General features: G+C 42.5%; 1 protein-coding gene across 1 annotated transcript; it reads right to left on the bottom strand.

The window, feature by feature from the left end:
* Window positions 1–4478: 4478 nt before the first annotated feature.
* TRPC5 (transient receptor potential cation channel subfamily C member 5) lies at window positions 4479–109461 on the bottom strand. Its single transcript, XM_052813894.1, has 11 exons — window positions 109146–109461; window positions 78039–78437; window positions 60804–61325; window positions 44669–45005; window positions 41214–41353; window positions 36908–37230; window positions 31581–31776; window positions 15403–15609; window positions 15181–15222; window positions 13398–13487; window positions 4479–12659 (listed from the first exon to the last, which is right to left on the bottom strand). Exons 2-11 carry the CDS (start codon window positions 78414–78416, stop codon window positions 11925–11927), a joined length of 2970 nt encoding a protein of 989 aa, XP_052669854.1. The 5' UTR covers window positions 78417–78437; window positions 109146–109461; the 3' UTR covers window positions 4479–11924.
* Window positions 109462–110722: the final 1261 nt, after the last annotated feature.

Here is a 110722-nt window from a genome sequence, read left to right as displayed (position 1 = left end):
AACAGAAAAAAGTAATTGGTGGCAGTTAGGACCTTGGCCATTGTATTTCTGCCTCTGGAGGAGCACTTGACTTGCCCGGACATTTCTCAGAAAAGGGAGAAGTTCTAGTGGATTTTTTTTCTCCGTTCTCTGCAAAAGCATTTACTAGACTAACCTCTTAAAGGAACCAGTTAAGCATGTGACTTATTTTATGAACTTTAAAGTAGAACAGACTCAAGAAGTACAGTTTCCATGGTAGAGTCATGAAGTGTGTTTCCGCATCAGTCACGAGTGCCATCTGTCATATCCCAAACAGTTGCTGTCAAGCACCGAAGTCAGTATCTTCTACTTTCAGGCTTTAGCTATGAATAATGCCTCCTTTCTTCTGCTGTCACTGAGACAGCCTTGCTTTTTTCTATACAAATGGTTATTCTAGCTAAGTGTTGGTCTCTTATCTTCTGGTATTAGTTTGTATCCTGAAGTCAACTTTTTTTTTTTTAATTGGAAACACTGACTGATAATTCTGGTATGGAGTCAAGTTTTTTGCATGTTTTTGCTTACCCTTCTACTAGCTGGATTATTCAGCATTAGCTATGGCTATCGTGGTCGTGTTGGCCACTTTGATATACAGGTAAATTATATTAATTGATATAATAATGTATGTAATATGTGGCCAATTAACTTATTTATGGATTTGATATACACAGGTACCTCTGTGACTTGATAGATGTATTTTTGCCAGGGCTGTTTAGGCTCAAAATTAACTTTTTGAACTAGCAAGCAGGGGCTGTGGGGAACAGTTAGCAGCATGTCCTGGAGCTGGTTGATGCACGCTCTCCGTAGGTCAGGAGTGCTGTGTTCTTACTAACAGCAAAAGAGCTTAGAATTGTACAGAAATTTAAGTGAATGCCGGAGTCTTTTCTTTTGAATTCTGCTTTCCAGAGTTGTGTTGCAGCACTACAATAGCTCTACATCACTTACTAAAGCAGCTGCTAAAAAAGTCACAGCTCTGCCTAAAACACAGCTAACCTGCTTCATATGTCAGCCATTTCCTCATCTAGAAATTACTAGGTCTGGCTGCAGCATCCCTGTACTGATAATATTCCTAGTTTTGTGGTTAAGTGTTCTGGTGGCTAATTGCCACAAAACAGTTGCCTCTTGAGAGGCTATAAGATAATTCACATCAAAATTACACAGAATTCTGGGGGTTTGAGAGGGATTATTTTGGGGGGTGGTGGTGTATGTGTGGTCTGTGGATGCCAAGATGTGGGCTCATGGTCTTTTTTTGTGGGGAACCCAGTGTCAGCCTGGTGATCATCCAGACTTGTTTACTTCGGCACACCATTTGATTATTGCTCTGTTACAATTTGGTATCACCCTAATGCTCTGGGTTTTTCATGCCCAGCAGAATTGTCATGAATGGGGGTAGTGGGATATAGCTTGCAGCTATAAGCATATTTTATCTTTAAATAGAAGCACAAAAAAAAATCCATGAGTATTGATTTCTATTGAGAACAGTTATTTTCTTTCAGACTTTTTTTTTTTCTTTCTTTCTTTCTTGGGCTTCTTGAGGTATGTTGCATAATAAGTTTTAAAGCAAGGATTTGATCCTGAAATGTGTGTTTCATTTTTCTTTATTTTTTGCGGATGGGTTTTCAGCCTTTGAAAGGGAGAACAGAAGAGTCGTGCAGCCAAGTCTGTGCTAGTCATGCTTGCCGCCTTCTTTTCCACACCATGTTTTTATATATGAAAGGCAGGGGCTCAAATTAAATTAACACCTGAAGGATGTGCAGGAAGGATCCATGAGCTGGCAGTGCCACAGTGTGCTCTCTTTAGATGTGAGCACTTCTGATTTCGTAGCCCTTATAAACAGCCCCAGAGCCGAGCCTTCTCTGAAACCGCAGGATGAAAGAAGCGGTGATCAACCGCAGTTCTTGTGCTTTGGGGTGTGAGCTTCTTGTCTTTTTGTCACTTTTCTAAACTGCTGCAAATCTTTCTGCCCTTAGAAGGAGCAGGCTTCCGTCTGGCTGTGTTTGCCTGCAGGTCTCCAGACACCAGAGCGTACTTCTGTTCTCTGAGCACCGCTTGCTACACGGTAAAGTAAAAGCATGGTATTTTGGCAGAGGCGCTTGGGTCTTGCACCAAAGGACGTGCCAAGCCTGTGCGCTGTTGCAGTCAGGCTGCGAGTGCTGCCCTCCTGGTGCGTACCTCACTCCTCCTCCTCTGTCCCACACCACGCAGCCTGCCTCCGCAGCCGGGGTATCGCTAGTCCTGCTTTAGCCTGTGTGTGTTAACACCCGTTACGTTACTGCTGTTTGCCAGAGGCGTGAGTCTCTTTCTGAAGTCTTTTGAATTGTAAAATCCATCTGTTATTGAAGATAATTATTATAAATACTGTAGAGAAAAACCACGCCGATTCTGCCTGCCAGCAGCGTTAGCCTGCTGGGCTATCACCGGCTGTTGCTCCTGTGCTCTGTTTTCCCCTTGGTCACATAAGAACACCAAACCGATTCTTACAGCAAGTTGTTTTTCTAGCTCAGTTGTTTTGTTTTACTCTTAGCTTCCAGTGTTCTCTCTGCAGTGCTGCTGGATACCTTTCTCTTTTATAAAATTACACCATAGAAGACTGCATTATGTATGGAAGATATTCAACATACAAATCCAGACCCAGACTTCCAAGTAACTGCTTTTTTCATAAGGGAGGAAGATAAAACCCTTGGACCAGGGCTTTATAGCTTTGAAATAAGATCAGAGTTTAGATTTTGCAGGGTAGGCCTGTATCTAGAAACTCCTACACATGATCAAGTCACTGCTGCTTACCAGATTTTAGTCAGCTGAGTTGCGGCAAGTATGAAATAGTTCAGCCAGTATGAGCCATAGGCTGAGAGCACGTACACGGGCAGCTACTGCAATTTAGTCATCTCCGCCAGTGTGGTGATCTACAGGAACGTGTGCCTGAGTCCTGACAGGGAGTTTTTATGTGTTGGGTTCAGTTTATGGTAGTGCTTTTATTCCAGATGCTAAATCTTGCCTTCCCTGGAACAGGTGAACATTTTGCCACTAGCTTCAGGGTGCTGGGGTTTACCCCAAGATAAATGTCGTTCTGTTCTTATAGCTGTGACAACTGCTCAACTTTGTTGTGTGAGAGAAAATGGTCTTTTAAGAGAAAGTGAAATACCCTCTAATGATGAAATTAATGGACCATCTAACTCCCTCTACCCTTTCCTTTATATATTTTTCCTGTTCCCTACCCTGCCTATTTGCATTTTCCAATCAGATCTAAAACTATGGTTTCTGACTTCTTAAACCAGTACTTTTTTAATATGTATCATAGTTGAAAGCAAAAAATCTTAGTTCTAATGTTTGTGGTGATTATGTGAATGCGTGACTTGTATTACTTTTCAGGAAGTGCAAGTAAGAGGAGATAAAATACATTGCAACACTTCTTGCCCTGCCTCCCACCTCCCTGGTCAAATCTGGTATTTTCTGCTGCAGCACATCTGTCTGCCTCTGCAGGGACAGCTGAGGGGATGGAAGTAATTTTCAGGTGCAGTTTGGTTCCCGTTTCTGGGATAGGAAGCCCAGCTGGGGATTTGGGGTGCCTTAACTTTGAACTTTTAGGCTTTCTGATGTGAGCGGGAATGTGCACATCCAACTTTGAAATGTCCTTTTCTATTAAAAAAAAAAAAGTAGCCTTCTGTCTTTATGTGGGTATTTAAAATTCTGTGGCTGTGGATCACTGTGGTGCTGGGCTTTGCTACAGCTTTTGGCAGGGACTGTGTTTATTTCTGTGTGTGTCCACATTGTCTCTTTTGTGCAGAAGCCTCTGCATTTAAAGGAAAGGGATACTGCCATTGTTTAACTTGAGGAAACTCTTATTTTACTGGAGGCTTGACCAAGAGCCTCTGGTAGTTGATGGAAACCTTTTGAAATGTATCTGCATGCCTCCAGTGCTTTAATGAGATTTGCTTGGACGACAGCTTTATGTGAGCAAATTACGTAAATACAGTTATGTTGTTGCTTAATGACTCTTTTACACTATTACCTATATTGCTGTATATTGCAGTGTGGCTGATGTAGTTGTGCTCATAGAAGGATATCTTTGGGGAGCAAATTAAAATGGAATTACACTTAGACTTCTTTGTACAGGAATAGTTGCCTTCATGTGGTGCATTTTATTTACCAACACTTCCAGTGGTTTGCTATTTTCTGTTGTAGACAGGATATAATGAATGTTTTGGGGTTGTGGTTTTGGTTTGGTTTTGGTTTTTGGTTTTTTTTTTTCCCCACAGCCAGGTGTTGTTCAGCTCTTGCCCGTGAACACTCGCTCCAATTTGGGTGGCCAACTTCATTGTAGGTAAGCTGTGCTGTGTCTTTTTTATGTAAATACCAATATAAGTTGCTCTAGAATTGGAGCCCTTAAGTGCTCCTCTGACCACTGACAGCTCTTGAAATCTGTGGTGAACATGATCTTAAAAAACTATGAAATGTCAGATCTATTGCTGTTCATAAATGTTTATTATCAATAGGCAGCTGGAAATGTTACATCTGAAAAGGTAGAAACACCTTGAATTTCAATAGGCTTACATTTCTGGGAAAAAAATTAAATGCTTTTTATTTTTTTCAGTTTACAGTTAAGCTAAAAATACACATAAAATAAATAATTTTATTTATTATGTACACCATTTCATTTTTACATGTTATACGAGGGTATGACATGGAGTCTGCACTACGGACAGAAGAGATGCAAGTAGAAAAGTACATAAAACTAAGCGTCTGTTTTTGCTTTTTGCTCTTCTCCTTTTCTCCCCCCCCCCCCCCCCCCCCACTTTCTCTAGGGGTGGCTATTAGTACCCAACTGGCAAATGCTGAGGTCCCCACTCCCTCTTTACGTACGCAAAAGTCTTACAACATCTAAAAGCTCTTTTGCCTGGAAAAGGCCATCGAGTTTTTGGCCAAAACTAAAATAAAAAAGGAGGAGAAAAAAAAAAAAAGCCTCACCTTTTTTATCCCATGAAGTAAGATGGCATTTTAAAATATGCTCAGGTGTAAAGCCGTTTCTGTGATAGCTTTTTTTTAATGAAGATTTAATTTGATATTAAAACTTGATTGCTAAAAAACCTGTTTGCAGAGTAAGCCCGGGTCTCTAGGGCTTGCCATATAGAAAAGAGAGTACTTAAACATCTGCTGTCCTTGGTTTCTCAAAGATCCCTAGCCCTCTAGTTCCCAGACCCACCTATAAACACATTCAGTAGTTTTTAAATAAGACTGTACAATACCCAAAAAATAGCTAGACCAAAAAGTGCCCCCTTGCTCAAAAACACCTATTTATAGTCAAAAGGCATTTCACTCTGTTGGCTAAAGGTATCACAGTGTTCTGTTAGCTAATGTGCTAAAAGGCCAGCTCCTTGATTGATCACGTCTTGTCCCAAGCACATCGTTTCTGCTGGCTTAGGATTTACTGCTGATATGGAAATGCTTTAAATTGGAGAGGGGAAAAAAAACCCCACAAACCACTCCAAAATAAACAAAATAAGCCATGCTGAAGGAGGACGTGCTAGCCAGGAGGAATGGGCTGCACTGTTTTCCGTAGTCGGCGAGCCATCGATCGAGAAGGGTCTGTATGTAAAGAAAGAACTCCAGGATCAATTTGGCCTTTAAAATTGTGGGTGGTTTGAGCTAGGTTAGGGCGTTTCTGTTGCTGTTATGGTTGGGTTTTTTGGTTTGTTTTGCACACCTTAAAAAAACAGAGCAGTAAAAGTATTTCCCTGAAGCATAAAATACTATCAAACATTCAGAAGATAGGGATCAAATGCTTCCGCTTTTTAAATTTACCTTTTTAGACAAAGCACGTTTTGTTTTTAAAACACTTGTTCTTGGTCATGAAGTTACTCCAGAGCAGTAGTTGTTCTGGGTGGAGGCAATTATGTGAATAATATATAAATGACTTGTTTGTAAAAGTGTAATGGCCTGAAATGGGGAAAGAAGTAGTATGAAAATGAAATTGAATCAAATTACAAATGTTTAGAAAATACACTAATGTGGCTAGCCTGGAGTGTTCCCTGCCTGCTCTTCCAAAAGAAAAAATCCAGTAAGGGACTGACTTTATAGTTGTTAGGTTTCAAGTTACACAGTCACTGAAAACTACAGATTATTTTGGTAAAAGCTTATTTTAGATGCTCCTCCAGTGAGCTGATTTATTATTCACTGTAGTCTCACTGATTCCAATTAATTTTACCATTACATGAATGCGAGTCATCGGTGCTTCCAGCATACCTGGGCTGCAACCTGCTGTGCTGCCTGCCCTGGCCAGCTGAGTCCCTCTTGCGAGGAAGAGGTCCTCACAGTGCACCCACCCCAAAAACAGCTCCAGAGAGTTTTTAGTTAAGTAATGACTTTCATTCATCATAGGCTGCCCTAGTGGTTTGGATGTTTTTGCTTATTTTTTGCCATTCTATTAGTGGAATTGCAACGGTGGTGGTGGAATGATCCTGTTTCTTTGGAAATCAGCCTTTGAGGGGGCACAGAGCTTTCTCATGGATGTGTCTGTGGAAAAGTGTTAGCACTCTGCAGGACAAGTTAACCGGTTGATGGAGAACTCAGCTAGAAATTAAACCAAAATTGCACCTCTTCCTGGTTAATTGAAATATGCTTTTCTTTGGGATTTTGGCCTTTCGAAAAGGAAAGTAGAAATATCAAAGCAAAGCTGAGAAGTCCCAAGGGAAGTGGGACGTGTGCTTAATGGTGTGAGAGCAGCAGGTGCTTGTGTAGTTTTCGAACTGCTAGAAAAGCCAGCAGTAAATCAGATCCTTGCTCACACTGTTAGTAACTGTCCAAATAGCCGGTGCGGAAACCCTGCAACTGCTCATGTTCCCAGAAGGGAGCTTAGGATGCTCGTAGTGCCTGTACTGTGTAAGTCAAATCTTAGAGCTCCTGTCGCTCAAACCAAAGACCTTTGTCCTGAGTAAGCACTAAAGAAAACCAAACTGTACCTACAGAGAAATGAGGGCGAAGAGCCCCCTTGGAGGGACACAGGAGACAGTCTCCCGCTGTCCGGGAAAGGTTCCTCCCGCAGCCATCGTGCTGGCGACGCACCACTGCCCGAGGTGCGTGTCTGGGAGCTGCCTTATCCTGCTCCTCGGGGCAAAACGGGCAGCAGGGCGATTTTGCTCCAGCCATGGCCTCCCTTTGCCCCAGTGCATGGCGTGCCCTCCTGTGACACCTTGTCACCTGTGTGACTTGCTGCCCTTGCCAGTGATGGGGTAAAAAGTGAATACTAAGGAGGTGATGACATGTGGAATTTCCCTATAGCCCTGCTCTGGTATCCTGCCCTGTGTGTGTGCATCAGTGCTGGGCTGCCTGTGGAACCTCCCCATGCTTAGAAGTCCGTTGCATCAACTAATTTTAACCTCTTTAAAAGGAAAGGTTTTATATTTATACAGGAATATATTTATTTAAATACTCTTAATATTTACAGTGGCTGTTTCTGCTAAAAATTATGTTACATGTACTGTCAGAAAAAGGGTGAAACACAAATACGGTAAAGTGACATTAAGGGTGAGACATAAATCACAAAAGCAAGGGTTTTAAGAGTTTAGGCTTCCAGGGTACGCTGTTCCTGCTCTCTGTCTACTGCAGAAGTCCCCTAAATTCCCTTCGTGGGAAACCGTGCTAGTTTTCTACATGGAAAACTATCGTAACGGACGTACAGTTAAATCCTAACCTGAATTAGTTGTAAGAAAATAAAAGTACATACTACTGCTACGAATATTAACTACTTACTGTATATAGCGCCTTTAATTTGAAGATCTGAAAGTGCTTATAAATAATGAACTAACCCCCCCTGCGAGGTAGGTAAGTATTATTATCCCTATTTTACAGATGGGGAAACTGAGGCATTAGAGAGGCTAAGTGACTTGCCCAAGGTCACAGGTGAGTCAGTGGCAGAGCTGGGACTAGCCCTCAGAAGTCCCGTTCGCTAATCCTGCGCTCTTGCCGCTGTGCATGCTTCCTCTGTAGGGACCACATATACAAATACTTGAGTATTTACATATATACCAGTAAGTGAGTAATATACAAATGCAATTATCCAAATAATCTGCAGAGATATGTCAGTTAATTTCTTGTTTCTGAAACAACTTCTTTAATCTCTGACCTGAGTACAAACACCTCCTAGCTCTATTTGATATTCTTAACCCTGGATGTTGTTAACTTTTTAATTGGTGATCATTGTAGGTGCGCTGCTTTAAAAATCTAGGTGAAAATTACACTGGGGATGGGAGGTGAGAAATAAAGCAGCTTCAAGAGCAAGACACCTAAAGAAAGGGCAAGTGGTCAAGATCTCTGCTACAACTAATTCCAAATTCCTTGCATATGTATAAGGATTATTATTGAAGCCCACAGAATAAAGGCCAGGCGTGTACCAGTTGGAGCACAGCTGTGCATCTTGAACCCAAGCCAAGGAAAAGTTTAACTCCTCACGGGAGAAGCTCCGAGTGTCCCATCAGCTCCTCCTGGGTCGCTTGCACAGACAGCACAGGGGTAGTTCACTGATTCTCTGAAGGAAAGAAAAACTTTCACTAAAACATGCTTTCTTTTTGAGCAATTGAAAATGCAAGTGAAATCCCAAATACTGTGACTGCAAGTGAATTTAAAAAAAACAGGTTTTGCTTATCAAATGTATTTTTCACAAGGTACTTTAATTTCCCTCCCCTGAAGCTCCTGTTTTAGAGTAATAATCATAATAACTCACCAGCTGCTATGAAGTCTGTTGCTACCAAAGGGGATGCATAGATGCAATCAAACAGAATTTTGCCTTTTGGGGGACCAATGTGACAGTTTTGCAAACTCCTGGACACATGTATTAACCACAGCCAAATCAAATATTTGTGTTAAATTCCAAAGTCAGCTCAGACTAGCTCATAGCTGGGAGCTAGGAAGTATCTGAGTCATGAAACAAATCCCAGGGGTGTCCCAGCCAAGCAGCCGTGTGACGTACCTCTTGCCTTTAACATAACATTATGGAGAGATTTTTGCAGACTGCGTTATCCATCATGCCATTCCAATGTGGCAGTTCCTACTCCTGCCCTTTCAGGATGCAGCAGGGGAACATGACTCACAGTTTGCACAGAAGGGAGTTGTGCTGCCCGGTGTCATTTTTACATTTTGGGGGGGCACCACTGCGGAGTTAATTGCATTTCATTTTGTTATTTGTACCTGTTAATGCAGTGCTGCATTTGAATGACACAATATTATCATCACCAGTAGCAGTGTGTTTGTTCTTGTGGAAAACTTAAAAGCCTTTCTACTGTCCAAGGATATGAACCCTGCTTCTCTCCCAGTCTCAGACTCTGTTGATGTAATCTGCATAACCGTACTTGGATTGTTTTCATTCTTACTCGTTACACAGGAAATACCATAAAGATTTGCTGGCCCCATGTCAAGCAGAGTTCAGAAACTGCAGGGTGGTTAGGTGAGGCATAAAATGATTCAAACCCTTTCCTTCATCCCCCTGTAGCAGCTCTTGCTAATGTTCATCTTTCCAGAAGTGTGCTCAGTTTGGTTTATTAAACTGTAGGGCTTTTATTGTGAGCTGCTTTGAGAATTGCTTTCAGTTGGTTCTGACTGCAGCACATATCGATGGATTTGCCTCTTAAAAGACTGGGGTGCTGGATTTCTTCACAAACGATCAGCAAACTGCTTCTGACCCTCAGATTTTGCAAGTCTCCTTGCATAGTGCCGATGTCAGTTTGCTAAGCCTTTCATAAAGGAAGAGGAGATGCAGTTTTCAAAGACAACTCTAACCCTGCAATTAGTATGAAAGCCTGAAACCCAATGATACAAAAATGCTTTTCACTCCGCCTTAACTAACACAGCTAGGGGCTTAAATATTTGGGGCTTTATACTGCATGCTGGTAACAAGACTGGTGTCATTTATAAGCAAGGAATACAGAAACATTTTTGAGTCTGCTCCTAGTTGCTGATTTTTCCTGACACCAGAGCTGGCCTAGAGCCATGGTCTCCACCCTGATTGAGGTCTGTATTGAAAACTTCCCATGAGTCCGGTGTGTTGGCATCTGCAACTCCGCTACAGGAGCTGGCTGCATTGTTCACATTTCTCTCTCTGATGTAGGTGCGCTCCATCGTGACCTTTAATTAATGCTGTATAGGTACCCAAAGGGAGACACAACGAGGTGGTTTTTCCTTCATGAGAGGAGGGAGTCAAGTTTAAAACTCAGGCAGAGTATCCAGCTGCAAACATCCCAGCATCTCTTCTGTGGGGGACTGCTGTGGTGAGAAATCTCTCTCCTCCTGACCCTCCGTGCTGCTGTGAGAGCTGCTCCTGCCCCTTGCTGCTAAAACTCTGACCAGGCCAACAGTAGGTGTAGATTTTCCAGCATTATGCTTTTACAAATGCAATTCACAACCCAGTTCACAGAAGAGGTGATTTTTGGCAACCACCCTTGGGATATGCTCCAGCTCATGTAACCTCTCCTGGGAACAGAGCCTCAGGCACGACTGCATGAGCGCAGTAATGAAGCTGTGTCACACATGATCGCCATTTTTGAGCTCCTGGTCAGGACTTGCTTTCTCCAAGAAAGCAGCTGACTAATAACAGCTCTGAAGTGGTGGTAAGTAAGTGCCAATCATCTGTGTTTCTTAGCAACACTGCAGAAGAAAGTTGAAGTATCACATTGTTAAAAAAAAAAATCACTGTTAAAAATTCAACTGTTTTGCCCTTCATGGGGTTGTCTTCTCCCCTCTCTGATGCTGCTTAGGACAAAAGCAGTGACATCGCTAGGCTCTGTCCGGACACTACCACAACTGGGGAAATAAAAGGTAACATCTGCCACACTCCTTTTTGTTGTGCCTTAGAAAAGGAACTGCAGAGACTTCACAGGCTGCCAGATGCAGTTTGAGCTGCTATTGCTTAGGGTGCTTTTCAGAAATGCAGCTCACAGGCCCAGGGAAGACGATCTCTCTTGCCATATACCAGGATGATGGTTTTCTTCCTAAAGCCTGACATCCATCAGAGAGGCAGCAAAAAGCAAATGCAGCAGTGGAAGTAAGATTAGGTATTTCAAAAAACAGATACAGCTCGAGGGGTGGGGTGTAAGGGCAAGGCTCAGGGCTGGGTTTTGGTTCAGCCCATGAGAAATGAGAACCACACTGAGGTTTATGTTTCCAGCAGCCACAGCTGTGTTTGGGTCAGTTCATCTACACAGAACCTGGCAGCAAGGCAAGGTGCTGGCTTCCACTGTCAGCCTAACTGGAAGGTCATTCTGCTCCCTGTGGGGGGAATTTCTTATGGGAATTAGGTAAATAAGCAAATCATAACATGTTCTAGCTGGATAATCAAAGGGGTAAATTATTACTGAATAAGAAACAATATTAATATAATAAACAACCTGAAAAAACACACAACCGAAAAAAATCAGAGGTTGTATTGCTTAAAGAAAACAAAAAGCCAGTTATAAGTTGAAACCCTTTCTAAAAAGACTTTAAGTATGATTTGCAGCCTCCTGCTAAGCCACTGCTCACCAGCTGGTTGTGCTGATGAGGAAAATTGAGCAGGATGCAGAGCTAATTGTGTTGGATAGCAGCAGCGATAACCCAGCGGCGGTGGGATGATGATGAGAGCACTGGAGAAATCCTTTACTTGGCCACCAGCATGTCTGAAGTCTGGGGGGTTTAAAGACTAAGACTGCATCCAAAGGGATTCTTGTGGTTTATAGTGACCTTATAAATGGTGAAACCTTTAGTTTAGTAAAAAAAAGTAAATTAAAAAAGGTGCAGATGGCTATAAAATAGATTAACAGAAGTAGTTTTACACTTTTTTTTTTCCCACCTGTGGACAGAAAGGAAATAGTAATGCTGAATCAGATGAGAGCAAACCATTACAAATAATTGGCTAAGTTTTCCAGAGAATGTTAAGATAGCTTTACTTATAGCCGAGTTGTAACATGATCCTCCTGCCCGTCTTTCCACTGGTTTATAAACAAGTCACAAGCCTCTCCCCATGAATCAAACACATCCTCTGACGAGTCTATAAGTTTGGAATTAGAGGAACAAATACTGGAAGCACAGTGAAGGGAGCTGGTACAAACCACAGGGCACTCCTTGCTCTGTCCTGTAAGTCTTGTGTTCCCACTGTAGTCCACCTCATTGAGGTTAATTTCACTTTTGGAACAATTCTCTTCTTTCTCTTTATCAATCTGAGAATATTTAATGTCCTTCCACATGTAGTGGGGCTGAATAATTCCATCTGAAATAGTGTACATGGGTTCTGAGTTTGGTTCAGGTACATGTCCGTTCATCTTGGAGAAAAGCAGGCCCAGTCTCTTAAAGGACTCTTTCTTGGAGCTGGAAAGTCTCTGAACTCTATTTCCATTTCGGACAAAAGAGCGCTTACTGATCCCATTGCTTTTTGGCTTCTCTTCCACCATATCGATCCCAGACATAGTTTTAATTAGAGCAGATACGTTGAAGTCCTTTTTTTTGTTGGCTACATTGAAAGACACACTCTTGGCTTTGGATTTTTCTCCAGCACTATCCTCATTTGTTTCATCCTTTTGGGACACCTCTGTGCTGCTGGTAGAATAACTTCTCCTCTGGGGCTTCCTGTTTCCTAAGAGGTCAAGAACTTCATAGCGAAAACTTGAGATGTCCTGTTTTAATTCCTAGGGCAAGAGGAGAAATGAGTTACACTCAGCAGCTTTATCTGTGACATGAAAGAATGATCACATTCTCTTGGGAGAGCTGTTCAGAGTTATGCAAATGGCTGATACCAAATCACACTTTCAAGAATACCACATACATCTTCATTATTCAGTAACACACACACACACAAAAAAGTATTGGTAATCCTGAGAATTGTAGACTTCACAAGATCTTTGTCTCTAAAGCTGTGGGACTGGCCCTCTTGACCAGCCCCCTCTGCCCAGCCCACTCCCCTCCCCCCAGAAAAGTCAAATAAGACAGTTATAGAAGAGGGGAAACGCTCCTGAAATTTAGAAATATGGCAGGAATCCTGTTTAGTTGATAGGCCCAACTTTTACCAACAAAGTTAGTGTTCTTCGTATCCATTAATTGAGACTTATTCTTTGGCTCTGTCTAGGTTAGGATTAGGAATGTGATGTTGACTCAAATCAGATACTTCATTCCTACTGTTTTCCAATGCTTTTGTCTACATAACATATTGTATATTAAATCTAGGAGGCGATCATATGAGAAGACACTCAAATAATAATATTTTCTCTGCTCAAAAAACCCCCATATGCACATCAAATATATTCCCAGCTCCCATAATAGTCCTGTCTCCGCAGCAGGTTACAGATCATCTTAACAAGTTAGTGCAAACTCTGCAAGTGGCTACGTGTATTAATATAATAAATTATTATTAAGGAATAATAAATTACCTTGAAATTTTCTTCAGTTAAACCTTCATTGGTTTTGGAAGTCCTTATCATTGCTGCGACATATCTTTTCACAAGATTTCTTATCACTTCCTGGAATAGGAAACAATACGAGTGATTCAACTGCTGGCTCAGACCAAACTCTGTTCTTACTGCATTTTACTGAGTTCTTACTGACAGTGACTGTCCTGACTCTGCTGTCTAAAAAGAAAATCACTTACCATTTGAAACAGAACACTTTCTTTTAAACGGAACAAACCTTTGGAAAGGGTTATCTACCTTCCATCTTGAAAGCTCAGTTGTTAACTACAGCAAGCAGGTATTTTGTACTTGTTTTGTGTATGTAAAAGTCACTGAGAAAAAATTCTTGGTGTTCTTAAATGTCCTCAAGCCATTTAATCTCAGCTGCTGAAACTTTTTAAGATTACCAATCTCATGTGTATATGCTGTGTATCGTGATAAACTAAGCTTGCCATTTGAAGACTGTTTATCGAGTATTTGAAAGGCAAGCAGGGTATGTTGACAACAAATAACAGCCAGGACCCCATGGGGCAATGCACAGTCACATTAAACCACATCTGCCAGCTGCCCGGGCATTCCCTAATGGCAGGTTAGGAACTCCTTTCAAGGCTGCTGCAGTGTCTGTGGACAGTGCTGGAGGGACTGAATCACACCCTCAGTGACTTCTCTAAGGGCTTTTGCTCCTCTGTGTTACCTGGGCTGTTTGTTACAGTACAGGTTTTTGGTAGGATGAGATCCATTTTGTTCTGTGCTTGTGTCCCTCCTTGCTGGCTTTATCTAAGCAAACTGGTACTTCGAGCTTGTACATTTATCTGTGCCAGCCAACGTACACAGAGGGTGATCTCTACATAAAGAAGAGACTACTGCAAACCTTCCGTTCATTTCCCCCGTTTCATAAATAGGGATAACAATTCTGAGCAACACCAAGCATGAAGATGGTCTCCGCACCAAGGTTTTACTGGGAGGTTTTTTAAGAGCTCCCACTGTTGGCACCCATAAGCTGTGCTGTGCAGTCAGAAAGTACCAAATGTCTGTTGTCAGAGGTGACTAATTGTGTTAAACATCAACTGCAGATAAAAATACTCTTCAAAAAGCAGGAGATGTCTTAAGTAAGACAAATTACTAATGGCTTTTGACAGTATAGCCTAACGTACCACCTAACATTCTGGAGAATTTTTTTCCTTCCAGCATGCTGGCGTAATACATCACCCTGAATTCAAGTACTGAAGCTGGTGTTTTTAATACAGTTTCATCCTTTTGTAGGTTGACTTCAGTGAGTACTTGATGACAGGCAGGCTGAGAATAAACAAAACCAGCAAAATTCAACACAGGAACCATTCCTCCTTCCTGAGCTGTCCAAAACAAAAGAAAATCCCAACCACTGTTTGAGTTGGGGACGCTTTACAAAAAAGAGCAGGAGAGGAACAATTCAAGAGTGTGTAGAAGTGCTGCAGCAACAGTTTTAATCAGGATGGCATGACAGCGTGGTCGCTCTGATGGCAATGGGGATGTCACCTTTGACTTCAGCAGCCAGACTGATACCTGGCAAGTGCTTCTACTATTTCAGAGGGGGTGAAAGGCTAGGAGTGATCTACTGAATCATCCCACCTCTAGTGAGGAAATGTTTTAATCCATGATAAGCAAAATCCTCTTAGAGAACCTACACTTCCAAAATATATTCTAGAAGCAAGCAAGAATTGAGGTATTAGAAAATGAGCAGGAAGAAGAAACAGCAAGTAAAAACTTTATGGGCTCAAGACTTTACCTGGTAATGTTGATTCTGAATCAGGTTGTCTGCGTGCCGTTCCTGGAAAGAGAAAGGCACAGATATGTTACCTGTTTAGTCCTGTCTTTAGAGCTCCTGATGGCTCTTAGCAGGTAATGATCCAGCAGCCTGCTACTGCACTAGCAGAGCAATGGCCCTCACAATCCTGAACACGCACAAGCACCCTCGAAAAATGAAGTATAAACCCACGCAGCTCCTTACTGTGAACGTTTTGAGGTTTTCATGCCTCTTCTGTTCATTGTCAGAGTCATTTCCTGGGCACAGCTGATTGTGAATCCACTTGCAAAGGTACCAAACTGACTTGGGACTCGGGACAATGTTAAAAGGAGGTGGCAGAGTGGCACCCTCATCAAAGTAACTCATCCAGAGCTTCGTCCGTGCAAACTTCCACTCAATATCTGCATGGTCCTATGAGAGAAGGAAAGAGACTATCAACAGCTTCAGGCAGGCTTTCCTGGCACAAATGCCCATGGCTGAGGAGGTTATGTGAGCAATAAAGGATTTCTCCAGCTGCAGACAAAGCAGTATCGCTTCTTCCATCTCCCTTGCTTGCAGGTGTAGTTAAAAAAAAAAAAAAAAAAATCAGTGTGACATGTAGCTAGAGTGTAAAAATACCAATCACTGAGAAATGAGATGATAGCAATATTACACAAAAATAATTTCACATGCTAAAGCCTGGCTTCATCCTTTAGAGGTTGTGCTTATTAGTTCGCCAATACAAGAAGCAAGAAAACACATTTCTTATTTTGCTTTTTGCTAGCACTTTTATTATCACAGATTGTTGTTTCTCATGTCCAAATCCAATGAATTCTCACATTCTTCCCTGGAAAAAGATATTTCATGGTGTTTTTTGATTTCGTTTCTTTTTTATAGCATCCATTAATTCAGCTCTTAGAGGGAAGTAACACATTTTATGCGTGCCATATTTTAAATCTTGCCTCTGCGTTATCCTTACATAAAACAGGAGACATATTACTGTTTGGTTTCTGGGTATTTTTCATTTATATTATCACCATGCTAGCTTGCTGTGCTCTAGTCTTTTTCATGCCAACCAAGTAAAGGGGGAAAGTTAACAGCATCATTTTCCAGCTGCACAGATAGGCACACAGTCCATACAGTCACCAGGAAAGGAATACTGAGTCTATACAAGAGACTGACCTTACAGACTGCAAAATGGTGATCCCCAAATCAAGCTATTTGCAGTCTAGTCTGTGGAGTCAACAGGCTGTCCTGCCCAGTAACAAACTGCATATTCCCTTCAACATCAGGGCAGAGACATCTACCTACAGCCTGGATTCAGAGAGATACTGCAGCTATTCAAAACGGATTTCAGGCTGTTTCATACTAGTCTTAAAAAATGCCACCATTTTGTATGTTCTGCAGAAATTCTGACATTAGACAGAAAAGGAAGGAAATAGTTTGAAGCCTTCAAGCCAAGCAATACTGAACACAGCTTATAATCGTACACTGAATTTAAATGGTAAATTTGTGTATTGTTGTCATTGCAGAGTATAGTGCTAAGCTGATGGTTATGACATTTTAGCTGTTCAGCATTTACACTAACGGTATCTGACATGAGATTAAACCAAAGCCGTGATGATTTAGGCTAAGTAACAGCACAAGGTAGGAGAAAAGGACAATGCAGGATTTTAAGGTTCTGAGGAGATTTCAGCCAGGTTGGAACAAGCAGCCCTCTTGAGTCAAGGATGCTGAGCTGCAGGGCAGCAGCTCTCAGAAACAAGCAGCGATGTGTAGGACAGGGAGTTCAATAAAATATGGCTGAACATCATGCCCCAAAAATTACTACACTGGCTTTCTGGCTACGCTCCAGTGCTCTGACATGGGTAAAATACGCTTACATTTTGACAGTGAGGTGCAGCTGAACTCCATTTTAGTAGCGTATTCAAATTATGTGCAGCTCTCAATTTAAAAAGACTTCCTCAGTGGCCCAGGAGCACATTTGTCTCTGCAGATGGTCTGAATCAGCCCAGAACACTACTATCCCCTGCCAGCTTACCAAAAGGGCTGTTTTCAAGCTGTAGGTAGACTCAGAGAAGCAGCCTGCCATGCTCCTGTTTACCTCATACACTATCAGACCCCATAAGCAGGGAAATTGCAGTATCCCCATGAAGCATTAGAAGCTAATGTTGGTGGAAATGATGTTCCAGGTAGTAAAAAATGCAGTTTGCAGCAGTAGAAATAACTGCCACCCCCCAAAAAAAATTTTTTTTGCTAATTTTTTCTTCATTTAGCTCTACCTGCAGGCCGCAGCAAGCTCAGCAGAGCAGGACAAGCTGGTGTCAGGCAGCTGCTGTTCTTCCTTCCCAGACTCTGGGTTAGTGCTCTGAGCTCCACAGCCAGCCCACAGGATGACTCCTGCCTAATAACTGCTCACAGTTAAAGGCAGAGCTGTCCCAGCCTCTTCCAGAAGCAGGGCTAGCTGCTCCCTGCTCAATCCTAAAGCCTCGCTCGTGCCCATCTTCCTACCTGAATGTTTCCTGGTCTGGGCAACTTCAGTTGAAACAGTCTTCGGAAGAAGAATGACTGGCATCACACGCTAAGTGAGCCAAGGGGCCCCTGGGGAGGGCATGCTGTCTGCAACGGAGGCAGGAGATCAAACCTCCCTTGGCAGAGAAGGGGTGCGTTGCTGGTTCATGCATCTAAAGCCTTTCGTAGGGGAACAGCTGCGTGAGACCAGCATTGAGTTATTCAGCCCAACTGTGAGTAAGCCTTTCTCGGGGTGTGCAGGAACTACAGACACCTGGCAACACTGATAGCACTATCTGGGGCAGCTGGAGAGTCTAGGGTAAGGCAGTAGCTGAAGGAGAACGCAAAACCCGTTATTTTGGATAGAGACAAGTATATTTAAAGTTCTTTGTCAATACAGAAGTATGTGTAAATGTCCTATTGAGGAGTCAGAAGGGAGAAGGTAGTTTGGAGAAGGCTATAAATCCACCCTTCCCTTCTACAAAGGTCCATCAAATGTCCAGTGTTGGTGGTGGGATCAGGTGTGGTGACTTGGTAGCAATTTCCTTCAGCCCATTATAAAAAGGGCATGTCCTAGGCACCAGCTATTTAGTAGTGGATGTTGGATGCTGTTTGTAGAGGAGGATAAGGCAAATCTGTAGTTTGGGGATTGCAAATTAGTTTTTCTGCACAGACTGTTTTGGGGTTTTGTTCTTCCATTTTAAAATAGCTTAAGGGGACTACGTGGGCTTGACTAGGGGCTAAATGCAGGTGTGGGGCTGTGCTGGGAAACGTAGCAGGAGTTTCTCATTGGGGAAGTTTTGTGGTTGGTCTGAACAAATCCCTGTTGATCTAAATGTGTCTGTGGGTGAGGCTGGTGGATGCTGGCTTCAGCCCCACCTGTATTTGTTCCTGTGCAGTCTCAGTCAACAGGTGCAATATAACCTCTCTTACTAGACCCTCTGTACAAAGCTCAAAGTATCTTTTCTTTCTCTCTTTTCTGCCGCTGTGAATTCCCTAGGGTTTATAAACTCTGCCTGTCTCAATTACTCACCTTGATGTTCTGAGAACCTGAGAAAATCAGATGAGAGCTCCTGGCAGCAGTTTTGTGTTGGAAATATATAGCAAAGAGACATTTCAATTTTACTGAGAATGTCTTTGTGTGCCAGGAAACCACCATTTTCTTGGTTAGAGCTCTCTTTAGTGCTGTAAGTAGTGAAATCTGTACACAAAACTGCTACTTTCCTAACTCTCCTCCCTGTGTTGAGTACCAGGAGTACCATGCTTCAGCAATCATTCGATACCCAATTCAAACCTGAAGCACTCGTGAGTTATAACCAGTACCTGAGTCATTGCATGGGCTGTGAACGTGGCCCAGTGGACCACCAGACCTGCTGCAGGTTTTTGGTGCGTCTCCCCAGTGACTGCAGGCCATTTGGCAAGATTTACATTTTTGAGAGCTGCCTGAGTCTGAGCCTGCTTTGCATCAGAGCTGTTGCAAAGACTGCACGTAGGTGAATACTCAAAGCGAGCTCCTGAATACCAATACAGTGAGAGTTCAACCCGAAGGCCGTTCCCTTGCTCAGCCTGGGCCTGGCCACCACGCACCCTGCAAAGCTACGCAGCGATGGACAAGCCCGGACCTCCTGCTGGGATGCTCAGTGCTACCTGCAGCGGTGCTGCGCCAGCCGCTGATTTACAGAGATGCGTCGCAGGAGATGGCGTGTGGGAGCCTGCTCCCAGGGACGGCCAGCACGGACGTAACCCTGGGAGGCGTCAGGAGAAGTGGGTTTCCCGAGAGAGAGGAGAGGAGGAAGCGCAGGGGCACGTGCCAAGGGGAGCTCGGCGCGCGAGGTGTGCCCTGCAGCGCTCCGCCACGGCAAGGGGCTTCAAGCAGATCCACTGCGCAGTGAGGACAGGATCCTCGCGGACCTGTGCTGTCTCATACAATGTTCTTAGACTACAACTGTTTGGTAACATTCATAATAAGCTAAAGAAACATATCCACTAGCTTTGGAAGTGTGACCTTGTTGCTTTAGGAATTTAAATCCAAGTTTGGATTCCACTGTCCTCTCTTTGAGCTTCTGCTGCTCTTGCCCTTGTTCTTGTCACCATTTTCTTTCAAGCACTGCTCATCATTTCAGCTATAAAACACTCCTTAAGAGGGCCGAGCCCTCAAGCTCAAAGAACACATGAACTCAAAGAAACCAGCACTCGGCTTCTCTGTGAGAAAAAAAACTGTATCACTTACTATCACAATGCGAATGTGTCATACTGGCCACATAATCCTCTTGCAAATCTCTGCCATTTGAAGTGAGAATTAATCTCCCATAAAGATTTCCCCGTGGGATCGCTGAAGCCATCTTACTGTAGCAGTTGTGAGGATTTTCTAATTCAGTCAAAGTGATGTATTCACAGATGTGCCAGATTTTAAATAATTACCTGCTACACTAATTATCCAGGATAATTCAAGCATTAATCTCCATCTTCATCTCTGTGTAGAAAATCTGTTGTTTACACTTTGTGAAATGTTTTCTATAAAGATTTCCATCACCATCTCCTTGCTGGGCCATATGGTTTAGATCATACTTTGCCAAATAACAGCCAGCTTCTCAGCTGGTACTGACCCAGCCAGCAGACCCCAGTGATGGAAGACAGTTTCAGGTCTCTGTATGAGATGGCTACCACTGCTGCAGCCTCTAGGTTCCTCAACCTCTTCATGTGTTTAGTATTTCAGCTCCCTTGTGGCTGGAAAGCTGATGGAGGAAAACACTGTTACTTTTAACTTAGCACAGAGGAGCTGAAGCACAGGGCTGTCCCGTGGGAAGCCTGTGGCAAATCAGGGCACAGGAGCTTAATCTCGTGACTCTCGATTTAGCTCCCTGAAAGCACTGGGATAGTCCTGAGTTTACATTAGCTCAGGGCCGATAGGCTGAAATGGATTATGGCAGCTCCCTGCGCTCTGCTGCTGCACACTGTGGTTAGCTCTGGATTAGGCTGGTGCAGAGCCATGGTACAAACACTCAGCTAAAACATAATGCTGAGGTGATGGTAATGCTCAGCAGCCTGGCACTCTTGAGATCTTCAAACTTTCCCACTGTGAAACAATCACAAGATAATCAGTTACTTAAGCTCTTCTACGCTACACAGAGCTGCACAAGGGCTTCTGCCCCTTCCTCTAAGTGTGTTCCTGGGATGCAAATCCTCCCCACGCCCATTTGGAAAGAATAATGTATAAAGATATCTAGCGTCTTTCTAGCTGGCACAAAAAGGGCTGTGTGTGCCTTTCTTGTGTTTTATTATACAGCAGTCAGTGGGCTAAGCTGGAAATCAGGCTGCTGCCTGTCAGATGCAGATATAGATGGCTGTGACAATGCCCTCAGGACCGGGCTGTCTGGCCGTGGCTGAGTCGGGAAGCCTTCCCGTTATGCCGGGAATGCTGGCAGAAGCCGGCATGATTTCTACATCAGGAGTAGCAGGACTGCTGTCTGCTGCTGTCCCAGGAGGTGCCAGCAGCAGCCCCACAAGATTACGAAGTGCCCAAGCTGTAGTACCTTCCTCCAGGAAGGAAGGAGGAGATGCAGCATTCGCCTTTAAAATGCGCTCGCTGACATATCTATCTTACTTGCAGCCTATGCAGCAGGGGGGCACGTTGCCCGAGAGGCGCAGGAACTTCAAACGTGCTTTTTTTGCCGTGTAATTAGCTGCGCTGTGAAGTACAGAAGTCATTAAATGCTATTTAGTGTATTTCTATCTCACGTGCCTCTTTATTGCTCATTGCAAAACTCAGAGCAGGAAACAGCACAGAAAATATATCAGCAACGGCTTTCAAGCAGGCTAGCACAAGAACTACACCCTTGTGTGTCCTGAACAGAAAGCATTACAGAAAGAGGGTCAGGAGAAAGTTAATCTTTACAGAACCTGACACAGACAACTCTTGTGCAGTTTCAGAGCTGTTAATTTTGTAATATGTGTTGGGCAAACTGGTAATAACATCAGCAGAGCTTGGGGGTTTAATGACAAGCTCAGAGAAGCAAGCAGCAAAAATCCAAGCAGGCTATTTGAGGTAAATGATGCTTAATATTTTTCAAAGAAAAATATGTCATAGAAAGAAAAAAAAGTCTATGAGAAAAATCAGGGACCTACAAAGGCAATTAATGCATAGGTAATTCAGCTGCAGTTCACAACAAATGACTTTGCTTTCAAAGCTGGGGATGACATACTGAAGGATAAGAACTTAATAGGATCAATCTCAAAAATAATACAAGAAAAATTACTAAAGGAGGACAATCTAGCATTAGAAAAAGCAATTAGAACAGTTGGGGAATGAGACAGCCAGAGAGGAGATGAAAGTACTGTCTAGCACAAAATCACATGCTGCACTGGGTAAAGCAAACGAAGTCCTGACCAGCAACCAGACATTCACACCAGGGAAGCTGCAGCGGCCCCGCGCCAACCACACATGGCTTTGAAGAGGCAATACCCAGGGGAGAAAAAGCCCACGGCAGATGCAAACCAGCACATACATAGCGAAAGAGCGCTCCAATATGTGGGAAAACACGCCCGGAGAGCCATAAAGCAAACTCCATGCGCCAGCACGCAATGCAGGCAGACGGGCAAGGGCAGGATGTGCAGCGCAAGAAGGGAGAGCTGCTCCCCAGGCAGCAGCTCAGCTGGGGATGCGGGGCACCTTCTGGTTCCAGCACAGAAAAGGATGTTCATGAAGCATAGGCAGGTCCTGAAGAAAGACTCATAAATAAATACCAGCACTGGGATACGAGAAAAGTGAATTCTTGGGCCAGGGTACAGGTAAAGACTTGATTTCAGAAAAGAGCTATCCTTATCTGCTAAGAGGCAGAAGGCAGCAAGGCCCTTAGGTGAGGAAATCAAACAGAGCACAAGGGAGAAAAAACCCCAAATCTAAATTTTTACATAGCAGAAATTTCAGATAAGCCATCAATGGGATTGCAAGCCTTAAAAACTTGAAAGCTGTATGAAGATCCCAGTCATGGTAGAGCCCAAAAAAGAACACACTGTAACAGAGGAAGTTAGGAAAAGCTTCGTTAATTTTGCAGTGTCCGAGGTCCATCACTTCAAACAGATCAAGGGAATGGCCAGTTCAGCATCAACAAGACATATACCACAGCAACTGCATTTTATAATAAGATGGATAAAAGACTCCATCTTTGGAGCATAGCCGAAGAGGCTCTGAAATCATGGAAACTATGGAAATGGGGTAGGTCACTGGCTGCAATGGAAAAGAAAACTGCTAATGGCTTCTGAATACACAAGGTCAAGCAAAGAGCATGGGCATTCACTCCTGAGTGACTCCACAGCCACAGCAGACCTATTAGATGAGCTGCTGCACTGGCCATTGCTTCCCCAGAATGGATGTCCATACTGCGAGTTGGCTGATTTTCCCAGCTCTGGGGAATCAGTTTGTTTGTACTTGGAAAATGCATGCTTTAGCATCTCTGCTATTTATATCTTCTATGTGCAGAATATATTCATAATTAACATTTTTATTATAGCTTGCAATGCGCGACATTCCACAATGCATTTAGGTTATATATATCAATTACCTTTCATCTCCCATCAGCATATTGGATGGAAACAACGATAGCTAATGAGAAGGCCAGGGAATATTATATTTGAGACACACAGAGAACTGTGGACTGTGCTGGTTTTAGTGCAGTTGAATTACTTAAACTGACACCTTTTTTTTTCTTCAGTCATATTCCAGCAAAGTTCAGTTTTTATTTTAATAGTCAAATAAATCAGATCAGTAGGAAGGTCATGCAGACAAACAGTTCTCTAAAAAAGCCTCAGCAGGAGGAAACAATGAGAAGGATATCACTGAGGCTTTGTTCTTCCTACCATCCATTCTCTCTCCTTTATCACTGCCTGATAAGAGCCTCTTTTCATGCTGAAAGTCAGAGAGATAAGGTGCATCTGTGCTGATAATGTTAACTACCTCCAGCCAGGTCAAAATCAAGTAATTCACACATACCTGTAGAGAAACGGTGGGCTGAGAAGGTATGTCTAACGCAAAGTGCTTAAATGTTGATGACTCTGTTAGTACCATGGCAAAAAGAAAAAGAAAACAAGAGCTTTGCCTCATTTCTACTTGTACTATGTCCAGAATATTATCTTTGATTTTTTTTCTGCAGAGCTGGTCAGCCTGGGATTTGACTCTTCCATGGAAGAAATGTCTTGAAGTTTATTGCTGGACTGGTAGGAGCCAGATACAAAGGAAAATCAGGTACTTCTCTGTAGCCCTCTATTTATTTCTTGGTTTGTTTTTTTTGGTTTTTTTCCAAGAGAAATTAGTCCCAAGAAGAAAAATCCCAGTTTGGATCCACATGTGAATTTCAGATCCCAGGATCCAGTCTGTGCCATTGTAAGGATGTGATTTTAGCTGGGAAATGTGATGTCAGCTGCGAAAAAGGTATTTAAAGGTCTAACAGTTTATTTAATGTGTTATTTAGGGCCATTTGTAACTTTTAGATCTGAGCTCTGATTATGAATAATCACAAAGCACATTTGATAGTCTTTGCTGCTGACTCCTATGCTACAAAAATATCTACCAGAATATCTGGTCATATCGAGCTGACCAAAAGGGTAATAACACAGTAAATTCATTACTGGTCTGACCCTGGGAGCTGTTTTCATGTGTTGCTGGAATTTCCCTGAATCAAAGCTCTGAGACTCACTGTATCTCCTTCGGCTTTACAACCTTTTTATGCACATATATACACAGCCCTTATATCCCTTCCTCAAGTAACGAAAAGAATAAAATTATCATTCTCAATCTTCCATAGTTAAGCAATGAAACCGTGTACATGTATTCAGGTACCAAATGCTTTAGTGTTTTGCTCTTTTATGACTGGTCATAAAGTGCCTTTCCTCAGCGAAGGAGTGGAGCTGGACTATGTCTTTTACTGAGTCTGTAAAGGTCATAGCACCAGTGGGAAAAGCAGGTGCCCGACACCTCTGGAAGTCAGCCTGCCTGCATAGTCACTTAAATGCAATGCATGAGCTTAGCTGCCAAAAATAGAAAAATTGCTCAAAAATGAAAAATCCTTGCTAAACATCCCCATCATTTAAATATATCCTTGAGCCAAAAGGAAGGGAACCATTATAAATGTATGAGATTGCTCAAGTCTCTAAGTGAATCTTGAGCCGTGCAGATAGCACCGATTCAGGAGACGAAGCCCCTGTTTCCTTCCCCAGATTCTGAAAGCAGGGTCTGCACCTGAGGAGCTGTGGGGGACTGGACCGGAGAACAGAAGTGCAGACGAGGAGCCACAGCTCAGCATCCAGGTTATTAGACATCTTCCCATTTAATTGGATAGAGTTGTATGTATCCTGTTTCACCTCTATAATCAGCATCAACTTATTTGCTAGATTGCAGCGTGTTGAAAAGGGAATTGGTGAAGCATTGGCATCTAAAAGGTCATGTTTCAGAGGATTCTTAATATAGCTGTTCCCATTGCTCAATATCAGGTGAAAGCTCTTCCCAGATAAATCCCTTTTAGTTTTTCACTGCTTTTTCCTCAGTAATATTTTTCCTTTATCTTTCACTCTTCCTCTTTTCTTCTGCCTTTTTAACAGAAGTCCCCTCGACGCAGAAGCACAAGATAATGCTAATTGAGCTTGTCAGGCCTAAATAAAAGATGGGATAATGCAGGGGGCTGCAACCTACGTGGTTCCATCTGGATACTTCAACTTCTATCATGTAGCAAGAACAAACCTTGCTGCGCTGCCTCGCACGTAATGGGCAGAGAATTATTGACCTGTCATGCGGGGCACTGGTGTGTTAACTACACCAAAGAAAACAGAACCCACCCATACAAATGCCAGCAAATTCCCTGTAATATCTTAAATCAGCCAGGGGTCATCTACAGATTGCAAGCTCATCTTTTTTACTTAAATGTAATGTTTCTGCTCCTCTGAGTAAGCGCTGGAGTGGTTTGGCCATGGTGGTACACAGAGTCAGATAAATATCAGGGTTTTCAAAGATTAACAACAACAGAAAGGATTAACCTTCTGATCCTGCTGACAAGACTTGTATGAGCAGGAGTTTGCAGGATTGGGCCCTAGGATGGAGAATTAGCTTTGTCTCGTCTAACAACAGAAGAAAGATGCAGCATGTGAAGCCAGAGCACATCAAGTGCTTCCCTTCAGAGGCTCTACAAACACCCGATGAATATTAACAACTTGATTCAAGTCCATGGGTTATATGTAATTAGGCCAAAGCCAGCAAAAAGACAAACAGTTCTACACCTTCAAATGAATACTTTAGCTTGCTAACAAAAAGCAATTAAGCTGCCTGCCAGTCTAGAGCAAGGCTCCAGGGCTAATTTCACGCACAGGCCTCTCGCTGTATGGTAGCATCACAGCACACCACTGCTGCAACGTATCTCCCTTCACTTTCAAAGAAAAATCTGCTGGCAGTCCCCCACATCCAGTCACAAGCTCCAGAGAGAGCACCCAGCCTTGGGAATCAATCCCACTCCTCTGAAGATGTGCTACCCAGGCGGGAACTAGGGAGCAGGGATCTAGCATTTCTCGACATGTATCACACTCCGTGGGGAAATATAACAGAAATCTGCCTGTCCAAATGTCACAAAAGGCACCAAGTAAGTTCAGGAGAATTTGCGATTTCAGTTAATTACTACTGATGACACAGATGAGTTTTGGGAGCGCAGTAATTGAGATTTGGGTAATTACAGTGGCATTGTAGAATGAAGAAAAGACTTGAGTATATTACCTGCACCAGAACACGGGGTCTGCACATGGGCAGTGACCAGCAGGATGTGTATGTTGGTCAGCTGGAGCCCCCGAGAACCATAAAACTGGGTGACAAACAGTGATATTTCATTCAGCCAGCAAACCAAAGAAGAGCCATTTAACCCCCTTTCTGGAGCCCAGTTGTTTTGCTACACCACAAAAAGCTTCAAGAGACATTAATCCCAGATCATATTGGCAACAGGAGTATAACAAGAGCATAATTTAATTTCTGCTGTATGACAGAGTTAAAAAAACAAACACATCTCAATTTCTCCTCAGAAATTCAAATTAATGGTTCTGAAATGGGGCTTGTGAGATGAACACTTCCTGATGCTTTACAGTAGCTTAGATTTGAGTGCCGGATTTGGAGCTGGCCTTCCCTCTACAGGGGGAATATCTACCACCCCAAAGCCTGCCACATGCAGGGACTGTCCAGCTGTGTGTCTTGAACTAAGTTTATTGATGCGTAAAATTCTTCCTTAGCAAAACCACCAAGTAATAACTGTGCAGGTCATGCAAGCAGAGGAAGCACAAAATTTTTTTGACAGTTCTAAGGGTCATAGATCACAGTGGAGAAGAGAATTTCTGCTGCTGTTGTGAATTAAACTGGGTAGCAATTACTGCCATGGTGCTGAGGGAGTTCAACTGGCGCAGCAAACTAGAGGAATTCTTGTTCTTTGTAGATCAAGAAAAGTTTGATACTACTTCCTGGGGGAAATCCAAAGTCATCTTGGAAACAATGTAATAGGGAGCTGAAAGATCCTTATATTCCTCTGTGCTTTAATTTTTAAGCTCTCTACTCTGCAAAAATGGAGAAAATTCCATGTGCAACATCCCTACACTTAAAGTGAAAATCTTCTGAAAGTGGTCACTTATTTTTAGCTGCACATACCAACTATTTCTGTTTACTGTACAGCTTTTGTTTTGCTATGCAAAATAGTTATCATTTTCATTCTCGTCCTCCATAGTATGCGCTAATCCACCCAATTTTATTCCATCATTTAAAACTGCACTCCTAGTTTGGTGTCCAATGTCCTAATTTCTCCAATCCAAACACTGGCAACTCTGTTTCAATTTGGTCATACACTCTACTCCCAGAGATACACTTAAAAAAATTAAACATGCAGCTGTCTTTTGCAGTAACAGCTGTCTGAGATGAACTAAGTTGAAATAATAGACATACGAATCAACAGGCGGATACGAAATACAATACACAAAACAATTTCGTAACTTAATACATACTGCTAGTGAAGTCATTCCAACATCACAGGTACACCATGTATTACGCACTTGAAACTGTAACACCTTCACTTTAATGCACAGAGGTATTAAGCGTTGTTGTACTTTCCTAAAACATCTGAAAGCTGCAAGTGCTTACATCTCTCCTTAATACGTCAGTGGGATGCCTACTGCTGCAGCGCTGTCGCGTGCCACTTATCGCTCTAACTCACCTGGAACTCGGATTATGAGTTCACAGCTCTACAGTTTTCCTCCTGCAGATGGGTCTTAGTTGCCGTTCTTGCATTGATCTTGCTTCCCATTGCTCCTGCAGCGGCAGCGTCAGAACTGTTGGTACAGTTCCAGTGACTAATTCCTGCATGACTTCCCAGAATATCACGGATGTGTCCATAAGGAACGTGCTTTCAGAAAACACGCGTGATTGCTAATTCCCTGCAAAATATACCTGTACCCTAGGACCCCCAGTAACACCCACTATCACATTGTTTTGAAGAAATTACAAACTGGCAGAAGGATTGTATAACTTCAGATGCAGCCAAGTGGCAATCCTGTGAGAAATAGCCTATGACATAAAGTGTCCTCATTACCCACTCTGTTACTTTCTGCCACTTACGAATGATGGACCCATCTGGCTACTCTCACATAAGTTCCATTGTCCTTCCTCGTGTCATCGTGACATATTCCTCTTCTATTCATCAGGTGATGGTATTTCTGTCACGTCTGGAAAGGTATTGAGATGAGAGACCCAGCAGTGCATAACATCCAGTTGCATTCTGTGCTGCTTGTATAGAACATTCTGACCTTCACATATTGAAATGGCGCAAAGCGTATGGAAATTGTGTGCATTTGGATTTTGTTTGCTTTGTCAGTGAAACATAGTGTCTCCCATAACCAGCTCTTGACAATGGTTTGGCAAAAGAGAAAAATGGGCTGTATGAAAAAAATCAATATTGAAACTGCTTCAGGGTAGCCCTAGAAAAATGTATTTATTGAAGTCTGAAATAACTTAGTAAAAAACCAACAAAATTATGGCAGAAGAATTCTTCCTTCTGTGAGTCAGAAATCACTCAAAGCTGTGTGGAGGTTTTACTCTTTGCTTGCCTTGCTCTGTCTTCCACAGATACCCTGTGGTTTCATGCTGTGTGCCTACAGTGCTTAATTAACTACCAAGCCCTAACCCCCATACTCGGGAGACACAATGAAGAGCAAAGAGCGAGCAGCTTAGATTCTCCTTTCTCTAACCTCACAGCAGAAATTCACATATATATGAGACAATGGAGAAAAACTAACCTGAAGAGTAACTGCTACAAATGCATTAACGTATTTGTCCCCGAAAAAAAGGAGGCGAGAAAGACTGTTTGCATTGCAGCAGTGCCACTGTCTCATTAACAAGTGGAATTAATTAAGATGTCCTGACCACTCCACTGCAGGGAAATCGACAAGCAGAGATGCACTCTCATCCCTGACGTCTAGCTCATTTTATTTCTCTGCAGAGTCCTGCACATGGCAGAAGATTTCCTACTGATGTGTTTGAGGAGAAGACCTCCACCCCACTCCAAGGGCTTCTTGGTCCTTTCCCCTCCTCCCTCCCTGGAATGCTGTCATTCCGTGTGTATTCAATGTAATATAAATACCAGGAGGAAGAAATGCTCAGTCTGGCAACCAGTCTACTGTGATTCAGAAAGGGGTAGACCTGATTACAGGAGGTTAAAAAATGACCCACAGTTGTAAAGCTCAACATTTATTAATGAGTTGTTTTCTTCAGGGAAAAGATTAATTGATGTTTGCCCTTAGAAGACACATGAAGAAAACTTATCCCTGACAGAATGCTGTGAGCATGCAGAAATAGTAGCTTCAAAAAACAAGCTGCATGCACTGTACAAGAAGAGGCTGGAAGTGACTGCCTCTTGCCTTCCCAAGAAATGTCACTGCTCTCAGTAGCAATTGCAATATGACAGCTTAAATGACAAAGTATCCTGTAGCATTTTCACTGTCATTCTTCTGAGTAGGGGGCTCACGCTGCATGCTGAATTGCCTGTTATGCCTAGGTTAACTGGTGAGTTCAGTCCTTTACCCTCAGGTCTCTCACAAGCACACTTTCTGATGGAGCAATTCACTGTTCCCAACTGCTCCATACACAAAACATTAATACAGCAGTCCGCTCTGGACCATTCACTTCAGTTAATTGTTATGATGGGTTTCTCTAAGTCATGCGGGATTGTTTGTAATGTGTCATTGCATCACTCAAATTATTCAGGGAAAAGAATGATGAGTGGTTTGTATCCCAGTGAATAGCAAATACTGCTATTCTTATGCCAATCTTAGGTTTGGGCTTTGTGTCAGTGACAAGCCTATTTGATGACAACAAAGGAAGGGGAATGGGAGAAAATGGCCAAGGAGCATATCTTTGTTTTCTGCCCCTCATTCCAGTCTCCCTGGAATGTGAGGAGTAGCACTAAACAAAGAGAAAGCACTTAAAGCATTGAAACAGACTGATAAAGCAGCGATGCCTTTGTGATAAGCTGCTTTTCTGCTCATTTGGAAGGTCAATGGTCTAGTTTTTCTCATACTTTTTAACGTGATAAAGATCAGATGTCCAAAAGTATCACCGATTTGATTGGGTCTGTGCTCAGTTTGACTAGATAACTAAATTTAGGAGCCACTTGAATCAGCAGATGATCAACAGCAGCTGTGGAACCTGTTCAAGCAGACAACTCGATCCTTTCCTCTGTGTGCTTTAGCCAGGAAAGGAGCTCACCCATACGTTTCCCCAGAGATTTGTCCAGGAAGTTGGGAATGGAAATAGTAGGGGAGCTGGTGCTGGTTCTTTTTTTCCTCTGTTTTATCCTCCATCTTCTAGAGTAAATCCAAGAGTCATCCAAAGCAGAGAAGGAAGTCTGTGCTCTGCCTGTACTTCTGAGTGACCAGCTGAGGACACAAATGACTTTCCTAACTCCTGTTTGTGTTCACAGATGATGTAACACTTCATCACCTCACTATCTCTAAACCTATCAAACTGGAAAGCAAGTGGCCACTGGTTTATCTTAAGTACCATGCACACAAGATTTAGCTTCTTTCCATACTGTTTCTGTGTAGTTTACCTGAAGAACCTTAAAATGCAGAGCACGCTGCTTTAGTTTTCAATCTGTTGACAAATTTAATCATCAATGTACAGATTAGCTTTTAGGTACACAGAATGAGATTACAGTAGAGAGACCAGTTTTGAACATTCAAATGAAGGTAAAGTTAAGTTTGAAACTGGCTCTACAGCCAACTGGCAGCCCTGAGCTGCCTCAGCTCAGATCCGTTCTGCACTGAGGTTACTCAGGAATCTAAGATTATGGGTCTACAGTCAGCTGCCAGGAGACGGCCTGGTGTTACGGATGGAAATGATCTCATTTCAGTGGGAAGACTGTGGAATAAGAAATTACAGGACTGGGCTCCTGACACACACGGTTTCAAATGAGAAAATAGTAATAGGAGAGAAGAAAAAAAAATATATAAAACACCACTGCCGCCCCCCCCCCCCAAATTAAAACCAAACATTAGGAAGCAGTGGGAAGGCTTCCCTTTATATGCCCTCTCTGCTACAAAGTAAATCAGCTGCTAATGACAATGTGATTAGTGAGGTTACTCCACAGAGGAAGACAAGGGCAGATCACAGCTGATAAGCCTTTTCCAGCTAAGAAGCATTACAAACAGAGCAAAAACTCCTCCACAAGCATGATTCAGGCTAGTGAGTAGAAATCCCAACTATCTGCTGTCAAAAACTGGGGGCAGCAGTCTCTAGCATCCCAGAAGATACACACTTGCTATAAGCCAAACAGATGAGGCACACGGAGAAAAATAAAAGCAAGAAGAGAGAGAATGAGATAACTTACGGCAATGAGCTGGTAGGAGTTGTTCATCATGGCTATGAGCATGTTCAGCAGCACAACAAGGGAGATGACATTGTAGGTCCCAAACATAGTGGCCCCAACAAATTCTGTGAACTCATGTCTGGCTTTCACGTTGGTGACATAGAGATTCAGCAGACCGAACACAGACCAGAAGAGTGACTGGAGGGTCTCGAAAAGTCTGCAAATAAAACAAGATTTTTACTTGGCTACCTGACTCTGGAGAATGGAAAACAATGCCTGGTTCAGGCAGTGTTCAGGTGGGCAACATGCAGACATTGGGAGCTGTCGTGGTTTAACCCCAGCCAGCAACTAAACACCACGCAGCTGCTCACTCACTCCCCCCCACCCAGTGGGATGGGGGAGAAAATCAGGAAAAAAAAAGCAAAACCTGTGGGTTGAGATAAGAAAGGTTTAATAGAACAGAAAAGAAGAAACTAATAATGATAATGATAACACTAATAAAATGACAACAGTAATAATGAAAGGATTGGAATGTACAAATGATGCGCAGTGCAATTGCTCACCACCCGCCGACCGACACCCAGCCAGTCCCCAGAGCGGCGATTCCCTGCCCCCACTTCCCCGTTCCTATACTGGATGGGACGTCCGTCCCATGGTATGGAATACACCGTTGGCCAGTTTGGGTCAGGTGCCCTGGCTGTGTCCTGTGCCAACTTCTTGTGCCCCTCCAGCTTTCTCGCTGGCTGGGCATGAGAAGCTGAAAAATCCTTGACTTTAGTCTAAACACTACTGAGCAACAACTGAAAACATCAGTGTGTTATCAACATTCTTCGCATACTGAACTCAAAACATAGCACTGTACCAGCTACTAGGAAGACAGTTAACTCTATCCCAGCTGAAACCAGGACAGGAGCCTGGGACACCACAGAGCTGCTCAGCACAGCCATTTATTCTCCCCAGGAGGCAGTCTGCACTCCAGCCACAGTGACCCATTGGCCAATGCATGTGAGACTTGTGTCACATCAACAACACTTGCTACCTGTCCGAGAGCCCTGTCCGCATCCTTGTGAGATGCAACAACCCTAACTGCCCTGAAGAAACCCAAGGTTCCCTTGCCCACTCTACACACATGGACAGAACAGTCACAATAAATTCCCTCTAATTAAAATTGCCATGCTGTGATACTGCTATAGATATAAACTCTCCTGTTTAATCAGTGCCTGCATCATTAACATGTCTGCAGACTAAACGTTCAGGGATCACATCCCCAAGTACAGCATGACCGTAGTAGTTAAATAGTGCACAACAAGAAGGCACCATGAGGTAGGAGTAGGAGATGCAAGAAACCACGTCCACTCACACGTTTTGCTCTAATATAAGCTGAGAGCTTGCGATTACTTTGGCTGCAAGTGAACCAGGCCAGTGTGCTAAGACCCTGTCTGCTAGCAATGCACATGGCCAAAAATGCTGGTCGCTATGGCTTCTTTGTGCAGCACCTCCCACCCACCACAGTGCAGTGCCCTCAATAGCATGCTGCAACAACTGATCAGTAATGACTCAGATGAAAGAAAGTCATCACATTAATTCAGCTCGAGAGGTTTTCTTCTTTTGAAGTCTTCTTTCCATAGATGAACTAGACCTGACCTCACTGTGCTTTACAGCTGATGAGATCATCCCAGGTCTCTATTTGCTTCAGCCAGAGACAAGTGACCTTTCGCAACCACGTCAAATACATAATCAGCAATCTAAATAATTGCTCTATTTGGGCATCTTTGTTTTGTCTTTCCAAAATATGGCATTTATATCATCCAAAAATGACATTTATATGCCTGTTTAAGAGTTTCCATTTTGGCCTGAGGTCAGTAGATATTTTCAAATGCTCCTAGTAGAAAAATCAATAAAAATAATTCAGGTACTTTACTTGACATACCAGGAATCTGTTCTCCCGGCTTCTCCGGGCATCTGTTCCACAGGTACCCCCATGCTTTATATGGGGATTTAGATTCTTTATATTTTGTGGATGTATTTTCTGTTTTTCACTGGCCAAAATTATGAAGACTCTTTAAAGAAAAAATCCTTTCTCCCAAAAGTCAGGCTGTTTGTTAGATTTATTAAATGAGTGAGTGGTAAAATAAGTATTAACCAAAGAATGCTAAGCAATTGTCTACTAAAAATGGTGCAGTGCTAGCTATCTTTTAACTTATTTTAACTATTAGCAGTAAAAGTACTGATTAGGCTGTAGGCTCAGGGGAGACAGAGGTTCCTGTCATGAAACTGAAATCAAGTCTTAGAAATGATCAGTGTATTGCTCTGAATTCAGAGTATTAAGTAGGAGTATAATTGGGGCCCAGACTAAGGCCAATATATTTACATGTGGAGATGTAGTCCCCCTCGAAAAAGACAGTAACTGGTTTCTGCAACTTTTCATAGAAGTGAGGCTTAGTTACTCTTTCCTAAGTGTTTAATGACAGGCCAGAACCACAATCTCTTTTCACAGTGTTTCAGGTGGGCTCACACCACTTCGGAGAAGCAGCTTTAAAAAAAGAATTTTGGAAATTGTGATTGAGAGACCATCCCCTCCTGCCAAGTGTATTTTAGATCTTAAGCAAACAGGGGAAATCTCAAGGCTCCATCCACCACTCTCCACGGCAACTTAGAGAGAACAAGTGGCCCCCTCTGCCACAGGAACCCTCCTGACCTCCCGCAGTCCCTGGAGAAATGGTCCCAGCGATCTGTGTGACCCTCTGGTGAGAACGACATAGCAGGCAGTAAGGTGTGACTTCCTCCACCCCTTCCTCCTCTTCCTTTCTCTTCTCCCTCCTTCAGTTGCCAGAGTCACAGCAATAAAACATATTTTCAAATTGTCTGCCTAAACAGTAGACGCTCTGCTTTCTAAGGGATGGTGAGGCCAAAGCATAAAACCTTAAATTATTCATGACTTCACCTCATTGCTGTCACAAAGGAATATTACTTTTCCATGATCTGTGTTTGCGATGCAGAAAATTTCCTCACCAAGAAAATATTAAACCCATCCTTTGGGAGTAATAGGAAATAATGCACCAGTAAATAGGTGTCACATTTTAAACAAGCTGTACAAACACGAGTGGCGTCCTGCTTTTCCTTCCCTTACAAAATTAGATCTTATTGTGTGGCTGCCTAGAAATGCTGGTAGGAATCAAATGGTACTGATTGAAAGCTTTTTATACTTATTCTTTCATTAGGGATGAACTATGAGCAAACTTGAGGTAACACCAGCCCTGGCTTGAATTCACTCCAGCCATGCTTGCTCTCCCCAGCCCAACAATACAATTTTCCGTTTTGCAGGTTGCTCGTTCTTAGCCAGTCACCCATGCTGTGCAGCTGCTCAAGGGCCAAATGTCAGCTTGTACTGGGGGTGTTAATAACGACTATTTAAACTTTTAAGAACATGTTAAATAAATTTCTTAAGCAAGTCTCAAACAAAAAGTAACTGCAGAGTGTTCTGTCCCCTGCCAGGAGACCTCAGTCCTAATGGATCCCCTCCCACTGCGATTTTGTTTTAAACAAACCTCTGCCATAAAGGCTGAGCCCCCTCAATTTCCTTTCTGTGCTACATTCTCCTTGGCAGGGGAGAGAAGTGAATGTTAGGGTGGGAGAAATTGTGGTCTGTATTTAAGCTGATCTGCACACTTTCTGTTAAGTGGTTCTGTATCATTTCTAGTTCCCAAGATATTATACCTTCTTACAGACTTGAGAGTCTTTTTTTTTCCTGCTGACCCAACGTTCTTTTTCTTTAGTTAAATCCTGCTGTTGTTTTCTCCACTAACCTGCTGACAGTGAAATCTGTAAAACGACTGATTTGCAATGGAGACAGGTCCAAACCAGAATGCAGAACTGAATACATCTGTTCACCATAGCTCCAGGGAAAGGCAGGCTCTAGTCCTGAACTTTGGGAGTTTGACCCTTCGTGAGCTGGAAGTTGCTACTTAACAAACATTGTGCTTGCCAAACATTTCTCCCTCTGGCTGCTGCATCAATATCAACGTAGATCAAGGAATAGTTTTTGTTATTTAATTCCTCTGCAAGGGCAGCACAACACATTCTGGAGCATGCGAAGCAATTAAAATAGAAAAAAGACTGAAGTCTTTAATTCTGTTTTTCATTAGCACAGTGGAGTTCTATTCACTTCCTCCAGATATAGATGGGTTTAATGAGAAAATTAATCAATCAAGCCTATGGTGTTCCTGCTCTGTAGTGGAAAATGGCAGCACGTCTGGTCTACCAGGTCATGATGCTCTTGTAAGGCTGGACTTTATCCCATGAAAATCCCCCACTTCTTTTAAGGAGGGAGCTCACAGGACAATGTTGGAGCCTTTTCTCTTCCAACCTAGTCATGTGGCCTCAACCATCATCTGCTTTTGATAACAGTGCAAATATGTCACAAATCCTTTCTTAACCTCAAGCCTTCAGCTGAGGAAGGGTGGAGAATTATTGGGCATTATGACAAGTTTTATTTAATTTAGCATAAAGTGGTGGACAACAGTTTTGTTTTGCTTGTTTGCAGGGCGTAGGCCTTTTTCTAGACCGTGCTTTATTTATTTCTCTTCCCATTGTGTTTTAAGTACTGTGCAAGCAGCAAGAACAATTGGGTGGGGGCTGATTATTATAATTATTTCAACTATTAGTAATTAAAACAAATACATCAGAAAGACTATTCATGTTATTTTTCAGCATGTGCTATCTCTTTCAGCCCTGCCAGCTGTCATCACAGCAATTTCCATGCCAACATCTCAGTAAAGTACCAGCATTTCCAGCAAAAAGGATTTTGCTTGGATTTTGGTCTCACCCCACTGCAAGGAAATCAGAGAAACTTGCAACATCATATATGCATAAAAATGGCCCAGGTGAGATTGTTGTTGTTGCTGTATCACATTACTTATTCATACATTTTTTTCATAAGTTTATCCCTTGTTTTCTACATTTTGTTTAGCTTCCCCTCCTTTCCTCCGGAATCAGACAAAACAATTATTATGGCAAAAGGATACTTGCTTTCTCAAATATACTGAAATTGTACATAGCCATAATAAAATTTAAGTTGCAGGATCATCTAGGGAGACCCTGTGGTCCAGAACTAAAACAATTGTCTCCTGCTTCCAGACCTAAATAAAAGTCTTTCTGACAGCAAAGCTCAGCAGAATGTCTGCTCCAGTTAACTCACACCTTTCCTGCATAGTCAACCAGCTAACCTGATATTTGCGAATGAATGAATAAAGGCACTTTCAATGCAGTGACAGACAACAGGCAAAGGCAGGTAAGAAAGGGGACAGTGGAAGTCAACCTTAAAAACAGAAAGGTAAAGGACATCTTACGTGGAGAAGGCATTGTTCTGTTTCTCACATCGGATCCCCTTGCAGTTGTTGGGTTCCTCCGAGGCACTGGTCTCATAATAAAAATAAAGCTGGTTCAGTCCATTGGCAAAAGCCAGAAGCACCAGACAGTAGATAAAAAGGAATTTAAGGATGTCTAGCAGCATGCGTCCCAGAGAAATCTGCAAGGGTCCCAGGTGTGAATTTGCTGTAAACAGGGATATGAGACGCAAGGAACTTAAAATGTTGGATATTGCAAAGAGGGCTTCTGCAATGAGAGTCGGGTGCCACATTTCCCATTCCTCCCTTGGACGAGAACCGTTATACTGAAAGAAATAACAAGGGTATAGAAGTGAATTATCTTGTAATTACTCTGAGATAACTCAAAAAGTCACACCTGCTAATACTAATGCTTCACATATAAATACTAACCAGGTACCGGTGACGCAAGAAGTACTTTTAAACTCTTAAGTCTCAGCTACTGTCAGACTAACATCTGGGATTCAGGATTGAAGCTGACTTGATCAGGGCAGATACTTAGGTTTAATGATGCATTCCTATGGACCCTCCCTACTAGATTATGACCCCCTGATATGGATAGTTGTGGGACCAGCTTTTATTTAGAGGCTTCTGGTATGTTGGCTGTTCTTAGCCTAAATTTAGAAAACAGGCCTTTTAAATGTTGAGTTTACTGTTTGCGGGTTCTTCAGGTCCATGGGTTCATACACAATCTCCTCCTCTTTTACCATTTAAAGGAGTTCAGGTCGGAAATTTCCAATTACCTTTTTTATTTTTCCTCCTAAATATGACTGTACATTCAAAACACTGCACGTTCCAGGAAGAATGCGAGGGAGGGAGAAGGGAGGGAAGAAAGCAAGCAATGAACTGAGCATAAGAAGTGGATGCTTTCCTTCCCTAGTAATCTCAAAAAAAAGTGCCAACAGCCCAGAACCAAAATGGTTTCTTCATATTAATTTTCTTATTAGTTGATTTGTCATGGCAATTTTAAAAGAGTTGCTAAAGCAGAGGTCATAATTACAGCTGAAACATTGGATACATTTGAGTGCATGAATTATAACATTAACTTGGTTTGTAATGTAACTCTAAAAGCAGAAGCATTTTCTGAGCGAAGTGCAGCCAGATGCAAATAGGTAACACAAAAGAGCTGTTGTATAAATGTAACTACACTGGCACGACAGAATGGAGTCGAAGACATTTTAACAGCAAGGAGTAATTGTCCTTTTAACATTTTTCTCTGCTCATTTAACATGTGTAAAAAGGCAAAAATGTACTTAGAATAATATAGCTAATATAGCCAGCGTGTTAGGACTCCTGAAATAATTTTTGTACCTTTTAAAAAGAAATGGTATCAATATCATACTGACAGATGAGTTTGCAGGGACTTTCTACTTAAATCTGAAGGTCCTGTACAGGACCGCACAATTTTTTCAAGGACACAGCTAAAAACAAGTTGATAGTTCAAACTGTTCCTCTGTATGAAGGAGCTGAGACATGATACAAAGGCATTTCAGCATGACCTCCGATTGCTTCTGACATTTCCAAACTGTTCTTCATTGCATGAACATCATGGTCTGAGTCTGTTAACTTGATGTGAAGATGGGTCTTAAAATGTTTACAAACAGGCAGACATGTTAACTTTTTGCCAATATCCAGCAGCGGGGGCGGATAGTTGTGATGGGAAAGCCTCCCCTGCCTAGACAGCAGATTTGCACAGTGGTTAGCAATTCTCTTCTGCATGCTGGCTGGACACAGCAGCCCAGGGGCTCTCTGCTAGGGTTTAGCATAGACTGCATGTAAAGATATGTGAAAAGGTCTTCTGCATCTCACATCTAATTTTAAAGCAACTTGTTAGGGTCATATTTTGGCCCTTTATAAACTGATGGTATATCCTTGCTTGGAAAATAGTAGTGTCTTCAGAGCAGTCCAGCATCATAGAGAAACAGAAGATTTCAGAAGTATCTAATGAAGCTGGGTATCTGGGCAGGCTAGAGTTGTTTGGGGTAGGCATCAGAAGATGAAGATGAAACATAGCAAAGATGTATACAGAATAGTACAAATAAGTTACACCAGGCAGTCACATTTACCCTTCCTCATTACATGATAATTCAATACAGCACATGAAAACTGATTAAGAACGTATTTTCACCCTATAATTAGCCTGAAGATTTCATTGGTATTGGACAATATTAGGGCCAGGTCTTGGAACCAGTCAAATCAAGAAAAAAAAGTCTCCACATAAAAACAAGGATGGAAAACATTAGTGTCAGTATACGATTTATTTTTCTGATATTTGGCAGAAAGCTAAATGTCCATGTAATCCTTTGAAGTTCTAAGAAATGTTAGAATATGGTATATTGGCATATATACCAGCCTTTTCCAGCTCGGGGCTGTTCTATAATTAACAAAAACCTTTGCAAGTCAAAAGGTTTTGAAGCTATTATCATGTTATAAATCCTCATGTTTCAGAGCATACTGCAACCTCTAAGTGACATAGGTCAAAAGGGAACTTCTGTGAGCACACTGTTTCAGAACTACTCCTATATAAGATTTTATGCACCTCTCAGAATTGTCTGACATTGTCCTCATGAGGAACAGACCTTAGATCAGCCAGGTCTAATCCAAGTGGGCCCGATCTGTACACAAACAGATATATTCCTGTAAGCATTCTTTTGTGTGCTGGCATATAGGTCTTTGTAGTTAGCCTGTAAGTTTCTGTAGTTCTTACAGAGTATATAAACAAAGCTGTACTTCCTTTGTATGTGTGGTTTGGCTATGAGTTTATATCTCAGCATGTGACTGTATAATTCTGTGGATGCACAGCTCTTCTAGTAATTTGTGTGTGAGAAAGAACGAGATTGTTAACATTTTAAGATTTGTTCGTGAATCTTATGATTTCCAGCATTTTTTTTTTTTATTGCTCACAGTTTAAAGAACAACCTTTCAAGTCTGTGATTTCCTCACTGCTTCTGAATGTTGGGAGAAAAAAGATGTAATCTGTTCCTGCTTTGATGCTGTTACAGAGCTGCCTCTTCAGGGAACAGCAACTATCTTAAAGCTTTTCCCTTTGAAAAACTAACTCACCGCTATGCAGCCTTTTGGATTTTAAAAAGGCCCCATAGCAGGACTGCTTGCTAAAGAGGTTTTTATAAAAGCCTTGCCATTTTACAGCCAATGAGCTTTGTGAAATTTTCTCTTTTCCTCTCTGCCTGCATACATGCTTGGGTGGGACTAAACAAGGTTGCTTTGGGGAAGTGCTTGTCCCGGTTTTTAGGAGCTGGGCTAAAAGAAGTAGTACCCTTCTACCAGGGCAAAACCAACACAGTAGCACACCAACAATAGAAAGTGCAGAAGTGGCCAAGGAGCAGACTCCAGTTACTTGATTTACACCTGTATAATTATACTAACTGTAGTGAAGTTACTGCTGATTCATACCAAGAAAAGAATCAGGCCAAGCGTGCAGCTCCAACTGAAGTCAAAGAGAGCTACTGCATAAGGAAGTTTGCAGGAGGCCATTTGTGTCTCGTCTGTGTCTTTGAAAAAAGAGAGACAGAAGGAAAGTGCTTCAGGCCATCCTCTGGCTTCAAAACATGTGCATATGCTAACTTGGAGCATCAGAAGTTTATAAATGTGGAAGGTGCTTTTGAGGATGAGCTCTGATGTGCATTCTTACTGTAAATGGAACATGACAGTGAAGAATCTACATGGTGTTAAAGCTCCAGCATGCTCCTTTGTCATTTCCTTGCCTATAGTTTAAAACTCTGTATTGAAGAGAGCAAGTTGACTCCTTTATATCAGATGGAAGCCTCCTACTAGCAGGCTTGCTTTTCTTAGTAGGCTTTTTACAAACTTCTGATTAGTAACCTACAGATCTGTAGGACTACAGATTATAAATCTTGGCTGTAGATGTTTTCAGATAAACCTATTCTTGTTTTTCCTTTACTGTTTTATTTAAAAATCATGTTTTCACTATTTCTAGCATTGTTGAAAGAGGTCCAGTGTCGGTATGGAAAACAAAACGTATCTCTGGCAACTAAGTAGCTACAAAACAGACAGCAAGTGGGGAAACTTCTACCCAATGCCCAAACAATCTACTTCAGTCTTAATCAAAAGCCAGGATGAGAAGGACAATCATTCTCCAAACAAATTAATAAGCTTTCCAGGTGAATTTTCAAAACTGGGCTGCTTGAAAAGCAGCTGTTCTCTTTGATCTGTGATTTTGACAGTTTCTACCCTGTGTACTACAGTTCTCACAAGCAAGTTACAAATTCTCTCTCCCAAGTTACTGTACCTTGACGTAGGCCACAATTTTAAGGGAGATAGTTGCAAGATAGAGGGAGTTCATTGCAAAATCCATCAGATTCCACCAGTCATGTACATACTCATTGAATCCACCATCCCACATTTCCTTGATTTCTCCCCAGATAAAACCTGTAGAAAGAAAGAGAGTTCATTGTCATGACGAGGTATTATTCGCCATTAAAGTACTGTGTATATCTGATGTAATAAAAGACAATTCTAAATGAACAGCTTGGAAAAAATGTCTCATCCCTCCTGTCTTCTACAAAGTATAGTACTGCTGATTATGAGACATTTTACAACTCTGTGGGGAAGGTAGTCTAGAGAGAGATGAAAAAGACCCAAGTTTCCTATCCAGGGCTTCAGAGAAGCACACAAGGAGACTGCTTGAAATGTATCTTAATTATAACTAGTATGAGTGGATTGGCTCAGATGAAATTTGTTCTACATCAATAAACTATTTAAGCAACTGTATTTGGTACAGTTTCTAAAAGATTGTCTGCTCTCATAGAAACTAGAAGTAATTCATTGCTCAGGTGGACAGTACTGATTTTTCCTGACTTGCTCTGCAGAACATGCAACACGAGTACCAGCCTCTGCGTGCCAGTACATTTCCTCCCTGACCTGGAAATATCACACCAAAGAAGGAAGAAGTGAATTGATTCTCTATGCTCAGTCACTGTATTTATGCATCTTGCTGCACAAAAAGCCCACAGGAACTATTTGTGAAAAAAGGGAGGACTCAGCATGAAAAAGGGCACTGCAGCCTGGCATCGCATCTCTCAACAATGACTCACCTAATGTCAAATATGGCTATGGGTTTTGTGAGGTGAATATTTGTTCCTGAGGATACGGCCAGAGCCCATCATCTCAACTCTGAAATGCCTTCTGGTAATAATTTTTGGCACTCGCTAACCTTCACTATAGCTCCTTGCAGCTGGAGGGATGAGGGGCAGATTCTGAAGTTAATTACCAGACTGCTAAACTCACCTGGCATACAATTCTAATCTTAAGTAACTTATATGTCCTTTATTGTAGAACTGTTTAAGTATTTTTGAGAACCTAAGTCCCATTAAAAAGCAAATGGCAGCTAGGCTCCTTCATTGCCTACATGCTTCTGAGAATGTCGTTAGAGCCCCCAGGTATTTTGCATTACCCAGTTTACAACATTATCCTTGAATGAAGACCTGAGACATGTGTGAAAAGAAAAAAAAACCCAACAAAATACACCTCCAGGTGCATAACCAATATAGTTACCTAAATTGCTATCTATGCCTAACCACAGGATACTGCAGTCGTCACTGAAATGCTACTTGCAACTCAAGTTTTAGGACCTGAAAGTTCAATCTGAAGAGTAGATAATGTTGAAATGAACTGCTGCAAACATCCAAATACCAACCTTAGCTCTTCAGCTGCCAGCCGGCAGGTGAATGGTCAGGCAAGCATAATGTCAAGGCTAAAAAGGTAATTTTATTACAGCTGCCTCCAGATCTTTGCATGTACACAAAATCATTAAAAAAAAACCCAAACCAATGGAGAGGAGCCTGTTGAACTCATACACTGTATTTATACTGAGTTATCATTGCTGGTTACTATAGTTACAGAAATGCTGCATGTGCCTGTTCTCTCTCTCCTTTTATAGTGGAAAATATTTCTTAAATAATAACCTTTAATCTGGAGAAACTGTTCTAATTTCTCCATTTAATAAACAGTCCCCCAATGTCCCTATTTATCCGAAACAAAGGAACTCAAAAAGAAGAGCAGACAGCTGTAAGAGGTGATTTTGAAAGGGTTTTTTAAATGGATTATCCTTCTTTCATCTGCAAATCAATTTTGCTGAAATGCCTACCATTTCCCTCAATTTTAACCATGAAGTTAAGGATAAAGTGAAGAGATCACCTAAGCTCAGAAAAGACATTTAAACTTCTCAGCTTATTCTGAAATTTCTACCAAGACATGAATTTCAATGCCATAAATCAGTTTAATAAGATAATGAGGCTTGAGTTACCATTTCTAAGTTGTGGTACAGCTATGCAAGGAGACAAGTGCCCTGGGTCATGATCGAAAGTGATTTGTGAGCATGTTTGCAACTCTTACTTTCTTTCCTTGTTTTCCATCATCAATTTTAGGTTTGGCATGGGGAACAGCTAGGTTCGTTCAGCACAGAACCAGCCTGATCCAGAGGCACCACAGAAATGAGGAGCTGGGGCCCAGTGTTACCAGGAGAGGGGAGCCGGCAGGCACAGAAAAGCAGAGGTGGACCCATGAGAAGCATTGAGGAGCCGTAAGGAGAGCTCCAGAGGTTGAGGTTTGTGAGAGGTATCCTCAGAAAGCATCAGCATGGCTTTCCAGGCCATTGATGCCTACTAGACAGTTGCAATTCACTGTACCTGACCTCTGGGGTTTTGCACTGAACTGACCTGGGCTGTATGGACAGAGGCTGGAGGAGAGCTATAAGGGTGTGGAAACCATTCCCTGTGAGCAGGCCTGCTAGTAACACCCCAGCTCACAGCGGTGCTACATGTTAATGGCACGGCAAGGGAGATAAGAGCTTAATTAGAGGAGAGATCATGCTTCTAATGGAGTCCGCAGGTCTTCACTTGCTGTTGTGTTGGAGCTCAGTTTGAAAGGGTAAATACTTCTCTCTCATCAAAAATACATCCAACTATGCTTCTCTGCTTTTCTTCCTCAGTGCCTCTATCTGCTTTCTCCCATCCCATCTCACTACCTCACTCGTATGTCCTGCCCTCAGGAACACAGACACCTCCTTTTCTTCACAGTTGTGGGTGCCCAAGCCAGACCAGAATAGCAGCCTCACGTTTAACCTTCTGATAATAAACACGCCCTCCTTCTCCTGCTTATATTAGAGCACTCAATATTGATTTGGTCAGTGTTTATCAGCACAGAGGCATACAGCAGATTGAGATTTATCTTCCCTTTGCTGCCTTCCTGTAGGCTGTTTGGGAGTCTGGGAGCCCAGGAATAAACAGGTCCAGTACCTGCGCACTGGCTCCAGGAGCAGATCAGTGAGAAGGCAAAAGCAGAGACAGGTTCTCGGCACTGCCTTCTGCCATGTACCAGCCAGCAGAACTAAGCCAGCACGAGAAGTGACACTATTTGTTACTAGCGTGACCCAGAAGCTAATTCCTAACCTGTTCCTTGCACAGAGCATGGGGGAAACAGGGAGAGTGAGTGCTGCGTCTGGTGCGGTTTACTCAGGGTCATGTCTAAAGGCATGTCAGATGGCAATATGAACAGCAGAAGAGCCCTAGGCCAACAGGATCTGTTGTTCCAGAAGGAGCCCAGCTGTTTTATGCAGTTACTGAAGCTGGCTGCCAAATCTCTTTACATGCTGATGATGCTGAGATCAGGAATGAGTCTCCACACAGTTGCCATGGGTGCGAGTCAGGCGGCTGTGGCTCAGGCATTTTTGTATTTCTGATTTACCTAGAACCCAGGGCAGGATCATCCACTCCACGATGGTGGGAGGTGGTCCCTGCATGTGAAGGTCAGTCCTGACAATGTGCTGCGATGCCAGCAGGAGCATGAAGAGGAAGGTTAGGTAAGAGCCAGTGTGGCAGATAAACTTTATAAATGGCTTTTTAATGAACAGTCCCAGCCTGCTCTTCGGTGCAATCAGATATGCCACGGATAGCACAGGAAATAGCAGTCCAATGGTGACACAGGTCAAGAGTTTTACTGCCCAGTGTTTCCGCCTCCATCCTGGAAAACCGTCATACCAAAGTGTTGCTAGTAGCTGCTGGCAGTTTGGCTGAGCAACAAACTGAGGAGGAAAAAAAAAAGATTATTACTGACTGGTACTTCATGTGCACTTCCCCTCAAATATGTGTTAGAGCCCACAGAGACCCTCAGATTAAGTTTGGGGCTGGCTATGGGGTGGAAAAGCATATTTTGGAGACAGAGGGAAGAAAGGAGGGAGGTTTCGCTCTTATTTTTCTACATAGGATTTAAGATTTCTTCTATGAGGTTTTTTCTATTTGAAGCATCCTTATATAGATCAGTTACCACATATGAAGCCTCATGCAAAAGTGATACAACACAAATTACTACAAGCTTTTTCTCTTCCCATGTGTTTCTCTTTCAGCATGTTTCTTTTCAGAATGTTTCAGGTTTCAACTGCCTCAAACAATTCACTGTCAGCATCTTAAAGAAGTGACTAAAAGATGAGAGAAGAGGGAAAAGGTGTGAAGCTCTGAGAGTGTGTGTGTGAGAGAGGGAGAGAGAATGTCTCCAGAAGTGTGTGGGGTGCTGCACGTGGTTTTGTGCAAGGAGGCCAGCATATGTGTGTGTGGGATGGGCTAGGCATGAGACAGCATGCAGTAATGTAAAGTTCAGCCAGGTGACATCTGTTGGGAAGCAGGACAGCATATTTGTAAATGTGCCTCACTATTAAGGAAGAGAGCAGTTGTAACATGTAAGAGATTAAGCAGATGCAAAAAGAAATCTTTGATCACAGTACCAAAAGTGACACTTGAAAGTTTACTTTCACTCTGCAAAAAATAGCATTATGATGGTGATTTATTGCATCTCAGTGACTCCATACCAGACATGCTCAGGTTGCAACTACTTCAGGCTGTTCTAATACCTAACAGCATTTGGAATTTCAAACTCAAGCCATGATATTTCTGGTCTATGCCAGAAGACTTTATGTTCCTGGTCATACCTGGACAGCCCCATGGTTTTCAAAACTTTTCAGACCCATAGCTAGACATGTCTGCAAGCCCAAGACAATTGTGGTTTTCTTCACATATTTGATTTCTAATCCATCTTAATGAAGTTATACTTCTGATCTACTAAATTCAGATTTCTCACTGGGCTCTGCAAGTTCAAAAGAAAATCTCAACTAGCGTTCTAAGGATGCTTGTTATACTTACTTTGCTGTAAGTAAACCAGAAAAACTGTCTTCGCATGGATACAGTTATCGATAAACATACTCCTGTAGCAATATAACTACATCTATGATTGGACACAGCTATATCAGAAAGAATCACACTTCCCGTGGACACAATAGTACTAGCAGCATTTATCAAGGAGAAGAGACCTCTTATAAAGGAGACTCAAAGTAGTGAGTAACCTGAAGATGACAGTACTGTTTATTACACTTGGCTCTTCTATATTTAAAAGGGATCTCTGGGAGGGATGTAGTGCCACCAAGCTCTTCCCCCTCAGGGAAGATTTTTTCAGGCAAAGCACTCTTTCACCACTACAATTTAAACCAGCTCTTGGAAGGACTATGCCATGGTAGCAAAGGTACTGGCTTCTGAATACAAGAGTCTTACTGTTTTATCACCCCAAATGGGTATGATTTTTCGACCCTGGCAGAAGCCTCTATGTAGACACTACTGCACTCAGTGTAGACATGGCCTAGGCTAATACTGAATCAGCCATCACATGTGCATTTATGAGACAGATACAAGGCTCCTCTCATCATGTCTAAAGATACCTAGGTCTTCCTGTAGGTCTTAGTCACCAGGAGATCAGATTCGGTGTGAAAGAGACAATTTCTTAATAAAAGCTTTAGCACACACCCATACCTTTTAAACATTCATTCACTGCCAAAACTGCCCAATATTGTGAGGACTTTTTATGTGCAGTTCTTGGAGTGCTCTATATAAGCAGAGCACTATCACTGCCATGTTCAAAATGACTAAACCAAGGTCAAGCAAAAGGAAAAATTAGTTGCTCGGTCTGATAAAGTAATTAATTTCTGTAGGTATTTTTAGATTTTGTGAATATATTTTATATGCTATAACAGGCTGTTTATATCAGAATCAGACCATTTTTGGACTGAATAGTTCAAATATATGGACTGACCAAAATTAGTATTGAAAATAAGATCTCCAAGAAGAATATCTGGCATTTATGAAGCTGGATGTTTATGTGTTATTACTATAATAAACATGACTGCTGCATCTAACATACAAGTGACACCGTGCTCTAGAGAGCATGAGAAAAGAAAATCAGAAATGCATTTGATTTGGAATCAACCTACATATGCATGCAGCAGAAACTGGGTGATAGTTGATATGGTGATGATCTCCAGAAAAAGCCAAAACCTGTTGCCTGTAACAATCAGAAAATATTATTGTAAAATTCCAAGTCTGGGACAGTGATGAAAGAAACAATTCTACAGAAACTGAAAAAACATCAAGCACTGGTTGTCGTTTGGTTGGCTGGTTTTTAATCTATGATTTCAGAAGGGTTATGTCTAAAAGCTAGAAGAAATGGAAGGTTACACTGCTAACACTGCTATATTTTCTCATTTAAGATCACAAACAGGAGCTGTGACCAGATGTGTTCTGTGGTAATTTACATGGTAATAGATGCTGCTGTTTCTCTGAGATGAGGTACAACTTTTTTTTTTTTTTTTTAGGGGGAAAATGTATAAACACATTTTCTCTTTATCACATATGATAGAAAGCTCTAAGGGGAGAATAAAACTGTTTTTCCCTCGAGTCAAAGTCAGAGTCATTTGAGAAATCAAATGACTATATGTTCCTCTGGTTGCTGTGCAACTTGCAAGCATCTTAAAAGTGCCTCTTCTCTGCCTAATAGCTCATTTCTAAAATCTGCTTTCTGTGTTGTATCTGATAGTTCTTCAAAAGGAGAGAAATTCACACATCATGAAAGAGCAGCTTTAAAGACCAGCCTGGCAAAAGGGAATGGAAACGGAAAAAGCCATTAAATTTTCCAATCAAGCCCATTCCAACCTCACTGAAAATGGCCTAAGGGAAATTTAAGCACACCACAGAAAGAAACTCTCCCTAACGTCACAAACCATCAAATGTTGTCTTTATTAAAGGTAAGGCTAAGCACTTATCAATATAGGCTTTTATTAACTTGTATTAGTCCAACTTACTAATCACAGATTTAAAATTAGTAAATACTGCAGCTTAGATCTCAAGTAGTGCAAGGACTACAGCTGGCTGAAAAACAGAATTTCCAGTGTGCAGAAACACTGGAATTCTGAATTGTGATGAAGAAGTCAACTAAGCCCTTGGTGTGCTGCCTAAAGAGCCAATTGCTTTTCAGTAACTTTGTGTTAACTTGAAAGAACACAGAAACTAGCTATTTCCCTAAGTAGTCCTGTGAATGTCGGGCTCGTCTTTGCTTCTAGGTGTTGTTACCTAGACTAAACCATCAAATTCATTGACTAGACAAAACCATTGAATGCTCAACTCATTAAAGACTGTCTAGGATTCATACTGCTAAATCAATGCACATAAAATATAAAAACATGAAAAAGCTCAGCTTTAGCCCTTTTAGGTGTGAAGTAGTCTGAAACTGTAATAATATCGTGGAACTTCTGTTATCATCCATAATTTCAAATTTCTTCATAAAGTTAAGGAAACAATCTTATTTCTACGTTGCAAATAGACAGAACTGAGATCTGGAAAAGCAAGTTGCCTTCTCCAACACTACTTATGCCAAAGCCTTTCCTGAGTACAAGTTCAATTTCCATGTAAGTAGGGTCCCAAATATGTTTTTTCACCTTTTTGCAAAGCCCTTCATTTACCATAGACAGAAATAGCGCATGTGTATATCATAGTCTTTTATCATTTCACGTTAACGTACCGTATGTGACAGGATTTGGTATCAGTGGAAGCTTCTACACAATGAAAAGGAGAGATTGTGGTAATTTAAAAAACTGCGTATTGTCCCAGTTTTGTAGATGGTCCAGAATCAGCGGCAGATGTACTGTACCAGAAGCTCTCTATTTGTTTAAGAAGATGAGCACATGACTTACAGTGTATTTCTCCAATACATAACACGCATGGTATCGAGCATTTTTTTCAAGGACTGCTGCATTATAGGAGCCTCCAATCTCTATTACAAATGGCAGCACAACACATCATCCCACAGACATGATGGAGAATGTTCTGACAGCTGCATTAGTGAAAAGAAATGCTTCCAAAAGGTGGCATTTATAATCAGTTCAGCTAATGTATGAACTAAACATTCAATGCTATGAAGCCTGTGGTAGTGCTAGCATAACATTGTCCAGGATTGTCCCTACCTGTAGACAAAGCCTGTAGATGCATTTCTCGGGGAGGTAAGCCAAAGAGCAAGCTCCTCCTCCATTACCTGTTGAGCAGAACCTGTACCTAGCTGAAGATGCAGTTCACTTAATGACGAGGAGATAAGATGCAACTCAGAGTACCTTCTTGTGAGGACAATGCCACTGTGTCACCAGTGGGCAAGATGCTCAGTCTCCTGGCTTCTGAAAATGGGGATAAGTATCTTTGCCTTTCCAAGAAGTGAGATCAGCAACTTCAGTCATGGTTGGGAAGCACTTTCAGGATAGAGACTACTGCAATACAGTCTTTTATGTTCTCTCTTTCTTCTTTCAGTCTTGCCAGGGTCTTTGTGTAACATTTGGCTTGCAGCTGGATTGTGCTATTAGAGAATTTCATTTTCAATGTTCATCATGCTCATTGTTACCTGATCCTCTACCAAGGGGAAAATTTTTAAGGGAAAAAAACAGCTGCTGCATGCAGTGTCTTTTTCTTAATTTCTAATCTTTACTGATATTTTTATGTCACCTAAATTCTACTTCTCAGGAATTAAATGCTTTCTGCATGCTGTGCCATTAATATAAATATCAAACACTGAAATTATGTTCTACCCCCCCCTCCCCTTATCTATGGGGAAATCCCTTATCTCTCACAGTCATAAGTAATTTAGGATCAGACACAGATGGGCTGAGATGTGAATGCCTCAGGGAGCAACTGAAATAGCTCCCTGATAGACATCACAGGGGCTGAGCACAGTATCTCTCTGCGTTTATTCTGATTATCATCATGACGGCTGCCAACAGGCTCTTCTGTTTGGAGTTTGTTGGAGTTCTTTTCTGTACTCTTGCTGCGGATGGTGATAGTGAATGCTCTTCATAGATGAATAAGCACTAATTTGTAACTGCAGAGCCCTGTGTTAATAAGCAGGACCGAGTTCTTCTATCAGTCAGCTACATCAGCTCCCAATGAGGTTACCACTGAGAGCCAAATGTGGCATGGGAGCCATGAAATTAACTTTAGTTCCCGTCTGACACTCATTTCAATAGGTTAGATCTCACCAACAGCACTGTATCCCACAGTATCTAAAACATGGCAGCTGAATACCTGCAAGGTTACTGTGTTTGGGGGTATTATTATATGCTGCTGCCCTCTATAATTAAAGCTATTTTGGCTTTGGAAAGGCAGATTTTCACATGAACTGAGCTAGATTTTGCAGTCTGTGTGACAATCGGGCAATTGCAGTGTCTGATGTAGTAGCATAAGTATATATTTTAGCAAGATCTGCAACGAATGTAGATTTCCTGTGAATCCAATTCTATCATGAAAAGGATAAATGCCATTGCCCTTCTCCACTCAGTAGAAAGCCCTGCCCCACCCTCTCTCTGGCAGATTGAAGGGAGATGTCTCTGAAGACACATCTCCCCCCTGTGCTGGTGAGCACGGTGTGGCCAGGCAGGGCTGGGAGCAGCAGGTCTATGGCCCTCTTCATCCCAGGTTGCTAGCAGGGGTGACCTACCCAGGCACAGAAGCACCTACCCCATACACACCAATACAAATGCAGATGGACTGGGGAGAGCACAGCCTTTCGTACTTGAACTTTCAGAATCAATTGGCTAGAATTTCTTTCCTCCCATGAAGATACAGGAAACTCCTACACTGTCAGTCCTACCACAGGCTTGGGTTTATCAATCAATGCCAAACCCACAAAGCTCAATACACACTGTCCAATAGCCCAAACATGCTGTAACACTTGGCACAATGTCAGCAGGCATATGGATCACACTGTGCAATAAAGTGATCCTCTTTACTCCAACTTCAGGAACATGAAATGGCGTGCAAAGAAATGAACTTTTAAAATCCCATCTTCCTCCTGCACTCCCAAATCCTGCACATGCTCCTGCTCAGAACCAAGTAGCACAACGCACTTCCAGTGCAACAGACAAACCACTCTGCCTCCATTTCGTACCAAGGACAGGATCTTCTGAGGAAGAAAGGAAGTGTGGTTGTTGTATCAGTTTGATTGCTCTTAAAGGAAATTACAGTGGGCAATGCTCAAAGAGCTACATTTCTAAACTAGCCCAAGACAGAAGAGAGAAACTATCTGTGGCCTAATTTGATGCCTGCTGCAGAGAGCCAGTAAGCCCTATGTGATCAGATATTCTACATAAGAAATACCAGCCTCCACAAGTTTGCAGTGTTGCAAACAGAGAGATGAATAAGAAAATTCTTTTTTGTAGCACATTTCTTTTTAAAGTTCAACCTTGTTAATAACTGCAAAGTTATTTACATTCTGCTGCTGAAGTGTGAGCTGCAGAGGGTAAACACCTAATGGTTGTTCATCCTGTTAATTAAGTACTTTCTGCAAGAGGAAAAAAAAAATTAGAAATGAGACAAAGTTGGAGGGGAGGCTGTGTAACTCAGGGAAAAGGGACTACAACACAACATTCCTCATCAGGCACTGCCAAGAAATAATATTTTTTCTCAGGAAAATATAGGATGAATATCCTATAAAAAACACAGCTGCTACTCACATGCCTGTTACTACTAACAGTGAAGCACTGATGCAAATCCAAATGGCAGTCATTCCTGCCATTAAGAAGATCACTAGCTGAGCTGAAAGAGCCCTTCAGGAAAACCAGGTGCTACCCAAATTGCTCAATCCCCCTGCTGGTGAATAAAACAAACTCCAGATCCTCCACAGATGAACATATGGCCTCAAATTATACCAAATTTTGTCTACTCTGTTCTTAAAATATTATAAGTGATGATGACACATGAATTATAACTAAAGGTCTCCTGTCCATAACATCTCCTGATGGTAGCAGACATGAACTCAGCTTAAGCAGTAGCAACTGGAAATTCACCAGTGATGTATATGCTGGCAAAAGGAAAGACTGAATAACCTCTAAAAGCCTGCTACAGTTCCATCAAAATTCATAGTTTTCACAAATTTATGTTGGATTGGCTTAAATGTTTAAATAAAAGAGGTCCCACATATTCTAGGACAAAAGTAGAGGCTTGCAAACCCTGGGTACCTACCCATGGAAGAAGCAATTAACAAAGTATTTAAGCTTGAAATTAAATCCATCTCTACTCAGAGTGCTTAAATGTGTGTTTAGCTATAGGTTTATATTTGTGGTTTGTGTCAGCAGGATTTAAGTGCAGGCATAAATTCTGCATTGAATAAGGGCAAGCTGCTGAACAGTGCTTCCGGGGGCCAACCTCTGTTAGCAAACACCCCACCAGAACACGGTTCCTCTGGCTCAGACCTTGCGCAAAGAGTCTAGACATAAGCAAAACTTTTCAGCATTTATTTTAGCAGACAGCAGACTACAGTTGATAAATAAATTCCTGTAGGATGTATTTCAGCAAACATGCCAGGATACAGTTCTGTTACAAAGATTAAGTAAGTATAGACTGGGTTTCCAAAGGCAGAGTGCTGTAGTACAAGCAAGTGCTGAATATGAGCGATATACCTGAGAGAGTCAGTTAATTCACAACACACTAACTGGTTTTCAAGAGCTGAACAGGGGACATCGGACACATTCTACAGAAGCACTGAAAAAACACTCAGGCTAAAAACTGTTTAGAGACAAATCTTGCAGAGTTTCCTAAACCCTCTTGCAGGCAGCACTTCCAAGAGTTACAGATCTTGCAAATGAACACTGGGAGCTCGCACAGGCTTTAGCTGAAGTGGAGAAGGTATTGACTTTTAAGTAAAAGGCTGGGTTTATTCTCCCTTGTGAATTTCTAACATTTACATTAAATAAGTGATAAGTAAAGCAAACATGAGAATTTTAAAAGTCATTCACAAGTATTTTTAAATGCATATCTACTTTACCCTACTAGTGTTAATAAAAAGTTCTAAAAATATTTTTCATTTGCTTCCTTTCTGACCTGAGAAATACCTACACTGAAACTATTTAATTTTGGTTTCTTTATTCTTTCTACCTTACCTTCTCCTGAATGAGTAAATTTACTCCAATATCCAGGAAAAGATCAGACCAGCATACTATAAACACTTCTCACATTCTTGGGAGCCTCTAAAGGCTACCTCTGCTTCTGAGTAATATCACCGTTGTAGGGTGAGGAGGACCTATGCTTTGCTGAAGGATGTTTACTCAGCCAGCTGGGGTTTGTAGAGAAAGAATAAGAACACAAAAATGCAGTCACAGCTTTTAAATGCCATTCTGCAAAAGATCTCAGTTTGGGGGGGTTATGATTAACCCATCTATCCATCTCACTTTTCTTGGAGAGAAGAACTATGAGGTAACTGTGTTCTCAATCATGAGACACCTAAAATGGCTTGTCTGGATGATGATGGATCTGATGTATACATTAAGAGGTGTAAGAGGAGTGGAATCTCAGTTCTTTTCTGTATAGAGTTTCATAACTCTCTTCACTAAGCTACAGAAGTAAAGCTGAAATTCACAGAAATCAGGTGAGTAACAACGACCACTTCTATATCCAAAAGCGAGAATCCACAGCAATATTTCTTCCATAGAGTTTATTATTTCAGGGTATCACTCAAAATGAAGTATGAAATAACATGATATACTCTTCACTACTGATGTAAAGCTGACTCTGAAAGGCACTCTACTCTTCTAGATGCAGTAAGACTCAACACTTGGCTTATACAACATACAAGGCATCACTTCTTTCCAGTTTCTGTTGTCTATAGAAAGCCAATCAATCACGTCCTGTACTTCAACTTTGGCTTCCCAAGCCTCTGCTCTTGCTGGCAAGAAGACTGATGGGATACATGAAGTTAACGGAACTGACAAACTCACTAAATCATTCTTGAATGTTCTTAAAACAGTGCCAATCCCTTTAGCTTTCAACATATTTCCTGTCTTTGTCCGAGAGATCATTTAAGTTGGAGGCACGAGGCACCAAAAATGACTTAAAGAATGATCCAGGCATTTACTGCCTTCTACACATTACGCTAACACAAGCAGAGTCCTTGTCCTTGACTGACATACCGGTCTTATGTTGTTTTTTCAAATTTGTGCATGGCAAGATTAGTCAGAGATGATTTTGCTGTCAACAGAAAGTCTTCTGCAGTTCTGTTCTGTGACAGCTGCAATATGTGGCTAACCTTCATCAAGTTAGAACATTTTGGTGTTACGTGAATAATATACCAAATAATACTGTTTCCTCAAATAAACATTCAAGTCCACTTTGTCAAACTGATGAACCATCAGTTCTCTGAATATTTCTTCTTCTTCCAAGTTTGGAGGGAAGTTACACTTAAATGTCACTTGTCCTAATTTTTGTAACACAATGCGCTGTATGGGTTAAATTTCCATGCTAATTTCCAAAACTGAACAAATCGATCTGGCAACTGTACAAACCTATAGAGTAGGGGCTCCAAGATATGCACCACTCACCCTGCTGCCCCACCAGCAATCAGCAGGAAAGACTGTTTTAAGGGTGCAAATGCAGATAAGTCTCCCCACCTGCCACCCCAAAGTCCTGCTTCTGAGACTGCTGATAACAGCTCTGTTAGTTCCACATGCATGGAAGATTTTGTAATGTGGTCATCTGCCTGCTGGGATTGAGTTTGAGAAAAACCAGCTTCATTTAGCATAGGCCACTGTTCACACATCAGATGGTAACTTTGCTGCATACAAGAATGAATGAATGAATGCCGTTGGAAAATGAAAGGTGACAGTTGGACATTCAGTGCTTTTGAAATCCCTAAACTTACATTCAGGTTTGTGGTGTAGGACAGATCTGGACCTAGCATAACCACTCCATTCCTCACCATCTAATACCTAAGGGATACAGATGTTCCAGGTCACTAGAAAGGAAAAAAGCTTCCACAAGGAGCAGCTCTGCTTCCTCCGTCTAGTCCTAATAAAGATCTTTTCACGATGTGGTATGATTTCATTCTAGAAACCTGAAAGTAAAAGCCTGTTTATTAATCTTCTGAGTTCTGCAGGCTCACCAAAAAGCTAGCTTTTTATTGTGCCTTTAAAGAGCACAATACAAGTATTCAGCCCTGTATCATTATACCTCCAGGCAGTGTGGCAAGAAAACAAAGTCATGTGAGAATAATTCAGCACTGCCTTGCAAGCAAAGAAAGATCTGTGGCTATCCATCAAGATACCTGAATGGCTTTCAAAACAGGTAAACAAGGTGCAGTAGATGAGCTTTGATTTTTGCAAACCTCACACTTCATTTTTCATGCATCTCTGGTATTTTTAAAAGCTCTTTTTATACACTAACTGAAGTGCCCTTAGAAATTTGCCAGGTTTATGCATACTCCCTGGAGAATGATGCTGTGCTTCTAACTGCAGCCACACAGTTGACAAGAGTCAAGACACAGCTGAAAAATACGTGGCATGGCAGGAATGATTATTCATACACTTCAGTACTGTATCTCAGGAGGTACTTGTCTATGTAAATGTCTTGGAAAAAAGGAACTAGAACTTTTGAAGCTTCATCCTGAGGAGAAAACAGCAAAGAGCACTGTTTTTAAATTAGAAAAGCAAACAATTCTACTTCTCTCCTTTCCTGTCATTGATTTGAGTACAGTGAGTAAGAGAGGCTAAGGTTAAGGTTTCTGAGAGCGAATTTAATGCACTCCTTTGATCTAGTTCGGTGAAAGCACTAAGCAATACAGTCATAGGTAAAATAAATTTTTTTCTGAGTGCCTTGCATTGTGTGCTTTTCTTAGAGACATATAAACTAAACCTGCACAGCCATTTGCAACTACCAGTACCAGAAAAATGCAAAGCACTAAAAACCCACTACTGTGGTGTTTCACTTCATTTTGAAGATGTGAATGACCTGTGATGGAGAGCAGAAAAAGGCTGAATGTATTTTGCTATTCTTGTGGCTTAGCAGAATGTTATATACAAGGAGAAATCTCCCCTTTTAGACTTGATTCACTGCTAGACTATGGTTGCTTTACATTATTTTGGCAATGTAAAAAAACCTTAAAGGACATAAAAATTATATTTGCATTCTGCCTATGCACTGATTCTCTAATACAGCAATGGTACACTGTAGATACAACTGTGCTTTATGTGACTGGCAAGATCCTAAGAGATGACTTTTCCCCATCTTTTCTTAGAAATGCAAACAAATTAACAAATGCAGAGCTAATTTGGTGCCAGAACAGCATAGTGAAGATTGATCCTCAACAGCTGAGCTGTGCCTTTTCGTATTAAGTCTTCAGCATCTTTCTCCTTCCAAAATTAGTCATGAATAAAAAAATGAGAAAAGTAATAATATGAAGACAAATGCCATATACTACAGAGCATTTATGAAATGCCTGCTTGTCTCTTAGACCATGAATTGCTGTGATCCTGCAAAAATAATTTTTTTCAGAAGTGGACTGAGAAAACTGATGTGTCTGTGCTGGACTGAACTTGTTGTATTTCACAGTATACTAGAGCTGTCCTCATTTTTTTCTAATATTTTGTCACTGTGATGCAAATAGTGATCACAACTATTAAGTCCTTCCTATCTTCTAAAGAAATGATCAGGGCCCTTTTGTAATTTGAAACTGAGGACACAACCATTCTATACTTAAGACAAGATGGAGAGGGAGCTTGTGAACATTGCACAGCATGGTTTTAACATTTACTACCATAAAATATACTACAAAGCTACCTTAGGGCATATTTTAATCTTTCCTGTATAATTGAAATTTTTCCTTCTGTGTGAACAGTGATTTACCTTCCAGGATATACAGTCTTATTAAAAACAAATATGGAAAGCAAGAAATTTCTTCTCCCATTGTTTTGGCCCTCCTCCAAAGGAAAAAGGTTGTCTTCCTCATGAGCGACCCATTTGTCAGTTTATAAAATACTTAACACATGTAATGTTTGGGAGTAATCAAAACTTGTATCTCCCAGGCTTTTTTGTTGGAAAAAAAGAATGGGAGATTTTTCTACCCTTGTAAACATGAAACCCATATCTATGTCATGAGGCAGAAATGCACTAGCAGTGGGATTTACCTGGGGATACAGACTGAGGTGGAGCCTTTGTGATGAGGGCGGTATTCCTCTGGAGGTACGACTGAACTGAAGTGGTTCCCCTCGCTAATCCAGCCCTCGTCCAGGTTGCTCACTGTGAAGACTGAGGCACTCAGGCCAGATCAAAAGATGAAGTTGTGTATACCATGAATAAGTCTACTGGATTCAGTGCAAAGAACAGAGAATTGTGTCTGTGGCGGGGCTGATGATTGCTAATTGTTTGCTGAAACTCAACGTATAAGATCAGATTTTTCTCCAGCAGCCAGGTGCCAAAAGATGCAGCTAATTCAGCAGCAGAATTTCAAAATGCCTCAGCAAGATAAGTGTCTGATCTCCAACAGGATTTAGGCACTTAACCAGATTATACTCTGTTTAAAAACTTATTGCCTACTTACCTGTATATTTAGCAGCCTAACTAGCTTTAAAAAGCTTTCCTCCAAGGCCCCAGTTTGGAGCAAGAACTGCCCATAGATGTCTAGCTTTTCCCATCAGGATTTTTTTCAGTCCTGTACGTTCACTGTTGAAGATCATCAACCTGCACTAGAAATTTGAATGCTGTTACTTTTCTGTACCTGGAACAAACCAGCATTTACTCTTCAGTATAGAAGTGTGATGGGGGGGAAAAAAAAGGCACAGTGGGTTCATCTGAAATGCCTTGGAGACAAGAACACTGAAAAATGTGTCTGGTGAAGAGTACTGTTGAATTCCCAGATCACTTACGCTGGTACCAAGAAAAAGTAACTTTAAGATCTACTCCCTACCCAGAAGACACAGTACTGCCCCTCCATCCAAAGGCAACGATCTCTTTACCAATTCCCTCTTAACAGCTCCTCTAGAAAGAATCTTAAAGTTGAACGTATCTGTCCGAATAAGCTGAAATGGAATCATTTCATGTTTTGGGGAAAATTTTGAGGTTTATTTCACTCAAAAAGAAAAAAGCTGCAGAAAATTTGTCTAGCAATTAGTCTAAAATCTATGCGAGATTACACATTCTTTACGCTGAATACAAAGAACTAACAACGGCGGTAACAATTTACAGCCCCAGAAAATAACTAAGGTCCACTTTGGATTTTTGTCTTAGGCTACTAGAGATTTGACTTGTAACTTTGTCAATGTTGAGATATAAAAAGCTTCTCCATTCAATCCAATCCCATTTAATATTAAGACATAAAAAGCTTCAGTGGAACAAGATGATCTACTTTTTTAAAGTCTGCTGTTTCTCTCTGCAGAACTGTCTTTCACGAAACCAAACTTGTTTCTATTTTCCTTCCTGTCCCCACAAAAATTCTCTCAGTCTGATACTCTTCAATCATGATTAAAAGGCATTTCTCAGTGTCTCCCTGACAAATGTTCCTACTCATTTTTTTCAGAAGCTGGCAATGACATTTGTACCTTGCTTGGTGTTTTGTATTGGACTAATTTATCATTATAAGAAAACCACTGCAATATCTTGTTGCATACAAACACCATCCTGCAGGACGCATCAGGTATTTGTGAATAACCGGGTAGGATGAGGGGGTTCAGTAGTGCTGGTTTCCCAAACTCATTCATTTTGTTCCTGCCCATCAGTATTCTACCTGGAAACAGCACTGACTTAGCTGGCAACATAGAGCATATTTGCTATCATTTATATGCTGGAACTGTCATGAATAAGTCACAAAACATGGAATTTGTCCATATGCTTGGAATTCAGTCAAATATGCCTAAAAAAAAGAGCTAAGAACTGTCAAGCAAGCAAGCAAAGATTAAAAATTTGTTACTTTAAATAAAAGAGCTTCAGGACTGTTCAGCACTACATTTCAAATATACCAAACTCCTTCAGACTTGCAGTTTCTTAATGCAAACACAAGATAAGGGTAGCCACAGATTTATGCTTGGATGTCAATAGTGAGCCTGAACTGTGACGAGATGTCGAAATCAGCAGTGATCTACACACAGCAGTGCCAGTAGTATCCTGGCTGCTGAAGGGTGTATGTGGGTGCAGCATCTGTGGCTATCAGGCCAGTAAAAAAAACCAGAAGTAGAGTTTCTCACCCTTCCTAGATTCAAGGAACATTTGACCTGATACACTGTATTACCTTTCTCCAGACCAATTCTTCGCTACTTGTTTGTGTCCCTAAAGCACTTAGGGCATTACCTAACCCTGTCAGCTACAGGTAAAACACACAACCTGACATGAAGCCAGTGAGCCTTGCTGACACTTCCCTGGAGCAGCCCAGTAAGAGCAGTAAGTGACCATGTCCTAGATCCCAGAAAGCTTGAGGCTTCAGCTCCAGCCTGTTGCATCAAGGGGCTAGTACTCAGGAGGCGTAACAGACCAAAGAGAAGAAAGGATGGTCTGTATCTTTCACTTCTTGACTGTTGTACCTCGGATGACATGAGCAGCCATTACAGGAGGTGGAATGTATCATATCAGGCTGTCCTCATCTGGGTCAATGCATAAAACAAAGTGTCAAATGTGGGGAAGACAGTGAAAAGAGTAATGTGGCAGGCTTTTCCGCCACTTCTGTCACTCTCCAGACTATCCAGAAGAATGTGATAGACACTGCAATTCAGTTCCTTAACCAAGCAAGCTAAATTCCTCCTTCGGATAACCTGGAACATTACTGGCCAACAGTAATATATCATCTACTAAATTCTGTCCAGGTTTGGAAAGAGAAAGAAGATCCAGAGCCAACTAATGAAACTGTTGTCAGCATTCTCCATAGGTTCATGGCCTTTATTGAATCAACTTATAAATCTCCGGATTTGCAGGGCTTCTGAAAGGCTCTGTGCCCTTTAGCTGATGTATGTCTTTCCTTTCTGGTACTATGGGCAGGAGTTTGAATTTCTGGGAATTGCTTCTCAGTTCCTAAAACACAGACGAATCAAGGAGCAAGAATCAACCTGAGGTGTCTCAGGTGTGAAGAAGTATTTGCATGACATGATCCACTTCCTAGCACCTCATGAGCATTTTCACCTAACAAAATTGCTGGCAGTATGCAGACCTGGGACAGTGAGAGTGTTGTCGAGCTCTCTTTTGCTGCTGTCGTTTCTCTGGCCCTTATGAGTTAGTGTTGAATGGGTGCTAGGAAGTGTTTGGTGGCTGGAGGAAGCGAATTCTGCATTATATTATTTCCTGCAGTCAAGACTTTCATGAGCCAGGCAACCCCTTCTAGCTTTTGGTTCCTGTATAAAAGCAGCTACTGGGAAAAGCTCTCAGAGCTAACAAACCTGGAAATCTCTGAAGGCTGCTCTTTGCAGGGGGATGGGTTAGAATGAAATGGGATTGAAGTATCTTTGAAACAGAAAGTGTCAGTGCCATAGAAGCCATAACCCACTGCAGCAAGTCCCAGTCCTGTTGCCCTCAACTGACATCAGATTCACGCTGTCACCAAGGCGCACTGAACCTCCCGGTTTGTGAGTAACTCATTTGCACGTGGTTCTCCACTCAATCCAAACTCACCCCTGCTGGCTCTCAGTTAGCAATGCGGAACAAACCCATGGAGACTAGAGAAATGAATCATTTTACCCAATACATGAAGCCTTCACACACGTTTGCATTTGGATGACTCTTACCTCTTTCTGGTGATACTTTATTGCTACCTTTAGCTTTGCCAAATCATGACATTTTTGGGGATCCAGCTCCTCACTTTGATCATCTCTGTGATTGAGAATGATCTCCAATTCTCGGGAACTCCGTGCTTGATCCAAAAGGTCCTTAGCAAAACGCTTGCACTGCTGTGAAAGCTCTTCATATTCAGCCTTGAACTCATTTTCCACTTTGCTGAGCTCCTTCAGCTCCCAGCCCAGTCGGAAGGCCGTCAAGATGGGGTCCTCACTTGATAAGGCAATCAACGAAGGGCTGGCTAAGGCTTTGTAGATGTTCAGCCTTGACCTGGAATGCCTTAGGCTGTCCACCTCCGAACTGGAGACACATTCCACACAGTTGCATCTGATCTGGTGTGGGCGTGGAATTGTTACCCGTCTTTGGACAAGCAGTTTGATGATTTCATAGTTGTTGGTGTGAGCCGCCAGCATTATTGGGGTGATATCTGGAGTGAATTCTGAAAACTGGGTGTCCATCATCAAGGTTGGAACCTATATAAAGGGACAAACCATAGTCATATTTCATGCAGAACAGCAGAAATCAGATGTCCCTCCTTCATACTTTTGAAGTGATGTCATAACAAAACAGAGTTTCTATAACACCCTCTGTTCTTTAAATCCTATTGTATTCATGCACGCACACACACTGCTATTCTGGCAAAACCATCTTCCCTCAAACCATGCCTGTCTGCCTCCTGAGCAGGAACCTGTGACCATTCATTCAGCGCTCAGTCTGGTATAAAAGTCAGTCACATCCCCATCTGAATGCTTTATATGTGAACCTGTTCTGAAATGGGTATTGGTTCATATACCAAACGGTGGACTTCTGTAGGAAAAAAGGAAGACAAAAGGCCCACGTAATTACACAAAAAGAAAGGAAAGTCTTCAAAAGAGTGAACACTGAATAGATTTCCATAACTATCATCATTTGCATTAGCAGGCCAAGAACCTGCTCGTAGTAGGCCATACGAAAACCAAACCAAACACTGGTCTGCAGCTGAGCAAAGCTCTTCCTCACCTTTTCCCTACTGTTTTTATTTGAAAATACTTTTCAGTGGAAGGATACATTACATAACTGCCCTCAGAATAGATTTTTTTTTTTATAATAGGTTTGAAAAAATTTAAATGTAGAATTAATGAGCCATAGTCCACTACAAATAAGACACTCCAGGGTGTGCATTATTCAGCTACTGTTGCACTTCTCAAAAGATGAGCTTAATGCACACCCTGTTGTGTCTTATTACTATACACAGAGTGCAAAATTAGACCAAAATGCTCTTACATCCCAAGCACGCAGTATGTTTCCATTTGCAGCACAGGCAGCTCTCTTTGTTGTGTGTTAATCATTACTCAAGCATACTGTACTTCGCGTGCCCACCACTCTTGCCCTGGCAGTTGGCATCCTGCTGCTCAAGGGGTGATTGCTGGCTTTGGTGAACAGTAGGCCTGTTTCCCCTTGCAAATGTCAAAGGCGTTTCAGAGAAACTATTGTCAAAGAGTCCTAATGACAGGAAGTATTACTCAGTATGTAAAAATCCAAAAGTAAAGCAGCGATAAAGTAGCATGAAGTAACTGGTTAGAAATCCTTCTGTAGGATATACCTAAGACTGGTTATGAGACAGTGAACCTCTAACCATGAGTCTGAGTTCCCTGCGAGTTAAGTGCCTCTAGCACTAAAGACTCCTGGGCTGCAGTTGATTGATAAACCTCTACACAACCCAGCTGCGACAGCAGGACAGAGCCTGTTCATAATACACAACACTCTCCCAAAGGTCAGCATCACACTGAGATGCAGGGTCATTTACTGGAGCAGGGCTCACTGGGTGGCTATAGGTATTTTCGGGTATAATACAAGTCTGCTACCCTGGATGCGGCACATGAGGAGTTAAATCTCTGGCAGCCTACAGACACCCAGGTGTAAAGAGGCCTTGCTAACAAGGCTGGTCCCTATAGAGGCAGCCAGGAGGGAGCCTATAAATATGGCTCATGGGAAAGGAGAGAGAATGGTAGTGAGGATTTGCTGTGGGCTGTGCAGGGTTTGGTGTCTCTTAGCAAGGTTGGATAAATGTATTTTAAGATATCTGGTAACAAACAGCTGAAAGCAGCTCTCTTTCTAAGGTCTTTGACTTTCTTTTCCTTTACTTAGCTCATTTAGGTAGTTTGTTAAATGTCAAGACAAAGGTGTGGGTTTTTCTTTTTTCTCTCTCTTAGAAGCATTTTTTAAAAATCCCTGATGCTTGAATAATTGCATTTATCTTTCTTCTCCTCCTTTTTCAGTCAGTCACTGGCTGCTGTATTCACAGCCTCTGCCTCAAAGGAAGAACGCTTTCCCTCTCTATCACTCCTATTACTGTCAAGTTTAATCTTGTTTTCCTGTATGGAAGTTATTGTATCCAGGGTTGTGAAAACGATTTTCAGCTTTACACAGATGAGGTATTCATGTTGCTCAGAATACAAAACGGGCACTTGCAGACAAGACAAGGTAGTAATGTTACAGGTAGGGATAGCGCTAATCTTGTCTGCTCCTGTCTACTCCTGAGGTTTTCTAAATCTGGACCTAGGGCTATCAAAATGGTTGTCCTAAGGTTTGGGATCAAATCGGGGGTGTCCATCAAGTGATCTCTCATCCCTTATTCTGGCTTGTATCACAAGCCCTCACCCCAAAAATGGAGCACTATTTCGTTAGGACTCAGGCAGCTGATGTGTGGAAGGCATGTTTTCCTAGGCAGTGTGCAGCACTTTTAATTAAGGGATAAGAAGCGAAATGGTGGTGCAGAGACAGAGAGGCTCCCTGGGGTCTGGGAGCAGATCAGTGTAAGGCCTCAAATCACAGGCGCTGAAGCTTATTTCTGATTATAGCTGAGCAGCAAAACAAACCAACAAAACACAGAACAGGAATAGTGTGAATGATGGCTGCTGTGGCCTCTCTCTTGTCTATGCCTGGCTGATCCAAAGACCATGCATTGGCTAAGAATTATATATCTTGTGGTGAATATTTTTGTTGTCGTCTTGCACAGTGTTTTGACAACCTGCATCTTAAACTGTCTTGTTTTAAAGATGGGGCTATGCAAAGCAAGCCTTTGCTCTGAAGGCTGTACTCTACATATTATCACTGGAGGGGCAGCAGAGATTACAACAATGCATTGTAATTGTTGATGTTCCTCCTGCTCTATTCTGACAGGTTGAGTTCATGTTTAGATCAGCTTCTTCTATGTCTTGGGTTAACTCACAGTGATGGAAGCAGAAGAGGAATGAATTATTCTACCCCAAGGGCTCTGCTAAGCTCTTCCAAGGTTATTTTCATTAAGTGACCTGAATAACAAATTCTTTTCCATTAACCTCATCACCTGACACAAGCTGTTAGGCTGAGTCCTTCAAAACCTTATTGTCACTACTTGCATAGGAGCATGTGCCTTGTCTGTATTTCATCTTGGTAATGTTCACTTAAGAAATTAATGCTACAATTAACAAGTGACTGAATGCTTGTTACCATTTTCCTAGACTTAATCCTCATAAAAGCTGTCCCAAGGTTTGGGATCAAATCTGGGGTATCCATCAAGTGATCTCTCATCCCTTATTCTGGCTCGTATCACAAGCCCTCACCCCAAAAATGGAGCACTACCTCATAAAGGTAGGTAGGCTGCTTACCACTGTACTGCCTCTTCTCTGAAAGATACTGCAGTGAGTGAAAAATCTTTATTTAAAAAAGGGGCGGGGGGAAGAAACAAGCTTAATTCATTAGAGGAGAAGAAAAGGGGAGGATTAGCTCACATAAAAGCACTGTTCAGTATAGCTAAGCTCTCCTCTGAACAGAAAAACAAGTTTTCCAGTAAATAGTGCACTGCTAGAAAGAAACTCCAGATAGGAAGACCAGGAATCTCTGCCTATGTTAGTAACTAGTACAGTGTAAGAGGAGCAGAACTATAGAGCAACAAAACCCCCTGGCACTGAAGACCTGATAGCCTTGTTGTAGGTCTTTTAGGAGTTTTACTTTGGACTTAATCTAGTCTGGTATCTGAGTGCCTCTGAAGCACGTCCTCTGGTTTAGTATTGTGTAAAAGCAATCCAGCTCAAGTGCTCTGAGACTACTCAGCAATGTGAATAAACCAAAGCGCAGTAAATGGGGAGATTAAGGAGATACAGCTCAAAAGCATGCTCCTCAACCAAACTAAAAGACTAATATGAATCCATCTTTTGCCTTTTGTGGACCATAGAAGCTAATATCCAGGTTTAAACACTGGAAGATTTCAAAGCAAGCTGTAGTGTTTCTACAGCATTTGTCATCTATCTATGCATATAAAAAAGGACAACTAGGTGAAAAAAAGATGTTCTGCAGCAAAGGGAACTTGCCAGTCAAGTGCAAAATCTTGAACTCCAAGGAAGTAGTCTGGCTCTGTCTAACGACTATTTGGGGGTGGTTTTCTGTTTCTATCTCTGAGTCTTATGCTTTTCTGCCCCCCCTTTATTGACAGTCCTCATGATTATGGTGTGGTAACCCTATCAGACATTAGTCTCCCTTCATGTTCAGGTCTCTCCTCAGTGTTCACCTTTACTGGTGCTCACAGCTACAGTCTCCACAGATAACCCTTTAGTGCTTCAGACCTGCACTGAAAAGAGAATACCTAGAAAGTAAAGCAAAGCCTAACCACGAAATCCTTTACTTTCTTAGTTTTGTTAATCTCTAATTGTAAGCTTCTTGGGTCAGAGGCAGTCTAAATATGCATCCTGTCTGGCATTGAGAATGCTGCCATTTTTGCTTGAAAATAACTAGTAATACTTTTACCTGTTACAGGTGGAATTGCCCCATTTTGAAGCGATCTCCATTCCATAAACTAGCACCTCACCTGGACCAGTGTAATAAATTGTAAGCATAACCATGATAAACTGTAAATATATTAATCTGCATTATTTTCAGCTTGCATAACTTTTTGATACAACTATATGTTATAAAAGATGTTCTAATTGCCAAAACAACATTTTACTAAACAAACAAACTCATGCAACATCACTGGAAAACTTCAAATGTAACACTTATGGACATGGAAGCTTGGGTAACTTATTGAGCAAGGATTTCCTATTTCTAGTTTGTTTTTCTGCATGCAGCCCTATGGGGGAAGTGCATATGCCATCCACAAGTCTAGTAACAGGCACAGCTGATTTCTGTCATTCCAAAAAGAAGATTTTGTACTACATCAATTTAGTGTGAGACTCAGTGGTCAGAAGGAGCTTTAGCAGTGACTGTGATTTTGTTCAGAATCGCAGTTCTGTGGTACTTCTAGCTGCAGCTCTATAAATAGAGCATGAGAGACAGAGTCAGTGTTGCTAGACTGCAGATCAGCCATGTTACCAGCAAAAGGGTCTTGAAAAAAATACATATTGTAACTGGCACGACCAATTGAATCCTGCTCCTTGCCGAAACCCATAAACAAATTCTTTCACTGACAGAACCCCATGGGCATTTATTTTCTTATGTGGGACTCTGGAAAAATGTTACATCCTTCTGTAGATTTAAGCATTCATTTTAGGTGATGCAATGGTGCAGGTTTCAATAACTGAATATCTTAAGCATTCATTTTAGGTGATGCAGTGGTGCAGGTTTCAATAACTGAGTATCTTAATCAGAGATGCCTTGAGAGACATCTTGTATCAGAGTGATGACAGTATCTATATTAATAGGGAGGTTGGTTTTTCTCTAAAGAGCAACTAATTGTCTGAAACGATGTAATTTGGTTAATGAAATATAATGAACAACACAAACTGATAACAAAAGTAATGTACTTTACGGGCTTTTGTACTGGTTATGAACAAGTTTGTAACTCTAGCAAAGAACACACGTGTGGTTATAGATGTACTTTTGGGCAAGCTCTGCTGTTGTTACTAAAGTATTCTAGTGATTTCAATACAGCTGTCCCAGAATATCCAGCTGAAGAAAAGGCTCCTTCTGGTCTAAAATCAGCTCAGTGACTTACATGCCTGTAAAGCCAAATAAAGTCTCTGCCCCGCAGACAGATACTGCAAAACATAGAAAATTAGTACCTTTTAGTGCCTTGTGGCAAGCCAAATGCTGATACAGGGTTACCAGATGGTACATATTAACACTGAAATAGGTATGTTTGAATAAAAAATAGCATGATATAATGCATTACTACTGAAATAATGTGAAAAATAAGATTTGTGACACCTGTATCACCAAACATTTTTCTCTGCAACCAATAAACAAAAGCAAAATACAGATAAATCTGCTCTAGATTCTTCAAGTTTTAATTTGGCTTCTTATCCATGTGTTTAAAAATGGAGGTAGACCCAAGGGATTAGTTTTCAGAGCTAAACTGAAACCTAGTGCATTTGACAGTGGCAGAACTGCATCAGAGCTTGTTGTGTTCAGCCATGTGTTTAGGAAATGCAGCACAGCCAGAAAGATTGTCAAAAGATGTCACCATTTGTGGTTGATGCTACATAATAACTTCTCTTTTGTTGGGGATTAAAAAAGAGGAATCCAGAGAGAAGCCTTCAGAAGGAAAGGATTTTGTAAATATGCATTCAAATGGCCTATGGCAACTTATTCCAGAGCACTCTCTCCTCTAAGCCACTCTGCCTTTCTCATGCGGATGGAGGAAATAATCTGAGGCACTTGATGCTGAAATGAAGAAAGAGTGCAGTCAGCATGGAGTTCATTCTCCAAGTCACAGAGGGATGCAATTAAAGAGTTAGCTTGTGTTTGAACCTCTTGTATTTAAATGAAGTGCAGTCCTGAGGTCTGCTTTGCCCTGAATTTCTGTGTCTTGGTCCAGCTAAGAACTACTGAATCCAGCAGGAAGAGGGGCTAGCAAGTGCCTACCGTTGTTTAGAGAAGACAGACCAGTGTTGTGCCGTGAGCAATTGCACCCTCTCCTGGTTATGACTTCTCATCTGTGTAAGAATGGCTGAGAAGTTCATTGTAGTCACACCTTACATGTTATGTCATGTCATATCTATGACATGACTAACTATCAAATGAATCTTGGTTTCATCATACACTTATGTAGCCTGGGGCTAGCTGAATAATGACACTTGTCCAGTTAAAACAAACAAGGGACAAACGTTTGGGAATGTTACAAATCCAGACATTAATGAAGCTGCTAGAGAAAAAGTGGCATAACAGTGGCATAACTGACATCAGAACCTGGCTCACAGCATATTATGGATCTACTAAAGCCTTGCCAAAATGCAGAGATTCCCTGGCTGCTTGTTAGATCTGTTTCTTGAGACCCTCTGATACCAACACAGGTGTAAGTCTAGTATTGCTGACATGACAGTAAATTGAATTGTCTCCTCAAGTTTGCATAGGCAGACTAGTTCATACATGCCTGAAGCTGGTTTTTTTCCCCATTTGGAAACATAAAATGCTGTTTGTTCATTTTTTCACCTTTCTTCATTGCCATTTCAAGAGTTACTCTGTGACAGAAGCAGCTGTTTTCAGTAAAAATAAAGACTACACCCTAACAATTTTTAATGTTGTTTTTAAGTTTGGGAATGAATTTTGTTAAAGAGCATACTTAATCCAGTCCTGTAAATTTCTTAGCTATACTAAAGGCCTTGGAACATCGCTGCACCTTGGATATTTTTTCATTTTATGGATAAGCTTTCCCCTGACCTGAAGCATGCTGAAACAAAGACAGTCCATGGTTAGCTGGAAATTTGCAGGCTCTGTATTCAAGGTAATCTTTGTTTTATTATGGCTACTCTTTTTCTAGTATTTTCCAGGATTTATTCTGGGAGGGAAGAGTTGTCCAGCTTTTTAATTCATTTTATCTGGTCTCTTGTATTTTCTATTCTTAGTGGTGACAGGGACAAGATGTGCTAATATAGGCTAATAATCATGCTATCTATAGCCTTTTATGTCATCTTTGTACATAAAATATCCCTATTTCCTGTAATTTATTACTGTGTGCGGATGAGAGATTTTTCATTAAGTTTAAGTGAGATAATATGTTGCTAACAGGGCTTGAAAAGGGAGGGCTTTTTGCTTGGGAGAGGTGGGGTTGTGTTCCAATTCAATCACATTCCTTAAAAAAAAAAAAAAAAATCAGATTCGATCATAAGACAACATCACAGAGAGGAGTGAGTAACTGCATCTGGTGCCAGCCCAGCGCTGTCTGATGTTGCACAGAACACATCTTGATGCTCACAAACCAGGAGGCTGCGTTTCTCCCCATTTTGACTATTACACTGTGCTTTTGGCATTGTTATACCAATCAAGAAGACACTGTGGCTTCCAAAAAGACCCCAGAGTTTCTGATAGCAAAGAAATGACAATCTAGACAGGTGACAGGGTCTCATATGAGAATAAAATCTGTGTGGTTTTGATCCTCCTTTATCACCACTTAAGCAGTGACTTTCTTCGTTATTTCTAATGCTAGGTAGTTCAAAACATCTAGCTAATGATATGTCCCTCATGCTTCAGAGACTGGCTGTAACTCGTCATCTGTCTGCCTGAAGAGTATTTAAGTGGAGCACACAAGCCCTCTCGCACTGTCATGAATTAAATACCAATGATGCATGTGACCCTGAGCCTCTTGCAGGCTTGAGCTGTTTTCCAACATGTTCTCCCATGGCAATGACAGAGCACAGACCTTGGATTACAGTGTTCCCTTGCTGTAAACAATGCGGAGACCAGCAGGAAGAATATTGTTCTCAGTCAATGCCTTTTTGATCCATCTACCCACCCCCCACCCCCCCAACCAAAAGACTGCCCAGCAACAGGGATAAACAAGCCATAAAGGTGCCATTCTACTCTGCAAACCCAAGCACAGCTTTACTTAACAGCCAGATAACTCCTACTAAACCATCCTGCAGTTCTTTATAGATCCCAAAGCTTTGTTTTGGAGGAGCCTGTAATTTGCTATGTTCAATTTCCCCGTACAAAGAAGCTTCCCTTGGAAAATGTGTTGCAACTATTGTACCAGGCAGACTCTCCTGCATATTTCTATTAGTGAATCTGGATAGCCATGTCAAAAGCCCCTTCTGGGTTTCAGAAGCCATACAGTCTAGAGGCAAACCCACATGTTGTGCGATGTCAGGGGGCTGCTGTAAGGAAGCAGCTAATGCTGTAATTGGGGCTTATGAGCAAAGGGTGGTGAGTAAACTAGGCATATTCATGGATGCTGGGTAGGTAATGAAATACATTTTTTTTGAAACTTAACACCTTAATCAACAGATCTATAGAGAGACCTAAAGTTTACTTGTGTAGGAACACAAACAGGATTTTTTTTCCCTACAAAGGGTTTGTTACAGGCAGTTCACCCAGCTGAATCCCATGCACCCATCACTCCTGACTGAAAATACACCGTACAGTGTGCCAAACACAGGCAAGTTCTAAGATCACTCCCACAAATTAATAAAGATAATTCCCTGGGAAGCATCTCATGTAACAGTGCATACCTGACCTCCACCTGTCAATATGTTAACTTTCAAGCATGACATGTTTGTGCATGCTGTGATGCAGTTCTTGGCCTGACCTCACCAGCTCTCCTAGGAACTAATAACAGACTTTATGTTGGCCCAGGAGAAACAGCCAGTGACTTACTTGCCACTGTCAGATGTCTGGTAGCTGGCACTGCAGCCTGTGAGCACTAGCCCCGATGCCACTCATTAGGTCTATGTGATGTATCACCCGAGTTCTTCGTTTTGCCTCACACCTCCTTCTCATAGATTTAAGACTATTTGGGGAAGAAGGCAGTGGGGGGGGAGGAAAGAAATTCCCAGTTAAATGTAATCATTAACTGAAGTGGTCTTTGATTTCTCTGTTGTTTAGTTTAATTAGATGGAATTCATTTTGAAGGCAGACGCCAATGTCAAAGGCATGTTAACTATAGCTGTGAATTATTACTGCATCAATAAAAATAATGAAAAGCTTGGATGCTAGCAGAGCCATTAGGCTTTGGAGCAGTAACAGCTAGTTTTCTGTTTTCAGACACAATCTTTCTTCCTTATTGTGCCTTTCAAATATTTTCGTACTGAGAACTTGTGGCTAGTTTTTCTCAACAGTTTTTCTCTATTCTTTGGAACCTGCTCTTGCTCAGAGTGTATCTAACCAGGTTCAGCCTTCCCTTTTCACTTTGGACCTCTCATATTAACATGGAAATGGCTGGTTTGAGTCATACCAAAGGGCACTGTATCTGTACTGAGTCATACCAATCAGCCTGTTACCCTCTCTGTTATAGCTCAATAGCAAGAACTCAATGAAAACAGGTCATGCCTATAGACTTCCAGATACAGATGCCCAGGTTTCAGCAACACCTTCTTGAATTAGCTGAACTTTTTAAACTCGAGGAAGAACACAAATACTGCTGGTATGCAATGGTTAACACTGCAGAAGGGCTACACAGATCTGCTTGCACTTTGGGCGTGCTTTGATCACTTTGTTGTACTTCACACCTTTGTAACGCTCCATGCTTGCTGGCACCCATCTTGTCTGTCATGTTCCAGAAAAAGACAGTGCACGCACCCAGAATATCTATTACCACCACGTAAGCAAGACTTCTTTGTTCAGCCTGTATGTGAGTGAACACCCCATATCCATCCTCACCTTATAGGTTAGGAGCTAGAGCTGCAAGGCTTAGCAATTTTAGCTGGGAAGTCCACAAGTCTGTCCTTCACCTCTAAAAGAAACATAAACCTTTTACTGAAGGAGACAGGATAACATTTCTCACAGCTACAAACCCCGGATCCTCTGGTCCTGCCCCAGGGTGCCTCTGTCCACTTTGCCTGCAGGTGAGACAGATCCACAGCAACCACTTCAGCCAAGTCAGAAGGAACACCAGCTGCTTTTAAAACTCTTCTCTATCTGCCTGCCTGCAGAATCTAGCTTTTATGTCATGAAATATTGGACAACTGATCTGCCTCCTTTGACTTAAAAAGGTCCTGTCAGTGATAGCACAGGGCTGACAATGCTAACAATGAGCTTGTACATCTAATAAGTATCAGCAAGTCTGCAGAAATCAAGGGCTGTTGGTGGTAACAGCTAAACTTTGCACTGGACTCTCCATACACGACAAAGAACCCTATGTGAGTAGGAAAAATAAGCTAAACCACATTGTATCAAAAAAGTTACTGGATTTGGGCAAGACTAAAATGGTTTAACACAACATAAAATTTCTGGTTCGCAAAAGATTGTCTCTAGGCTGTTGAGCTATGATATTTGCACAAAGATTAAGGCAGATTTTTTACTCATCAGCTCATCTGAAAGAGGATTTTTGAGGTCAAATTTTAAGTTCGCTAATACTACCAAGTGCAGCAACCTTCTACCAGCAGGCATCTGAGGATTAGCAACTCAGACTGAAAACTTGCCTTTTATTCTCTATAGTTTCCCCTTCACAACCATATTCTTCCAGGGTTTATCTCTGTAAAGCTCCTTCTTTTGGAAGACATATGGATAGGTATCTGTTGAGATCTCATTGATTCAGAAGGCCATTGGACTGTCGAAACAAACTGAATCACAGTCATAAATACTGAGATCCCTTTTCTTTTTATTCTTGTTATTGAGGAATTGCATTTGTAGTCCCATCTGTGAACCAGATTAATTTGGAGCCATCTGCCATGAGCAAATTGCTAATTTTGGCAGATACCAGAGAGATGCTATTATCATCCTTATGTAAACATTTGATGTCAGCTCTGATTGTTGTGAAGAAAACAGCTACCCGTAAAGGTGCTTATGGCTACACCATGAATGTGTAGTAATTCAGATGACTGATTACAGCTTCTTAAAGAAAGGAAGGAGAGCTCAGCAGTCAGCACAGACCATGTCTGGTCCACTGCAAACACATCCACTGTAGCAAGGCGAAAAATTATGTGAGATCTGTGCAAACTGAGAGCGCTACCCTGCGAGCTGTGATGCATGATTAGTGGAGAACGGGGACCACTTCACAGAATTCACACGAGAAGCTATTAAGAAAATGCTCCTGAAGACTCATGTGGAGTCCAAGGGAAAATTTGTACTGATTTCAGTGGGCTTCAAAATGTGTGGAAATACAACTATTAGTAATGATAAATTGAAAGTGAATCAAACATGTAGGAAAATGTGAATTTTGAGACATATACTTCCTCCTCTTTGATGTTGCAGTTTAGATGCAACTCCAGCCTGGCTGAAAACATAACCCACTATATTGATGTTTGTACAGTAAAAAAAATTTCTAAGACTTTTAGGGAAAAAAAACACCAAAACTCAAAGATCAAATAGGTTGGGAGACAGATTTTACTGGAAAAGAGAATTTGTTCAACAGGCTTCATATATACATTCCCTTGCTCCTACGGTAGTACTGAATCAAAAAAAAGAAAGAAGTAATTTCAAGTTCCCTGTTAATTCCAACCCTACAGGACCCCGGCCAGATCTCTGTTTTTGATGGAATAGTACAAAAAGTCTTGTTTTGCCATTGTATGTATTGGACCTGTCCTGTGCACAGACAACTTTGAAGTTTAACATTCCTACCCCAAAAGAGATGAGCCACCTGACTCAAGCCTGGGCTAAAGTCCATACTGCACCTGTGTGTGCTGATTTTTACTATTTCTAACCTAGCCCCACTCTTTCTGATATTATTCAGTGGTTTGTTGTCTTATTTATTTAAATAACATGACACTCATCATGTGGAAGACTTGAGTATGGATTGCCGTGCCACACAGCCTGCAGTACTGTATACTACTCTTCTGCCACTATGTAGTACAATATCAGCCTCTTCACTGTCCTGAAAAGCAAACAATAACTATCAAAGCACCGGATTAGGCTCATTTTTATTTCCTGGAGAATACATATTCACTGACTACAAATCTTCTCAGGAAAAGCAACACTTGCATACCCTCCAGGTTCCATGAATATTAGCTTGTTTTGCTGTTCCTCTTACTATTAATGAATAGGCTGCTTTCTTTCCAAATGTCTGTCATCTGTCTGGGGAAAAACAAACTATCCTATGATTTAAGTGACCAATCAGCAATACGAAGTGATTGGCCAAAGAGAACTATGGTTTAAAAAAAAAAGCTCGGAGGATTAATTGGAGTAAATTACATAACATTTGGAAATAACAAGTGAACTTGTAAAAATCACAGAACTAGAAAAGCTCTTTTGTTACTTAATCTATTTTGAGTAGATAATTGAATTTTCCTTTATTTCCCTGAGAATTCAGCTCTTAGTGCTGTGCCAGGTCCAGACCATGTCCCGCTGAGGTCAGCAAAGCTCCTACCTATGCTGTGGTGCGTGGCAGGGCTGTTGCAGCCTGCAGCACCACATACTCTGCACACAGACATCTTCCATGGCCCTCTGGACCACACTTACACACTGACAGTAAAAAAAAAAAAGGGAAAGTGTACCTCAGAGCATGGTGTGGCATATTTGAGGAGAGGTTAGCTCTGATCTGAAGAAGAGAATGGGTCCTTTAAAACCTGGGCTTTACTCTTTGCTGGGAGTGAAGCACGCCAGCACACCTCTATGGTCTTCCCATGGTAGCAAAAGTAAGATGCTTGGACCATGATGACTCTCCCACCGAACCGAAAATCTCCGATAAGTGACAGTATCTTTCAAAACAGCTGTAACTTTATTAGCCAGAGTTATTCTGGCTGTAACTGATGAAGTCTTCTCCCCAGCTTTATCAAGAGACTCAGAGAGCAGTACACAAAACCGTGGCTATAAGCTGTCAGGACCGGGCAGAACAAATCTGAGGAGAAATGTTAAGTTCTTAAAATAGCTCATGAACCTTGCTTGAAGGTAAACCTAAAAGGAAATACATCTACTCAAACACATCACTGTTCAGCACACTCATCTATCATGTGCTTTGTAGCAGGCTTTAGAGAGAGGTGGTTCATGTTCCCAGCTCTCATACGCTCCACATGTAAACAGAGTAATTTCTTCCTCTCCCGAGACACCCCTTACATGCACGGCTGCAGTGCAGGAGAATCGTGTTGTTATAGTTACTGGCTATGACTTACCCCTGCCATTGTCATGGTATTTTCAGTAAACAGTGCTTAAACAGCAGCCTAGCAAAGGTTTGCAGAATAATGACGGCCTGCGTTCACTTAATAACAGGACACAAGTGTCTCTGCCACCCAACCTCTTCATCCATTTCTCCCTGTCCCTTACATCGTGAATGAGACCCTGATTCTCTTACATAAGAAACACAACAAAGGTCACTTCTTATATTTGAAATTTTTTTTACTTCTGCCCCCTGGAAAGGTCATTGCACAGGGGAAAAGCAGAGCTCCTCTCCTCGGGCAGCTCTCAAGAGACAGGTATGGAGTGCCCAGGACACATCACCTTTTAGAGACTCTGTAGCTGGTGAGTGAAACTGCTTTGCAGGCCAAGTCTGTAAGGGGCTACGGTTTTCTACCTTGTTTTGGGTGTATCTTTTGCTAACTAGATGCAGTCACTGGAACCCCACAAGAGGCTGGCATAATGCAACCTGTAACGTTTTCAGTCAGGATTGTGGTATGATGATAAGGTTGTGGGAATGAGCGAAAATACATGCCCATAAAATGGATTATGCTGAATTATCCTACTCAGCTGCTTTTGAGATGCAAAGACAACAATTAACTGAGCTGACGTGAACAGACGCAAATAGGAACAGCTCTTCATGCCTGGCAGTTAGAGAAACAACACTTTGGTATAGAGTCAAATAACAACCTCTCAGAGGCAGAGAGCAGGAAAATGGGAACTAACAGGTTTTCACAGCCCCCAGACTCAGATGAATGAAGGCGATGTACTGAACATTTAAGAGAGAGCAATCAGAAGATGCTTTTTCTGCACCAATGCCCGGAGTGCAGCAAAGACAAACAGACAGCCCCTAATTGGAAACAGGCTGCTACACATAAGTCAAGGAGCTGCCTTCACACAGGTTTGTTCAGGCAGACTGAACCTTGTGTACATCTAATGAATAGATTATACTAAACCTTATATATAAGAAGTGCTGTGACACTATCTTAAAAATTTCTCAGCCAGACAGAAACCAATGCATGAAGTGTGAATTTTTGTTACTACTCAACCAAAAAGGCAGGTTTTCTATAGGTTTTAGAACATGTAAGTAGCTGATTAGGACAAAGCTGTGCTAATCTGATTTACCAGGTGCTTTTTGTGAAAGCAATTAGGTATAGGATTCCCAAAGGACTTTCTGAGAAAGGGTCCAGCAAAGATAATTACTGAACATATATCGATACTGCTGTGGAATTAGCATCAGGAACTTGTGTTCAGAAACCCCTCCTATATTAGCTTTGTGATTTGACAAGCTAACTTTGTCCCAACTTTGCTTAACTAAGCATGTCTTTCCATTTATGTTCTATCACTATACATGAAATAAATGTTAATTACCATCACTGCATGAACAATCAGTGAAACTGCTGAAATGGAAGTCCAGTCCTGCAGGCCTCTACCAGCAAACACTTCCTGCAGTCTACAGAAGAGCCTGAACCACAGCCAGGGAAGTTAATCCTAGTTTGTACATAGGATCTTGCATCAAGCCAACACTAGTCTAATGTACTGATGAAATCTGGTCTTGTAACCAACCTTGTAAATAAAGCTGAAACTGGCACTGCATCTCTTCTCCCACACACATGTTCTCCTTCAAGTTGTAAACTTCGCAGCAGATACAAACCTAGCTACAGAAGGATAGCTGCACACTGCCATAGAGATAAAGAAAAATGAAACAGACCTGCTATGAAATGTATCACCGAACTAGAGACATTGGAGCTGAATTTCAGCTGCAATAAATCAACCTTATTTCATGGACCTCTGTCTCCGTTCAGTTAAGCCAGCAAGGCTGTGCATTTGAGTGGACACAAGTTTTGGTATTCAAGAGATCTTACAGAAATCCACATGAATCCCATCACTTGCTTTCCATGACATTTCAGGAGAAACTTGCCATTAACCTGCAATAATTACTGGCGGTTCCTCATGCTACTGAAAAAAGCTTTTCTTCTATTCTACTTTCTGTCCTGTTGGCCTATAGGATGGTCAAACTTTCTAGAAGACCAAGAAAAAAATAGCTCATTCTCCACGTATGGTCTGTACTTTGCTACTTACATTTTGTCAGACTAAAACCTAGTACTAATATTTCAATTTTTAGGTCTGATAGAAGAGTTTCTTCATCTCTCTAGTGCTTAAACCATACATTGGAATCATATTGCTACAGCATGCAGAATGCTGCTGTTTCAAAGTATCAAGCTGAGCACTCTTGAATATTGTCAGGGTTGATCCTTATCGTTTGCTTTGGCTACATAAAATTACTATTGAAAAACTATGTACTAAGGGGCCTATCCATTGAAAATGTTTTCTTCTATGATTGACTGGTATTAATTATTTTCTTCTTTCAGACACAGAGGGATGTGTTCAAGTAGCCTTCAAAACGAGGCTTGATATTTCAGGATTATCCAAGTTTTGAATGTTCCTTTCTAAGCAGTGAACATGCAAAAATTGTCAGCGGTCAGTAATGTATATAACTATTCTAGTTATTGGCAGTAGTACTTGCAAATGAAAAGAAGCAAAAAAGAAAAAAAAAAAAGAAAAGTTAAGGACAGTGTGATACGTGACACCTGAAATGACAGGATTCGGACTTTGTGGTTTTTCACAAAGATCCTTATGTGACTTACCGATGGTTTTGTAGCTAAGGATCCTTCTTACAAGTCATAGTTGTTCATTGCTCAGATATACAGCAGCTTAGCTCATGCTGGAACGTTATGTACTGCCTCAGCATTTCTGAACTAGAGCTCTCCGGAGATGGAGACCAAGATGATATGTCTATACTATGGCTAAGTACTGAAACCTAGCAGACTGTTTGCTTACTTACAGTTATTTATAAGCTTGTGTGTTTTCAGGATTTACTTATGAAAAGAAATTCCACTTAATATCAGTACAACAGCATGGCAATAGTTCATATTTATAGATTGTAATGTAATTTCAGACAGCCCCAAATTCCTTTACAAAGTGCACGTCTATAAATCAACCTATAAATCAGTAGGTTCACAAACACTGTAAGACTGAAAAGAACACCAAGTGAAATTGAAAATGCTGAGTATTTAAGTCAGGCAGAACACGTTTCCTCAGACTGGAAGGTTATCATCCAAACAGGACTGCCCATGTTTACTCTGGGCATTTAAAGCAATGGACCTACATTAAGGACTTTATTTTATGACTCCTGCACAGCACCTCTCTGTGGATAATAGCTTAAAATTGAACTGGAACACTCAACTAACCTGTTTTTCACCACTCGGCTTCCTGTAATTCAGCAGCAGCTCCACAGCTCCCACCACCTCTTTCCGTATTGCATACAGCAGAGCATCTCCCACATACACACTGTGGCTCAAAAGCAACTCCATGATCTCCAGATTTTCGTTCTCTATGGCTATTAAAAGGGCACTGCGACCAAGAGGATCCATACAGTTAATGTTGATGTTATAGTAGATCTCTGCCTCTTGCAAGGCATGTTTCACACTGGCATAGTCCCCCTTCTCCACAGCGCTGAGGTAGGCCTTCTCTTCCGCCGAGAGCTCTGCCTCCGCTCGCACGATCTGTAGTGGGATCCGATCTCTGTACGGTGAATAGTTTACCTTTTTGTAGTATAGCTGGGCCATTGTTCATAGTGACCGGGCAACCTATGGGGGAAGAAGAAGCATGCCTAAGTGACAAAACAGACAAGCAACCCCTATCTGTTCCTCACAGGGGACAAACTTCCAAAGGTCCATCGTGGTAAAAGCTTCTGATCTCTTTTTAAGCTGTTTTATTCTCAACACAGTGACTGTAACAGCCCCTGAGCAACCCCACATTAAAAGGCTACCTGAAAAAATAAAGGTTACACTACTGCTCAGAAGAGGTACACAGAATGACAGACACTCAGTATATTTTAAAATCTGGTTTAAACACTCTGCCATTTATTTATCTGGTCAGAAGCATGATCTTGTTTATGGATAATCTATCACGTGCAGATAGGTGGATTTCTCATCTTTGCTTTATTTCCTGCTCTATGGGTTTTTTTCACTTCCCTCCTTTTTCACTGCTGAGCCAGGTCCTCAGCATCTCTGAACTGTCAGTGATGGGAGCTGCTGATTTACACCCTCCTATTTACAGTAATAAGATTTATTTTATTTTTGCTGCTGCTTCTCTGCTTCCATCTCTTAAAATAGGTTTTTTTTTTTCCCTAATGTTTACTCTTTGACTAGGTCATAGTTTTATTTTTAAAGCTTGCATGTTTTTAAACGTATTTTCTCACTCTCCTCATACATAAATAGGACCTAAAGACAGGCTGATGTAGAAAGCCACCACACTTGCTCTCCAGAGGCAGTGATGTTGTTTATGGTCTAGGAAAATGAGAAGTCAATCCAGCCCTGGAACAAGTGTGGCAAACTGAATGAATTACTACTGTTCCTTCCCATGGCTCAAAGACTCTAGCAGGTGACTGAAGTCATAGGAAACATGGGCTGGACACGTATTCACACGTAAGGAAAAAAGGAGCTATGCTTATCTACCTCTGGCATTGATAAGCCACACCAAATCAGGACCAGTGGACACCAGCAGCTATAACTGATTGGATAACTTATTCCATCTCCTTGCCCAAAGCTCAATGGTTTCCTGCAGCAAATTAGCCAGAGTTTTGTTCCATTTTAGTGCCCTATCCAGGGGAAAGAGGAGGTTTTGATAAAGAGATAATGAGAAGTAGGATCTTGTGGTTCAGGTGCTGAACCGGGAGTGAGACGCCATGGGTTCTGTCTTTACCATCCCACTGCATGCCATAAGGCAACTGTGCTCAGCAGAGCCAATTTGCATTTTGCCTTCAGTTCCAGTGTAATGGGCCCGGTGCGGCGGGAGTGGGTGGATCTGAGCTCCAGCCCAGCTGACACTGCAAAATAGTGGGTGGTTGTAGCATACAGCAAAGTTACATCTGCGAATTTCCTGGGGAGCCAGAGATCTGTTTGGCATCTCAAAAAATGTGCTCTCTTCGTATCCTGGTTTCCTACAAGTACGAGAAAAGTTTTTGTTTGTTACATTTCCAGAGTTACAGCTCTCTGCACATATCCCTCAACCTGAAGACACACACAAAGATGTTACAGGCAAAAGGACCTATGATCTGAATGGAAACCATCATAAACATATTGGCTTATTTTCTATGGAAACATTATGCCACTAAAGCTTTGAGAACTAAGGAACAATCTTGAGTGACTTAGGAGCTTGAAGTCTCAATAAACTACATGTATAACCAACTACTCCGATTTTCAAAAGGACTAAGGAACACAGGTCATTATTCAAATTTTGTTTTTGAAAATGTTATCCCTGCAGGGTCCAGCCAATTCCCACTGAAATACTGACATGACACAAAAGGATGCAGAACAGGTCTGATAACAAGTTAAAGACCAAAGAGATCTTTGGGAAAGTAAGGATAAGCCCAAATGGGAAGGGAAACTTTGTCCTCGTGTGACAATCTGGCTCACAGGAGCAGGAACACCAACTGGTGGCAGAGGACAGTAGCCACCATGTAGAGGTCTCCAGGGGGGAATCCGTTGGCTCCGAAAAACCTGAGGGATTCTGGTGACAAGTGCAGCTGCTAAAGTGGAACTGGATATTTTTCACTGTTCTTCAGTTTAATTGAATGTTTTGTAGATGGTGAGTAACATTTGCAATGAGTTATAACAAATGTCACCTTATGAAACATCATGCCAGAATTGGATCCCTTTCCTTTCCAACAGTTTTATAGAAAGAAAAGAAAGCTTCAGATATCTTAACTTCTCAGCCAGATCTCATCTCCCAGTACAACCCCAGTCCAAGAAAGCATTTTGTTAATACTGCAAGCACATAAGAAGCTGCAATAAAACCAAACAGGAAAGATGCACAAAACGCATGATTTGCCCTGAATTCTTCTCATGCCATCATCTGCATAGCCTAACAAACACACACTGCTGACTGGGTTTGGAAATTATAGCATGCAGTATCAAAACAAATATCTGTCTGTCTGGATTACATGGAAGATTTCAGCAAAACCTTTAGCTGTTGAGCTGCGCCTCAGCCTGAGATCCAGCACAATTACAGATGGACCTTCCAAACCTGATGTCTTTCTCTTCCAAAACTGGCTAACAGAGCATCAGTCAAACATGTGGATGGAACAAATGAACCCAAGGATCACTGCTCTCTAGCTATCGCTTCCCAATACCACCAATCTCCTGGAGGCAGCATCTTTTGGTGAAAGAAACAGACAATGCTGGTAGACCCTAGACCACTTGTTTGTCCCAGAGTTGTACTGTCTCCTGCTTAACAGTTAAAAAATGACAAAAATATTGATGAAATCCAGGTAGGAAAAGGGGTAGGCAATTCATAGGTGCCTAGAGAGAAGAAACAATTTAAGTACTTGAAAGGCAGTGAAAATAGAAACAGTCACATTAAAATTTTGGAATCTGTGCAGAGAGCCTGAAAACACGTTTTCCATACGAATTCTCTTCACAGAGAGGCATTTTCTGCTACTTGAGTTAATATTTGGGGCAAGGAAAATTTTTTCCAGTCTATGCCTGATTGCAGATGCAACAGACAATATCCAATGACTGGCTAATGCAATGGTGATACCTGCAGCACAAACAGGTGTAGAAAAACTAAGAGAACCACATAACAAACTACACAAAATAAGGGCAGGAGGACTTACCACTCAATTTGTACTCTGTGACCTCTCTCCAGTTGGGTTGCCCTTCTCCCTGAACTATTAGTCCAAATCTTCAAGCCATTTCAGCCTGACACCACTTCTGCGTTGCCTGGCACAGAAATGAGAGCTTTAGCCCCTGAAAAGCAGCCATACCTGGCAGAAAAAGCTTCTCTGGTTTGGGGAAGGAAGGTTTCCAGCCACATTACTTTGTCTAATAACACAAAATGGTTTTTCTATCCCTGCAAAAATTTCTCTGCATCTTCCAACACTCAGTTCAGATGTATTTATCCCCTGCACCAACAGGGCCACTTTTTTCACTCCAAAGAATGAAATGGCATCACAGCTGCCACAGGTGGGTTTTTTGGACTGAACTCTTGGGATAGACATGTCACAATCACAAGGCAATGGTATTACTTCGGTTGAGGGCTGAAAACAATGGGTTTTGCTGAAAACTAAGAAGCGGCTTTATACTTGTCACCGTCTGTATGATATCTACAGTCAGCACTCTCTACAGACACTGCGCTGTCCTAAACACCCTTGCCTGTCTCCCACCCTGGATCACAACTTGATACCAAATGATCAGTTCATCGCACTGATGTATCATGCCCAGGTGCACCAGAGATTGCTTCAGCACCAAGGAGGAAGAGACAACAGAAAGAACGAAAATTAGCTTTCCTTTCTAACGTTTCTTGTCGGAGACAGAATATTATGAAAACTGCACAAAGTTTAGAGCAATGTTGTGTGGTACCATGGGAAAAGGCAAGGGGGACTGCCTGACCAATGTGTAAGAAGCAGTGAGGAGAGGGCAAGGAGAAAGAAGAGCAGGGGAGCAGCACTGAATAGTAGCCATTAGTTAATAGATGTGGTTAATGAAGATAGGCAAAGATCACTCAGCAGCACTGCCCTTTGCCACTAAAAATTTCAGGAGTTTTCACTACAGAACTTAGGATCTGTTAGCAGTTGAACAATCCCTCATTTCCCACTTTACACACAAAACACACTCCCACATGCCACTGTCTCACGGGAATCAGAATGACCTGTATGAAATGGGATGAGTATAACTGAAAGGGTGAGAGCCAGTGCTGGTTTACATCCATGTAGTCACTAGGCCCATTATAAAATAGGACCTTCCTGGCTTTTATTTGCTTTTACCATCATTTGAATTTTCATGATGCTGATTAAGAGATGGAAAAGCACCATTGCTCCCAATTTCTGAGCTCCCTGTGCAATGGAAGCAGCAGAGACTTGTAGGGGTATTGAATTTAGATTTTGGAGCTCATCGCTCCCAGCTGATGTGAGCATCTGACTACCTGAGGAACAAATCAAATACTGGATCTTGAACAATAGACAAGAGCTACCTTTCCCACTTGATGGGACTCAGTACGAGCAGCCAACTCGCATCACACATTAGAGCAGACAACAAAACACCCCATCTGCCAAGTTGCAAATAGAGCGGTTGGTTGTTCCCTCCTACTGGAGATTCACTCTGACACATGTTGGCAAAACTGTGTGTGTGGCTTTAAATGTCACTACATCCTCTCTCTCAGATCTGCAGAAGGGTTTATGTGCTGGAAAGCCTGCCTGTATTTTCTAGTTGTATCAGCCCAATAAAAGAACTGATCTCTTTCAACAAATCTTACTTCACTGCTTCCCTCCATCCTTCTCTCCAAGGCTACTTTTTCTTTTTAGTATTTCAGGGAAAGTATTTTCCTCATTTTGCATTTCTAATCTGGACTTCAGGTCTGGAAATCATGGACCGTAACTGCTAAAACGGCCTGACTCTTTCATCACACTCAGAGGCTGTGTGCTCAGTAATATTGATCTTTTTTAAAAAGGTTATAAAGCTGAGTTATGAAATAGTCCAGAAGGGCCACTTAGGTAAATAATATTACATGTAGTTAATGGACCAATTGAATTTGTGATTGGATCCTTCTTTTAAGTGCTCTAGATCTTATTTACTAACAATGTCTGACTGAGCTTATACCTCCCACAGTTCGAGGAAATAAAACTGACTTTGTAACATTCTGCAATTCCTTTTCTTCTGCAAAGATACCCTCTTGTTCCAGAAAATTGGTTTTTCCATGAAGTTCAGTGGGAACCAGATTGCAACCCAAGTCTCACTGCTTCTCATGTGTCTGCATGACACTCACCACCTTTTTGGTCAGAAGCAGAAATTTTTCCTGATGCTTTTAGATGCAGAAAGAGCCACTACTGAATAAATATACAACCTCAGAAGTATTTTAAAATTGTAAAATTGCAATGACCTTCTGGTGTATATGGCTGTGTAAATTCCCTTTAGCAAAGGCCCCATGATCTCAGGAAGTTTATATTCAGCTCATAAGTTATGTAAGATATATCATTCCCCTGGAATAAGTGCTTTCCAAATCTTGCAGGGTTGCAGTACAACACAAAAATGAGAAACCGACAGCTAATAAAATTGGAGATGAGTAATATAGTTTCACTGCCCAAGATGAGTGAAAGGGAGAGCACTAATAGAGTATGTGATAAAAATGCAAGGCTGCAGTCGTTCATGACTCACATGGGAGGATATGTCCTTAGAAGATGCAGAGAAAAATTCTTCTTAGAACATTTTTCACTCATCATCACTTCAGGCGTAGTTAAGAATACATACAGTCACTGGGGTACTGCATGTAACCTTCTAATCTGAGAAGTGTTTGTAAAAGAAGACAACCTCAAACTTCAGATTATAAATTTACAGAAGCCAAAAGAAAATTCTTTGCCAGTAACTCAAAATGCCATAATTTGACTCAAGTCCCAGCTGCAACTCTTAACTTCCTAGGGAGGGTGACAATTATCAAAGATATATATGTTTGATTTGGAAAGGCCAACTCTTTGGTATAATTCTCTTCCGCTGCATGATCAATTGATGAGTCACGACTAACCGCATATGGGTGTGTATATATATGTATATATAAAAATATCATTACAAAAGATATCGCGTATGTAGTACACTTGGAGATACTGTTGGGCTTAAGAAAGTACCTGTTCCTCTCCGAGCATTCAGTGCTCCTAACTAAAACTTAGGAATCAAATTCAGTTCTCAGTCTTCTGGCTTTAGGGTGCTCAATCATGTCAGTCCAGAACATCTACAAGGCCACCTAATGCTGGAGGATGGAAATCTTGGCACAGCTGAATTCTCTACTAGATGAATAAGCTCTCTCTGCTGGACACAGCCTTACTGAAAGCCGGTATGACTCTGTAGCACAAACTCGTCCAGCAAGTAAGGAGCATTGCAAAATTTACTACTTTCCATTCCACATGCAAAGCACTTGGTTTGACTTTGCCCTCTCAAGCAGAGGAGCACAGCTACATATGTATTTCAAAGGAAAATAACAAATCATGACACTTCACCACATATGCTTAAACCCATGGGGAGAGCCTAAAAGCCAGCATGTAACAGATGTGAATCATGTTGTCTTGGTGAAGAGCTGAAGGGCTGTCCCATGCTCTAGTGATGACTAGAGACAAGAACCTAGAGAGAAGAACACAATGAAACTGGCCTCAGTGTCAGGCTGAGTTCTACAGGCCTGAAACATCCCACGGGTTTCACAGGGGGTTTTGTAGATGCAAGGCTCCACCTCACCATATCTCTGCAGAATTAAAGTCAGCCAGCTGGTAGCCAAGGCTGATATTCAGGATGGAAAAGGAGGATTTAATTTTGGAGAGATGGAAAGTTCCATTATAACTATACTTGTCTGCAGATGTACATAAAGAAAATTCGCAGGAAGAGACTTTTGCATTTGTTATACCGAACTGCTGTAACTGGAAACAAAACTGACAAGTTTGCCAGCACACAAGCCCTTCTTCACATCTGGATTGACCTGACCATACAGAAGAAATCACATCATAAGCCTAACCATTTAAAAAGATGACGTGTTTGACATTCTTTGCTTTCCTGTTCAAGCCAACTACGAATTTTGTTCTTCCTAGGTTTCTCTGTTGAACCTACTGCTTCAGCACTTGAGTCCTTCATAACGCTGGGGACAGGAGCAAACCATTGCTTCAAAGGACCAGGACGTTCTCAAAAGGCTTTTTTCTGTGGAGCTGCAGAGGTGGGCTACCACTGATTCACTGCTAGCAATGATCACCTGTAGCAACCCAGGAAAGTTATTCTTCTCTCTTTTGCCCCCAGTGGTTCTCTGTCTTCCATCTCCACCTGCTGAGCTTGATGTTCTCTTCAGCAGAACTGTATTTCAAAAAGGTGTTGTCCAGACATTTAAGTTTTGTACATCTGTGACTTAAATAAGCTAGTTTTTCCTCAATGGGAAACTTCTTAAATGTGTATTTTAGTGTATTTTTGCTGTATTTTAAAATACAGAGTGTAACAACATTTCAGCAGATACACAGTCACTACATTTTGTGGGCAGGCTGCTTAATTGATCCAAATGAGCAAAGCCCTGAGTTTTAACAGTGCACGGAAAAACACTTCTCTGGGACACCCTGCTTTGCCATGGAGGAAAAAGATTTGTACTTGCCTGACTCAGCTCAGCATATTTCTGTTACCTACTCCTCCAACGCACATGACTTAAGGCCTCTTGTCTGAACAGGATGTACTGGCATCGTTTAAGGGTGAAAGTCACCAAGGAAACAGTATTAGGAAACCCCTAGTTTGTGTTATAACCTTCATTAGTTTCAGTCTAGTTGCACAGAAGTTGCAGCATTTCATATTAATCTGGACAAGCCCTGGATATATGGGCTTAAACCAGAATCCATTACAGCCTGTGAGCAAGTTGGTACGAGGCTGCTCAGCCTTATACTCTGCAAGTGAATTCAAACAACAAACAGCACCCTTTCTTGGGAAATGACAGCAAAAGCTAATACCAAGCTTGTCTGAATTTATCAAACAGTAGATTCGTTCTATGCACACATGTATAGTGTTTGCATTCCAGGAAAGTTGGTAATATATTTGACTTAGAGTGCTTTCTCTGATCTCTGGACAATAATAAACAGGACATCTACTCCTTGCCATTGTGATTCACACACAGCCTAAGCAGCCATGCAGAACATGGGCCAACAGTCATCCCTGTGTTCAGGACAAGCAACATCCTTGTCTATCTCCAGCTCTGTCACTGTGGTCTTTGCAGGGTACAGGTAGCCAGATTTGTTTTCACCTGTCCTGAAAGCAACACACAGCTTCCAGTATGTCTTAATGGAAAGGATGACAGAAAAATCCTCTAGTGTAGAGCCAATTTCAAAGCTCCTATTTGGGAGGCAGAGGGAGCAGGGAGTATTGACCCATCCCTGGAATATTTCAGTATTACCTCAACAAAAATCAGTCTGGGCTACTAAAATGACTTTCTGGTGATGGAATGGCTGCACCACATGGTTTTAGCTACTATTACAATGAAGTATTTACAGTTTGTAATTCTCCAACTTCTTTCCACACAGCCATCACACAGGTGTGAATAAATAAAAATGTACCATTGCAAGGAGCTTAAAAAAAAAAAAAAAAGAAGTCTGGAATATATTCACAGTACATATCTTTGCAAATGCAGACAGAACAGAAAGCTTATTTTGTCTGTCTGACGTCATCGCTCTGTCCCCTACTCTTTTGAGATGGGCTATCTATTCATCTTCCACCATCTAATAACAAAAAAGAGATGTCAACTGAACTGAGAAATACTGTCAAGCAAGCCGCCCCGTTGTCTTATCTGCTAATGCAGCACTAATGTGGCATGGCATCATTATCATCTCTGTGCTCTATGTCCACTGTTTCTGTGCCTGCTGCTTGTAATCTCTAGCTGCTGTAGCTATTGAAGAAGAGATTTTTTTTGCCTGTTCCCACTCTCACTCAACGAGCGTTGTAATCATTTCTTCAATCAACAAGATAATCTGTGAACATTGTCTCTAGGAGAGCTGATGACAGTATGGACTGTTAGACCTGCCTCAGCCTCGCTGAAAGTGCAAGTAAGCCACCCAGTCACAAAAGGAAAATACAAGATTATGGCACAGTTGCCGGTATGAGAAAAGGGCAGTTGCAGCAAGCTATAAACAACTAACAGTGACAGTTGTTTAGGCTCTGCTTCTCGTCTCAGTAACGTGTGGATTTATTAGTGGTTATCAATTACCATTTCTGAACAAGCTCTGTTGGAACTGTTTTCATTGGCACCTGTGTAAAAATACAGTCAAGACCCAGCATATGCAGTGGCCATCACCTGCAGCCCCCTATACTGACAGTCTCCAGGGTTACTGTGCAGTAGTAACTCTAGCTCTGGCTCTGTTTTAGTTTTGTTCCTAATTTTGTCATTCAAACTAGACTGGAGGTTCTTGGTAGGAGAAGGAAAAATCATGTGTTCAATTCTCACATAAATGTTTCCCAATTGCAAAGAAAAGCTATTTCAGACAGTACTATGCTCACCTGCATCACCTTTTGGAGATGAAAAAGTGTAAGACCCATGTATACTGCTTCCCTGAGTTAATTTCCAAACTATGGTAAATATGGAGGGATTAAAAGCCAAATTCCCTGCACCTACAGAATGCTGGGAACATGAACACAAGGAATCTGTGTCCCAAGAGCAGTGAGCACACCACTTGCATTTCGCAGTCATTTGCTCAAATGGGACCAAAACCAGAGCTCCCAATGGGCAAGGAGCGGCTGCCCTGCTCCCATGAGGGTGCTAGTGCCTGGCAGTGATGCTTCTGTGCCTGTGCTCTGTGGAAAGAGAACAAGCTTTCAGACATCTCTCCTTTCTAAAACCTTCACAGGAGAAAGATTTCTTAGGGGCTTCCAGACAGAGGAAGAAAATTCTGAAAAATCCAAATATTTGAAGTACTTAGAGCGGGTGACTGGTTTGAATGCAGCACAACTCGGCGTGGGGGGTATTACCTCTCCTTCACTAGCACCGACCAATGCAGGGCACAGTCTCCTCTCCTGTGGCTGCAGCCACGTGGCTGCGCAGCTTCCCCACCACGTTGGACCCTGGCTGGTTCAGGCGCACCTCGCCAGCAAATCCTGTAGTCTGAGCCACCTGGATGGTTGTAGGGCTGAGAAGGAAAAACGTTTCTACAAGCAAAAGGTCTTGCTGAATGTACCATTTTAAAATGATGGAGACCAAGCATTACAGATTGCAATGGTAGTGCAATCACAGTTTATCTCAGTCACGTTTCTGCACAAGTCAGGCCTGGTCCTAGCGTCCTTCACTGCCACTTCTGTTGAGACAGTCTCTTGACAAAATGACTGCCTCGGCTGTGCAGTAAAGCAGGGTATTTTATTGGGAGGTGGAAATGCCATATAGAAAAAAGAAAAGAGAAATCTTCATAAAAAGAAAGTGGGAGGGAGCTTCCCCTGACAATGATAATAAACAGAATAGTCTGCAGATAAAATAAAGAAGCAAAGCCAAATCCTAGTTCATTAAGATAGCTCAGGAAAGAGCCTAGAACTGCAAACCGGACAATTTTTGAAGACCCACAGAAACGCTGGAGGAGATAAACACACATTCATTTAAAATAGAAAAATGTTGTTCTCAGGAGAATTAAGCATGCGAATCTAAAAGACACAAAAAAATGCTGCACAGACATAAAGCAGCATGGAAGAGGAGTAACACTGTTATACTGCTTGTAAGTAAAGAAATGCATAGGACACAGACATTTGCTACTATTAATGCCCTTATAAGGTTCCTGAATAATATCGCCAGTATAAAACTTGCCTATTCAACTACCAGACCATTCTTATAAAGTCAGAGATTTGGGTCAGAGATTTGTAGGAGTAAATATGTTATTTCTTAATCTTTGCCTACTTACATTGTGTCCTTTGGCTACCAACAATAACACCCATCTCTTACATGGCTTTTCAGCCACAGATCTATAAGTTCTTTTTAAAGGACAGGCAGCATTCATCCTCTCATTGTATGAGTGGGAAATCCACACCAAACAGAAGTGAAGTGACTTGCTTCATCCTTTCGTGACAGCAAGTGATAATTGGCCAGAATTGCCCAGAAATACACATACATATATATGTATAGCTTAATATGTGTAACCAATCCTTTAGTGTCTACTGAGACAAACACAATGCCAGAGCAATCTGGAGTCCGAATGCCTCCAGGGGAGCTGAGTCACTGAGCCCCTTTAGAGGGATGTGAAATGCTCTTCCCCTGCCCTATTGTTGCCTTCTGTATAGAGAAAACCAAGCAGGAGCTTTGCCTCTGCCCACACCTGCTCCTCACCCTACAGGCAGCCACTGTGGTTAACAGGAATACTGCAGTCTCTCTTCCTTGGGCTCAGGTCTGAAGTTTGCAGTCCTGCCCCATGATCTTGCAGTGGAAGCCTTCTGGCACCCTTTTCCAATCTCACGGTAGTGACTTCCCTCTCCTGGGGCCAGTGCCCTGATGGGGCACAGTAGTTCTGTCCCAAGAAAGGTTGCACAAGAAGTGATGATAAAAAATTTAAAAGCCCCACCTTACTAGAGAAGCACCTTATTTTAAATATTCCACAGGGCTACTCTGTCAGATGCTGAAAAATCTGCATGACATTATCTTAGAAATCAGTCCCTGGTCTTCCTAAGGGGAACTTCTCACATGGGCATAGGAAGCTTTTTTTTTCTCCCCAAGCTCTTGTCTGCAGTATAACTTAATGTTGCTGCTTTTTTTTTTGTATTTTCTTTTCTTGAGATACTGTTCTAAAATTTTCTCCCATTTTCTTTTGGATTTAATTTTGCAGTTTGCTTCCCTGTTCAGTTAAGTGTTCATTCAAGATATCTCGGCTTTCAAGCGACATCTGAGGTGAGGCTCGTCAGTTTTTCTTCAGAAGAGATTTATTTTGTATGTTCTCAGTTTTAGGCTCAGCTACAGTATAACTGCAGGGGGTTCATGTTTAAATTGAGCTGTATTCCTCTGGCTGCAGGAGTGGGCCTATGCAAAGGCAGTGCACAAATCCATAAATAAGGCTTGGCACGATTTCACTGCTCTACTTAATGCCGACATTTGCAAGCTCTGTTTCCCCAAACCTCTTGCTTCCAAATTCCTGCACCTGCTAATTTGTTAATTCTGTTTTCAGTGAGTTTAGACTTGTGTATTCTTAATTATGCTAATGAAGAATAAACTATTTAAAATATTAATGTTTTGCAAACTTTAAAAAGAAAACAGTTAACAAATACCTTGCCCCTGGGTCTGTCTTCAGTGCTGGATTCACAGACTGGTCCTGGGCATTCCTTTTTCTCTCCCAGATTCTCTTGAGTGGACGTCCTGTCCTCCCTCCTCCTCCCTCTCAGGTCTCTTCTGACACAGCTTCACTTTCCCCTTTTCTGTCTGATCTCTGCTGAGAGGAAGATCTTGCAGGTTAATGAAAATCACCCCTGAAGTGGTAATTACCACAGCTGTCTCTACTAGTTTTCTTTTCCTCTCTTGATACTGATCTCCTCTCCCCTCCAAGGCTCTATAAAGGCTCTTTTTTTCTGCTCTCTTCCAGCTACCCCTCGTAACTGGTGTCTGGAGCCTGCTGGGAGTTACTGGGGTGCTACAGACCTTTGTCCCCCTCCTGTCCTTTGGGCATTTCTCAGATATCTCTGCAAGGCAGGAGAGTTATACTTCTGGCAAAGGAATGAAGCATGAGATAATCTGTGGTCCCTACAAGGCAGTAGCAGTGGCCTCTCCTCCCCATGCACCTACAATTTTAAAGCACTGCTCTTCTGCTTTCCCTGAACATTGCTTTGCAGAATTGGTTTATGTTTTCCTGGCTTCTACATAAAATGTAGGTCAGATCATGGTAGACGTACATCAAAATTGTGATTTACTACACATGAAAGGAATAGTGAGCACTGAACCTGCAAAGAAGAAAGGTGACTAATTGCTTAATTTACCCAAACAACATCTACCTGCAGACTGTCTTTGTTCTTGGCTTCTTGGGGTTTCTTCCTATATGTGCATTCCTGATGCACCTTTAGCTGTACTTTTTATGCGCCTGTCTTTCCTGGATGTCTACGCAGAGCTGCTAAATCGCAGATATACAACATGTAGGATATCGTTCTCACCATCTCCCTGACAAGATAGCATTGTTTCTTACAGTACAGATGGCTTACAAGATACTGATCTCTGCCAATGGAGCAGCAATGTACTATCTGTAAAGTGACTCTGAAAGGAACTGTTTTGGCATTAAGACTGAGATTGAGGATAAACCACACCATGCAGTCAGGGCCGAGCAGGCCTCGAGAAGGCCATGTAAGTAGTATCACTCTTAGCAGCATATCAAGGACTTGTTTCACCCCAGGAGAGCAGTCTTCCCCAGGGTTGTGTGCTCTCCATAACTGTTTGCAGTCTGCACAACTAGACTACACTAGATTACAGTCATGCCATGCTTGTCACTTCCTTGGGAGTCTAGCCACATTTGCTGGGGTTTATTTTCAGCCCTGAGCTCTGAGAGTTCAATAATTACATGAGAATGTGTTCTGAAAAAAAAAAAAAGTTTCTAGCCTCTAGGGTGTGAAGTAAAGAGTGTGAGTCACTGAGTGAACTTCATTGATGCAGAAACCAGACAGAAAGTGTCCCAAATTCTCTAGGTTTAAAAATCTCATTAACTTTAAGCCAAAGTTTGCAGATCTGAGGTATGGGGCAGAGAGGGGAGAAATGGGGCATTGGAGCCCATGAACTCAGCAGTACTGTGGCTGCTTGATTTGGGCATGCCAGACCTTCTCTGCAGGCCACGGCACCACCTTCTCTGTAAGCCCTTCACTGGCTGGAAAAAAAAACAGCGTAGTCCATGCAGCAAGGGATGTCTTTGTGCTCTGCTCTGGTACCAGGCGGGTCAGGGCAACGGTGGCATTTTGTACACTGACTCATGCCCGCACATTTTAAGGATTGCCTGCTCTGCTATTTATAAAGCTAAAAGGGTGTTATCACTCAGTCAACACAGTGCAGAAGCATCACTGGGTATTCTCCACGAAGACAGTTTTGTAAGTCCATTAAATCATGCCAGCTAGATATCATACATCCTTGTTCACATGTAGTGTGAGAGGATCCCTTCGACTCAATCAGATAAAACAGCCACCAATTTAACACCACTTTTGGCAGAGGAGAAACGCGTTTCTATACATGCCTACTTACAGCCAAGGCCTGCTGAAGCTTCTCTACTCTAAGACACCTCTATTACTGCCATGCAGAGCTTAAAATCAGCTGAGAAAATATGTTCCACACTAGACAACTCTATTTAAGCACAGTCATAACTGTGGCTATAGACAGAAATGCAAACAGCATGTATATTACCAGACAGGCACTATTTTCAAATTTCTTTCCTTTTTCTTTAAAGCCCTAAGTCTAAGAGCCCCCCTCCCACAAATCCTTGCTTAGTAGCACATCTGGTTAGGGCTCCCTGCAAAACAGAAAGTATCATCACCCCCATTTTCTAAGTAAAGAAAAGCAGAAGACACTACCAACTTTTGACAGGAAGCCTAGGGCCAGCAAAGAGCGTCATTGCACTCCAGGCTCACACCTTAACCACTGACTGACGGCTGAAGTATGTGTGGAGTACTGTAGAGGAGAGTAAGGCTTCAGGGTAGCACAGCTGTTTTCCCTACTGATGTTTTGACTAGAACAAGGCACTAGAGCAGCAGATGTACAGTGATGATGCACTGCTAGTCTCCTCTGACAGGCACTGTTCTCTCAAATCCTCATTTTCTTTTGCCTTCCTCTTGCTTTTTTCCCTCTTGATTTCTTAACTGAAAGCTTCCATCTACGATGGCTGTGAAGAAAATCTGAAAATGTGGGTATCTGATGCTTAGACAGCTACAGGAGTTAGCAGAGAGCCTGGGCAAAGAACAAAAGGCTGAGTCCCATATATCTCTGGGACTAATTCTGGGGCATGATCATCAAGGTGCCAATGCTGATTGCAATTCCAGTCCTTATACAAGACAGGAGACGGAAAGTTACCGGTTTGCATTATTTATCCTTCCTACCTCCATGCTTGGGTGATTTTTGAAGACACCCTCACCTCTTTTGCCTCACCTAAAAGGGGCTGCATGAACAAAATTTGTACAAGAATTGAACAGAAAGGGAGCTATGCTCAAGGTGTTCATTGAAACAGAGGAAACACACAGACATTTTAAATAACTATGCAAACTGCTGGAGGGACCACTGCAGATGTCAGACATCAGTCAGATGCCGTATCACCTGGCATGTTACTTTAATGAGTAGGGACTGGAGAGGCACTTCCACCTTTTGCTTTCTCTGTCTGACCCCAGTCCTGGACTCTGAACTACCTCCTACTGTGAACACAGCATTGGCAATGTAATCCTCCCTTCTGAGAGTTATTTCCAGAGGAGCAGGTCTTTTGACATTGACTGGAGAAATGAGTATCAAGCTAAGATCCCCACTGTCTAGCTACCTGAGGCTTAGCTTTCTGCAAACCTTCAAAGCTGTCAGGAGGGCTGGGGACGACCTCTGGGATGACTGCAGAAACAGCATAACCACGTCAGCCAAGTTTCTCACAGATCATCAGGGCTATGGCAAAACAAGCAGAACTGATGTGTGGGAAATGAGATTAGTTCCCAGCTCTGCTCTGGCTTTGGCTTCTCATGTCAGTTACGTGAAGGGTCTGGTGGTTCCCACCAGAATCGGGTCGGTCTGTTATAAAGTATACTCCACCAAATGTGGCAAAATAAAGGGTGGGTAAAATCCTTGAGGTGCCTGAGAGCTTCTCTGGGGTTGAAAAGAAATCAGGATTCTAGCTAGGAGTTTTAGCAGCAGCATTTGGTCTATCTGACAGCCACATCCCAATGACACAGCAAAGTAGGGATCTTTTCCACTGCCTTTCTGGTGCACCCTTGGGCGAGTAGTTTGTCATGTCTGCACCTCTCTTTTGCTTTAGAGTATATGGCATCACTGGTAGCTACAAGTAAGGACACCAAGAGGCCCTGGTCTTGGTTGCCGTAACAGGAATGAATTCTGTTTCTAGAATTCATTTTTTGCCTTCCTCCCAGCTTCGATAACTTTCTCTCACTACACAGCTCTCATCTTCAAGATACTGTCAGCACTGTTCTTTCCAGACACATAAAGCAGATAAAGTGTCTGATTAAAAAACAGATCCAAAAGGCTAAAGCCAGCTTGTATAACAAACAACTGGCAAAGACATTAAATTAAGACCTGGGGATTTTTTTCACTTACACTTTCAATGGGCATGGGCATAACGACCATGTACAGTTCTATAATTTCAAGCTCTACCGTTAGTTTTACACATTTTTTTGTTCATCTAATTAGCTGTTAGCATTCTTGAACACTGTCCATTAAATTTTATTACCCACAATCAAGTTTTCATAACAGAATAGCAAAAATGATGGCAAAAAGAGTATCCATGGAAGACATTATATTCCCATGCATCACTGCAAGGGAAAATTGAGACTTTCCTCAAATTCTGAGCTGTTCCTAGATGGACTGCATGACTGACTAAAATCCTGAGCCTGATTTTGCTTGGGGGTACATTGTCACAAGTCTAAAATTATTTCTTTGACTCTTTAGAATAACCCTGCATCTCTACTGGCTTAATTACACACAGGACTTAATTTGGCTTCACCGAAAGTATTCAGGTCCACAATTTTCTCAAGACCTTCTCATTTTTCAAGTCCCTTTCTGTAACTATAATAAAGGAATGGTTTTTTATTTAGAAGGTAGTTTCAGCTAGAACATGCATGAAAAAATAAATAAAACAATGAGTTTTTTACACTGATGAACTAAGGCCAAATTCTTCTCAATTTAGTGAGGTTATGTGTCGTAGGCCCTGTGTTCTGAAGGGCCATGATGGACCAGAAGTATCTTTTTGTTTAATGTTACAGAACTTGTAGCCCAGCTATCTTTCCTCAGCTTCTTCAGTCCCTGTTCCTCTGCCACAGCTCTCAAGTGGGAAGCTAGATTCAGCACCGATTTTCCTGTGCCCTCCAGCACTCTCAGGAGCCCTTGCATTCTCTTTTTTAGCTGGATTTTGCTGTCAGTGAAGACCTCTTTTCAATTTTGTCTAAAATGCATTAGGCCAGTTGCTTGCTATTTGCTTTCTTGTTTGCATACCTTTGGCCCAGCAGGTCTGGCTCCTTCCTTCCAAAGCTATTTTCAGAGCTACAGTTCAGGTCCATCTTTACTGATTTCTGATCAAAACACAGTAGTGTAGACCTTACTACCAGCAAGCACCTCTGACAACCACAAATACTGTCCTCCTGTGCTGCATCTCTAGCCAGAACAGCAGCCGGCAGAAGCTGAGCCAAACAGCCACATCATACATGTTCTCCAGCTTTCACACAGGCATATGCAATCATGGAAAACTACAGGGCATCAGCCACACCCACAAAGAGTTCCCTGATTTTAGGTAGTGGCAAAGTTAGCTATTCACCTATTTGGCTCTATCTACGTGAGCACAAGTACTACCTTTCTCCCCACAATGAGCAAGGGATGCTGTTGCCGCTGTTCATCCTACAGTTCCCAGGGCAATGAACTCATGTACTCTTTTGTCAGCCTTTCTCCTTGCAAGAGGGGTGTTTCAGCTGGAGTGAGAACTGGTACATCTCTTAAATGTCTCAGATCAATCCTATGCACTCAGGAATTTCTCCTGTCTCCTAAAAGACACACTCAAAGTCTTCTGCAATTAATTCATTCCATGTCAGCTATATTTCCATGGGAAGGATGAATGATGAAGGGGAGGAGGGCTATAAGCCCTGGGCTCTACCCATATTACCATGGGGACTACAGCTCTTCCCTCTGCCCTGCTTTTGCTCCAAGCTCTACCTTAAAATAATTAAAGGTACTGCTTGCTGCTGACCCGACTGACCCTGGCTGACTGCTGTGCATCACACCCTGCACTAGCCGTGTCACTGTTTGTTCTCTTTGCCCCCATGATGCCTGCTTGCCTCCTGCCCTCACGCTCTTGCAATGGGAAGGAAGGCACTACAGTCCTTGCATCTTTCCCCAAGGCCAGGCCTTGAGGCTCCAAGTGGCATTTATTCAGAGTATGCAATTTGGAGGAATTCCAAGTTGCAGATGCTTTTCTACCTCAAGTCTTTCTTTTTCCTCCTAGTAGTCTGGATTTTCTTTCATCCCCAAGGTGTCCCAGAACAGTCCACCCTCACTCAGTCATGGATGACTTATTTTCCTTGGCAAAATCAAAATGTTTTGCTAAGGGTATATTCTGGGCCTTGAAATAGTTGTTTGGTTTTTTTTTTTCTGTGAGGATTATTGCCCAGTTTCCCTTTATTTGTGCTTTGAGTTTTATGTGATGCTTTTAATGACAGCAGCACTCAAGCTCACTCTGAACGTGCTATATCAGGTAAAGCAAACAGTGGCCCACTCAGTGAGACTCCCTCTGAAGCCAACAAACCTGGTCAACATATCATGCTAACACTAACACCAGTCCCAAACGGCTGCTGACTTAGCCAAGATACCATGCATTGCCTTCAAGAGGAGCTACAGGAGTGAGGGGTCTGGGTGAAAGAAGCTGGAGTCCTCCAAGAATTTCCCTGTATTTCAGGGGAGCTACTGAGTCTCCTTGTAAATCCTTAGCAGGATGGTCCACGCTGTTACACAGTGACTATTGCCTGGTGTCTGGCTATACTGGTTCCACAAATGTTACTTGGCTGACATTTCAGGTTGAAGAAGTCAAATGCTATCCATATGTTTCCCAAATTTCATTCTGGACTTCAACTTTCTACAAAAGAAAATGATGGGCAGTGATAGCTCTAGGGATACTGCATCCCTGCCAAGGATCCTACAGTTCGAGCTGCCCAAAAACAAGCGCAAACACTGCACCAAATAATGCCACAGATTGTGAGTGGAAAGCTGGCATGAAATGTTCCGCATACCTCAAGTATGCCCTCCTTAAAGCCTGGAAAAGGTGAAACCACTCAAACAAACAAACAAACAAACACCATCCCTCCCTGGGGAAAAAAACAAGATTGCCCGCTCTGGTTTGTGTAGTGTTTGACAAGAACTACTCTTCCAAAGCCACTGCACCAGCCACTGAGCCAGCCAGCCTCCTAAATCTGCGATTGACAATGAAGCTGTTTGTTTGTCATCTCCAGGCTGAACAGGAATGACATTTCTGTTGCAGTGCAGTAAAAGGTTAGCACTTGCATAAGCTGATAAATGTGAAGTCAAGGTGACTCTACTTTATGTATTACATTAGCATAGGACTGCAAATCCTTAGGGCGCACACAGAAGTCTAAGTAAGCAATATAAGCAACTATGGCATTGCAACTGAACGCATCTCAGGGAAAATCCTCCCTTTACACACATAAAATGCAGGACAAAATCTCATAGTGTGTCTGCAGTCTGCTAGGCTCAGGGCAAAGGCAGAACAAACCAATGCTAAGATACAAGGGATGAATATTGCCTATTAACATGGGAGATACCTTTTCCATGATATTATTACTTTCCACTAAGTTGAACAAAAAGACCCAAGTTCTGGAAACAGTGTCTCGTTGTAACGCCTGCATGATCAGATGAATAAATCTGTTTTAATTAAATGCCTTTTTTATAGTAGGCTGTAACAAAATATTGTGAGAAAGTGAGAAGCTGATAGCTGGCTTTGAGATTTCAAGTAACCTTCTCCTAATTAAGTCTGTATATATTTATATGTCATCTTGGTACAAGAAAATACTTAGAGCTCTCCTTTCTTTTAACTTCCTTTTCTATTTTCCTTTCTAGTGTTAGTTATTAATTTACTATGATCTTCCTTCACATTACTTCAGCCAAAGCAGAGCCAACTTGTTTCAAAAGCATCTTATGCACTCTGAATTTCACTCTGCTTATGGAGATTCACTTGTCTTGCTGACCTCAATGACATAATTCCTAATTGCACAGGTAAAACTGCAAAGAGAAGCCACTGTTCTGGACTCCTTCCTGCTTCATTACACTGGGCTGCTGCCATTGACTAGACTCACCAAATTAAAACTCTCCTCTAACTCAGCAGGGAAGGTATTGCAAGCACATCAAAGTATCTCCATGCTTTGCTTCTCGTTTCATGTACCACTGATGTAATCTATCACATGCTGTTACTGAACTTCTTCAGTTCTCAGCCCCAAAGCCTGCTACATTTTGAGTTAGTCTATTGTCACTCCCACTTTTGGGCTCTATCTTCCCTACTCAGGACCCCCCAAAAAAGCAAGAGAAGAGACCAAGTGCCAATTTAGGAGTATGTCTCTACCTATATGCCACCAGTGCTTTTCTGGGCTTGGATGTGTGCTGCAGGGGAGCTTTAGTACCAAATAAAGCACAAATTTGCAGGACCATCTCCTGGCACCTTATATATCTATACGCAGAAATAGGGTGTATTGGTAGCAGGAAACATTGGAGGGTGCTCTGCAAAGACTGTATTGACATTACCCAGGAGGGTAAAGAAGATGTTCAGGTCATGGTATGTTCCTGGGCTGTAACAAATACAAATAAGATTCTTTACTGAAACAATCACATGTGGTTGGGTTCTAATATTTACTATGGGCTAAACCTATGTTTTTCTGCCTCATAAGGTCTCCCCAGCTGCCCAGACATGAAAGGCACTGTGAGCAGTACTACGAACATATACTACGCTGGTCTAATGTGAACAGATGACTGGGTTTCCACCAAGAACAGTCCATTACTTTGCATATTCATCAGTTTCCATGGACTCAGGCATTCATGCAAAGTGTAGTCATTCTCCAAACATCTATGAAAACTGAGATGGTCAAACTAAAAAACCTTTTGGTATCCAAACACCCATCTGTGTCTCTAGCATCCCCGTTGCACAGAGGTGGTCCATCTAGGCTAGAAAAATTCTGCAGTCTGAGGAGGCTGTTTCCAGAGTTAATTTTTCAGGTGCAAGAGGTTCCCTTTAGGACCAACATGATGCTCTTGATAATGATAATTGATCCATATGGATTCAACAGGAGTGTTGGATAAAAACCAGCAGATCAGGCCTCTGGATCCAAACCAAGATAAAATAAGAATGAATTTAAATGAGAAAAGAGTAGGTCTACTTATGTGGTGGTTAATTTGGAAACAAACCAGTACTTTTGAATAGCATCAGTTACCCATGATATTTATAAATTATCTTTCCTATACAAGGCTTTACTTCCACCGAAAAGAAGACCTGCCCATATTCTTCACTTTTAGTATTTGCAGATTAGAATTTAGTCTTTTATCCCTGCTTTGGGCTGACCTTAGCAGCAGTAACATTCACATCTATGTAATGGAGAAAAAAGACTGCCCCACAGCTTGATCCACTCCCCATCATCCAGCAAGACAGAGGCAAAGAATCAGCCTGCACTCTTCTTCTACAAACTTCTACAGGAGCTTCTTCTACAAATTCTCTTGCTTGGATCCTCCATCTAAGAGTGTTTCACAATTATTTCATAAATATCTTACTTTATGTTCCTTTCTTCCCAACTGCCAGTCCCATTTTAGCACTGGACATGTTCAATATTGAATTTAAGCTGGTCATAACAGCATGATGCGTGTGTGTGCAACTGCACCACTGCTAATGGTCTCTTTGTGGGAAGTGGGCTGGGCTTTGTGCCCCCCCCCCCCCATCTGAAGTCTCAATTCTTTATGACTTGATTCCCCATTTACTACTCAGAGGCATATTGTATACGTTGGGGCTATAAAAGATGATTAAAACGGGAAACGATCCATCACAAAATCTACACAGCATGTTGGTATCCCTCATGTAACCACTTTATTAGTAGCACACTGTTCTTTTGCTTCTGAATTAATAAACTGAACTCAGTGACAGCTTTGTGTGGCACAGCATCAAGGAAGCAAAAGACCTGGCTTTGACTTCTCGATCTTGCATGACCATGGTCATGCTGCTGTGTTTCTCTTTCCTTGTCTGTAAAATGGGTGACGATGACGCTAATCTATCTTAACTCCCTGTTAGCTCAATCCGTAAAGCCGATTTAAACAGCATCTTCAATATGGGCACAGTATTAATACCATTTAACATACTTCAGATTTTCCAGAAATGAACAAGAACTAAAAGCCTAATTTGATTTCCTTTGAACTCTGCATTCTCTTCATAACTCTTCAACATTTAAGCACAGGAACACGCTACAGACCTGCCTCACTGCTCTGTGACTGCATACTGCCGGATGCCCCAGCGTGTAGCCACTCATGCACGGTTATCACTTGAAAAGGGAGGAACCCCCATGCTGTTATGTGTGTAACAGCACTCAGCTTGTCAGTACTACTGGAGGGCATTTGAACAGAGCAGGCTCTCAGGCTCAAGCATCAGTGTCTGGATCAAGAGGAGCCACATCTTGTGGCTGCCCAAATTTTCCTATAGGCATCACAGAAAGTGAGAGACCAGTCTACAACCCATTGCTGGCAAAAATGCGTTTGGCCAAACATCCAGGAATACCGGAGCCATTTGTAGAACCTGGATCAGGTTCTGAAATGTCCATAAACAACAACAAAATCCATCTAACAATGTAGTTGCTGTGAATAATCTGACAGCAGTGGAGATTTGACAGGTGTTTGTGGTCTTATCCCGGTTCAAATGTAGGAACAGGATCCTTTCACAGCACCACAGCCTCAGCACTGCAAGTTTGGCAGCTAAAGGACTTCAGTCAAGCAGAATAACCAGATTAAAGGACTCTAAAAGAGCACCGCCATGAAAGGGGCTATGTAGCAGGACTGCAGGAATCACATCTCTGTGCCTCTGTCTGGAGCAACTCTGTAGTTCCCTCCACCTCAGCCTGTCACAGTGCAGAACAACACACTCAGCTTTTATCCAGCCATTTGTAACTCCATGCTTACGGAGGGCCGAGCCTGAACACAAGCCCAAACTCCTCGGTTGAATCAGCCCCCATTCTGGGAGGGACAGAAAGACGCTTCTGAAGAGGTCACCTTCACAAGTCACCTGCCACACTGGTGAAGGTAGGTGTCCCTGCTCCACATACGCACCTCTGGTCACTGAGGGGAAGCTCTGCATGCAGAAGCAGGAAAAAAATAAAGGCTCTGATCCTAAAAAAGCGAACACACAAAACAACTCCGAACTGGCCTGCTCTGCATAGGTAAAGTGCCACAGGGGAGGGAGCTTTGTTTCCAGTTGATTTTTTGTAAGAGAGAAGGATTAATCCAAATGTGCATGGGAAGGTCATAGCAGCAACCCTGCTCCTTCATTACACCCCAAATACTTCGCCCTGAATTTTGGTGACATCAGCTATTGAGCCTTAAAAAAGAATGAAAATAAGCCATTCACAGGACAGTGAGAACATCCAAAATAAAACATTGTTCTTCAAGCCCAGATCCAAAGTTCAATGAAGTCAGTGAGCATTTTTCCGTTTCCCACTGTTGTTTCTGTGCTCACCTTACAGGACCAGCGGGTCCCTTCCGATTTCACCAGCAATTCAACCCGTGGCCAGTCCCAGGACTAGTGAAAGAGGACAGGTCACTTAGAGCCACATTTCCCTTCAGCCAGGCAAGAATTGGGAATTCTGAGAATTGAGCTTAGCCTTGGACTGGAAATGTCTCTGAGCAGGGACCAGAGTTAATAGCTCTGACAAATCTGATCTTTCTTCCATACAAGACCAAACAGACTTTGGGCCAGGCCCACCCTTGTGTTGGTGGTCTGAATCCCAGCCTTTCCTGTTCCTTCCCCAGCTCTCTGCTGAGTGATTTAAGTGCCAGGCTCTCAGCTTCTCTAGATGCACCATTTTGCATAAATAATTACAAACTTTCAGGGCTTGGTGACTGTTACGTTTGTAGGCTGGAGTGACATTTTGGGAGTCTGTAAGATTTTTCTAGGAAGAAACCCCCCATTTTCTGTCTTGTTCCATTCATGAGTACATTCAAATCTTCAGCAAAGTCAGAAGACAACCCAGAAAGATCTGCTAGTATTTGTGCTAACTGACCCACTCCATAGATGTATGGCCAGTGCAGATGAACTATTTTTGACTGGAAATCAGTCAGAAACCCTCACATGAGGAGCCAGAAGACTTCTAAAACACCTCTTCCTTTCATCCATTGCAGCATCCTGCATGTATTACTTTCAGCCAAGCCACTCTTCAACTTCTTTCTTTTCCCAAACTATTTCAGTCAACCAGGGGTTCATGTGGCTTCTGTGGACAGCAATGGGTTTATTTTTGGGAGGGGTGTCTACACTCACTGATTACATTTTGTGCCAATAGCTAATGTGATGGCTTGTTGACTGCTGATATTCATACCCATGTCTTTGACAGGCAAGGCGCCCACTCACCAGCTGCTCAGCCTGTTTGATTAGGTTACAGACAGGGTGCAGGGAAAACTGCAGGAGATAATGTGGAAGTGAAGCCATTTTGTGCGCACGCACAGGGGCGCGTGCTTGCAGGACCATAACATATCGCTCCTCGTCACCAACTCTTCATGTAATCTCAGCAGTGTGCATGTGTGCACACCAGCATCAATCCCTGTATATGGTGAAGAAGTAAGGGGAGCTGGAAAGAGATCATTTCAAACTTGGCGTGATTTCAAGATCAATAGAAACCCACAGACAAATGTCAGAACATTTGCCCTAACACTCCATAAACACAGAGCTCCAGGCTTAAACAAAGATGTGCATTTTCAGGCACACACTTGTTTTAGACCTTGAGTCTAAGAAGCCTGAAGCCCTTTTTCCAGCTATAGAGCACATCCCTGGTCTGGGTTCAGCTTGTGCCCCTTATGTTTGTGGCAAAGAGAGGGGACTCAGGGTCTGTCAGGAACAGTGACATGGCCATGTTGTATCTATCTCCTGTTGTGCATCCCCCTGACAGCAGGAGCTGGCAATGGGGTGTCAGCCAGGACCTCATCGGAACTGTTCTCCCAGCCAAGGAACCGGGAGGCTGGTGGAGAACTGGGCTGCTAGCTGGGCAGCCCTGTTCTCTCCAGCAACTCCTGTGGAGCCACTGGGCATAGTCAGCTCCAGATATGGCCCTCGCAGACCTTCCCAAGAGGGAGGTTAGTCTTTGTTTTCTTGCTGAAGAAACAGGATATTGCAGAAGCAGCAAACTTAGGAAGACATTTAGGATTCTTCAGAGACTCAGTCTGCTCTTCCCGAACAGCAAAGAAAGATCTGGGTAAAGGATTTTCACTATAGCCTTAAATATACTGCAGGGACTTCATATCTTTTGTTTGAACATTCTCTCTGCTCTCCTGTCCTCTTCCTCGTCCCTAGATCAGGCTTTACTTCCTTTGCCAATGTAACCTCTCCTCTACTGTTAAAAAATCCCTCTCTTGCAGCAGATGCTTCTCTTTTTGAAATAGCCTTCCTAGCTGTACCTTGGGGACCCATCTCACAGCCATTTATTCAGTGACCATGTCCCTGCATCTAACTTGACCTCCCAAGAGAAATGGGTGAAGAATCAGTGACAAGGTGCTGACATCCTAGGAATCTTTATTCCTCCTGTTCCTATTAGGAACAATTTTAGGCATTAGGGCAATTTTATAAACCTAGAGGTCTTTCCAACTGGAAACTTTCAAATACCCCAATAGACATAATGCAGATATTTCCATTAACTGCAGCTCTGGGCTAAATAAGAGATCAGCACCTCCATTTCATAATGTAGCACAAACCAGAACAAACAGGACACAGAGACTGAATGAGAGAGTGGAATTATTTCATCTTCTTGTCCCAGCCAGAGCCCTGAGCCCCAAATGGCTTCATCGTCTCACACCGCTTTGCCAGTAAGGCTTCACACAATGAAATTCTTGCAGCTTCTTATGTTAATCCATTAATACCTGTGAGAGCAGGCTGAAATCTCTACTCTGGTTATCATTCTGGAACCAAAATGCCCAATAAACACTATTCCATAAGCTCTGTTCTTCACTCTTTATTTTACCGAGAAGAAAGTGAATTGCTGTTTTAGCAAGCTATGTGTGCCAGTGCTGGGAGAGCACAGGAACAGATTAAAGCCATGGTCCTTCTATTCCAGCATGTTATCTCTGGTGATGGGTTAGTCTGTGTCCACTGCATTTACAGTGACTGTTCCCTTCTGCACTCTCCCTGCATCTGGCAATTCATAGTGTAGACAGCCAGACGCTAGTTACATCCAGACCACCTTGTTTCCTATCCACTCTGTTCGTTGTGAACTCATCTCATCTTTTTCAACCTGCTTATGCTTTTGCCCTCCACAGCATCCTGTGGTAATGGGCATTACAATTTAATTAGCAGACATGATAGGAAACATACCTGGCTCTATTCAGGTGCTTAAGTCGGTCTTTCCCAAACAGTGAATCAGATTCCTCTCTAAGGATGCAAAAGGGATGCGGGACACATGAGAGGGGCCAAGAAATTGCTTCAGTTCTCACTGGAACATATTCACTGCACATGAAGAGGGAAAGAGACTGAGAGAAGGGAGAAGGGAATAAGGACAAAGTAGCTCCCTGGCTTGAATCCAGAGATTGAGCTGAGAATAAATAATAATACGTGTCTAACGATCTAACAGAAACACCCATAATTCCTATTAGCAAAAATTATCCTGCTGCCCAAGTCAAGTCTCCTATCATGGCCACTGTGACCAACACTATACAAAACCTGATATACTCTAAAGAAAATTAAAAATGGAGAAATGAGGACTGATGTCTACCTGCTACTCATGCACATAGAGAAATATACCTTGTCTCTCCAATTCCTCCCCTTCACAGCCATCATCTCATAGAAAACACCACAAGGATGCCATACCTACAGCCACACTTCACTCTAAGGTTTCTTCATTGCCTTCCAAGACAGGAAATCTCAGGAAGAGCCCAGGCTTTATGTTGAACAACTCCACACAACACCACAGCATCCTCTCTTTACCGTGACGGTAAAAGTGGCCAAAACAGGAGGCACGTTAGCCAGCAGGGAGGCAGAGCTCTGGGGAACTGATCCTTGTGCAGCAGAAGGGGACCAGCCCCAGCTCTCCTCATTTCAACCCTGGATGCCAGCACATTTCTTGCTTCCCCAAGAGGGAACTTAACCTAACTTACCCTGAAAACACACTGAAGCGTAATAGCTCAGACAGCTGAAAGGGATAAAAATCCTGCCCTAGCTTTTCAGTGACTGCAGTCTCACACACACACAGACAGCTCCATCTTCCTGTGCCTTTTAAGTGCACTGGGCCTGGGCATTCAAAAGAGGACCTGACTGGCAAGATGCTCTGTTGCAGTGATTTGTGCTTACTGGTCATCTCCCTTGGCAGGAGAAACAAATGAGAATAGCCTTTGCCTTGCTCTGATTTTGTGCTAGAGACTCACCTAAATGAGAAGAAACCTGCAGTTGTTTCAAAGCTACTGACTTGCTCTGGTACTTCTTAACCTGAACCACAGGCTGGGTCTGGATCCTTCTGCAGTTACTCATACCAACACCACATTTCTATCCAGGATTTTGGGTTCAGAAACTTCCAGGAATCACTTGCTAGCTTGTATTTTCCCCAAATTGGACATTGTAGAGACTACCAATCAGTCACTGGCAGCACCCTGCCTCTCCGAGACAGGCAGTACACCTGGTTCCCAGCTCTCATAACGGGCCATTTAAATGTTCCCAAATGCAGCTTTTGATGTGAGCCTGCTCACCTTTGTACCAGACTATCAGCCCAAGCAAGTGGAAAACTCTGCTTGCTTGTAATACTTGCATGTAGGCACTCACTTCATACAGGTTCCTCTCATTACCAAATGTAAAAGACTGTGGCAAATCCAGTCCTGCGTTTTTGATGGTTGAATCCTGCTGAACTTGGTGATCCTTGCTGATCATGTCATTATAAATGTCTCATCCTTGAGGTTGGCTTTTCTCTGCTTTCTCATGTTTTCCTTTCTCTAGCCAGAAATGATTTACATGTTTGTTTACTCTGAGCTACATTCATCTGAGTCATTCAGCAACCCTCTACCCACAATCATATTACAGCAAATTTTGAATTGGAGTCTCAGTGAGTGAGTATTATGCTGTTGTGAACATGGGAACAAGGGGCTAAACTCTGGGCCATATTCTGCCACTGCGTTTCAAGAATTGACCTGTGCTACGAACGTGTCAAAATTCAACAGGATCATAATCCCCTGTGTTCTACATTACTTCATAAAGAAGGAGAAACTTCAGGCAAAGGAATTACTCTATATTTACACCAGTGTAACAATTAGTAGGATTTGGCTCATTTCGTACAAATTATACTACTGTACTTGTAGGAATAATCTTTTCTGTTTTAAACTAATTTTAGCCACCCTTGAGTGGTGATTATCGAGCTCTTCCATCTGTTGTAGAAAAAAAAATTACTTGCACATAGCTTTTGTGAATTTTCTCCTCTGAGGTATGTTTTCAAGAAGTGTATCTCTCAAAAAACAATGTAATCATATTATTAGCAAGACTCATAACTCAGCTGACAGTACCTTGTCTATTAAATCCACAACATTAAAAGACCTCAGAAATAAGATTCTAAGAATTTTTTTAAGGTTGTCTGAAAATAAATATTTGCAAAAAGCAAGCTAATCAAAGCATTTTGTGTCTTGCATTACCTCAAATGAAATTCTGAGTAGAAGTTATTCAGAGATTCTACCAAAGCAGAAGGTGGTTAAGAAAAATAACAATGCCTTTTAAAAAATATATTACAAAAGCAATGAGATTTCAATGTGCTAGAATGAAAGCAATGCACATCAAAATACAAAGAATTCTCTGAGAATCCCAGTAATAAAAATAAGGAATTCTGTTTATATTCTATGTACTTGCAAGATAAATTAAAGTTGATCAGAGGTTAGTCTCAAACTCAAGTCCTTTTCCATCTAGTTTCTTTTCACAGTTAAAAAAAAAAAAAAAAAGCCAACACCTGGACCTTTTTCTTTACTTCTAATGCTAGAAATGTGCCCTGTGGCAGTATCTGAGACATAGTTCTTGCCTAGGAAGACTTGCTCCTACCTGATAGTGTATTGATCATTGCTCTGTCTCAGAATAAAACCAGATGGAATAGCAAAGCCACACCACAGAGACCAGCGGACTCACAGTGGACCAGTTTTATGTCATGGTCAGGGTAAGCTCTTTCATGTCTTCATCCCCCACTTACAGCTTAAACGGTCTAGGACTGAAGCGTTTCTTCAGCTGATAATTACTGCCAAGTTACATGCAGAGAAACTGGGGATAAATATTCATGGACGGAACAAAGAGTGACACGGCTGATAACACCCAAATGTGGTATTATTTTTTCTTTTCTTGAGAAATGACACTAGATTTCTTTACAGGGCAGTATTACTCAAGAAAATAGTTCCTTTAGTCTGCTTTGGAGCTGCCCGAAAAGACATTTGGCTACAGTTTCAATAAACTGCCCAAAGATACTGCTTTAACTTCTGAAAAGCATTTTTTAAAACAGCAATATAGTAATCTGCATTTTCACAGTACCTCCCTGGCTGAAAAGTGTTTTCAAGGGCTTCTGAGTAGCTTCACACAGCCCTGAGAAGCCGTAACACAGGATAAGCTATATTTTACGGAGAAGGCAAGCAACGCTGAAGAACACTGAGAGACTTGCCCAGAATCAGGCAGGATGTCCACAGAACATAAGTAAATAAACCTCCTCAGTTCTTCTCCCACAGGGACATGCACACACACACACACAAGCACTGTAACCACATGACCACCCTCTTTCCAAAAATCTTTCCCTCCATCTCCTCTTGCATTCTGCACAGGGCACCACATTACATAAGCTTGCTTGCAAGGAGGTGCACCTGACACAAAACTTAGGGTTTACATTTGACCAGCAGGGAGATGAAATATTTTTTATAATACAGTGGAAAAGTTAAGAGGAAGTGATCAGGCAGACTGAAGTTCAAAGCGACGTTGCTCCCCTGCAGCAGCAGCGAGAACGCAAGACTTCATACATGACTGTTCAACCATGTTACCTAGAGCATGTAGAATTTAATGGAAGACTTGCACATTACCATATTCATAACCATGACTAACAAATCTGTTGTCAATGCCACCAAAAATATCACACAAGCAGAATGTTTTTATACCAAAGAGACCATTGAAGTCACGGCTCCATAGTAAACAAATGAACTCACGAAGAGTCTTGAAAATGAGCCCTGACTTATTTTTCAGGCTGCGGAATTTGATAAACTATGAACTGCAAGATGCCCGAGAGTCTGTGGACCGAGGGGACGATAAATGAGGAATTTCTTCTGCGAGCATCACAGCAGAGAGCACCCCCTCCGATAGTACTGTTACCTTTCCCATTTTGAGGGCTCGTGGGTCAGCGAGACGACTCACAACCAGGTCAGAGGATGCCCTAGTTAATAGCAATCTACATTTGTATTTAACCCGTGCATGTGAGGATGCAGGTGGCCGATAGGGTACGTGCTGTCATTTAGCCCAAGGACAGCTAAAATTCAGCACCGTCCCTTAGAGGCTGCGAGTCCCGGCGGGGCCGGCAACTCCCGCGGGGAAGCGCGGCCCCGCCGCCCGCCCCGGCCCTGCTGCACCGCGGCCGCTCCGGCGCTGGCAACTTCAGCGGGAGAAACCCTCCGAGCCGGGGCAAGTGGCTGCTTGTGCCTGCGGGGGGGGGGGGGGGGGGGGATGTACAGGGAGCGGCCCCTGCCACACGCGGCTAGTGTGCGGCGCCCGAGGACACGGGGTAGCAGCCGCGGCTCCAAGTTCGGGCAGCGCCCGGAGGGGACGGAGGGGGGGCTCTCAGCCCCCTCCTCCCGCCTGGCCCCGCCGCCGAGGGGCCGCTCCCCGCGCAAGGTGCGAGCCCGCCTGCCGCCCCGTCGTCGTCGTCCCCCCCCCCCCTCCCTCCCGCCCCGGGGGGGCCGCTCACCTCCGCGCCGCTCCGTCAGGCTCTACATGCCGGGGTGGCCGCGGGCCCGGGTCGCCGGGCCGCGCCGCTCATTTGTAATCCGCTCCGCGCCGAGCGCCGCGGGGGGCGGGAGCCCCCATGCCGCCCCCCCCCCCCCGCCCGCGCTGCCCAGCCGGTGCGCCCGAGGCGGGAGCGCTACGCCGCTGCCGGCGGCGCGGAGCCGAGGGGCTGGCGGCTGGCAGGGCAGGGCGGGCGCGGCATCGCTGCTCCTCGGCCCGGCAGCGGGCAGGCGCCGGGCAGGGCTGCGACCCGCGTCCAAAGACAAAAAGAAAAAAAAAAAAAAAAAAAAAAAGCCCGGGTCTCCGCGGTGCTCCCCGCCGCCTCCGACCGGCCCTCGGCGGCAGCCGGGCCCCCAGCCGAAGCGGAGCGTCGCGCCCAGGCGCACGCAGCGCCCCTCGCACTCCCTCACAGGGACACGCCGCCCCTCACACGCGCGGGTGCACCCTCCCCTCACACGCGCACACGGATGCAGCCGCCCCTCGCACACACAAGCGCACCCCCCCACACACACCCCCTCCCCTCACACACCGACACGCACACACACCCTCCCCTCACACGCACACGCACACACCCCCTCCCCTCACACACTCACACACACACCCTCCCCTCACACGCACACGCACACACCCCCTCCCCTCACACACTCACACACACACCCTCCCCTCACACGCACACACTCCGCTCACACACTCACACACACCCCCCCCCCTCCCCTCACACACTCACACGCACACACACGCTCCCCTCACACACTCACACCCACACACCCCCTCCCCTCACACACTCACACCCACACCCACACTCCCCTCACACACACACCCCCCCACACACACTCCGCTCACACACTCACACACACACACCCTCCCCTCACACACTCACACGCACATACACGCTCCCCTCACACACACACACGTGCACATACCCTCCGCTCACACACTCTCACATGCACATACACGCTCCCCTCATGCACACACACGCACGCACACACACCCCCTCCCCTCACACACACACACACACCCCCTCCCCTCACACACTCACATGCACACACCCCCTCCCCTCACACTCTCACATGCACATACACGCTCCCCTCACGCACACACACGCACGCACACACACACCCTCCCCTCACACACACACACCCCCTCCCCTCACACTCTCACATGCACATACACGCTCCCCTCACACACACACACGTACATACACGCCCTCCCCTCACAGACTCGCACATACCACACTCCCTCCCCTCACACACTCACACGGATACAGCAGCCCCTCACACGCACACGCTCAAGCACACGCATACACCTACCGCCTCCTCTCTCACACACACCCCCCTTACACACAAACACGCATACAGACTCCCCTCACACACCCACAAACACACCCACCCACCCACACGCCCTCACAAACACCCCTCACACACCCACACACACTCACAAACACACACCGGTACAGACTCCCCTCACAGACCTACACCCTCACACACACACACACTCTCTTCCCCACCCACGCACACACACTCACCCCCCCACACCCCC

The sequence above is a fragment of the Harpia harpyja genome, chromosome 18 (assembly GCF_026419915.1).
Source record: "Harpia harpyja isolate bHarHar1 chromosome 18, bHarHar1 primary haplotype, whole genome shotgun sequence".
Classification (NCBI taxonomy): domain Eukaryota; kingdom Metazoa; phylum Chordata; class Aves; order Accipitriformes; family Accipitridae; genus Harpia; species Harpia harpyja.
The sequence above is the reverse complement of the archived record's forward strand: the minus strand, read 5'-3'. Positions and strand labels throughout refer to the sequence as shown.

Excerpts from the sequence above, each read along its gene's own strand:
- TRPC5 (XM_052813894.1), bottom strand. The coding sequence starts at position 78,416 with ATGGCCCAGCTATACTACAAAAAGGTAAACTATTCACCGTACAGAGAT. Across the intron at positions 15,610-31,580 it reads ACTCCTACCAGCTCATTGCC|GACCATGCAGATATTGAGTG; the intron begins GTAAGTTATCTC and ends CTTCTCTCATAG. Across the intron at positions 15,223-15,402 it reads AAAACCTCAAAACGTTCACA|GAACGGCACGCAGACAACCT; the intron begins GTAAGGAGCTGC and ends TTCTCTTTCCAG.